The sequence below is a fragment of the Pinus tabuliformis genome, chromosome 1_2 (genome assembly GCF_031772625.1).
Source record: "Pinus tabuliformis cultivar Carrire ecotype Pingquan chromosome 1_2, CPIR1, whole genome shotgun sequence".
Lineage (NCBI taxonomy): Eukaryota > Viridiplantae > Streptophyta > Pinopsida > Pinales > Pinaceae > Pinus > Pinus tabuliformis.
Window position 1 is genome coordinate 618,076,070 of NC_142298.1, and position 144,179 is coordinate 618,220,248.

Below are 144,179 nucleotides of genomic sequence, written 5' to 3' on the forward strand. Positions count from 1 at the left end.
AGCTCTTGCCCAAGACAACAAAACTCTTCAATGTACCCAATTCTCTATCCAAATTTATTTCTAAGAATCACTAAGACTCAACTATTTATAGCTTTCCTAATACAATACCATGGCCCTCAAATCATGGGTGAGTCTTCAAAATTGACCAAAAACAAGGGGCTAAGATGACTTTGACTCCTATCTATTTGCGTGCTCCACATCGAAATTGCGCAGAGACTTCACATATTTTGTAAAATGTTTTAAAAAATTGATTAAGCTAACTCAATTCTACCCCTAGGGACCCCATCCCAATAGGCCCCCAAAACAAAGATCGTGACTCACCCTCGAGTCACTTGACTGGTTGTTCCACTTTCTAGTGGAGATCGTTGATTGCCTTGGTCAATGTCTGAAGCTTCACGGTACTCTGTTCTGTTGCTTATTGTACTTCCTGGACCAATTTCTCTATGGTTGGCCCCTCTACTACAAGTTGCATAGCCCTCTGGCTCTGTTACATGGCCTTTAACTTCTCATGAATGTTCTATGAAAGCTGGTAGGCTTCCTTTGTCCAGGGCTGAAGTTTGTCTTGTTGCAACGATTGCTTCTTCTACAACTCCTAGATGTGTATCAACTTGGCCTTGCCTTCTTGCAAGCACGCGAAGCGCTGGACTGGTGCCAATGTCCACGTTGTCGTACTGATCTTATCATACTATTGTTGTGCTTCCTTGATCTCTATGTTCAACTGTTGCAGCGTAGGATCCTCCTGCAGTGTATCCCATAGGCCTATATCCTTAGTGAATAGCTGGCTGAAACCCTAAACTACAACATCTAGTTGACCCATGGACTCTTTGATAGTTGCACCTCTTTGTTATCAAACCTCTGCCAGTGTGGTTAGCAGCAACTTCAACTGTAGCTTAGCCATTTGCATTCGAAGATTGAAAGTCACCTTATCGATTTTCTCCTTTGAAGTATGTATTGCAGTAGCCAATTTCCTCACTTTGGCTAGGACCTCTTCATCTTCTAGTATATTGAGCTCAGACATGGACTTGCAAGCTTGCTCAATTGCTGTTATCAAGTTTTGGCGCTATGTCCGCAATTCCTCCTATTCCTTCAGTGTTTGAGTTTTTTCAGTGAAAATCTGCTCATTGTTGACTTTAAACTCACTGATGATAGTGAGTGCGCACTGCTCTCTAATTTTCAATTCATCGGAGACTACCTGATGCAATACATGAAGGGTCTAGAGTGGAAGCACAGTAAGGCTCAACCCCATATCCTTCACTATGTTGAGCACACGGCAGTCCTTGTCCAATTCCACATGGACTGACCCCTCTGGCAGAGAAATGACTCAGAGATCCCGAGTCTATTCAATCTTGGCTACTGCATCACTTCCCTGTGTTAGGATCGCTTGCACTCCACTTGCCTGTCTGACACCCACCTGAATCCTGTTTTCCTGGATTTGCAGCTCGCATAGATCTTTTTGGGTGCTGCCTAGAATTTGAATGTATTGCTGCTCAAACTGTTGCAACACTTATGTGGTTGTGTCCCATATCTTATCGTTGATCTCATCGATATCACCTTTTATCAATACCATGGGATCAATATGTGTCTTCTTATCAGATTTGTGCTTCTTTCGTTGCCCGCTTGTTTGTTCCTGTCCGCGCTTCTTCAAGATGAAAGCAGTGCTCTACTCCTTACCACCGCCTCCTCCTTGTTCTAATAGCTCTTTCTCATCAATATGATGTGAATCAGACTTCTCAATCTTCTCAACATCCTTTTGTTCTTTCTCTACCTTCTCTATAGTAGCACACTCTTCCTCTATATGTTCCTTCTCTGCATCTACCTTAGTATCCTCCTTTTTCTTTTGCTTAGCCAAGTTGCACACAGCTTTTTGAGCGACATCCTTCCACTTCTACGCAGTAGAGCTTTCTACGCCTTTGCTGGTTCCTACCTCTAGTGTTGTAGGTTCACACCACTTTTGTGGCCAATATCCTACAACTTCCTACACGTCTGTGTCAAACACTAAATAAGGCAACACATGCCAAGTTCCTTCTAGGTCCTTGCACATGCGGATTGAGACGATGCGAAAGTTAGCCTTGAAGCCCGCATAAGCTATTAATTTCTTGAATAGGGTTGGGGACAACCTTGGCTATTGATTGATCACCATCTGAAGGTCCATCTCCATTAGGACCCAGAAAACCTTTGTTTCCCTGATGCGCGCCGCATCATTCGTAGACTAGAGCAAGGTGAACCGCGCTGCATTGGGCAAATCATTCATGTGCGAAGGAAATTGGTTATCCTTTTCCAACCTTCATGCAACTAATACAATGAAAAAACGAAGCCACGCATAATGAAATGGCTTTCCTTCTTCTTGGGCTTCTCGAAAGTCCACGAGGAACTCCTAGCAGAGATACTTGGACCAATTATACTGCACGCCCTTCGCACACTGTGCAACAAGTGATACGACCAGTGCCAAAACTTCATCCACATGACACTTCCTTATAATCTTGCCTGGGAATATTTGGGCAGTGAAATGGACTACCTCATATTGAATTGACATGATAGAGTATTCGAACAAAATTTTCACAAGACCAAACTCTTTCATTTTATCAGCTAGTTTCTTTTCCCTTGTCTTCCCTACAAACTCCTTGTTAGAGTCCACTCCTTTGTAAGGAAAATTTGTTATCTTGTGGATCAAAATGTATTTTATTGGAAAAGGTTGCCCTATCCATAGGATCCACCCATGCACCAGTGTGAGGGGCTGACGCACACAAATCATATTGATGGGTCAACGGTGATAATGTAGTAATAAAAGAATATTTAGCAGCCCCAGCTACTCAACTCTGCAAACCCAATTCATGGGTTCTAATTGTTTAACTCCTCTGCAATCATAGTATATTTTTGTCATGTACTTATGCATTGCTAGATGCGGAAATTTTTCATGATCCACAATGTCCTAGTCCTCCATTTTCAACAGCAGAATGCGCGCAAGCTTGGGTCCTTCAAATGTGACCTATTCGGGTAGCAGGGGAGTATCTACCAAAAATTTCCTAGAATTAGGATCCTTGGTCACTTTACTTTTTCCTTTCCATAGAGGGATGTACTCAAGCAACCTAGAGATAGGTTTGATTCCCTCAACATCAACTTCTTCAACCACTTGGTACCCTTCTTTGTCTAAGTCCACCACTTTCTCTGGGTGCTTATCCTTTTTCTACTTGAGTTGTGCCTCTGCATGCTTCCTTGGTGACATTCACACTTGCACTGTCTTCTTCTTTTTTTCTTTTGCAGCTGATTACTTGGCTTTCATGACTGGCTACTTCTCTTTTAGGACATTTTGTTTCATCCTAGGTGAGCTCGGCACTATGGGCACAATAGGCGTAGCCTCCATACTAGACACTTTCGGACCTTGTGCAACAGACATAGCGGCTTTGGAGTTGACGAACTCGGTGGGGTTGGAAGCAATCATCTTCTCAATGAAATTGTCTCAGGTTGCTACAGAGTAGTTCAAAAAGGAAGGGCGTGTCACAAATTCTTCCCATAATGCTCGATTCATATGCATCCGAGAGCAAAAAGCTCTAGAAATTCCTAGAATGCAAAGTGTTCTCTGTTGGACCAACATGTGTAATTTATAGGGGGGTTTGAATTCACATCAGATCATTCCCCGCACATTCGAATGATAAATGTTGCTTTGGCAGAATATCTTCAAGGATTTTCACCTTAATTCCCACCTCTCCACTCCTTTTAACCATTTTTCAGCCATCAAATCATGCATAGTAACTCCAATGGTCATTTTCCTGCTGGGCTGCATGACACCCTCCTCCCTGGTGCAGCATCCTGAGCACAGGTGCATGCTTAGCAATTTTTGCGTAGCCTAGTCATTGCCTTGTCCTCCAAATCTAGTAGTGTAGTTTATAGTCCCATGCTCCCTTGCAACTTCCTGGAGTACTAAGACTGTCCTGCTTCCATATAGTCGTTGCATAGGGTCCCCTGTGTACAACTCTAGCCTACTCCCATTCAGTCTTCCCAGAAAAGGTTCACCATATAGCTTCATAAGTTGAACTGCGCCACCCTTTGTAATTTCCTTGACAATATAGGGTCCTAACCAATGCATATTAAATTTACCTAGAAATTTAGTGAACTTGCTATCATATAACAACGCAAGATCATTTACCTTGAATGTGTGAAGCTTGACATGGTGATCATGCCGTGATTTTTCGCATTCCTTTTGTACTTGTTGGTGGAATCCTACAAAAAGTCAATCTTCCTTTAATTCCATCATATGCGTGATCTGTTCCTCCAATGCCTCACGATTCACCATATCTGTCAGATGCAATGTGCAAGCTAAGCACAATGTACTCCATAGGCATCACTACTTTGACCCAAAAAACTAATATGAACGATGTTTGTCCTGACATATTCTTACAAGTTGTCCTATAGGCCCATAACACTATAGGGACGTTCACGTCCCAATCATTTTTCTCCGTGTTACATAACTTTGTGAACTCATTTTCCGAGATTTTGTTAAAAGCTTTGACCGATCCATTTGCCTACGAGTGATATGGTGTAATCTTCTCATGATAGACCTAGAATTCATCTATCAACACGCTAATTGTTTCATTCAGAAAGTACGTACCCCTATCACTCATTAAAACATTCGGGCATCCAAACCTTGTTAAGACATGCTCAAACAAGAAATTTTCCACCGTAGCCCCCATACAATCCTTTATTGGCTGTGCTTCTGCCCATCTCGTTAAATACCCTATCTTAGTGATAATGTAGCACGCACCCGTTTTCTTTCCAGGTGTCTAAATTTGTCTAATAAAGTTTATTGCCAATTTCTCAAATGCCTATAACAATACCTGAGGATGTAGTAGTAGTTTGTACCTTTGCCACGGTCTTCCAATTCATTGACATGCGCCTTACGCCTTACAGTAGGCTTTGGAATCTTTGTGCAATGTTGGCCGGCATAATTCTGTGCGCAAGATCTTCGACACGGTCTCTTTCCCTGCATAATGACCTCCCACAGCTCCGCCATGAGCTTCGACGAGAATACTATCACATTCAAAATTAGCACATATCTTCGCAATATTTCATCTACCCCCATTTTCTACAAATTTTCCACAATGACTGAAAAGTCAATTGTGCGAACTACTAATTCCTTCTTTTGCTGATTTATATATCCTTCAGGCACCATACCTGTAGTTAAGAAGTTAATAATGTTGGAAAAATGGTCATTAGCTACAGGTATCGTAAAGAGCTACGCATTTTCCAACCATTCCTCCAAATTACTAGGTTCATTTCCTGTTTCAATTCTTGACAAGTGGTCAAGTCTAGCGTTCAACCTCCCCAGCTTCACAATGACTTCAAAATCATACTCCTAAAATAATAACAACCACCTGCAAATATTTACCCCCAACACAAGCTTGTTGACCAAGTACTTTAAGGGAGAATGATCTCTATACATCTTGAAATATCCTCCCAACTGAGAGTGCCTGAATTTTTGCAATGCACAGAGCACAGCCAACCCCTCGCACTCTGTCGTTGAGTAATTTTCCTCAACTTTTGATAACTTCCTACTTGTGAAGGCTATAGGATGGTCCAGTTCGCCTTTGCTTACCTGCATTAGTACTACACCTAGTGCAATGCAAGAAGCATCCACATGTACATGAAATTACTTTTTCCAATCGAGAAATAGTACGATGGGCACAATCACCATCTTTTCCTTTAACACATCCAACCTGCACTGACATTGTTCATCCCAACAAAATGTTGCATCCTTCGTGAACATTTTATCCATGGGTGCAATAATTTGAGCATAATATTTAATGAATTTTCTATAGTATCCTGTATGTCCTAGCGTCGCGTGTAGTTGCTTGGCATTCCTAGGGGCCTCCAAGTTCACAATCACTGCAATATTTGCAGGGTCCACCATCAATCCTTGCTTACACACAACATGACCCAACAAGATCCCAAAAAGAACACAGAATATACATTTTTTTAAATTCAACGCTATCTGGTTTCTCTGACCGGTATCCAACATAAGGCGCAAACTTGCTACATTTCACTTCACGAGGACAAACACAGTCCAGTCATTGAAGTATACCTCTAGAAACTTATGAATGAATTCTTTGAACATTGCTATGACTACGTGGGAGAATATGGCAGGTGAATTCTTTAATCCAAACGGCATAACAATGTACTAAAAGAAACCCAATTCTATCACGAAGGTGTTTTTACTTCTATCCTCTGGTGCAATCTTAATTGGATGATAGCCGGAAAATATGTCAATAAAGGAATAGGTCTCCTACCCTCCAACATTATCTAACACTTCATTTGTAAATGGTGTCGGAAATGGATCATGATTACATGCATCATTAGGATTCTACAAATCTACGCAAATCCTTATTTCGTCCTTTTGTTTCTTCTCTTGGACTACCATTAGGCTCACCCAATCGGACTCTTCAATAGGTTCTTTTTTTTTCCTCTGGAAAAATCTGTAATATTTCATTAGATTGGAAAAATTACATATTGTAGATGCTTTCACATATGCTATTTGCCACTGAGAAACTGTGATCATAAGAGAAGCATAAGAGAAACTAAGAGTATCTATAGCCAGATATACCTCGCAAGGCAATCCACTATATTTAGCTGTATATACTGTCAACTATGTTATGACTATACATTTAGCCGCACAGGGCCCTCATACTTGGTTCTGTACATTTCAAAAAATATCATTTGTATTGTTCAGATAAGTTAACAAAAAAAAAAAAGGAGTCCTGTTCAGTGAGCAGGATCTCTCTGATATATTTGATCTATATATGGCCGGTGGTAAAATTGGTATTCATTTGTCCCTTGCTGCTCGGTAATCTCCCAAACGCCTCTGGGCATTAGTGTGGCCTCCTTGGATAATTTGTCAGCATGGCTGTTATGCTCCCTGTAGATATGAGAGCAAGAGATATTGTTAAATGCTGCTTTGAATATATTTACTTCATTTAGTATGTTGCTGAGTGTGTGAATGTGACAATCAGATATGCCATTGAACCAATTGATAATAATTTTAGAGTCCCCGAAAATGTTAATGTTGGTGCAATGGTGACTCAGTGTGAAGTGCAGTAAGTGGCGCAATGTTATGAGTTCAGCATAGTTATTTGTTCCGGCACCCAAGCCCATTTTGACTTTATAGTAATGTTGTGCATTGATATATAAAATGAACCCTCCACCGCATCCATGTTGGTTTGCAGCCCCGTCGAAAAATGCCCAAGGTGTGTTTGTGTCAATACACGGGGGTGGATGTGGTCGACGCTCTTTAGGAGGTGGGGGATCTGGCAGCTCCCTGAATGCAGATATTATCCCTGCCTCAATCTGTGGCCAATGTGAAGGTCTGTTGTCGAAGATATGGCGGTTGTGAGCTTTCCAAATGTGCCAATTGACGAGTACCGGAAGGTTTAAGAGCTTTGTTCCTTTGTGTCTATGAGTCCATTCATCCCATGCGATGTTCAGGTCATCTCCCTCCCAATGCCCGTTGTATGGAATCGAATTGGATAGAGAGTTCCACAGGTCTAGAATAACACTGCAGCGCAAAAAGAGATGCTCTGTGGATTCTGATGCACATTTACACAGTATGCACCAGGTGGGCCCTTGAAAAGCTCTGTGAGTGAGCTGCTCCCCTGTAGGTACCTTGTTCCTCAGAATACACCAAAAGAATAGCTTGGTTCTTGGTGGGGCCGTGAGCTTCCATATACTACTCCACCAAAAGGGGATGATGTCAGGTTTTTTATGTGAATTTAGAGTGATGTACCCGACCTTTGGGGAGTATTTGCCATTTTCGGCCTGGCTCCATATTAGTTCATCCGGACCCTCTTTGATTCTGAGATGGGATTCAATTAAAGCTGATCTGAACTCCTGCCACTCCTGATGCCATCTATGAGGAAGATCTATTTGATGAGCCAACTTCCATGCCTGATAAAATATCCCTGAGTTCTGTTGGTCAGCAATTTGTGAGAAAACCTTGATCTCCCGGGAGTGAAGATATCTGATGAGATCTTGAGAGAGGATATGTCTACCTCCACTTCCAATCCAAGGATCCATTCCTATCCTAGCCAGGGATCCATCGTTGATCCTCCATACCAAGTTGTCTCTAATTAGGGGCAGTGAGTGAAGCAACGCCTTCCAAACAGATGAGATGCCTGTTTTCTGCCAGCTAGGAAGCCTGACCCAATCCATCATGTCTTGGGGCCAGATATATTTATGATATGATAATCGGGACCATAGGTTTTGACTAGTCAGCAAGGACCAGCCCATTTTGGCAGCAAGGGCTTGAGCAAATAGAGGGAGATCTTTCAGACCCCATCCCCCCCATCTCTTTGGCAATGCAATCTTTTGCCAGCTGATCCAGGCAAAAATGCGCTTGTCTTGATTCCCGGCCCAAAGGTATCTGTTGCACAGTTTCTGTAGGCGAGATAGAATATGTCTTGGTATCCACGCGAGCGCCATCCAGAAGACTGGGGTGGCTTCCAGGACCAATTTGATAAGCACTAATCTACCTGCCCTGGATAGATATCTGTGGCTCCAACAGATGAGCCTTTTCTCCAACTTTGCAACGAGCCATACCCAATCTGCTATCCTCTGACAAGTGGGTTTTAACCAGTAACCCAGATATTTTAGTCCTCTGTCCAATGGGTGGATACTGAAAGGGAATACCTGTAGAGCATACTGAGATTCATGAACTGATGTGCGAGCAAAAGTGATTATGGATTTTTGTTGGTTTACAAGCATGCCAGTGGCAGTCGAGAAAAGGTGAAGGATCCGAGAGAAAGCCTGGGAGTCTCTGATGCTACCATCCAGCAGGATAAGTACATCGTCCACAAATAATAGATGAGTGAGGTAACAATCATCAAAGATCTTTAGGCCACTGAGGGATCCATCTCGCTTAGCTGACACAATTAATCTACTTAGCCCTTCCATGACAATAAGGAATAAGAGAGGGGATAGGGGGCAGCCCTGTCTGAGTCCCCTTTCTGAGTGAAAGAAATGGGATGCCGATCCATTGATGAGAACACTGAAAGTAGGGGTGGTGATGCATGCCATGATCCAATTGATGAAATTATGAGGGAGACCCAGATGAATGAGAAGCATTTTGATATAAAGCCAGCTGACCCGATCAAAAGCTTTTGACAGGTCGATCTTGAGGATGATGCTTTTGAGATGTTTGGACCAAATAGAGTGTAGGGCTTCTTGGGCAGATCCTATGGCTTCATGAATCTGTCTATCTTCAAGAAAAGCAAATTTCTGGGGAGTAATGTTTCTAGATAGGATGGGTCTGAGGCAATTAGCAATAATCTTGGATATGATCTTGTATAGGCAGTTGCACAGAGATATGGGGCGATAGTCATCAAAAGAGGATGGGGTGTCAGACTTTGGGATGAGGGCAATAAATGTAGAGTTGATAGCATGATATAGGCATCCAGAAGATCTTCTCTCCTCCACCACCCTCAGCAGGTCTTGTCCCAATAGTTCATAGAAAGCTAGATAGAACTCGATGGTCCAACCATCCGGTCCAGGGCTCTTATCTTTCTTGAACCATTTTAATGTGCTTTCCAATTCCTCTGAGGTGACCGGTGCATGTAGATCATTAGCGTCCTCCTCATTGACAAATCTGGGAGAATGGTTTGCCATATTTATGATCTCAGCCAGATTTATGCCAGGGGGGCTTCTGTAGATGTTCCCGAAGTGAGTAGTACCCAGCTGCGAGAGCTTGATGAAGGAGTCAGCTAAACCTCCCTCTGGAAGAGGAAGATTCCAGATAGTATTAGTAACTTTTCTTCCTTTTGCAAAGTTTTGAAAAAATCTAGAGTTTTCATCACCTGCTTTAAGCCAAATGGCTCTGCTTCTCAATCTTTGTGATTCTTCCCTCAATTTGAGAATATGAGCCTTTTGGTTCTCCAACTCGATCAAGCGTGCCTTTTCTTCTCATGTGATGAACGCAAAATTCCGATCATCCAATAAGGAGCTCAATTCAGCTTCAATGAGGGTACGCTGGGCATTTTCCCTGCTTAGCTTATACTTTGCCCATGTAATAGCATGATGTTTCAGCATGGATAGGTTTTTACAAAAACCTTTTGCCAGAGATGCCTCTCTGTTGATGGGGTTTGCAACCCAGAAGTCAGTAACCAATTTTATGAAGTCTGGGTCCTGCAGCCATGTGTGGTTGAATTTGAAGGGAGCTTTCGGCTTCTGGTGAGGGCCTAGAATTTCCAGATAAATAGGGGAGTGATCTGAAATACCTCCCGAACCAACCCATTGCTTGTAAAAATGAAGTTGTTGGAAGAGTGGACCCTTCATCAAGAATCTGTCAAGCCTTCGGGCCAATGCCACTTCTCCCACTCTCCTGTTTCACCATGTGGGGAGTGGCTTGTGCATGGGGACGTCCATAAGATTGGTCTGTTCCAGAAGGTTTGTCATATACCCAGATATGGCATCTACCTGAGCCGAAGATCCCCAGGATTCACTGAAACCTAAGGAAAAATTTAAATCCCCGCCCATAATAAGGTGATCAGGGGCCAGTAAAGAGAGATTTAGGAGGTGTTGCCAGAAATTTTCTCTCTGGTGGCATGGACCATAAAAGTTCACAATACGGAGGGTTTGGCTGAGATCTGCAGAGAAAACATCGATGCCCATGAAACCTGATCCCCCCCAGGATGCATCAACCCTGATTGTTCTAGGGTTGTACCCAACAGCCAGACCCCCAGATCTCCCAACAGCATCAAGAGCTATAAATTTCCAATGCAAGGCTAGAACTTGCAGAGAGTGGGTGATATTCTCGGCCTGTCCTAGGGTCTCTTGAAGCAATATAATGTCAGTCGGCTCAACCTCAAAAAGTCTCTGCAAGGCTAGTTTCTTGGAGGCACTAGCCATGCCTCTGCAATTGAAAGATAAGCATTTCATGGGGGAACGCTTCTCGGGGTAGAATATGCTCTAAGGACCCCATCGAGAGTGGATTGACGGCCGGAGGCAACCTCCGCCCCAGCACGCAGAATAGCTTTAGATAGATCAGATTTCCTTCCTCTGGTAGACAGAGGACCAGGGCCCGGAATAGCTAGCCCTAACCCGTCCAGATGGTTTGGTGAATCCATGGAATGGGATCGAGAGCAGAGGAAATATGGATGGGAGATAGAGGTCCCAGAGGATGTCGGCGAGATGGAGGATGAAGAGGGGGGATTGAGTGATGGTGCAGAGGCGACGATGGGGGGGAGGGGGGACGACATATTACAATGAGCCATAGAGATCTGAGCCGATGATACAACCATAGATGAAGTATTATCAAGAACTATGGAGGAAGGGTTAAGAGAGATACCCGAGGCATGTGCGGCTTCAGCTGCAGCACGAGCTCTGGTCATCGGCGGTGAGAATGTGCCATGCCCCATCGTCCCAACCTTTTGAGGAGTAGATTGAGCGGCAGGTGAAGGCCCCAGAGGTGGACGAGAAATTACTAGAGAATTTCCTCTGGATGGAATAGGAGTAGCTCTGGGGGAGTCCTCTGGCTTTTTGTTTAGCGGGCACTCTTTGTAGAGGTGTCCCACCTTATGACATCGTCTGCAACGAAACGGGACCCCTTCATAATCCAAAATCTGAATCCTGCTGTATTTCCCCCACTGGAGAGTAATCTTCTCCTCCAGTCCTTCACGTGTGTCCAGGTGTACCAGCACACGAGCAAGTGTTCGATTCTTCGATTCCACGAATGTTCGATCATGGTCTAGGTAGGTGCCAAGAGCATTTCCAATTCTGATGAGAACATCCTCACTCCAATACTGCAATGGTAACCCTGGCAGTCTTACCCACAGAGGACCTGCCCCAATTTGTTCACACTCCGGGTCGAAAAGGGGGCTCCACCGCTTGAGAAGAACTGGAGCCATCTCAATATGCCAGTACTTTGCCAGTACTAGATCCGTGTAGACTTCCTTTGCGAAATGTAGAGAGAACCATCCTCGAGGCAAAACGTGAACTTCCGGCAATTCTTTCAATAGGGCACCCCAAATCTCCTTGACCCATTTCGACAGCCTGTTGGCCGAGTAAGCATGTCCACGCACATGTCCAACTAAAACCGTGCGCGCCATGACCGCAGCTTCCCCTATGGCCGAGGTCTCACCAAATCTGATAGTAATATCTTTAGCAGTCGCCTTAATACACTTTGTCTTCCTTTTTTTGGTGCGGGGGGCCGAAGGATGGTCAACAAAGGGATTTGGGACACCCTTAGGGGAGATATTCTTGACAGGCTTAATATTCACCGTCGGGGTTTCGAAACAACCAGATGGCCGTAGTCCAGGCACAGGGGGGATATTAGGACCAACAATAGGAGCATTTGCCGGGGGCGCAGAGAGGACAGTGGAGAGGGGCGAGTGAGGGTCAAACGAGAGTGAGTGTGGCTTGTAGGTGGAGAGAATATGCAGACTGCCTGGAGATAGTGGGGGAGCTTCTAGACCCAGTGAATCAACAGGGGACAGCTCAGAGGTAGAGGGAGCAGCGCTATAGCCGGGCAATGTGACAACAGGCAAGACTGCTATCGCGGTAAGGTCTGATATCGGAAAAGGAACAGAAACCGACATAGAGAAATTAGAGTTACTGAAAATTACCCGATCCAGGAAAGGGTCCTCGGAGTAATCCACTTGATCTGTCTCCATATTCTCCTCCATTTCAGCCAGCGGTTGGTAGCGGATGGGAACGGGTGTGGAAACGGTTAAATGGCATCGGCGAGAGACAGCGAAACGGCTACAATATACGCTACAGTCTGCAGGGTTATGTAGTAAACCATAAAGATTACCCTAATCTGGCGCGCTCCATCCTCTCAATCGTTGGCTCTCACTCTTCAATAGGTTCTATAATGCCAGCCTCTAATATTTTATCTAACTCTTGGTGAACCTTTTCCTTATACTTATGATTAAGTTGATAAGGCCTCTGTTTAACAAGCTTCACATATGACTTTAATGTGATCCTCATAACACCCAAATCACCAAGAATTTCCTTTAAATCTGAAAAAATTAGTGGGGAAGAGATCTTGGTATTTGCAAATTAGTTCAGCAACCTTGTCTACTATAGTGTCATCCCAATAGTCTCCAATCTTCGTGAACTTTGGTTCATCTTTAGTGCCAATGTCTACCTGCCCAGTTTTCAAAGGTGTTGAGATGTCTCAATTCTCTACTTACGTTCCCTGTACTTCACAATGCCCTTTTGTCTGTAGAATATTGATATTTCTTAGTCTTCTTCCTCCTCTTCATTGGTCACATTATAGCATTCCAATGCGTGGCATAGCTAGGTGCTCCAATCTAGTTGGGTCCATTCCACAAGTTCCTTCGGTGTCCTAAAGATAACCACTTTAATTTCTTGAAGTGCCTCATCGATGCTTGCAAATCCGTCCTCAAAGCTTAAATTCAATAATAATCCCTCCTTCAATACATCCCACTCTTTAGTGTCATGGTAGAGCTCTATTTCGAGGTACCAGATCAAGGGGATTGTATCCAAGGTATGACAAAATATATGTACCCACTCTGGCTGTGGTTTCATCCCCCATGCCTTAGTCCACTTTCCCAGGTGATCGTGTGGGTCATCCTTCCCATTATACTTCTCAATGATTCTTGTATTAGTATCCCAAAATCATAACTTTATCATCCTCCTGCAATCTCACCAACTAGCAAAATTATCTTTATGCATACTGCAACATCGTGCAAGCGTAGCACACAGCGCCAACTCCAATGCTTGAAAATGGTGGTTCTTAGGTACTCCACGCTCAAACTCATCTAGAAACATATCTACATCAGTCAAAACATCATAATAAGGTAACTTTCTTACCTCTGACGAAATGCAGCGTAGTGATTTCATCATCATATTGCATCACACTGTAGATACTTCATGTAAACGGTTTTTCCAATGCTCTAATTCTTCATCTGAATCGGAAGTGCAGGAGCTCTCCCAGTCACATGTGATCTATCCATCTTCAATAGGATTGATCCAATCCTAATATCGCATTGTTATCTTATATATTTGATCTAGGTCATCGTCACTTTCGACGTAATCGCCAACTAGTTCAATATAGCGTGCCCCTTGTTGAGGGACAAAGTCCCCTAGGGTTTTGGGTCAACACCCTAGCAGAGCAGGGGTTATCTACAATAAAAAGAAAGCATTCCACATAGCCATGATACTTACATAAGCAAACTATGCGAAGAGAGGTGCACCTGGGGGTCCTTCGTTCGGGTAGATCCATCCAGGGTCAAAACCCTCTCGAAGTTCCTCTTGATCCTTGAACCTGCAAAACAACCAATTCAAAGAAGCATAGCAATATATGGACCAAGTATCATATAGAAATCATCTTCATAACATATTGAAAGATGGTTAGTTATATAATTGAAACAATTATTCATGTGTAAACCATAACAATAACATCATATGCATAAAGAAGATTGATTTCGGGAACAAGAAAAATGTTTCTTTATTGCAGATAACTAAAACAAAGCAACGAATGATATCACCTGAATCTTCCTCTTTGTAGCTCCAAGTGGAACTATCCTTCGGAAATGTCCAATCCCAAGTCTTCAAAAGGCTCCTTCCATGACTCACACAAAGATATCTCAACTAGTGAAATGACATCATAACTCAAGGAAACAAGGGTTTCTTATAGTGGGGTAAGTGCTAGAAGCACAAGGATCTTCAGACTTGATCAGGGATAATCTTAGTAGAGTATTTTTCTCTCTATTCTCTCCTCCCTTAGGCCTTCCCATTGAAGCCTTTTTATACTTCTCCCAAAGTAGTTTTTTATTTGGGAATTCGTTGGGAACAGTTGGGCCATGGGCACTAATATGTGATCAATAGGTAAAGCCAGTGATCTCCACTCAAAATTAAGGAGATTTAATTTTTTTAAGTGTTTTAAGATATATATGCAAGTTGGGTATACACTGACCCACATACACATGCATTTAGCTCAGGGCAATGTCGCCGTAGAAGGAGTAAAACACTGTTTTTTAAGTATTTGGAACAGGATTGGAAGAAGAGGTTGCCCTAGGCCATAAATGCAGCATCACAAATATCAAGAGTGAGAAATGCAACTATAACACCCCTTCAGTAGGATCCAATGGCACTATGGCCCTTAGTGACTTTCTTTCAAATGACATCGTTCTCTTCTTCAAATTAGTGACCCCTTTCATGTCAATAGCGTAATCAATTCCTAGGAGCGCAGGGTAGGGATTACCCTCATAAAAAATCTTGATAACTTCAAAGTTTGCTAATGCACTCGCACCCTCAATATCAACCATTACTCCATATAACCATCCCATGGGGATGATTTTTTGCTGATTTTCCATCCTGAGCTGAATCAGAGACAACTACAGTGAATGCCTCCCCATCCTTTCCCATGACTATTTCGATAGAACATTCGCATCAAACCCCAGATCAAAAATGAATTAATCCATTTGGTAATCACCTATCTGTATTGTTAGTCGCATCTCATGTCTTGTTTGCACCTTATGCTTACCAATCTTTCTAACTATGCACTGGTCTGAAGGAGTCTTTTCCTTATTGGTGCACTTGTCTATTAAGTCCTGCAATCCCTCCACAGCTTTTTTGTCATGCAATAACTTCATGCAGGTCTCCAAAAATGTAGTGAGTACAGAAGGGTCAACCTCTTGTGTCGTACTAGTTTCTGACCTATTTTCCTAGCTTCCTGAGGTGGTGGCCTCAGCAAAGCTCTTGTTTGCCTCCATAAACATTTCCTTAGCGTGATTGAGGTCAAAGGAAACTTATTTCCCAGGAGCTTTGCGGACCCATCTGTCTTCTTCAGGCTACATACCCTTATCTATGGTCATTGTCATCTCGCTTCAGAGTATAATACTAATGTTCTGATCTTCCTCGTGGGGCTCGACCCTCATCATTTGTAAGTTCAGTATCGGCTGTTGAGGCTACGTTTTCTTCTCTTGCATCTTCACTATTAGCAATTGACATTCTCTTATGGCATGGTCAAATTATCTACAGTATTGACACGAAGGGTGTGTAGGATTTGCATAGTCTCGCATGAAGTTCCCCAGCTATCCGCAGTTGTAGCAAATAATATGACCATGACCTCTACCAGGTCCTCCTCCTCATCCCTATCGTCAGCCTTGAAAACCATCGCATGCTCCTCCTACGCCTTGATCTCGGGACTGAGTTTCTGCTTGCATACGATAAGTAGGGGTTCTTTTCATCATCAGCTCATAGCTTTGACAATGGTGCTCATCATGGCCCATGGATTTACAAAAATTATAGAACAAATGCTCGAGTGTTTGTACGAACTTCTGAAGTAAGTGGCAGTTATCCATCACATGTTGTCCACTAACTTAAAAAATGGCACACCATAGCGCAGCCCCCGTCCTCAGCCTCACTTGAGCTTTTGGCTTCAGGGGGATTTCCCCCCTGGTAATGTAATTCACATAGATTGGACATTGATCTTTATCGTACTAATGGCCCTTGCACTTGAAACACCAAACCTCTGTGCATACTTTTGGCTTAGTTTCCCTTTCTTTCTTTAATCTCTGCAATTCTAGGTGCAATTTCGTTAACTGTGAGTGAATATATTATACCCCTAGGTTTGTATCATTAATAGGTGATGCATGCAGCCTCATCAGGATCTCCAAGGCCTTGGCCTATTTTGCTATCTTCTGCTGTGATAAAGCAATTCTTATATCAAGAAAAAGCGATGTGATGAACCAGTCATGATGTTGGGTATCTAAGATTTGCACGTTAGCCTATCTGATCTAGCGCTTCAACCTATGATCAAAGTCCCAAGGTGTATCCTCAACCCTCATCAAGATCTCCTTAAATTTAATTACTGACTGCGCCTTGGCTTTAGGCTTACTAAACTCTTTGTTCAAAGTTTACTGAGTTTCTGCTAATGATGCATGAGGATTATTAGCACAATACTTAATGTACCAGGTTAGCACGCGATCCTACAAAGTGTCAACCAACTGTGCCTTATTTATATTATCTTCATTGATTTGTTGCACTGTCCATATAGAATTCACAACAAACTAGAACTACTCTGGATCTTCACTTTCAGTGCCCTTGAAGATTGCCATCTTCATGGCATTCACCATGTAGAATGGCGGGGGTGGTCGTGGAGGTGTGGTTGAAGGGGTATGCAATGGTGGTGGAGGTGTGGGTGAAGGCGTATGCGGTGGAGGTGGAGGTGTGGGTGAAGGGGTATGTGATGGAGGTGGAGGTGTGGGTTAACAGGTATGCGGTGGAGGTGGAGGTGGAGGTGGAGTGGAAGGATGATGTGTTCTAGGGACACCCTGAGTTATTAGCTAAACAATGCTTCATGGCATAGTCTACACTGCCCGTTCGTCATCACTCGAAGGGGGTCCAATCAATGGGCTATACCCTGGACCTGATTCTTCACAATTTCTAAAGAACCTTGTTGGCTTGTTGGGGTCTGGCCTAGGTTTGAGGTTAATTAGCCAAACAAATCCCTGTACTACTAGCCCTTTTGGCAATAGTCCGTGGAGCATGGACTCAGGTCTCACCCGAAGTAGTATGGGAGGGTGCTAGAACTAGGTTTCCGCACCCTTGAGATGTCTGAGGGGTTTGACTGGTCCATTGTTTGTTCCTTCGTACAGGTGGCTTCATGCACCTTCCGTTCCTGATACCTGCCTTTGCGCAGCCCTAAATGGGGGTTGTGCCATGCTCTGCGCTATTACTGAGACTTACTTATCTTCTAGTGTTAATTAACTACCTTTGCCTACTTGAATGTCTTATAGTTAACAATACAAAACATTCATACACAATCACACAGTAAATAAACAATATATTTGCAAATTATATCCAATCATGTATTAAACCAGGAAAAGATACATAGAATTATAGCAAAAATTCTCTTTATTGATTCTTCCAATGGTTATAGACTCGACTGGCCCTGTGCACTCAGCTGCAGAGCCTTCTCCTAGTCTACGACCCACAGACACACTTTTCACTTCGACTCAATCACTTAGAATTCTCATTCTTTTATTCTCTTCATTATTAGTTATCTTTTACACTTAGAGCCTCACTCTATTTATACAATCCCATGGTCCACGGACCATGGGAAGGTCTATCCAGCCGACATTACATTACAAAACTAGGGCAGACAACCCTGTGACTCTATCATACTTTCACGCCCCGCGCCTGCAATTCGTGGAGCTTTTACAAGAGACTTGCTCAAAACTTGGGCTTTAAGCCCAAAACATGCCTTGGGGGGATTCCATGCCCAAAAAGCCCCCAACACAAGCATCGTGACTCACCCTTGAGTCACTCTGTAGGTGCCAAGATCTTTCCACAGAGTCCCTCCAACTATTCTCGAACTACGACAAGGTCAGAAGCACACTGAGCCGCTACCTGCTGGATCTACTACATACATTTTTCCGAGACCTCTATTTCGAGAGTGGTTCTCTGCATCTGTGCCGGTATACCCTGTATTTTTTTATAGTCCCGCACCTTTGTTCAGATCCTTAGAGCATGAAGACTATGCTTCTACTGGTTAGTCAGATAGTCGGGCTACCCATGTAGGGCTTCAAGCAGCTGCCATTCACATTTCCTGGGAAAGGCTCTCCATTTAGTTTGACTATTTGTACCACACCTCCATCTGTGACCTCCTTAACAACGTATGGTCCCAACCAATGCATTCGGAACTTTCTCGAGAATTTATCAAACTTACTATCATACAGTAGCACTAAATCATTCACCTTGAAGGTGCGCAACATAATATGGTGATCGTGCTAGGCCTTCTCACACTGCATTTTCACCTATTGATGAAAGCCAGCCAAGAACAGTTCTTCCTTGAATCCTTCCAACTGTGCAAATCTTTCTTCTAGGGCTTCATGGTCCATCACACATGTGAGCACTGCTATGTATAGACTAGGGACAATATACTCCATTGGGATGACATCTTCCATGCCATAAACTAACCAGAAAGGTGTCTGTCATGTTAGTTTCTTGCATGTTTTCCTATAAGCCCATACTTCTACAGGTACGTGTAGGTCCCAATCACTCCGCTGCACATTGCATACTTTGGTTAGCACGGTCTCCAGTATTTTGTTGAATGCTTCTACTGTCCCATTGGCTTATGGGTGATACGGTGTTCTTTTCTGATGATACACCTGGAACTCTTCTATTAGTGCGCTGATAGTTTCGTTCAGGAAATGTGTACCATGATCACTCATTAAGATTTTCAGACAGCCAAATCGGGTCAACACGTGTTCAAACGAAAACTTCATAGCCATGGTGGCCATGCAGTCTTTGATTGGTTGTGCTTCCGCCCAACAAGTTAGGTACTTTTTCGCGGTGATGATGTATTGTGTGCCCTTTTTTCCCTGAGGTTTGATAGGTCTTACAAATTCAATCACCCACTTCTCGAAGGGCTGCAATGTCATTTATGGATTCAAAAGCATCTCATCCCTCTGCGATGGTTTACCTGTCCTTTGACATATATCACAGGCCTTGCAGTGTGCTTTTGAATCCTGGTGAAGGGTTGGCCACCACAACCTTGCACGAAGAACATTTTGCATGGTCTCTCATCCTGCATAGTGTCCTCATGCAACGCCCCCATGTGCTTCAACGAGGATCTGACTTCGTTCAAATTTAGGTACGTACCTTCAGAGTATCTCATAATTTCCCATTTTGTATAGGTGCCCTGTGATGATAGAAAAAATAGCCACACGCACCACTAGTTCCTTCTTCTGTTGGACGGAGTATTCCTTTGGCGCAGACCTTCTTGTCAAAGAGTGGATTATATCTTCAATGTGTCCATTTGCGATGCACATAGCAAATAGCTATGCATCAATTAATCCTTCCTACAAACTAGTAAGTTCCTCGCCCATCTCAATACATGACAAGTGATCTAGTCCTGTGTTCAGGCATCCAGGCTTTACCACAACCTCAAAGTCACACTCTTGGAACAATAAGAGCCACCTGCAGATGCGCCCCCCCCAACACAGGCTTATTGACCAAGTATTTTAGCATAGAATGGTCTGTATACATCTTGAAATTTCCTCCTAGCAAATAGTGCCGGTATTTTTGGAGCACGCGCATCATAGCCAATCCCTCGCGCTCAGTTATGGAATAGTTTTTTCTGCTTTGGACAACCTGCGACTTGCAAACGCGATAGGGTGATCGAAGCCCTCTCCACCTTCTTGTGTGAGCACTGATCCTAGCACTATACATGACACATCCACATGGACATGAAACTCCACATCCCATTTCAGGAAGACCAGGATTGGGGCAGAGGCTAGTTTCTCTTTTAGTACATCTAGGCTCTTCATGCAATCATCATTCCAACAAAACATGACATCCTTTTTCAACAGTTTCTCCATTGGCGCATTGATCTAGGCATAGCTTTTGATGAACTTCCTGTCATACCCCGTATGTCCCAAGGTAGTGCGCAATTGTTTAACACTTCATGGTGCTTCCAAATTCAGAATTACTACAATCTTCACGGGGTCTACCATTAGTCCCTGTTTGCAGACCACATGTCCCAACAGGTTCCCAAAGGGAATGAGGAATGTACACTTTTTGAGGTTCAGCACGATTTGGTGTCATCGGCAAGTATCCAACATTAAGCGTAAGCTCGCTACATGGTGCTTAACCAATCCAAATATAGTCCAATCATCCAGATAGACCTCCAGGAATTTGTGGATATACACTTTGAATGTTGCAACAACTATGCCCAAAAAGATGGCCAACGTGTTCTTTAACCCAAACAGCATAACAGTGTATTGATAGCTACCCCACTTAGTCATGAAGGTGGTCTTTCTCCTATCTTTCAATGTGATTTTGATTTGGTGGTACCCTAAGAACCCATCAGTAAACGAATATGCTTCTTGCCCGCCGACATTTTCCAATACTTTGTCTGTGAATGGAGTCGGGAATGGGTCATGCACACAGGAATCATTCAATTTCCTAGTGTCCATGCATATTCTTATCTCGCCCTTCTACTTCTTAGTTTTCATGTCCACCAGAGCACTTTTCTTCCTTAATCATACCCTTTCTTCTTCCACTTCTCGAAACCTAAAATTTCCCTATTGGATTTCTACTTGCAAGGTTTTGCAAACCATCATATCTATCGGTGCTATCATGCACGATCTAAGTTCTCCAAGTACTATAGGGCTTACTATGGTTGCTTCATACTCTAGCCTTGGTGGTGCCCACACGGTCATCTTTTTGCACGCGGTTTGATAAGCCCAGAGAACCGTTGGTATGCGCAGGTCCCACTCAGTTCACTTCACATTGTAGACCTTGTTCAACACTTCACATAGTTTGTTAATAGCTTCTACGTGGATATTCTTCTATGCACTTGGCCTTTCCATACTTCATGGTCCCAACCAGAGGGGTTGTTCACGGCATTGCTGCTTACTGATCGTGTCTCCTACCATGAGGATGGTGTGCATTCGTGCAGGTTTCACACCATATGCCTGTATCCACCTGGATAGGTGGGTGCACAGGCCATTTCCTCCATCATACTTGTCTTTCAATTACATTTGAGGCTTCCCAAACTACACGCACATCATCCTTCTACATTCACACCAGTCCTCAAAACTTCTTTGGTGCGTATCCCACCATCATGCAGACATAGCTCTCAGTACCCATTTTAGAGTGTTGAAACGCCACTATTCTGGTACTTCTCTTTCAAATTTGTTCAGGAAGTCATCCACCTTGCTCAACCTATTATGCGCTTAACCTGCAAAAAGATACCGAAATATAGAATATGCGAAGAAAGATACCCAGAACATAGAATAGTGAGAGACAACATCAAATATTTTATTATTCAGAAAGCAATGTTCACTGGCCTCTTCGAGGGGGCAACCTCCAATAGCGCAGAGCTCGATACAAAAATAAGACACGATGCTCCGCGCAGGGAGTCTTTATCCTTTATATATGACTCATATATGCAATACCAAGGATCAATACCATGGGTTTTATTAATACCATCTATCTAATACTACGGCCCATTTGCAACTAACTGTGGTCCCATCATTAATTGCGGGTTAACCACTTACAATTATTAATATGGGCTTTATTGACTCTTGACTATGACTCGATCCCATTACGCCAAGGACAATGTCGCATCCTCCCATGTGTATGGCAAACATGTGGGTTTTCAACTGATAATCCGCCATTTGAAGTTTGAAATTTTCACAGCGGCCTTCACATTTCATTGTGCCCCCATCCGCAATTTGGACTTGGAAGTTAGAAACTGCTCGTACAAAACAATGCACTGCTTCCACGACTTTTTGATGGATGAAATTATGTGTACTTCCACTATCAATGAAGACTACTACTGGGCGATGTTTAATAAAACCTCTTATTTTGAGAGTTTGAGGTGAAGAAATCCCTGTCAAAGTATGCACGAAATAACTGGTTCGTCAGAGACATTGTCCTTTTGGTTGTGCTCTTCTAGCGCGTCATGTTCCTCAAGTGGTGGATCTTCCTCTATTGAGCTATAGTCAGTGGCATCAATTTGAAAAAAATTGAGCTCCTTGCATTTATGACATAGGGAGTATTTTTCATCACAGTAGTAACATAATCCTTGCTTTCTTCTTTCGGCCATTTCCGTAGGTGACACCTTTTGGACCTTAAGTGTTTGAGTCATGTTGTGAGCCTGTGGGGGGCGACCTTTAGCAGAGAAATTTGGGCGACTGTACTGGGCTGCTAATGCACGTTCCACGTTATGAGCTACCTTGCAAGCCTCCGTCCATGTGGGAGGGTGGTGCAGTAGGACTTGGGCTTTGATGGCTTCTTTAAGACCGCTGATAAAACATTCCGTGTAGAACACATCTGAGAGACCCCAAGTGCGGAAGGCTAAGGCTTCAAAGGCTGTAATATATTCATCCACTGTGCCAGTCTGTCGGAGCTTAGTAAGACGACCCAAAAAAGAAGATTCCTGGTCAAAGCGGTCTCTAAGATATTTTTTGAATTTGGTCCAAGCCCGAAAAGGTCCATTGCAACGTTGATGCCATTCCCACCATTGCCACCTTTCATTGTCCAAGTACATGCTCCCCACCATAAGCTGAGTCTCATCATCTAAGATGTTATTCAGATTGAAATACTGCTCCATTTGTGCTATCCATGCTGTCGGGTGAGAACCATCAGATTTATGCATATCCAACTTGGGAGGTCGCTGACGGGATTGTTGGTGGGTGCACCAGACGTGAGGAGAGTAGCTAGACTCACCCTCACTATGTCCATTGCCATTATACACCTCCTCGTGGGCTTCCTCCTTGCCCTTCGGGATTAGGAGAGATAGTCTGTCAAGTTGAATCTGGATGGATTGCAAGGTTTGTTCAAGTTTGTCAATCTTCTCATTAGCCATAGCTTGAGCTCTAGTTTCTACCATGCACCGATCAGATGTTCTTGAGATTTGGGACTGCCCAAAAAAACTTTTTTCAGTAAGAATTGAATGGTGCCACCGTGCTCAGCTCGTCGTCTTGATTCTGATGGGCTAGATCACCAATAAGTGCCCCGGGGGATCTCAGACTTTTTTTTCTTTGAAAACTCCTAACGGAGTTTTACTCCTTTATGAATACTGCAGTCGCCAAATCGTCAAAATGTAAATGCTGCAAAAAACCCTGCGAAAATTATGCCCAGGTATAGGAACCCCACACAACTACTCAGATCTGGTGGATCTGAGAGATCTGAATGGCGGATCGGATAGCTCTAGGTGGCGGAACAAATTTTTGCTACGGATTTGATGGATCGAATAGATCAGAATGGCTGGTCTGCTAACCCAGAACTATGGGACTGATGTCTGCTGTTGCTGTACCCCTTTGCACGATCGGATCTGGCAGAGATGATGCGTGATCCCAAGATAGAAAAGGGAACTATGGTCTCGAGGAGTGTCAGGTGCTACAGATTGCAATATACATAAGGGTCTGGCAGTAGTACTCGGTCCAATGTTTCAGGGCTCTAACTAAGGAAGATCAACCGTACCCTTAGCCGTACAACCCGACTACCCTATCGTACAGGCGAGTAATCTCTCCGAGTGTTGTCCTCGGTGTACTGTAACAGCAAGATGGCCGACGGTTTATCTATGGCAAGGTTGCAGAGGAGCTAAGGGGCTTCTGATATACCCAGAAGGTACTTGGAAGACAATCCGTACGTTGTTCTGTCTAATGCGCTACTACTCGAAGGGGTACCCACAGGGATTACAAGGGAGTCCAACAAGCGTGACCACCTCTTGTATTTCCTGCATGCATGCCTCCCCAAATCTGTAGGTTTATGCGCTCAATGACAGGTCCCATGGTTTAAAGATGCCGGAACACGTCTCTAGCCAAAAAAAATTGTTTTGCTAAGAAATGGGGATCCCACCGGCCCTGGAAAGTGCTCTGATACCACTTGTTATGCGCTTAACCTGCAAAAAGATACCCAAATACAGAATATGTGAAGAAAGATACCCAGAACATACAATAGTGAGAGACAACAACAAATATTTTATTATTCAGAAAGCAATGTTCACTGGCCTCTTCGAGGGGGCAACCTCCAATATAGCAGAGCTCGATACAAAAATAAGACACGATGCTCCTCGCAGGGAGTCTCTATCCTTTATATATGACTCATACATGCAATACCAAGGATCAATACCATGGGTTTTATTAATACCATCTATCTAATACTACGGCCCATTTGTAACTAACTGTGGTCCCGTCATTAATTGCGGGTTAACCACTTACAATTATTAATATGGGCTTTATTGACTCTTGACTATGACTCGATCCCATTACATAAATAAGGGGGTTAGGGTGGGACCCTAACACAACCCATCATATGTAGGTAGATCTCTTACCACTGTTGCTACACAGTGCAATGACCTTCTCATCATGTTACAGTTGAGTGTGGTTACCTCGTGTAACTGGTTCTGCCATCGTTCTATCTCTTCATCAAAATCTGATGTACATGAGCTTTTGCGCTTCCATGAGATTTGGCCATCCATAGTTGGATTTGCCCAATATTGCTCCCACGCGGTTATCTTGTAGATATAGTCTAGATCGCCGTCACTGTCGTAGTCGCGCACTGGCTCTATGTAGCGTGATCCTTCTGCAAGGTCTAAAGGTATCACTACAAGTAGTGACTTTTTCTCAAGAATCATCTTGCACTTCTCCAGATGTATCACTCCATTCATGTTAGTGGCCCAATCTATTCCCAATAGTGTGGGGTAGGGATTGCTATCATCAACAATGTCTATCACTTTGAAATCTACTAGCGAGCTTGCTCCTTTGATATCTACTGTGATTCCCTGTAGTCTCCCCATAGGTAGGATCTTTTGTTGGTTTTCCATTCATAGTTGGGTAGGAGAATATTGCAGCTCAGGCCTGCCCATGCGCTCCCATGTCTGTTTTAGCAAGATGTTCATGTCCAATCCTAGATCTAGAATCACTTCGTCCCTCTTGTACTCCCCGATCTAGGCGGTCAGTCTCATCTCCCTTCCTATTTGCGTTGTGTGCTTCCTGAGCTTCCAGACTACGCGTGGTTCTCATGGCGCGATCCCAACACATCTAGTTATGAGTTCTTGTAGCCCCTTTATAGCCTTTTTGTCACGCAGCAGCTTCATGCATGTTTCTAAGAATGTAGTGAGCATCGATGGGTCCATTTCTGGCTCTAGTCTGCCTTTACTTCCTGAAGTGGAGGCATCTATGAAGCTCCTCTTAGCTTCCATGAAGATCTCCTTAGCATGCTCTAAATCAAATTTTGGTTCCTTCGTTTGAGCCTTATGGACCCAGGTACTTTCTTCAGGCTACTTTCCCTTGCCATCCCCTATCATAATACCACTCTAGAGCACGATATTTACATTAGGGTCTTCCTCGCATGGCTCAGACCTCATCATTTGCAGGTTCTAAGCCGGGGGAGGCTAGAGTGCTCCTTTATCATGAAACGTTGTTATCAGTGTGGGATAGTCCTTCATCTCATGATTAAACTACATACAATATAAGCATGATGGTCTTGTTGGATTTGTATAATCATGGGCATAATGCCCGGCCCTCCACAATTGTAACATATCAGTTTTTCGTGACCTCTTCCTAGTCCCATTCCACCTTGGCCTCATCCATGCCCCTGAAATCCGGCTCGTGCCATCCCTATGTTCTAGTCAAGGGCTCATGTTTCAGCTTGAACTCTATAGGTAGAAGTTTGATCCATCATCAACTCATAACTTCTATAGGTGCTCTCATCATGGCATACTAATCTACAGAAATTACAAAACAACTGTTGTGAATTCTATGTACACTTCTGTAATAGATGGCAGTTATCTATAGCGTGCTTTCCTCCTATATGACAAATCGTGAACCATAATGTAGGTGTCGTGCTTGGTCCTACTTGTACCTCTTATCTCAATTGCATTGGTCCTCCTCCTACGAGGTAATTTGCAAACACCGAGTAGTGGTCCTTGTCGTGCCCCTGGCCCTTGCATTTTACACACGATACCTCGTCGCGCACTTCTGGATGGGCCATCCTATCTTGTTTCAAACTTTGCATCTGAAGGCACAAGTTTTTCAATTACGTGTGAATCTGCTGGACTCCCAGGTTAGGATCTTGTATCAGAGTCTCATGCAATCTCATCGCGACCTCCAAAGCCTCAGCCTGAGTGGTTAGCCTTTGTTGTGACAATGAATTCTATAGATGCGGTGTTAATGATGCTACAAACCATTCGTGGTGTTTCCTATCTGTTAACATCATGTTCACTTCGTGAATTGTGGATTTTAGTCTTTGATCCAACTCCCATGGGATTTTGCCTGGTAGCATTGTGATTTCCTTGAATCTAATGATTGACTGTGCCTCTGATTTTGGCTTGCTAAATTCCTTATTTACAATAGCTTGGATATCCGCTATCCCCGCATTCAGATTGTCATTGGAATGCTTAATGTACTAGGTCAGCGTGTGATCCTGCAGAGCATTGACCAACATTTCCTTCTTTATATTGTCATCTGTGACACCCTGTGCTTCCCATATAGCTTTTATCATGAACCAAAACTGGTTCGGATCTTCATTCCCTACTCCCTTGATCACTGGTAGCTTTATTGCACTGGCCATGTTGCTTCGTGGTGGTGGTGGAGGTGGGATGGGAAAAGTCGGGAGTTAGGACAATGAAACTGGTGGTGGTGTGGGTGGGGGTGGTATGCGTGTAATTCTTTGCTTTATCAAATTGATCGCACTTCTTGGTGAGACCTTCGTAAGCTCTTCTTTGTCTCCTCACAAAGGTGAAATCAATGGGCTAGTCTCTAGTTCTGTGCTACCTTCATTTCTGTAGATTCTCCCACTTTGCGTAGCCCTAAACATCAATTTATTCACATAACCCACTTTTCATATAGTAGCATTTTAATCCAAGTGTTCAAATATTTTATGTACTTACCTTGTGGTCCCTTGAGGAAGCATCATTCTGCCTCGCTATAGCTGATTGAAGTATCTACCACGAATTCGGTGATGAATCCTCCTATGATTCGATTGAGCCAGTGATCGACAATGTGTGTGATCTGATCTTCCGATGCTTCCAGTCTGCGCACCAATTCTGGAGTCCACACAATAGGTTTTTCGAGTTTACACCTTCCTTGGCTATCTGCTAGCTTCGCAATCCACTCATACAACTCAGTAGGGAAGGATGCAAAGAAAATTTCTTAGATCTCCGTATACAAGTAGCAATCTAACCACTCTTCCTTTGACAATTGTGGATTCCTGTTTTCCTGCATCGCAAACTCTTGAATCTTTCTATCTGACCACTCTTCAATTCCTTTCTTTTTCAGATACCAATGATATGACATCAGACATCTCTATGCAGATCCCGGTCTCGAAAAAAGAACCATTTGTTGGCTTGTTGGTGTTGTTGGGAAAAGCATCCAATTCGGAATGCCCCTATCCCACTCTAAGAGGTGATAGTGCCTTAGCAACAAACAAGGTAAACTAATTGAGTATTCTTCTTTATGAAATGTAAATGAGGAGAAAGGATCTAACTAACCTGTGTCTCTCGCTAGTTTGTTGATCCAATTGCTCCTCTCTTCAGTAGCTCCCAGCTCCCAGCTCTCTCACCGGCCCAGCTTCACCAAATTCCTGCAAGATCACAAGAGAGAGAAACTACAAGAAGATACAGATATACATTCATAAAAAGCTCAAGATCAGATTAAGCTAAACATGTAAGCATAACAAAACATCATTGGTACACAGCATGTAGGAGAAACTCAAATAGTTTATTGATAGAGTAATAAAGTCCAAGAGAAGATACAACCAAGTGAGGCCCGATCCAGTATCTACCTCCCAGCAAAGGAGTCCCTTCCTCTCCTCCAACAAAGCATAAATCACCCAATGTACTAATCTCAATCTCAAACCAACAACAATTCTCTGCAAAGTACAAAATTCCAGCCTCCTGAACCTCTGGGTGAGAGATCCATATATAGATGTAAGCAGAGAGGATGAGTCAGCTTATGTTTTGACTTGTGGCTTCTCTCTGTCGGTTCTTGCTTCCACTTGGAGGTTGAGGACCTCTTACTCATCACTAGTCGAATTCATTGAGGCAAGTGTCATTGGAGAAGATTCTGGAAGCTTCCAGGGTCTTTCCACCTCGTTGAATGAGCTTGCCATTTGTCATTTCCCGCTCAGCGCACCCTGGTAGTGCTTCTACCTGCGTTGCAGTGCACCTAGCCAGTGCAACTTCTACATTTCAACGCAGGCAGCTAGTGGAGCCTCTAAATTGATCCTGAATTGACTATTTCTGAGTGGTTTTTGGTGGAGAACTTCTGGGAGAAGCTGTCATTGGTTGACCTTGTTTCTTTAGGAGCTGTAACAACATCTTTAGGGACTTTGGATCCCTTGAATTATGGACATTTCATGCTTATAGCTGTAAGGCACAAAAATGTCTATAACAATTGCCCCCTAAAGTATGAGGCTGTTTATCGGGTGAAATGCTTTATTAGGAGGATCCGAAGTTCTTCCAATGCTGGGAGGAGACCTGTAATAAGATACAATACAATACATTATTTTTCATACTGCTTTCATGATCTAGCTGAGGCGGGCATTCCCATGCTCAGCTTTATAAATTCATTTTTCTGTACATAGAACAGACAATCGTCTGATGGTAGACTGATGATTTTGATGAAATCATCATCCTTTTGGTAGGATGATTATCTGCTGCAACGCTGTACATGTCAATGTCTTTATTTTTCCTGAATATATATCGCAGCCCGGATGGATGAAACTATATCCGGGGTCTTCAATCTCGTCTGATCTTCACTCTAAGTACAAGTCGATCCATGTGAGAAATGTTCTGAAGTCGAACATGGAAAGACATCTCTTGATTACCGGTCAATGATGTAAACTGTTAACAAGCACGAGAGGAATCACCGATAATGATAATGACCCTCAAGGTACTGCAGTATAATTCACGTGGTGTGAATAAAGGACTTGGCGTCGAACACCATGCAAAATCTTTCGGTCGAAGGTCATTGATGTATACCTGTCGCCGGAAGTGAGAAACTTGCCATTGAGGCATGCATGCTTCAAAGTACTGAAGGGGTTGTTCCTAGATCAACTTCTTGGATAATGAGCTGATGTCGACAAGAAGCGATCCGTCAAAGGAGGGCCTTGATGTATCCCACATCAGTGACACGGAACGGAGCAAATGATTTTGATGGAGGTGAAAACGATCTGATGATACATGGTTCAGGGTGGCGGTCATGAAAGGATGAAGGATAATGTATGGTAGTGGATGGGACACGGTTGACTTCTCTGGATGACTTCTCTTGAACATATCGGCGACACTTGTGTGATGGATTGGTAGCATTTACCCCAAAGATGGATGGTATGGCGAGACCATGGCGATGTGACCGGTGAATGAAACAACCCAACCCGACTCAGGCACAGAGTGGAAGTGTCATGTTCAAGAGCGACTTGCTACCAATAAAGTTCTTTGAGTTTCTTCCCAATTTTTCCCCAGTCATTGCTGACCAGTACCTCTTTATTTTTGTCAAGCTTGAGGAGGATAACATATGCTTGTTCTATAATTTTCCCTTCAGGAAAACCCATCGCTATGTTTTAACGAGCCTAGCGATAGTGAAACTCGTTCTCGTCTAAAGACAAGTTTGTCGCTATTTAATGTTTTTAACGAGTCTAATGACAAAGATAACTCGGTCCTTTTCATTTTTAGAGAGTCTGAAAAGGTACGTAAAGTCAACTCCGAAAGTCCTTTTTCGTCATCTAATCCCTTAAGTCTGAAAAAGTATAAAACAATACAGAAGGGATGAGTTTTCGATAGTTTTAACGAGCCGAACAAAACAAGCGCTCGATCTTTTTGTGCAATAATCCCTCAGGTCCAAAAAGATTAAAATCTAGAGGAGGGATAGCACTTCCGGTCGCTTTAATGAGCTGGAAGGCCAAAACTCGGCAATCTTTTCATATTTTACGAGTCAGATGAAAAGAGCTTAAAGAAGACTCGTCTTTTGAGGAACGAGTGATAAAACGGGTTAGCAACTGATTCCAGGTAAGGGTTGGAATTTTCCAATCACGGCAGTGTCACAAGGATGGCTAGTGAAATCACTCTTCGCGGCTGTTCCTCAAAATGGGTAAACAATCAATATGGAGGTGAATGATCGGCCAATGGAAAAGTGGAGGTGACGGTGCAAACACGACCAAGGCTTTAATGGCTGATAATGTTACATTCACAGTGGTTATTTACTGGAGGGTAGTTCATTTTTTAACGAGCTTAAACGCGGAAAAACACTGCTCGGTCTTATGTTTATTTTTTAACGAGCATGAACTATGCGCTAAAACTGCTCGATAATCCAGTCATATGATAAGAATGTCTCATGTAAGATGCCATTTTTTATGGAGCTTGCGCCTTACCAATGCTATGCCCCGCATCCTTTCGTTATGCAAGTTCGGAAGCGACTAATCCTACGAGTTTAAAGGGTTAGACCTACAGGGTTAAAGGGAGGACCTAAAAATTTAAAAAATAAATAGCTGCCCCTTGCTTGCACTCCAAAAGGTTTGCATGCCTCCAGGTATAAAGTAAAGTTTCAAGGTTACCCTTCAATTTGCAGGAAAAACATTTGTTTAACCGGGAGAGGCCTACCTCTTTTAGGTTACCAAAGATTGTTTTATTAATCTTTCAAACAAAACATTTCTTCAGCGATGTCTACCGAGATAGACAAAGGTGAGTGACAACAAGCGCCAAACACATAACTTTGACAAAAGAATCTTATTCTAGAACAACCCCTCTTCCAGACACGGACGGGGTACGGACTAGTCATATTCTCCCGTGGAAACCTACCTTATACCCAAAGCTTTCCTGCCGAAGCAGACTAGGACGCATGCCCCCTGGGTTCCAGTCATATCCCTCCGAATCACTCGCGCTCATCGAGAGGACGGACCGTGGGTTGAGACATTTCTTGCATGAAGAGACCATTTAGGGATGGTATATGACTATTTTCAATGCGTGATCCGGGAAATGAAAGCTGGTCTACGAGCTTGACCACTCTTCCTTCATGCGGAAAACACATTACTCTAAAGAGTGAGGAGATGATGGCTCCCATGCAATATATATAGTCTCATCCAAGGAGTAGGTTATAATCCAAGGGTCCTTGAACGACCATCACGTTCATTTGAACGATCTTCCCTTTCAATGTGATAGGCACATTGGGGAGGATCCCTAAAGGTCGACTGGTTCCTTTATCAAAGCCTGTCAGATTTCTCATTTCAGGCAAAAGCGCTGGCGAACCAAGCGCTTTCCAAGCAATAGAGGAAAGGATACTCACAGATGCCCCCTCATCAATGATAGTGCCAGCCATGACCATTCTGTATATTTGGACGATAATTCTGAATGGTATGCTTGCCGGCAAACGGGGTCTGCCTAGTTGGTTCCAGTCGAAGGATACCACTAGGTTGCTTGGTGGTGGGATCGAGTAAACGGCTGGGTATCGCTTTGACGAACTTCCTTCCTGTGATAAAGGAATGGGGGGAGTGGCCCCGTGCTCGTCGGAGTCTGTGCTGATGAAGAGAATTTGGATGGTGTCATCTTTGTCCTCTTCAGTGACTGTATCATTCGAAGACAAAACCTCTGAAGGCAAGACCGGGTCAACTGCCGCCTCAACCTTTTGACTTTCGTCGGGTATGGATTCAGCTGGTTCATCTTCAATGACCGGTGCTCCAGCTGACCACTTGAGCGGGCTAGCTGGATTTTCAACTAACAAAGGACTCGGCAAGAGTTTTTTATATCCAGGAGGAAGTCGTAACAGTGAAACCAGACGATCATCCAAAACTCTTTTCACTTCGTCTAAGAAGGGACAATGGTGGATGGCATGGTCGCCTTTGCACAGTCTACAGGGAGATCTAGCTCTTCCTTTTTGTCCAAGGACTTCACTTTCGCTAGTTGACGGTATGCATTCAACATGGCTATCAGAGGTTGATGCTACCGGATTGTGCAAACGGGGAGACCAATCCCTTAGTATCCGAGGGATGCAGGGAAAATCTCTGTGGAAGTGGTCTCCCTTGCATATGACACATGGCGATTTAGGCCTAGTTAGTGCTGTGTGTGGATTTTTGTCAGACGACACTTGTTTGCCCCCAGTCGCTTTTGACTCTTTCTTCTTCTTCTCTTTCTTCTTCTTTTCCTTCTTCTCCTTAGGAACTTGGTTTTTTGTTTTACCAGTTCCGTCAAGCGAAGAGGAAGGAGGAGAGGAAGAATTAGAAGAAGTAGAAGGTTGGTGGGCAACCCTGGACTGGTCTAACTGTTGATTCGACTGTTCAGGAATAGTGGTGTTCTGAACGACATTGGTTGAGAAGAGCCAGACCGGCAAGCCAATTGTCAGTCCTGGAAGCGACAATGTGGCCATATGGGGCGCACCAACATCTCCCCAAGAGGAGAAGGGACTAGGATTTCCACCAAGGGGAATTCCTTGGTTCGTGGGTTCCATTTTCTCAACCTAAAGATCAACGCAGGAAAAAAGGGGTGATTGTTCCGTTTAAAATAAATTTTAACGACGCTTTAGACACAACTTGCTTTTTCAATTTTAAAGAGTCGAGAAAAAGCTAAAGATGACTCTAGTCTCCTTCGATGTTTTAACGAGCCCGAAGTGACACATGCTCGGATGGAATTTTTCCATTATAGAGTCTGAAAAAGGCCAAAAGGAACTGCTCTGGAGTTCTAGCTAGAGGGTGTGCCAAACTTTTCGCAAAACTGCAGAATACTTTTTAAGGTACGGGCGGTCAATCTTCCCGAATGCTGTGTTCAGTGCATTGCGATCAGTAGGGCGACCGACACGGCTTCCTAAGGATAAAGGTTTTATGCCTATAGGGGTCTCCCAATATATACTCGACGGTACGTGGGAGCACAATCCATACTGGTGCTATCGTCCCTCAGGAGGAATCACCCAACCATCAGCGAGATCAACAGTCACCAGGTTTTACGATGCCGGAACACGTCTCTAGCCTAGACCTTTATGTTGTGCGTTAAGTTACAAAGCGTTGTTAAGTTCATTCAATTTATTTTAGGTTGATCTTTCTTAGAAGTTTTCCTTTTTGGATCACCACGAGATGTATGATACAATTCCTAAATGCAGTCTAAAGATGATAAGCAAGCTTTTATATCTTTTCAACAATGAAAATCCTAGCTACAAGGGGAAAAGGAAGACACAAACTTTTCTCAAAGAGCATAGAGCACACTGTAATGCACTTTTCCCTAAATCAAACCATGCAAACCATCAAAATGCAAATGCACAAATGCATGTATTTCTTTTCACTTTCTTAATATTGATGCCTAAAAAGAAAGCTGTTATACAAATTTGAATTTGATTTCAAGTGAAAACATAAACAAGTTCCTTTTTCAAAATCAAAAAGACGATTACGACACTTTATGATTTACTTGTTTCGACACTAGAAATGCATAAATTCAAACCAAATGACAAAAGTAAAAGCTCAATCAACTGTGAACAGCAAACAAACTCACTCCTAAGATCAAAACGACACTTATGACAGGTCTAGATCTAAGGGCAACAGTATGACTAGTTTACTTTTGTAATGGGAAACTGCAAATGATGTAACAAATACACAAAGAACGAATACAGTTTCTTTATACAACTGAGGCGGAATTGAGGCAAAGAAAAGGGGTTTCAGATAGGTACACTGACTGATAATAGGCTGCAAAAACAGAGATAAAACTGAGCAAAAGGAAGCAGGGAACCACAACTGCACAAGGCAAAGACTGATCAGCGCACTCCTAACACAGAGGATTTGACATTCAGCGCAGGTATCCTTCACGGGACCTGCGTTGAAATGCAGAACCTCTTCACAGAGTCTGCGCTGAAGCAGAAACGAGAGTTGTTTCTGGGTTCTGGGTTACGGTTTGTAGTTTAATCTACAGTTTTTGGCCGGATCAAAGCTATCAATTAGGTACAATTAGGAGGATGATTTAAAGGAGGACTAAGATCTATCACAAAGGGCTATTAGAGCACTTGTGGATCAATTTGTTCAGATCACAAAAACAGGCCCAGTGAGTGGACTAGAGTGGCAGATCTCTAGTTTGCATTTGAAAATGGCAAATGCATTTCGATTCGGCACTCCTGAGTTTATGAGAAGAACAAAATAGAAACACAAATAAACCAACAAGATACGATCCCCAGTGGAGTCGCCAATTTGTTGTTGGGAAAAGTATCCAATTCGGAATGCCCCTATCCCACTCTAAGAGGTGATAGTGCCTTAGCAACAAACAAGGTAAACTAATTGAGTATTCTTCTTTATGAAATGTAAATGAGGAGAAAGGAGCTAACTAACCTGTGTCTCTCGCTAGTTTGTTGATCCAATTGCTCCTCTCTTCAGTAGCTCCCAGCTCCCAGCTCTCTCACCAGCCCAGCTTCACCGAATTCCTGCAAGATCACAAGAGAGAGAAACTACAAGAAGATACAGATATACATTCATAAAAAGCTCAATATCAGATTAAGCTAAACATGTAAGCATAACAAAACATCATTGGTACACAGCATGTAGGAGAAACTCAAATAGTTTATTGATAGAGTAATAAAGTCCAAGATGAGATACAACCAAGTGAGGCCCGATCCAGCATCTACCTCCCAGCAAAGGAATCCCTTCCTCTCCTCCAACAAAGCATAAATCACCCATTGTACTAATCTCAATCTCAAACCAATAGCAATTCTCCGCAAAGTACAAAATTCCAACCTCCTGAACCTCTGGGTGAGAGATCCATATATAGATGTAAGCAGAGAGGATGAGTCAGCTTATGTTTTGACTTGTGGCTTCTCTCTGTCAGTTCTTGCTTCCACTTGGAGGTTGAGGACCTCTTACTCATCACTAGTCGAATTCATTGAGGCAAGTGTCATTGGAGAAGATTCTGGAAGCTTCCAGGGTCTTTCCACCTCGTTGAATGAGCTTGCCATTTGTCATTTCCCGCTCAGCGCACCCTGGTAGTGCTTCTACCTGCGTTGCAGTGCACCTAGCTAGTGCAACTTCTGCATTTCAATGCAGGCAGCTAGTGGAGCCTCTGAATTGATCCTGAATTGACTATTTCTGAGTGGTTTTTGGTGGAGAACTTCTGGGAGAAGCTGTCATTGGTTGACCTTGTTTCTTTAGGAGCTGTAACAACATCTTTAGGGACTTTGGATCCCTTAAATTATGGACATTTCATGCTTATAGTTGTAAGGCACAAAAATGTCTATAACAGTTGGGGCCTGACCCAGGTTTAAAGTTAATTAGCCAAACAAATCCCTGTACTACTGGCCATTTCGGAAACAATCCGTGGAGCGCGGACTAAGGTCTCACCCAGAGTAGTATGGGAGGGTGCTAGAACTAGGTTTCTACACCCTTGAGATGTCTGAGAGGTTCGACTGGCCCTTTGTTTTTTTCCTGCACACAAGTGGCTTTGCACAGCTTCCATTCCTGATACCCTCTCTTTGCGTAGCCCTAACCAAGGGTTGTGTCATGCTCTGTGCTAATACTTAAGATCTTACTTATCTTCTACTGTTAATTAACTACCTTTGCCTACTTGAATGTCTTATAGTTAGCAATACAAAGCATTCATACACGATCGTGCAATAAATAAACAATGTATTTGCAAATTATATCCAATCATGTATTAAACTAGGAATAGATACACATAATAGTTACAGACTCGACCTGCCCTGCGCACTCAGCTAGAGGGGTCCGCATACTCAGTTGCGGACTACTAGGCCTCTGCGCACTTAGCTGCAGAGCCTTCTCCTTGTCGTGGCGGAAAAAGTCGTTTGTGCGGACACAACTGACCTCCCTAGGAGTCTAAACTCTCTAGCGACAAACAAGACAAAATGGAATGATCTTTCTCTAAATATACCTTTTAAAACATGAAAACTACAAGTGTTTAGGCTTACCTTATTCCAAAACGCTGTTGTTGTAGTCCATCCTTGCCGATCCGGATGAGCTCCTCCTTCAAGTCAATTCCTGCAACCACAAACAATCAAACAATTACCAAGCACTTGCATTTCATATAATAAAACATATATTCAACATGCAGACCAAGGAACACATGAAATAACTCATTAACACAAGCTATTGAGAAAAATAAACCAGTTTGTATTAATAACGAAACAAAGAAACTCTTACAACCTGGCCTTGGTGTTGTGCAAGTTCCTCCCAGGGTCCATCAAGGGTTTTCCTCTACTTTGACAAAGCTCACCCACTTCCAAGTAGAATCAAGCAAAGACAATCTCTCCTCACAAGGTTCTAAATGGGAGTCCTAATTCCTGCAGCATTTACCCAAAGAAAATGTATAGCTCCAACCTCTCCTCCCTCTGGCTCAATGTCTTTATTTATAGTGCTGTAAAGAGGTTATTCAGGTCCACTATCAATGGGATAATCCCCCTCTTTGGGTGGGATAGCTCCCTTATTGATGGGATAAGTTCCTCCTTAATAGGGATACATGAACCAACTGGAGGCGCATCCATTTCATCAAACCGACCTCTAGAAAGTTCTAGAAGTAACCACAAGTAACTTTTTTAAGATGAAACTCGCGCATTTTGCCTTTTACAGAAGGACGCACCTGTCCCTTAACATACAGAGCGTCCAAGGACGCAACTTTTGTGAACATTGTGAGCGTCCCCGCAGGTAAGGCTAGAGAGAACCTGCGACCCCAGAGATAAACACATTTTTTACAAGACTTTCTCTCTTCTTTGAGTTTGAGATGGATAGCAGAGGCATAAGACTTGCCTAAGAGGGTAGCATGACTGTTGATTTGAGCCATACTAACTGTAAGTAGTCATGGTGACATTTTTTAGTGTAACAGATTGCCCCCTAAAGTGCGAAGCCTGGAATAGATTAGGGTTTTGTAATTCTAGGAAGGGTGAAGCGCTTTATCATTTCAAGGATTGTCTTGTGGATGACCTGGTTGGAACCTGCAATTTTCAACACAAAATACATGTATAAGATTATATCATCACTGAGGTAGGCATTCCCATACTCAGATTCAAAACTTTAACTAATGGACTAACTATTCTGATACAGGAATGATCTTGCAGTACATCATTTTTATAGACTTTTGTAGACACAGTATGGACGCAGCCATCTGTTTATGATTAGTCTACATAGATAATGAATACAAAACTCCTCGCAGCCTGGATGGTAGAAACTAGATCCAGGGTCTTCACTTCTACTTCCCGAATTGGTACGATTCTAGCCATGTGATTAAATGATTTGATGTCGAACATGTTAGAAACCACTTGATTACCAGTCAATGATGTAAACTGTTAACAAGCGTGAGAGAGACCACCAGTAATGTCAATGGTTCTCAAAGTACCAAGCACAACCCGTGAAATGTGAATAGATGTTTTGATGTCGAACACTTCACGGAATCCTTTGATCGAAAGTCAATGATGTAAACTGACGTCAAAGGCGAGAAACCTGCCATTGATGCATGCAGACTTCAAGGTACTGTCGATTCCTAAGTCATCTTTCTAGATAATGTGTCGATGTCGATAGAAAGCGACCCGTTGCAGGCAAGCCCGCAACACGAAATCATTGTTCAAGTTGAAGAAATGTTGCTGTAAGGACTGACTCAGGGATGGTCAAATGGATGACAAGTATTTTGCAGATGAAAGTTTTGCTTGCAGACCTCTTGAACACATAACGACACGACAGATGGCTTGGTGACGAATAACTCAAAGTTAATCCCCGGAACCCGGTTAAAGACTTTCAAAGTGGTTTGGTCAACTGTGAGGTAAAAGATTTCCCAACCCAGGTGAATGAAAGTGTCGTGTTCAAGAGTGGTAATAAAGTTTCTTTTGAGACAAAAGGTAACAAACAGGTTCATTCTTCTCTCTTTTCCCCCACCATTTCTGGCAAGTACCTCTTTATTTTTAACAAGCTTGAGGAGGATAACATATGCTTGATTATAAGCTCATCCTTCGGACGAGTCCAACCTAGTTTAAATTCGAACCCTAGGAAGGAGTGGTTCGTTCCTGTTTGTAATTGAACAGGTCCTTTACTGTAAAAGTTTAACGAGCCCAGTATAGGAGAAACTCGGCGTTTTTCATTTTTAGAGAGTCTGAAAAAACAAAAGGAGACTCCACGTTGAACTTTTTCGTATATTTGTGTCCCTCAAGCCCGAAAAAGTATAAAATAATACCTGGGGGAACCGCTTGATCTTGCGACCAAGGAGTACTTTCATAATAGTGTCGTTGACCTGAAAAGTAAAAAGCGATCAAGGACACGTCGTTTTATTTCCTTATCGAGTTTGAAACGACAAAAACCCGGCAATCTTTTCCTGATTTTGCGGTCAGAAAAGAGCTAAAAGGGGACCGTCTTTTAATTCCGTTTTAACGAGTGTAAAAGAAACGCTCGGCGATCTTTTCATGTTTTAGGAGTCAGAAAAGGGCTTAAAAGATGACTCTGATATTTTTATTTGTGAAAAATGACAATTTCCCTCGAAATCCCTTTGTCCTGCACAAAAGCAACACATTACTCATACCTGTTTAAAATAGGCAAAAATACATCGAAAAATATCTTTTCATGGTAAAAAATGAACTAATTCATCCAAAAAACCTATAAAAAGACCTTTTACCATGTCATTTTTACCGTTTGACTGTTGAGGTTGAAAAAGGAGCTTTTGACAAGAAACTTCCCGTGGTCGCTGCGGAAAATCTGACCGTCGGAATCGAACGCCGTCTTATCCAGGTATTTTACACATCCTACTCTGCATTTCTATCCGTTTAGAATCAATTTTTAGGTCTTAGTTTCATTTTTTGGGGGGGTTTTGGTTTTGGAATGCGCCTCTCGGCGGACGCGGGTGCCCTTCGGGTGACCCGCGTCCCCCGACTTTTTCTCATACGGGAAAATGGTCGGAAGACGCGGCCCGCCTTCAGGCCAGCCGCGTCCGGGCGCCCTGTGCTACAAAGCCGGGGTGCGTCTTCCGAGAAGTGCGCATTTCAAAACCCCAACTCCCTCAAAAAACTACCAAAAATTCCCAAATCAATTTCTAATTGCTATTTCTGATGTGCAGGGCATTAACCATGTTAGATTGGAGAGAAAGAGAGCATGTAGAGGATGATGAAGCTGCAATAAATCATCAACCTTCCCTGGATGCCCTAAGAGCATGCGGATTATACAAATATTGGACCATACCGGGCATGAGGGGCCAGGTAAGATTCTTGGAATGGCTGGTTGAGCGATGGAACGTTCAAGAACAATGCTTTTACATAGGAGGGCACCAGCTCGAGATAGAGCCCTCGGATGTATACTTTCTCACTGGCTTGCCAAACAGAGGTGAGCAACTCAGTCTTGCGGGGACTAGGCCGGGTGGCCAATCCCTTGATAGTCTCCGCGACGAGTGGTGCACACCTGGGGCTCACCATTCAAAAGGCATAGAGATAAAACACATCACTCTGCCTGAACTCAAAGTCATAGCGTTCACGGTTACCAGAATTTGCGGCGCGGCCGCTTTACACATTGCTTCCGGATCCCAAATGCGGATGGCAATTGACTGTTACCAAGGCACCATTTTCAACTGGTGTGAAGCTGTGTCGGCTCATATGAAGAGCCAACTGACCAAGGCAAAGAACGGACGACTAAAGACTTTTGGATATGGGCCTCTAGTCGTGAGCTTTGCCTTGGAGAGAGTTCCAATGCTGATCCCTCAGCAACTCACTGTTGATATCTTGGGTCCTCGGGAGCCAAAGCTGATACGATGGGTTGCGGTGATGGCCCGGCATCCTGACGAGGGTGCGACAGTGGTTCGATTCTCAGATAGTTACTTTCACTGGTTAGAGGACCAGGTTTTTTCGATACAGGACTTTCCGTATGCCGGAGTGGATTTTAGAGGTGATCCGGACATGGTTCTTCCACCGGGAGAACAATGGGATGACAGAGGTACTTTTATTTTCACAAGTTTTCTAATTATGTATTTTTTATTTTTCATATATATCGTCTCAAAACTAACAGTAAAATTTTCAAAATGCAGATGTTGGTCCACAGCGTCCAGCCAACCTCCGGCCTTTTGATAGACTACATCCAGCTGCACCGGTACCGGCCCCACAGGACGCGGCTGCAGAAGTACTAGCTGAGTTGGAGCATGATCTAGAGCGTCTCACGGCAGATATACCTGAGACTACTATGGATGACATTCCTACCCGGCTTCAGCGCTTCGTAGTCGCGGTCCCTGGACCGTTTAGGAGATTTTTGCGTAAGGTAGCCCGCGCAGTGGTGTCATACAGAGAGCACCACCAGTGATTGACTAGTCACTTTTGTAGTCACATGTGACATTTTGACTTTTTGTACTATCATTTTGCCGATCATAAGGTGTTTTCAACCTATGATCGAAGACGATGTATATATTTTTTGACACACTTCTATCTATATATATCACTATTACCGGCTTATCTTGTTTAACATATGTGATGAAATGTTTTTTAAATTTACTTGCATGATTATCGTAAATGTCTGTCCAACATTCGAGAAGCAATTGCATCTGCTAATGTATTCAAAGACCTTGGAATATGTTGATATTCAATGTAATCAAATTCACGTTCCAAGAGACGCACTCTCAAAAACAACCTTAATAACACAGGATTCCTAATGGCATAAACTCTATTAAGCTGTAATACAACAAGTTCAGAATCTAACCTCACTATCAAACGTCGAATTCCAAATGAAATAGATTCGGATAATAATTCAATCACTGCACTGTATTCTGCAATGTTGTTCGTTGTTTGACCGAGGCTTACCCCATGCATAGAAACTAACTCGTCAGAGGGCGAATAGATAACCCAAGCTGCGGAAGAGATGTTCCGTGTACTACGACAAGCACCATCAGCAAATCCAATGTATGTTTGGAGAGGCGTCGACATCTGCAATATCAAGAGTAAAACCAAGATAAGCCAGAATAACGACGAAAAACCACACTCTCTAAGCTAAGCACACTGACTAAACTAACACACTTGCTAGCTAGAAAGAAAATCTAACCTATCTAAAAATTTCTCCATACCCATCATTTAAGCATAATACCTCTTTAGGTAAAGTCCATTTCTGGGTTTACCCAAAGAGTCCCCATCAAAGTCAACTAGCTCATAAGCCCCTTTTGCTAGCTTTCGCTTTACAATGTAGGGCCCATGCCACATGGGAACGAATTTTCCGGCACCTAGCTTATCGTTAGCTTGATCATATAATAGTACTAGGTCTCCTTCCGAAAAACTTCGAGGGGTTACATTTCTATCATACTGAGCTTTCATTCGTTTCGCGTGAGTCTCGATTGCCAATGTAGCGTCACGTCGAGTCTCATCTAATTTAGCCAAGTACAATAAACGTTTCTCCTCTTCGGAAGTAGCTGGAAGTAATTCGACAGCCATTTGAAGTGATGGGATTTCGCATTCAATGGGTAACACAGCTTCTAAGCCATAAACTAGCTGGAAAGGAGTGAACCCTGTTGAATTTTTCACTGAGGTTCGGTATGCCCATAGCGCTGAAAATAACATGTTGTGCCAATTCGACCGATGAACACCAATGGTTCGTCGGATCATGATAACTAGAACTTTGTTGATAGACTCAACCAAACCGTTGGCTTGCGGATAATAAGGAGTAGAGCTATCGTGGCGCAAACCAAGCTGGCTTGTAAGCTCAGTCATCATGACGTTTCGAAAATGGCTCCCATGGTCAGTAATGATTGCTTGTGGGACACCAAACCTAGTTATGATATGATTGAATACGAAAACTGCAGCTGTTTTGCCGCTTGCGTCGAATGTAGGCATCGCCTCGGCCCACTTAGTAAAATAATCAACCGCAAGGATGATATACGCATGCCCCCGGCCGAGTGAGGGTTACAAGTAATAAAGTCGATACCCCATTTGGCGAATGGACCAACGGCAATTATAGGGTGGAGAGGAGCAGGTGGAGCGCGCATCTTGCGATCAAACACTTGACAGTTGTGGCACTTCCTGACTGCAATGATACAATCTTTAAACATAGACGGCCAGAAATAGCCAGCGCGCAACACCTTCTGAGCTGTGGCATACCCAGACATATGACCGCCACATGCTCCAGAGTGACAATCATTCAAAACCCTCTCAGCCTCTTCGTGAGTTAAACAACGTCGAAAAACTAAGTCTGCCCCCGGCGATAAAGTGTATCTCCAATAATTTTGTATGGCTGGGATTGAAACCGAATTTTTCGACGTTCCGCTTTGGAAGCTTCAGGCCGAAAGGTTTGGGTTTGGAGATAAATGATTATATCCCCGTACCACGGATCTACAGTACTGATAAGAAACAAAGATTCGTCCGCAATGGACTCCTCTGCCACAGTCTCTGTGTCAGCACTCGGGAAATCACACATCAATTCCGCAAAAACTAAGGATTTCTTAGACTTGGACTTCTCGAACTCCAAGTCGAACTCTTGCAGGATAACAATCCATTTAGAGTACTTGCCCCCTAGCAGTTGTTTTGTCAAAATATAAATCATAGGGTTGCAATCCGAAATAACTGTAGTTTTGCGGAGAAGAATGTAGTGACGGAAACGCTGGACAGCTTGAACGGCTGCCAGGGCCAATTTCTCCACATGCGAATATTTTAGCTCAGTGGGATTCAAGGTCCTACTAAGATAATATATCACATGCTCCGCTCCGAATTCATCTTCTTGAACTAACACCATTCCAATGGTGGAATGCGAAGCTGCGAGGTATAAGAAGTAGTCTTGGTTGTAGTTGGGAGGATGCAATAACGGTGCATGGGTCAACGCGTGTTTAAGTGCATCAAAAGATTGTTGGGCAATCTCGTCCCAAAAGAATTGTGCATTCTGTTTCAACAACCGTGTAAAACCTTTAGTGACCTCGGCGTAGTTTGGGATGAATCGGCGTAAAAAGTTCGCTTTCCCTTGCAAACTTTGGAGTTGGCGCAAACTCGAAGGAGGAGGCAATTTGATGATAGCCTCGACTTTCGAGGGATCGACGCGAATGCCGGCTTTTGAAACAACAAATCCCAGCAATCGACCTGTTTCTATACAGAAAACACACTTGTGGGGATTCAACCGAATTCGATAATGCCTACACCTCATAAAGATTGCTCGTAGGTGGACAAGGTGATCAGCTCGATGTAAAGAATGAGCAGGCAAATCATCGAGATAGGGTTGCACAATGTGCTTGATGTCATGAAATGCATAAGACATCGCCCGTTGAAAAGTGGCCCGGCATTCTTAAGCCCAAAAGGTAACTTGCAATAAGCAAATGTCCCCCATGGACAAATGAATGCCGTTTTTGGTTGGTCGGCAGGTAGAATATTGATTTGATTATAGCCCGAGAAACCATCCATGAAGGAAAACATTTCACTTCCGGCACAATCATCAATAATTTGATCGATATAAGGCGTAGGATAGTTGTCTTTTGGACAAGCTCGATTTATATCCCTATAGTCGATACAGATTCTTATTGTTCCTTGTTTCTTATTGACGGAACAATATTCGATACCCAATCCGTTAACGGGATCGGATAAATGAAACCTGCTTTCAACAGCTTTTCGACTTCTGCTTTAATCGCAGCCGCTTTTCGAGGGTGAATTTGACGCAACCGTTGCCGGACGGGTTTAGCATCCGGGTAGGTCTTTATTTCATGAACAACAATGGCAGGATCAATTCCCGGCATTTCCTCGTAAGACCAGGCAAACACGTCGCGGAATTCTTGGAATAGGGCCTTGTAAGTTTGGATTTCTTCTTCAGTACATGCGGCACCTATATGAATGTTTTCCTCGATTCCGGGCTTCACTGAAATATCAATGGGAATAGTACGAGAAATATTCCCTAAATTCAACTCTGAATCAGAATGTTTCGTTGGATCCTGAGCGTCTTTGACATATTCAGCGGTAAAGATAGATGAAAAATCATTTTCAAATGCATCATCCTTAGGTAAAAACGAAGATCTGTGATGGAGATCCTCCCATGGTAGATCATCTACACTTAGGATTTCGCGAAGTTGTTCGTCAGATGACACGACTTCGGGAAACGTTATCCGTTCTAAGGGTGAGGTGAAAAGTGACTCTTCACTGACCACATTCATTTGGTCGACTTCGGTTGAATGAAAGTCAGTAAAAGACATGAGAGCTTCATAAGCAATTTCATATGGACTCAAAGGCATAACATCACCGAGTGAGTCTATCTCAGAGTCAGATGGGACGAACCAAGGATCATCATAAATAATGTTTTCTGATGTAATCATATGAATGGTTGCAAACGAAGGATCTGCGCTGAGTGGAGGGAGAGGAAAAGTTCCCAGTAAACCGGAATCCTTAACTAAACCTACACCAACGTCCCTATAAGGGATTGTCGTTTTACCAACATGCTGGATACTCTCTGAAGAGGCTGGGTCGGATGAAAAGTATGTCAGCTGATCAATAGTCACGATCTTACCGTTATGTGGAAACTTAATTACTCTGAAGACCGATGAAACGACCGCTGTCATAGCATATGACCAACTTCGACCCAAAAGAAGGTTGTAGTCTAGAGGGGCATCAACCACTTCCACATCCAGACTAACGGTTTTACCTTCAACCCCTATAGGCAATTCTTGTAGAATACCAAACGGACGGAACCCACGGCCATCAAAGGCCTTAAGGATGGTGGGGGATTGGTTCAACGAAGGAGAACCAAGCGATCTCCAACATTGAATCGACATAATACACGTAGAAGCTCCCTCATCAATCACAGTCCGATGAATAGGCCTGTTTTTGACTATCACTGGAATTTGGAAAGCCATTTGATGGGGGAGACGTGGTGTACTATTTTCTAGATCAAAGATCATTAGGTTCGGGTCCTGAACATCGACAGCTCCGATAGCCGACAAAAGCAATTTCCGTTGTGCTGGACATGATTGCAGCACTTCGAGTGCCGACATTGCTGAAGGTGAAACAGCTAAGTCCTCAACAATGTTGTAATTCTGGGCTGCTCTCGCATGTGGATTGAAAGCAGACCTTCGAAGTACACCCTTGGCGGGCGGCTTAATCACTAAGTCTGGGTTAGGTTTTTCGATCTGTAGTGGATCGGAACCAGGAGCTGAGGTTGATGGGTTAGAGTGAGAAGATTCTGCTTCCTTGCCATCAACAGGAGCCTTACTACCATAATCTTGCGATCGAGTCGCAATCCTCACATGAGACATCATCAAAATGGGTTCTTCACTGGCATTCGAAGAAGAACCTATCATCTTATTCTCCTGCTCTGGAAATGGATTCTTTAACACAGCAGGAGTGGGAGAACCTTTGACTATTTTTACAACCTCGGCCCGATGAGGGCAATCTCTCGTAAAATGATCCTCTTCACAAATAAGACAAGGATATCGAGGTTTGCGTTTTTCGTCATTGGTTTCCGACTTTTCAGTTTTCTCCTTTGGAGCCTTGTCTGCTTTAGCCTTCTTCTTTCCTTTCTTCTTTCCACCGTTTTTTGATTTGGCCGTAGATGACTCTACAGCGTGAATGTCGGCGGTGAGTTCAGGAGAAGACTCTCCTGTCGGAGAATCAGGCAAAGTGATAATTGGAGTAGTTGAAGCCTTGGAAGACTTCTTCTTGCTCTTCGTAGTCACGATACCAATCATACCATCAGCGGCATGAGATCCCGAAGGAGCAGCAGCGATTTGATTCGACTTTGGAAGATCCGGAATCTTCTCGTGTAACGTACCCGACTGAGTGTAAACTAAGTCAAGGTATTGTGCCTGAGCAATGACTTGCTCCTCAGTAACTACTCCGGCCTTAGCTACATCTTCAGTAATCTTCGGTAATAATGATTTGACAAACCATTCAGCTAAGATTTGGTCCGGGATAAAAACTTTCACTAATCTCCTTCGACGTCTCCACTCATGAATGTGATCAGAAATATACGTGGACGTCGATTGTTTTAGTGAAGTTAATAACTCCGTGCCGTTATCGTATCTGACCGGCAACTGAAAGTGAGTTAAGAACGAGGTAGCTAACTGGCTAAAGTTGTAAAAAGAGGCCCGTGGTAACTCAATGTACCACTTGGCCGCGAGACCAATGAGTGTACGCTGGAAAAGACGTAAGCGGATGGAATCATCTGAGATAGAATTCGAAGCACACCAGAGGTGGTAAGTCATCACATGATTGGACGGATCCTCTCCAGACTTACCTTCGAACTTGGGTATATCGCTGGGCAACTTATTTGGCATTGGCGGCCAGAACTGAAGATATTGAATTGGATCGTTCGTTAGGCGCGTCAAGTCGGGTAAATCCAAAGTTGCAATAAACGGTAACTGCCGGTTAGGATCTCTAAAACTCTGGGTCACAATACCAGCCCCAGGAGGAGGATATCCAGGATAACTAGGAACAGGAGTCGCATTTGGGATATTATATCCTCCTGGAAAACCAGGATTAACCGGACCGTACTGGGGTTGTTGAGGTTGTTGATAAGTGTACCCAGGATACGGTTGATACTGGTAAACCGGTTGTTGGACAGCTTGCCCAGGTTGGTACTGTCCCTGGTACGGAGGTTGAACAAATTGAGGTTGAGTAGTGACAACCGTACTTATACCAGGCTGACCTACAGGCATCTGGACCGTGGTTTGAATCGTAGATCCAGACAACGGTAAAGATGTCTGAGGTGTGGTAACAGGGACAGTAGAAACTGGAGCCGTCGATACTCCAGAAGTAAGTATGGTAGATGTAGCGATAGTTGCAGCAGCCGTTTGAGATGGAGTACTAGGTGCAATTGACGGCTGAGTAACTACCGAAGCTACAGAAGTTTGAACATTTGGCTGGACAGGTTGCGGTTGCTGGGTTGGACCAGAAACTACGGGTTGTCCAGCTTGAGGAACCATCTGTACACTTGGCTGCAACACCTGTTGACCCTGTGATGGATCCCACACTAACATTCCAGGGTACTGACCCGTAACAGGTTGAGGATACTGAGATCCATAACCAGATTGAGGGTAGGATTGATAATTGTAAGGTGCAGTTCCCATACTTGGAACATATGACTGACCTTGAGGTGGTTGATAACCTTGACTTGAGTATTGACCTTGAGGTTGATAACCTTGAGGTAAATACTGATACTGGGGTTGACCTTGACCTTGAGGTTGGTACCCTTGAGGTTGATAACCTTGGGGTTGATACCCTTGAGGTTGCCATCCTTGGGGTTGCCATCCTTGAGGTTGATATTGATACTGAGGTTGACCTTGGGGTACATATTGAGGCTGAGGTTGACCTTGAGGCAAGTATTGCACCATAGGTACATACTGACTTTGAGGTTGCCCCCCAGACACGATTTGTGTACCTTGAGGTTGCCCCCCAGGCGTTAACTGCGGTTGCCCCCCAGGCGGTAATTGGCCACCTTGAGGTTGGGAAACGGGAACTGAACCTGACATCATGTAAATGTCTCCTACACCCAATGGTATATTACCACTGTTTCCAGCAAATAACCCATGATCAACGGGTTGAGGAGATGCCCCCGCAAAGGTACCAGAAAGTGACTGATACCCAGTGGGAACAGAAGGACCGCCGTGTAAAAAAGATTCAGGACTTTGTGTAAACACGGACGACTGACCAGACATATTTACAGGAGTATGAATACCTCCAGGTGGAAAAGGAGTACGAGGTGTAGAAAAACCGACTGAGTTGTCTAAAAAAATTGGTTAACGCAAGGTACCAAGAAGTACTTCTAGGAGGACTGTAAAAGATGGATTCACGCTCCCTTAGATCAATAGTAAGTTGACCTTCAAGGTGAGAGACACCTATATCTTCTTCTGGAGCAAGTTCTTCTATAGCAATCAAACCAGAAGGTAGATTTTCGGTGATAATTCTTTCTATTCTCGGTGAATCAGGGACACTAGAAGTTGGAGTAACAGGTTCGGAAATTTCAGGTTCTTCGCCTGTTTCACTGGCAGATGAAAAACTACCAGCAAGCTCGGAAACTGTAACAGTTTCGGGATTGTAACCTGTTTCTAAACTTTGGTAATCTGGATGGACTACCAAGGAAGATTCTCCTTCTTCAGGTGAACCTACTCTACTGTCACTAGGAGGAGTTACAAGGACCTTTAACCCTTCGTACTGACCCGGAATGTCTTCAGGAGATTCACCCCGCGATTTACGGAGTTTTCTTAACAAATCTATTCCGGTAACAATCTCAGGAGACTTGCCCCGAAGTCGACGGGACTGTCTCGGTAATTCCGCCACAATTAAAGATTTTTAACTACAACACACGAAAACAAAGTAAAAATTTCAAATCAAACCACCTAAAGTCTTCTAAAGAAGCAAACAAATTTGAAGCACACGCCTAAAGAATCTAGAGCGTCAAACCAAACACAAACAGTAGTCTTCCGGACCAAAAGCGCTAGTTGGTGATTAGGCCCAACCTCGCAGGATTCAGTACAGAAATGGCGGGTGGAACAGTTACCCCGGCAACCTGCTTAATGAATAGACCGGCACAAGTTCCTCCACTTTAACCGTCTCGAAGTGAAGTGAACCCCCCGGAAAATCCAAGTGAGTATAACCGACGTCTGCTCCAGGTACAGTGGGACCTTCCCTCCACCGTCACCTCGGTAGAACCCTAAAGATTATGGTCACTAAAGTTACCAATCACAACAATTACACCTGGGGGAACAGTCTAAACTCCGACAGCACGCAAGGGCAGAGTAACAAGCTCAATCCCCTTACCGGCTCCTTGACAATAATCCAAGGTTTACCGATAAGTGACCCCTGGCTCCTCGACAATGGTTAATCCGAGGTTTACCGTTTGTAATACGTACTGTCTGGCGTCGTTCCCAACGAGGGGGGAATGATCCCCTCACTGGTTCGGACACGAGCTCGTGCTTCTCCTTTAAGAGGAGCTTTCCCAGAGTATAACTGAAACAATTGGATTTAATCTACTCAAGATAAACTATCTGTTTGGTTTTGTAGTCTTGGAGAGTTAAGTACTCACCTACTCCAAGACCCTAGCCTAAGCTATGTTGGTGTTTCAGAGCCCTAGAAAAATAAAAATTACTAGATTGATTTTAATTTAAGCGTTACTTTTAAGGTTGTTTCTTAAGTCAAAAGGTGATGGAAGTGAAACCAGTGGTGTGTTGACTCGACTCGAAACCACTACAAAATGCACCTAGGATGATTTACCCACTACTTTACTTTTTCGATGAATTGCTTAACTAAAAAGTTGAGAGAATGCAATCTTTATAAAAGCAACTTCTTAATTGAAGACAATCAAAGAAACAATTCGTTTGTCTTTTCCAAGCATAAAAACATGACCGCTCTTTACATGCACGAAAAAACTCTTTTTCTCTTTCAAAAACAAAAGCTACTTGAAACAAGACTTTTAAAGAAGATGTTTTTGTATTTTTCTTTTAATAAAGCAAATAAATCTAATATAACCAAAAATCAATCTTAACAACTATTAAAATCTACGAAAATTCACTCATAAGCAAACTAAAAGGTAAATTTACTCTAAGCAATCTTAACGAGGCCAAAACCAACAATGATTATTCTAAGGTGTTTTACTTGATCACAATCAAATCAAGGACTAGCTTATTGCAGAACCAAAAACTAGTCAAAACAAAACTCTAATCTTTTTGTTCTTTTGTAAAATGGAAATCAACACTTTATAAACAAGTAATTCGAAATTTGACCCAAAACAACTTAAATGGCAAGCTGCTCACACAAGGAGACTTTACGACAGGCCCGACTTCTAAGAAGGCTGACTAACCAGAGAGATCTAAGGCTGGACAACTTTCTACCGTCAAAGTCACTACAGGACCTATTGAAAAATCAAACCCTAGGCCTAAACTTCGTTGAAATCCACTAAAACACTCAAAGCTCACAAAACAAGTTCAGGTGAAAATTTTTGACAGGGTACTAAAGGATCTGGGCAGAAAACACTAAGAAAAATCAAAATCTAAAAGCAATTAAAGCAAAAAATGGAATTTTCCTAAATTTTACAGGAAGACGCAGGCAACCCGTTATAACAGGTGCGGGCCCGCTCTGTGCAAACGGCAACAGCGCGTCCAAAGACGCACTGTGCAGTACTCAGAGGGTGCGTCCTTCTGGAAAAGTTAAGAAAAACCAAATCTAACTAAATCTAAAGCTAAGCCACCCAAATACTAATTCTCACAGTCAAAAACCAGAAAATAAAAATGATTTTCTCAGAGCAAAGTTCACACAAAGGAAAAGACTTTCTCATTAATGGATTCCCCAGCGGAGTCGCCAATTTGTCGTGGCGGAAAAAGTCGTTTGTGCGGACACAACTGACCTCCCTAGGAGTCTAAACTCTCTAGCGACAAACAAGACAAAATGGAGTGATCTTTCTCTAAATATACCTTTTAAAACATGAAAACTACAAGTGTTTAGGCTTACCTTATTCCAAAACGTTGTTGTTGTAGTCCGTCCTTGCCGATCCGGATGAGCTCCTCCTTCAAGTCAATTCCTGCAACCACAAACAATCAAACAATTACCAAGCACTTGCATTTCATATAATAAAACATATATTCAACATGCAGACCAAGGAACACATGAAATAACTCATTAACACAAGCTATTGAGAAAAATAAACCAGTTTGTATTAATAACGAAACAAAGAAACTCTTACAACCTGGCCTTGGTGTTGTGCAAGTTCCTCCCAGGGTCCATCAAGGGTTTTCCTCTACTTTGACAAAGCTCACCCACTTCCAAGTAGAATCAAGCAAAGACAATCTCTCCTCACAAGGTTCTAAATGGGAGTCCTAATTCCTGCAGCATTTACCCAAAGAAAATGTATAGCTCCAACCTCTCCTCCCTCTGGCTCAATGTCTTTATTTATAGTGCTGTAAAGAGGTTATTCAGGTCCACTATCAATGGGATAATCCCCCTCTTTGGGTGGGATAGCTCCCTTATTGATGGGATAAGTTCCTCCTTAATAGGGATACATGAACCAACTGGAGGCGCATCCATTTCATCAAACCGACCTCTAGAAAGTTCTAGAAGTAACCACAAGTAACTTTTTTAAGATGAAACTCGCGCATTTTGCCTTTTACAGAAGGACGCACCTGTCCCTTAACATACAGAGCGTCCAAGGACGCAACTTTTGTGAACATTGTGAGCGTCCCCGCAGGTAAGGCTAGAGAGAACCTGCGACCCCAGAGATAAACACATTTTTTACAAGACTTTCTCTCTTCTTTGAGTTTGAGATGGATAGCAGAGGCATAAGACTTGCCTAAGAGGGTAGCATGACTGTTGATTTGAGCCATACTAACTGTAAGTAGTCATGGTGACATTTTTTAGTGTAACACTCCTACTCTACAATCTACAGACACACTTTTCACTTCGACCCAATCACTTAGACTTCTCATTCTTTTATTCTCTTTGTTATTAGTTATCTTTTACACTTAGAGCCTCTCTCTATTTATACAATCCCATGGTTTTCAGACCATGGGTAGGTCTATCCAGCCGACATTACATTACAAAACTAGTGTGGACAACCTTATGACTCTATCATACTTTCGCACCCTGCACCCGCAATTCGCGGAGATTTTACAAAAGACTTGCTCAAAAATTGGGCATTAAGGCCCAAAACATGCCTTGGGGGGATTCCATGCCCAACAAACCTTCCACTTCGTGTAGCTCCAAACATCAAGGTAATGGAATTTTCTACTTTTTACACAACAACATCTTGTTCCAAGTATTCAATAACCTGATGTACTTACCTCGCAGTCCTTTGAAGAATTTCCACTCCACTTTGTTATAACTAACTGATGTGTCTACTGAAAATTCAGTAAAAAAATCCTCCCAGAATTCAATCAAGCCAGTGATTGATAGCTCTCATGATCTTGTTATCAAATTTCTCTAATCTTCACACCAATTTTGGCACCCACACTATAGGACTATCAAGCTTCCACCTTCCTTGACTATCTACCAATTTGGCTAACCACTCATATAATTCAATTGGAAAATTGCAAAAGAAAATTTCATGTACCTTTGTATCCAGATACCTTTTCAACCGATCATCCTTCAATAGGTGAAAATTTCTATTTTATTGCACTACAAACTCATGAATCTTCCGATCTAACCACTTTTCAATCTCTTTCTTAGTTGGATTCCAATGATGTGACATCAAACATATCTTTAAGCAGATCCCAATCCCGACAACAGAACCATTTCTTTTCTTAGAGGGTCCTAACCCAGGTTCAAAGTTAGTTGGGCAACCAACAAAACCCTACACCACTAGCCCTTTCAGAAACAACCCATGTTGCGCAGGCTGCAGTCTCACCCATAATAGTATTGGGGGATGCAAGAACCAAGTTTATGCATCTAGAGACTAGTGGGATGTACTTGAGTGCCTTAGATCTGCTTCCACACGGATCGATAGACTTCTAGGGCTATTTTACTGTAACTAGGTTAATTAGTCTCCAGACCTTTGCAAAGGCCTGCGATCAATCCTTGCAGACCTTACACAGTTGATTTACCTACTTTCGTGCATCAACAAGAAACCCTAGAGAGAGTTTCATGGTTTCATGTAGATCTCCTTAATTTATCAGAAATCATAAAAGAATTAGCTTCTAACTTCTTGGAAGAGGAAAACCATTTACTTCATTTGTTACTAAGACATATTTAGTTAATTTGCACAACATTCATTCAATTTTTCAGAAACATATCATTATATAACATAAATAGATACAATGGAAATATTCAGTAATTCTTCAAAAAGTTATCTTTATTGATCTTCAATTCACTGATTACAAGCTCTTCTTACCCTGTGTGCACAGTTGTAGGGGTCCACGTAGTTACCTAGGCCTCTTACGCACTTAGTTGTAGGAGCCTTCCCTTCTCTACCTAAGTGCAGGAAGTAGAGCTTTCCTGCCTTAGCTCTTTCCCAAGACAACAAAACTATTCAATGTACCTAATTCTCTATCCAAAGTTATTTCTAAGACGCGTTAAGTCTCAACTATTTATAGCTTTCCTAATACAATACCATGGCCCCTGGCTCATGGGTGAGTCTTCAAAACTGACCAAAAACAAGGGGCTAAGACCGCTTTGACTCCTACCTATCTGCATCCTCTGTGTCCATGTTGCACGAAGGCTTCACATGTTTTACAAAATTCTTTACAAAATTGACTACGATAAGTCAATTCTACCCCTGGGGACCCCATCCCAATAATGGGGAAATTATATGGACCTTAATGCAACTCTCCAGCTTACTAAAATCAAATTTTCTCATAATTTTTTACATGTTTTGTTATAATTTTCTTAATGAGAAGGGTAAAGATGAGATGTCATGTCTTCTGGTCTAATGTGCATTGATTGTAGGTTTTGGAGAAAATTTTGGCTAATTAAAGTGCAGGAACTTGAAGGAGACAAGCAAGAGGGATCTTAGGAGATGGGATCTCCCTCCTTAACTCCTCACTCACTTGAAGATTCCTCCACCAGATATCATCAACTCGGAGTTGCAAGCAACCGAGCCATTAAGATCATTTCCAGGCAAGCCAGTGATAGTTGAATACCAGTTGATTTCATGTTTTGGAGCCAAGACTCCCTAAATTTAAGGAATTTGTTGGTAACTTTAGTTGTATAAATAAGAAGGCCTAGAGCCTCATTAGGATTCAATTTTTTTTATTGTAGCCAAGAGGCATTTTTGAGTTAAGACATTGTGACTAATCACTCTTGTGTATTTTTGATATTTTATTGAAAATGAGAAGAATTCCCTTGATCCAGCACTAAGTTGACTCAGAGGGATGAATCTCTTGTGTTAGTGCCCAACCCTAGCAGTAGAGGTTCCTCTTTTGTATATGTATGCTTAGATTACATTCATAGTTAGTTGCTGAACTAATTTTGGTGTTGTTAATTTGCAATTATTGAGATGATTGATTAGTTTGTGTTCATTTGTGGATAGTTAGAACAGTGCTATCATGGCGATAGAATACATTTCAAAAAGGTTGGTGATAGTGGTTTTCACCTCATCTCTCTTTTGGGATCGTGACTTGAGGGACACTTTCATACAACCCAAAAATAGATTTCTTGCTTTGCTTCATAATCTAGGGTTTCTTGATGAGTAGGTCATTGTCTTTAAGTTTCTTATGATGAGTTACAATTTCTATTTTTGATCTCTTAAGTTTTGCATTGGTTTCAAAGCACTTACATTCACGAACTTAGCAATTAGATGGTAATAACTCTCTTTTCTTCAATCTAATAAACCTTTCCCATGTATAGATGAATTTGTGCATAGATGCAAACAATAATGTATGTTGTTGTAGGAGCTTCTACATTACAGGGAGACCTCATCTCATTTTCCTTATGCAATCCTTATCCACCCATGTTGCCAAAATCCAATAATACCTCAATCTGAATTCTTGTTTTATAAGAACAAATTGCCATTTCCATTGAGAAAATACAACCATCTTGAAGCACTTGATTGAGCCTTGGATAATGTTCACCCCTCCATGCCTTATTATCCCATTATCTACCTTTCCCACGCTTCATTCCACCTTGTATACCACTTCCCAAGATTTTGACCTGTATCCTGTAGTAGAACTAGGACATCCTGTAGTTTTCCTATAGGAAATCCTATAACAGCCTGTTTTGAGCTCAAATTTAGCAAAATCATCACTTTAGTTGGTATTAGGCCTCCACCTAACCTCCATACCCTTAAGATCATTCTAACCCTCTTCCTCCATAACTATCTCCCCTTCCAAAGAACAAGTGAAGATTAGCATCTGCACTCATAAAATGAAAACATAAAGAAAAAGAGTTTTTTTAATTTCTTAATTAGCACATGCATGTAGAAGTTATAATACTCCCTAGGTCAGATTCCATGCTCAATTAGTTTAGGTCATTAGATATGATAAATAGGGTTAAGCTAGGTTTCTTTTGCAAGAAAAATGTGTCAATGAGTAGCTAAAGGACTTCATGTCACTTTACAAGCATCTTCCAATTTAGTCTTTCATTCCTTAAAATAGGCAGGATTCCTTTTCTTTCATTAAGGATAATTCTCCCTCCTCTAGTTAGTAGTCAGACTTCTTCTATTCAATAAAAGACTGGTTTGAAAAACCCTAGTGGTCTATCATCCCAATTGAGCAGTGACAAGAGTAGAACATTACATCTATTTGTGTATACAACATTGTCACCTCCATGTTTGTATGAACACTGGGTTGATGAGGTAAAGTTGGTAGCCCCAGGAGTTTCAGCTTTCTTGTTGCAATATTTATGCTCATCATTTTTTCGCGTTGTTGTTGGGGAGGTGTTTGAGTAGATGTGATTTATTCTTTCTTTCTTTCTTTCCTACTTTATTTCCCTTCTACAAGTAGTTCCATTTAGGAATTAGTTGCAATTTGTTTTTTCTTTCTTTCCATTATGAAAATAGTTCCATTCATCAAGTAGTTGCCATTTTGTTTTTCTTTATTTCCATTCTCTAAATAGTTCCATTAAGCAAGTAGTTTCAATTTGGTTTTGCTTTATTTACATTCTACAAGGTGTTGGGTTGTGTTATATTCTTTCCACGACTAGCCCACATAGTTAACTGGGAGCTTAGAGAAAGGGGGGGGAGAGCCCCCTTTTGCTGCGCTGATTGTGTAGCGGGGGGGGGGGGGGGGGGGGGGGGGTCACAAGGGGGTTTGAGGTGTGCCCGTGACCCCACTTTATGGGGTCTGGGGCAACGCCCCAGAAAATTTTGGTTTTGGACCCTATGTTAGGTTGGACGGACCCACCTATGGTTTTGTGCATGATTTTCGCACATGTTTTTGGACGCAATGGATTTTGGTCCATGGTATTGGATGCAATGGTTTTCAATCCATGGTATTGGATGCTTTGGCATGTATAAATATGTATTATAACATTGAAGGGAACATAATGAAAAATCAATCTGGTAGTCTAGGTTTTGGGATCCAGGGGAAAATCTTTGTGTATATGTGTTTTATGTGTTATGCTCTCACATTGTTTATTTTCTGTGTTTTAGAATTCCTATGTAGGTAATTTCTCTACGGGGATAAAACCTACACAAGGAGTTCAAAAAAAGCCTAAAATAAAAAGAAAAACTCCTTTCATGCCTCATAGGAGTAGAGACAACTTAGGGAAATTTTTGCCAAATACCCCCACCACATCAAACAACCAACCTTCCCTCTTCTTTGGTGGCTATGAGCTAGAGGACCCATTAGGTGAAAAACCATAGATTTTTGAAGAGCCTATCGGGGAAGAAGAAGAGACCATTCCACCAACTTACACCATGACTGGAAATAAAAATGGGATTGGAGACAGAGCAGGAGATGAGAATAGAGATGAGGGTGCCTTTTCCATCGTGAAAAACATAAGCCCCTCTACTCTTCCTCACTTCCATGGCATGACCTCAAAAGACCTAGACACCTTTCTATTTGATTTTTTTGTCAGATGAAGAACTTGTGACTACATTTATGATGACCAGAAGTTGAAATTGTTCCTATCCACTCTCAAAGATGCAGCCTTGCGCTAGTTCATGTGTTTACTTGGGGACATTATCACCACATGGGCTCAGATGCAACAAGCCTTAAACAATAAGTATAGGGACTACTACAGGTCCAAAGATACCAAAGAGGAAATTTTTACAATGACTTTGGGACATGATGAATATTTAGAAGATTATGAGGAAAATTTCCATCTCAGCTACAAAAGGGTCAGGTGTAACCTTGATCCTGAATCACTTAAGTTAGTCCTTGTTAGAGGGATCAGGGCGGATCTCCTAGAAACCATAAACTTGTTGTGAGGAGGGGACATCTACCAGTTACCCTATGATGATATCAAGATAGTTTTCAAAAATCATTCTAGGGCAGCTAGAAATAAGGGTAGGGTTATTCAAGTTGTGGCCAGTTTGTCCTCTTCAAACAAATCCATAAAAAGTGAAATTGGGAACATGTTCGAAGACTATTGAATTTAGGCTTCTGTGATCCATATCAACTTGTCCTGATGATGAACCACACTGGTTGGTTTGAAATGCGTTGACAAAGGCATCCCGATGTGATTTTCACCGAAGAATCTTCTCTCAAATGTTGGAAGACTTTCAGAATGAAATTATGCATACCCTAGCTCTACAAATGGACACCATGAAAATCAAGAGGAAGCAAGAGGAAGCAGAGAGATCCTTATCTATCTTTTGCCCTAGATGCACCATGAGACACCCTAGGAATGAATGCCCATTTAATCTTATATAAATTTTCTTGGTTTGTGAGGGAATCCACTCCACAAAGAGGAGCCCTTCCCTACCTGGATTAAAATCTGTGTATCAGGGAATTGAAGGGGTGATTGAACAACTCTACTACATCAACCATAGGAGGCCTCAAGGACCTCAAACATACCAGTAAGGGATACAAGGGGCATGTTATTCATATTACAACCCTAATCAAAATACATCCATTCCCCCTTGGTGCCCTCCTGCTCATCCTTCATGGTCCACACATTCTACTTGGTCTTTTGTACCTCAATACCATTCCCAATCTGCCAACCAACCATTTTAGCCATATGGTCCTCCACAACCTCAGTGGAATACACTATCCTAAGGGTGGATGCCCCCATACAACCAAGTCCCAAATCTATTGTCTCCACCTCCATCTCAACCACAGTTCCTACACCCTGCTCCACCTAAACAAACTTAGATTCCCACCCAACCAAATCCGAACCGAAGAACAGACATGCACATCAGGTCTATAGTGGATAAACATGCTACCCTACCTATGCTATGGAAATTCATGAAATTAACCATAGGTATGGAAGAGTGATTCCGGAATATCAACCTCCATCTCCACTGGAGGAGCGTGAAGAGGAAAAATAGGAAAGTGTCCCTCAAGAAAATCCACCTCCTTTTCCTAAGAGATTAACCCATCTTGTCTAGCACACCTAAGAAGAGACTTAACTTCTGGGTGAGTTGAAAAATCTGTGTGTCAAAATCTCACTTCTCCAAGCTATCAAAGATGTTCCCATCTACAAAAAGTTAATAAAGGAAAAGTGTTTCAAACATCTAGGAAGGCGAAATAAAGACACCCTACCATTAATGTCATTGGAAAACTATCCGACTTAATGCTGGTGTGGGTGATTTTCCCAAAGTATCTAGATCTTGGAAGTAATGTAGTAGATGTACACATCGATGGCACCATTGTCCCCCATACCTTGATCGATCTTGGGGCTGCCAGCAATGTGATGACTAAGGAGACTATGCATAAAACAAAATCTACAGGGATCATTAAGAAAGACCACAACAGTCTTGCAGATTGTGGACAGATACACAGTAGCTCCTGAGGGAATTCTTGAGGATGTGATGGTCTCCATTGATTCCTGGGAATACCCTGTTGACTTCTTAGTTCTCCAACCTAAGACCAAGTTCAATGGTTATCCTCTCATCATTGGGAGGCCATGGTTAGCCACTTCTTGTGCTTACATAAGTTGTAGGGCTCAGAACATGACCACTAAAATTGGGCATCTATCCAAGCAATTGATCTTGTACCCTCTTGCTCAACCATCTCTAAAGCATGACTTACCTTTATGGTTAGAAGATGAGGAAGAAGATTAAGTCTACTCTTCCCCCATCTATACCCTAGATACTACTATAGGAGGGGGGAACCCTGATGAAGATGACCTGATTGAGAAAATCCTCCAGAATCAACCCCCCAACACCATGTCCCTTGAGGAGTTAGTAATGGAATCCAACAACAATCCTTGGATTGATCTATGCTTAGCTAAATCAAGCCCTACTCAGTCAAGATGATATAATTCAGCCAAGAAAGAGCATTCAAAATCAACCCCTCTCTCTGTACTCCAAGAAGATGAGTTATGTGACATGCTAAGAGATAATATAGATGCAGTTGCCTGGAGTTACAAGGAAAATAAGGGAGTTCACCCTTCATTGTGTACTCACCACATTTACATCAAGGAAGGTTGCAAGCCAATCGACCAACCTCAAAGGAGAATGAACTCAGCCCTCAAGGATATAGTCAAAGAAGAACTGTAAAAGTTCTTGGATGCAGGGTTCATTTACCCCATCTCAGATAGTGAGTGGGTGTCTCCTCTGGTTTTGGTTCTAAATAAAAATGGAAAGTGGAGGATCTGTGTGGATTACCAAGAGCTAAACAATGCCACAAAAAGGGACCATTTCCCTCTACCTTTCATTGACCAAGTATTAGATGGTATGGCAAGAAAGAAGTTCTTCTCTTTCTTGGATGGATTTAGTGGTTACAATCAAATCTAGATCAGACCAAAAGACCATGATAAAACCACCTTCACCTGTCCTTGGGGTACCTTCGCTTATAGGGTCCTTCCTTTTAGTTTGTGCAATGCCCCTACTAATTTCTGCATAGAAGTCCTGAGCATATTTACAGAACTAGTCCATGATTTTATGGAAATTTATATGGATGATTTCACCCCATATGGGTGTGATTTCCTGGAGGCTCTCTTTAACTTAGGAAAGGTGTTAAACAATTGCATTGAAATGAACTTATCCCTTAGTCCTAATAATATTGACCTCTTTATGACTACAGGGACTATTCTGGGTCACTCAATATCCCATGAAGGACTCCAAGTAGACCCAAATAAGATAGCTATCATAAAGAGGATCCTTGCTCCTCAAAAGTAGAGGGATGTCAGAAGTTTCTTAGGATTAGTAGGATACTATAAGAGATTCATAAAAGACTTTAGCAAGGTATCCTCACCCTTGGTTGGACTATTGGGACTCTAAATTTTTATGGTCATAAAGCTTCCAAGAGGCCTAGAAACCCTAAAGGACAAGTTGACTACTGCACCTATTCTCTGAGGCCAAAATTGGGCTCTTCATTTTCACATACATGATGATACCTCTCATAAAGAAATAGGAGAATCTCTAGGCAAAATACATGACAAGCTACCTTATTCCATTTACTTCATAAGTAAAAATCTGCCCAAATGAAAGTTAAAGTACACTGTGATTGAAAAGGAGCTCCTAGATGTTGTCCATTCATTGAATAAATTTAGACATTACATTACTGGTTACCAGACCTTTGTACATACCGACCACACTGCCATTAAATATTTGATGAACAAACCTGATGTGAATGCTCAAATTATTAGATGGTTACTTTTGTTACAACAATTTAATCTAACAATTATTGATAAGCCTAACAGAGAAAATGTAGTTGAATATTTCTGTCTAGATTGATTTTGCCTACAGGTGAGGCAAGAATGGTTGATGACCAACTGTTAGATGAGAATTTATTCACCATTTCAGTTCTCTCTCTGTGGCTTTCTAACAAGGCAAGTACTTAGTTTCTACACAATTTCCTCCAAACCTATCCTCCAAGGAGAAGAGAGGAATTATAAGCAAAAGTTCCCCATTCACTTGGATTGGGGGAAATCTCTTCAAGTTGGGCCCAATCAAATTTTGAGAAGATGTGTTAGGGAGGAGGAAGCTTTTGAGATCCTTCTTGCCTGTCATGATGGGCCTTGTGGAGGTCACTTTGTAGCCATAAGGACAACATTCAGGGTACAACAAGCTAGTTATTATTGGCCCACTCTCCACCAGGATGCAAGAAGGTATACTAGCCAGTGTGATTGGTGCCAAAGGGTCGGGAAACCTCTTCCCAGGGATGAAATGTGTTGTTGGGAAAAGTATCCAATACGGAATGACCCTATCCCACTCTAAGGGTGATAGTTCCTTAGCAACAATCAAAGCAAATCTATCTGAGATTACTTCTTTATGAGATGTAAAAGAGGGGAGAAAGAGATCCACTAACCGATGTCTTTCGCTAATGGTTGATCCAATCTTCTCTCCTTGCTGCTTGCTCCCAGCTCCTTGCTCTTTCACTGGCCCAGCTACACCAAGATCCTGCAAAATGGCAAGAGAGGGAAACTACAAGAAGCATACATTCATAATTGATTCAAGGATTAGAATAAATCAAATACACAAGTATAACAACACACCATTGAAACACATGCATATAGAAGAACCTCAAATGCTTTATTAATGGAAGAAGTAACGTTCAGGAAGTGATACAACCATAAAAGGCCCAATCCAGCATCACCTTCCCAGCAGAAAGAAATCTCCTCTTCACCTCCTTCAAAGCAAATCACCCAATAGTTCTAAACTCAAACCAACAGCAATTCTTTACATTCACAAGATTCCCACCCCCTTAGACCTCATGAGAGAGATCTATATATAGGAGTTTTGGAGAAAGGATGAGTCATCTTGAGGCTGGCATGAAGCTGACTAGTGTCCTCTCTCACTTCAGTTATTCTTGAGTTCTTGAGTCCACTTGGAGGTTCTTGCTTCCACTTGGAGATCTAGAACCTCTTACTCATCACCAGTGGAATTCCCTGATCCAAGTGTCATTTTGGAAGCTTCCTGGGCATTGACACCTTGAGGAATGACTGTGCCACATGTCCAAACTCGCCCAACGGAGGTAGCCTTCTTTGCAGTTGACATTCAACGCAGGTAGACAGCGGAGCAGTTGACATTCAGCGCAGATGCTCAGTGGAGCAGTTGACCTGATCCAGAATTGCCTTGTTTTTGAGTGTTTTCAGGTGGAGAACTTTTATTCAGTGTTGTGGTTTGCTGACCTTGTTCCTCTAGGGGTAGGAACAACATGTTTAGGGACTTTGGATCCCTTAGATTATGGACATTTCATGCTTCATGCTGTAAGGCACAAAAATGTCTATAATAGTTGCCCCCTAAAGTATGAGGTCGTTTATCGGGTGAAATGCTTTATCAGGAGGATCCGAAGTTCATTCAATCGCTGAGAGGTGACCTGTAATAAAATAAAATACAATACATTATTTTTCATACTGCTTTCATGATCTAGATGAGGCGGGCATTCCCATGCTCAGCTTTATAAATACATTTTTCTGTACATAGAACAAACAATCGTCTGATGGTAGACTGATAATTCTCTGCTGAAATTATCATCCTTTGAGTAGGATGATCATCTGCTGCACATGTCAATGTTTTTATTTCCTGAATATATATTGCAGCCCGGATGGATGAAACTAGATCTGGGGTCTTCAAACTCGTTCGATCTTCACTCTAAGTACAAGTCGATCCATGTGAGAATTGCGCTGAAGTCGATCATGGAAAGACATCGCTTGATTACCGGTCAATGATGTAAACCATTAACAAGCGCGAGAGGAATCACCGATAATGATAATGACCCTCAAGGTACTGCAGTACAATTCACGTGGTGTGAATAAAGGACTTGGCGTCGAACACCACGCAAAATCTTCTGGTCGAAGGTCATTGATGTATACCTGTCGCCGGAAGTGAGAAACTTGCCATTGAGGTATGCAAGCTTCAAAGTACTGAGGGGGTTGTTCCTAGATCAAATTCTTGGATAATGAGCTGAAGTCGACAAGAAGCGATCCGTCAAAGGAGGGCCTTAATGAATCCCACATCAGTGACACGGAACGGAGCTAATGATTGTGATGAGGTAAAAACGATCTATGAAATATGATTCAGGGTGGCGGTCATGAACGGATGAAAGATGATGTATGGTAGTGGATGGGACACGGTTGACTCTTTCTGAACAACATCTCTTGAACATATAACGACACTGATGCGATGGATCGGTAGCATTACCCCAAATGTGGATGGTTTGGCGAGACCATGGTGATGATACCGGTGAATGAAACAACCCAACCCGATATGGTACGGAGGAAAAGTGTCATGTTCAAGAGCGACTTGCTACCATTAAAGCTTTGAGGTTCTCCCAATTTTTCCCCAGTCATTTCTGACCAGTACCTCTTTATTTTTGTCAAGCTTGAGGAGGATAACATATGCTTGTTCTATAACCTGCCCTTCGGGCAAGCCCATCGCTATGTTTTAACGAGCCTAGCGATAGGGAAACTCGTTCTCGTCTAAAGACAAGTTTGTCGCTATTTAATCATTTTAACGAGTCTAACGACAAGGAAAACTCGGTCCTTTTAATTTTTAGAGAGTCTGAAAAGGTACATAAAGTCAACTCCATAATTCCTTTTTCGTCATCTAATACCTTAAGTCTGAAAAAGTATAAAACAATACGAAAGGGATGAGTTTTCGATAACTTTAACGAGCCGAATAAAACAAGCGCTCGACCTTTTTGTGCAATAATCCCTCAGGTCCAAAAAGATTAAAATCTAGAGGAGGGATAGCTCTTCCTATCCTTTAACGAGCTGGTAGGCCAAAACTCGGCAATCTTTTCATATTTTACGAGTCAATTGAAAAGAGCTTAAAGAAGACTCGTCTTTTGAGGAACGAGTGATAAACAGGGATAGCAACTGATTCCAGGCACAAGTTGGAATTTTCCAATCACGGCAGTGTCACAAGGATGGCTAGGTGAAATCACTCTTCACAGCTGTTCCTCAAAATGGGTAAACAATCATATGGAGGTGAACGATCGGCCAAATGAAAGTGGAGGTGGCAGGTGCAAACACGACCAAGGCTTTTATAGCTGATAGATTTACGATCACAATGGTTATTTACCGGGATAGGTTCATTTTTTATTTAAAAATGAGCTTAAACTCTGGAGGAAACATTGCTCACTGCTTATATTTATTTTTTAACGAGCATGAAGACCGCGTTAAAACTGCTCGGATCTTGCATTTATTTTTTAACGAGCATGAAATTTATGCTAAAACTGCTCGAATTACCCAGTCATAATATAAGAATGTCTCCTGAAAGATCCCATTTTTTATCGAGCTTGCGCCTTACCAAAGCTATGCTCACTCTCCTTTCTTTATGCAAGTTTGGAAACGACTAATCCTACGAGTTTAAAGGGTTAGACCTACAGGTTTAAAGGGAGGACCTAAAAATTTAAAAAATAAATAGTCGCCCCTTGCTTGCACTCCAAAAGGTTGCATGCCCCCAAGTATAAGACAGAGTTTCAAGGTTACCTCTACTTCAATTCCATCGAAACTTTCGTTTCACCGGGAGAGGCTTACCTCTTTCAGGTTACCCAAAGATTGTCTCGTTAATCTTTCAAACAAAACACTTCCTCGGCAATGCCTACCGAAATAGACAAGGGTGAATGACCTTTGTCAAACACGTAACTTTGACAAAAGAATCTTATTCCAGAGCAACCCCTCTTCCAACCACGGACGGGGTACGGACTAGTCATATTCTCTCGCGGAAATTCTACCTTATACCCAAGGTTTTTTCTGCCCAAAGCAGACCAGGATGCATGCCCCCTGGGTTCCAGTCCCATCTTTCCGAATCACTCGCACTCATCGGGAAGAAGGACTGGGGGTGGAGACATTTCTTGATTGAATAGACCATTCAGGGTTGGTATGTGACTATTTGTGATGTGTGATCCCGGAAATGAAAGTTGGTCTACGAGCTTGACCATTCTTCCTTCGTGTGGAAAACACATTACTCTAAAGAGTGAGGAGACTATTGCTCCCATGCAATATATATAGTCTCGTCCAAGGAGTAGGTTATAATCCAAGGGTCCTTGAACGACCATCACGTTCATTTGAACGGCCTTCCCTTTCAATGTAATGGGCACATTGGGGAGGATCCCTAATGGTCGACTGGTTCCTTTATCGAAACCCGAGAGATTTCTTATCTCAGGCAAAAGCGTCGAGGAACCCAGTGCTTTCCAAGCAACAGAGGAAAGGATACTCATAGATGCCCCTTCATCAATGATAGTGCCAGCCATTACCATTCTGTATATTTGGACTATGATTCTGAATGGTATGCTGGCTGGCAACCGGGGTCTGCCTAGTTGGTTCCAATCAAAGGACACAACTAGGTTGCTTGGTGGTGGGACCGAATACACGGCCGGATATGACCCTGACGATGTTCCTTCCTGCGATAAAGGAATGGGCGCATTGCCCTGATGCTCGTCAGAGTCGGTGTTGATGAAAAGAATCTGGATGGTGTCATCCTTATTCTCTTCAGTGAGGGTGTCATTTGAAGATGAATCTTCAGTGACGGTGTCATTTGAAGATGAAACTTCTGAAGGGAGAACCGGGTCAACTGCCGCTTCGACCTTTGGACTTTCATCCGAACTGGATTCAGTAGGTTCATTTTCAATGCTTGACTCTTCAGCTGACCACTTGAGCGGGCCAGCTGTATTCTCAACCAACGAAGGACTTGGCACGAGTTTTTTGTATCCAGGAGGAAGTCCCAACGATGAAACCAGACGATCTTCCAAAACTCTCTTCGCTTCGTCTAAGAAGGGACAACGGTGGATGGCGTGATCGCCTTCACACAGTCTGCAGGGGGATCTTGCTCCCCCTCTTTGTCTCGAACCTTCACTTTCGCTGGTTGACGGTAAGCATTCAACATCGCTATGAGAGGTTGATGCTCCCGAACTGTGCAAACGAGGGGACCAGTCCCTTAGTATCCGGGGAATACAGGGACAATCTCTATGGAAGTGGTCTCCTCTACATATGACACATGGCGATTTAGGCCCGGTCTGTGCTGTGTGTGGATTTTTGTCAGATGTCTTTTGCTTGCCCCCAGTCGCCTTAGGCTCCTTCTTCTTCTTCTCTCTCTTCTTCTTCTCCTTCTTCTCCATGGGAGCTTGGCTCTTGCCGGCTCTACCTTGCGAAGATGAAGGATTGGAGGAAGGGTTATAGGAAGTAGAAGGCTGGTGGGCAGCTCTAGACTGATCTAACTGTTGACTCGACTGTTTAGGAACCATGGTGTTCTGAACTACATTGGTTGAGAATAGCCATATTGGCAGGCCAATTGTCAGTCCTGGAAGCGACAATGTGGCCATGTGGGGCGCACCAACTTCTCCCCAAGAGGAGAAAGGACTAGGATTTCCATCATGGGGAATTCCTTGGTTGGTGTGTTCCATGTTCTCAACCTACAGATCAACGCAGGAATAGGAGGTGATTATGTTCCGTTTTAAAATAAATTTTATAACGACGCTTTAGACACAACTTGCTTTTTCACTTTTTAAGAGTCGAGAAAAAGCTAAAGATGACTCTAGTCTCCTTCGATGTTTTAACGAGCCCGAAGTGACAAATGCTCGGATGGACTTTTTCAGTTATAGAGTTTGAAAAAGGCCAAAAGAAACTACTCTGGAGTTCTAGGCAGATGGTGTGCCAAACTTTTCGCAAAACCACAGAATACGTTTTACGGTACGAGTGGTCGATCTTCGTGAATGTTGTGTTCACTGCATTGCGATCAGTAGGGCGGCCGACACGGCTTCCTATGGATAAAGGCTTTGTTCCTATAAGGGTCTCCCAATATATACGCGACGGTACGTGGGAGCACAAGTCCGTATTGATACTTATCGCTTCACCGTGGAGGAATCACCCAACCACTCAACGCTAAGATATCACGTTTAACGACGCCAGAACACGTCTCTAGCTTAGACCTCTATGTGTTTGTGTTATGTTTCAAAGCGTTGTTATGTAAATTCAATTTATTTTAGGTTGATCTTGTTTAGTAGTTTGCCTTTATGGATCACCACGAGATGTATGGTACAACTCCTAAATGCAGTCTAAAGATGAGAAGCAAGCTTTTTCAATCTTTTCAACTTATGAAAATCTTAACTACTGAGGGAAAAGAAAGACATCATCTTTTCACACAGATCATAGAGCACACACTAATGCACTTTTTCCTAAATCAACATGCAAGCTGTCAAAATGCACATGCACAATGCAAGTATTTCTTTTCTCTTTCTTAATGTTGGTGTACTACAAAAAGAAAGCTGTTGTATAACTTTGAATTCAATTTCAAGTGAAAGCAAACAAGCTTTTGTCCAAAATCAAAAGACACCTTAAGATTTACTTGTTTCAACACTAGAAATATATAAATTCAAACCATATGACGAAAGCAAAAGCTCAATCAGCTATGAACAGCAAACAAACTAACTCTTAAGATCAGAACGACACTTATCACAGGTCTAGATCTAAGAGGCCACAGCAAGACTAGTTCACTTTCGTTATGGGAAACTGCAAATGATGTAAGAAATACACAAAGAACAAATACAGTTTCTTTATACAACCGAGGCGGAATAGTGGCAAAGAAATTTGGTTTCAGATAGGTACATTGACTGATAACAGACTGCAAAAACAGGGATGAAAACAGGGCAATAGAAAGCAGAGAACCCCAGTTGCACAAGGCCACAATGGTTCAGCGTAGGTAGAACACTGTCAGGTTTACATTCAGCGCAGGTAGCCCCTTCGGGACCTGCGATGAAATGCAGAATGCCTTCACAGTTCCTGCAATGAAGAGAGAAACTCTCGTTTCTCCCGGGTTCTGGGTCACAGATTGCTCAAAAATCAACAGTTTTTGGCCAAATCAAAGCTATCAATCAAGTACACACTAAAGGATGAAAAGGAGGATGAAAAGCTATCACTAAGAGCTATTCAGAGTCCTTGTGGATCAGCTCTTCAAATCATAAACATGCCCAGAAACTGAGCTAGAGTAGCTGCCCTCTACTTTGCATTTGAAAGATTCAAATGCAGTTCGATTCGGTACTCCCTGTGTTTAGGAAATGAATAGCAAAAACACAAACAACCAACAAGATACGATCCCCAGCGGAGTCGCCAATTTGTTGTTGGGAAAAGTATCCAATATGGAATGACCCTATCCCACTCTAAGGGTGATAGTTCCTTAGCAACAATCAAAGCAAAGCTATCTGAGATTACTTCTTTATGAGATGTAAAAGAGGGGAGAAAGAGATCCACTAACCGATGTCTTTCGCTAATGGTTGATCCAATCTTCTCTCCTTGCTGCTTGCTCCCACCTCCTTGCTCTTTCACTGGCCCAGCTACACCAAGATCCTGCAAAATGGCAAGAGAGGGAAACTACAAGAAGCATACATTCATAATTGATTCAAGGATTATAATAAATCAAATACACAAGTATAACAACACACCATTGAAACACATGCATATAGAAGAACCTCAAATGCTTTATTAATGGAAGAAGTAAGGTTCAGGAAGTGATACAACCATAAAAGGCCAAATCCAGCATCACCTTCCCAGCAGAAAGAAATCTCCTCTTCACCTCCTTCAAAGCAAATCACCCAATAGTTCTAAACTCAAACCAACAGCAATTATTTACATTCACAAGATTCCCACCCCCTTAGACCTCATGAGAGAGATCTATATATAGGAGTTTTGGAGAAAGGATGAGTCAGCTTGAGGCTGGCATGAAGCTGACTAGTGTCCTCTCTCACTTCAGTTATTCTTCAGTTCTTGAGTCCACTTGGAGGTTCTTGCTTCCACTTGGAGATCTAGAACCTCTTACTCATCACCAGTCGAATTCCCTGATCCAAGTGTCATTTTGGAAGCTTCCTGGGCATTGACACCTTGAGGAATGACTGTGCCACATGTCCAAACTCGCCCAGCGCAGGTAGCATTCTTTGAAGTTGACATTCAACGCAGGTAGACAGTGGAGCAGTTGACATTCAGCGTAGATGCTCAGTGGAGCAGTTGACATGATCCAGAATTGCCTTGTTTCTGAGTGTTTTCAGGTGGAAAACTTTTATTCAGTGCTATGGTTTGCTGACCTTGTTCCTCTAGGGGTAGGAACAACATGTTTAGGGACTTTAGATCCCTTAGATTATGGACATTTCATGCTTCATGCTGTAAGGCACAAAAATGTCTATAAAAAAATGCCTTTGCAACCACAAGTGAATTTCAAGCCATTTGATAAGTGAGGCATGGATTTCATTGGGCCCATTGATCCTCCATCAAGATAGAAAAAGTACATCATTGTGTGCGTACTTAACAAAGTGAGTTGAAACCAAAGTTGTCAAAGTAGCCACAAAAGAAAACGTGGTTGAGTTCTTGAGGGAGAATGTGTTTTACAAGTTTGGATACCCTAGAGAGATGGTCATTGATCAGGGCAGTCAACTCACCTCACACATGATTGAGAATCTGTTAAGCCAGCAAAATATCAAGCATAGGAAGTCCACTCCTTATCACGCTCAGGCTAATGGACAAGTAGAAGTCTCCAACAGAGAATTCAAAAGAATTATGACCAAAGTGGTTAGCAGCAATAGGAAGGATTGGGAAAATAGAGTAGAGGAGGACACTTGGGCATACAATACAACTTGGAAGAGCACCACTATCTTCACCCCTTATGGTTTGTATATGGGAAGAAGGCTCTGCTCTCCATTGAAATCGAGTACACCACTTTAAGGATGGAAGCACAATTGGATCTAGATGTTACAAGGGAAAAATAAGAGAGGTTGCTCGAGCTAATTGGGTTAGATGAATTTAGGATGCAGACCCTCCTGCACACAAGGGTGACTCAAGTACAAAGAAAAATATGGCATGAAAAAAATATCAAAGACGAACAATTTCAAGAAGGCAATTAGGCCCTATTGTATGACTCCAAGTACAAAGATTTCAAAGGAAGGTTGATGACCATATGGTTGGGAACATATGTGATAGAAAAGTGCCATGATAATGGGGCTATTCAGATAAGAACCATCGATAAAGAAGGTATCCCTTTTCTTTTCAATGGGTGTAGGTTGAAGGTCTACAAATATCCTTTGTCAGAGAAGGAGTTCATCAGTAGCATCAACAAGGTAGTAATGGTGATTGAAGGAGTCTTAGCTTCCACCGCACCAAGCTCTTGAGGTCTATTGAAGTTTTGAAAAAAAAGAAAAAGAAAAAATAAAAAATAAGAGACCCAGGTGAAAACCACCATGAGGCACCTGAGGCCCACTCTTAGGTTGAAAACCTCTTTAAGGCAACCCAAGAGTGTTAAAAACAAAAGGGAGAAAAAAAATACCCCTGGGTGAAAACCTCTTTTGAGGTGCCTAGGGCAAGAAACTAGGATGAAAACCTCCTTTGAGGCAACCTAATTGTCTTTCAAAACAAAAAAAGAAAAATAAAAAAAGCACCAAAATAATGGCAGGGACCTCAAACTTGCCCTCTCATAACAATTATGGTTTTTACAGGTTTTCAAGAAGATAATGGACACAAAGATCAGAGGATAGAAAGCCCTAGAAAACCCCATTTTTCTCTTCATACATTTCATCTCTTCCATAGTCCTCATGTTCATTCATTCATAATCATCTCCAACAACAAAAAATTCAAATTTTAGGCAATTTTGTGATTTCTACAGGATTTCGTGTAATTACTATGAGTTTTCTGTAGTACTATAGGAAGTCCTAAAAATCTATAGGAAAGGCAGCCTGATTAAATTTATGATGCAGGCCTATTTTGGATAAAAAAGGAGGCCATTGACTTCACCACATCTCAACCAACACCCTTCATGACCATGTCACCTTCTGTGTCCATAAAAAATATCTAGTTAGACAAAAAATAAAAAAAATAAAAAAATGTAAAAAGAGAAAATAAAATCAAAGGTGCATGCCACTAGTAGCCTACCTCCCCTACCACTCGATGGACACAACTTCCACTCATTCCAATACATATTCACCATCCCAATAGAGAAAGGACATAAAAATTCAAGAAAAAGTGCAGCTACAAAATTTCCTATAGTAGTACTATAAGAAACCTTGTAGTAGCCTATTTTGAAGTAGCAACAGACTCTAGGCCTAACCTTCAGCACCATGATTGAAAGAGGGGAAGCACAATTGCAGGCACAATGGAAATTCTCCAAATCTTAGCAGAAACAGAGGAAGCGAGCACCTACACTTCAACAAGAAGACAACCCATCAGCAGAATGAAATCAATAAACGAAAGCAGTCGAGAAGATCTACCTGAGTCATGAGAAGCACAACACAACCACCCTCTAGCATGCATCAGCAAGGAAAAGGAAGCCATAGGTATGTCACCTCATCAATACTCCCTCATAAGTATGAATATGAATAAAACTGCAGGAATATGTAGAAAGTTGATTTTATTAGAGAAGGTGGCCAGTTAATTTGGACACCTTCAGACTAATAACAAAAAGTTAAGTGCTAGTCAAATGGACACGTGACAAGGGCACATAAAGGGGAATAAATCATAAATTTGTTCAAGTTATGTTGAAAAACAGTGAGTGATGATTATGAGGAAGGGTGGCATGTTAACTAGTAATGCGACCAACGGTCCAAAAGGATAAATACATACTCGGCGAGCCAGCACATCACTCAACGAAATCAAACATAAATAGAAATATTCCTTGACATTCATGCAAGGTATTGTTCATTTCGATATGTTGAGGGATGATATCACCTAGAGGAGCCATTGAAAGAAAAATTTAGTCTAGGGAATCCCACAGTGAGCACCTATAGGAAACACAAAGAAACTACAGGAAATAGTCAGGAAAGCCAATCTTGACATCCTATAGTGGGCACCTATAGGAAAACTACAGGAAATAGGGAGGATTGTCAAAATGTTTTAAGTGGGTTCCTAGGACCATCGATTCAAGAATTCTCATCAACCAAAGAATTTCAGAGAGAGGTAGGTGCCATATCCTTTATGCTTTCATTTGTAAAAAGGAAAAGGAAAGAAATTGTCATTTCTTTTAAGTATTTACAGTGTGCATAGAGATAGACAGAATTATGTGGAGGATTATGTAGAGTAAACTCTAAACCCTCATCACCTAGATAAACTCCTAAGCTATAGCCACCAAAAATTCATACAAACAAATTTACACAGAGAAAACATGATAGGGAGTTTGAACAAAAGGGAGCCCACTAGAACAACTAGAATACACCAATGTCCTCTTGTGGTAGAAATATTTACAAGGCATCAATGGTTGGGATTCTTTGAGCTACTTAGGGTATATGATGATGATATAGCTAGGGAATTTGCAGTGTCAATCATACTTCTAGCTAGAGCTAGTGCCACTATTGTAGCAAGGGGTTTTTCAGTAACAATTACCTTTGAAATCATTAGCAATATCATAACACTTATTCTAGGGTTGCAATGGAGAAAAGAGGACAAATCTAGTAGCACTCTTGGAAAGAAGAAATTTTTCTTGGAAGGAGAAGAACCAATTGAAGACAAAAATGGGATTAGAAGGGAAAGCATTCCATATCCTTGGAATGAATTAAGCTATCACATTTTCAAGTATATTTCTTATGAGCGTAGACTCAGTATAGTCTATGGATACTAGTTTAGACTCCTCCATGAGTTGATATTTGGAGAAGATTTACCTCCTCATAGAAGACGTAGTGTGCCTTACTTTTTGTTACAATCAATAATAGGCATGAGCATCAAAGTACAGGAAGGAAAGCATCAGCCACTGGCACATCATGGATTGATCAAGCTCATACTAGAAGATGCCATAAACAACTTGAGAATGCCTATTATGTGGTCAACATTTCTAGACATGAACAAAGAAGATGAAATTCAATCCATTGAGTATGAAAGGGACCCTACTTCTAGTGATGAAGAAGAGGGAGAAGAGCTTGAAGAAGAGGAACATGAAGAAGAAGAAAAAGAGCTTGAAGAAGGGGAAGATGAAGAAGAGCACGAAGAAGAGGAAGAAGAGCCTGAAGAAGAAGAACATGGACATGAGGAACATTACAAACAGGAAGAAGATCCTAAAGAAGAGGAGGCAGAAATAGATGAGACAAAGAATGACAAATACAGTGGGAAAGAAGCACAAAAGGATGAACCAAGTCCTGAAATATAGAGCAAGGAAAAAGAGGAATCTCTAAGGGTGTCTTTAGAGCCCACAGAGAAGGAGGTAAAAACTACCTTAACTACTCTAAGTACACCTATCAAACCAAGAGGAAAGAGGTGGACGCAGACTCCCTTATACATCACAACAAGAATAAGCATGTAGGATTTCATCCACAAGAGGTCGAGACTACAACAGAATCCTGGAATGTCAGGGAGGACACCGAAGTACTGAAAGACATGGACATAGATTGAGTTCCTCAAAGGATGAGGAACACTTTGTGTAGGGGGGTGATGACGATGCTCATCAATGGGTAAATTATATGGATCTTAATGGAACTCTCCAGCTTACTAAAATCAACCTTTCTCATAATTATTTACATGTTTTGTTATATTTTTCTTAACGAGAAGCGTAAAGATGAGATGTCATGTCTTGTGGTCTAATGTGCATTGATTGCAGGTTCTGGAGAAAATTTTGGCTAATTAAAGTGCTAGAACTCCAAGGAGACAAGCAAGAGGGATTTTAGGAGATGGGATCTCCCTCCTTAAATCCTCACTCACTCGAAGATTCCTCCATCAAATATCATCATCTCAGAGGTGCAAGTAGTCGAACCATTAAGATCATTGGTAGCCAAGCCAGTGATAGTTGAAGACCAGTTGATCTCGAGTTTGGGAGCCAAGCCTCCCTAAATTTGAGGACATTGTTGGTAACTTCAATCGTATAAATAATAAGGCCTAGAGCCTCATTAGAATTCAAATTTTTTTATTGTAGCCAAGAGGCATTTTTTATTTAAGACATTGTGACTGATCAATCTTGTCTATTTTTGATATTTTAGTGAAAATGAGAAGCATTCCCTTGATCTAGCACTGAGTTGAGTTAGAGGGCTGAAGTTCTTGGGTTAGGGCCCAACCCTAGCAGTAGATGTTCCTATTTTTGTATATGTATGCTTAGATTACATTCATAGTTAGTTACCGAACTGATTTTGATGTTGTTAATTTGCAAGTATTGGGATGATTAATTAGTTTTCTTCCATTTGTGGATAGTTAGAATAATGGTATCATAGTGACAGAAGACATTTCAGAAAATATGGTGATAGTGGTTTTCACCTCATCTCTCTTTTGGGATCATGACTTGAGGGACACTTTCACACAACCCAAAAATAAATTTCTTTCTTTGATGCATAATCTAGGGTTTCTTGATGAGTAGGTCATTGTCTTTAAGTTTCTTAGGATGAGTTACAATTGTCATTTTTGATCTCTTAAGTTTTGCATTGGTTTCAAAGAACTTCCATTCATGAACTTAGCCATTAGATGGTAATAACTCTGTTTTCTTCCATTTAATAAATATTTCCCATGTATAGATGAATTTGTGCATAGATGCAGACAAGAATGTATGTTGTTACAAGAGCTTCTACATTGCAGGGATACCTCATCTCATTTGCCTCATCCAAGCCTTATCCACCCATGTTGCCAAAATCCACTAAAACCTCAATCCAAATTCTTGTTTTATAAGCAAAAATTTCCATTTCCATTGAGCAAATCCAACCATCTTGAAGCACTTGATTGAGCCCTGGATAATGTTCACCCCCTCCATGCCTTATTCTCCCATTATCTACCTTTCCCACGCTTCATTCCACCTTCTATACCACTTCCTAAGCTTTCGGTCTGTTTCCTGTAGTAAAACAAGGGATCCTGTAGTAGAACTAGGACATCCTGTAGTTTTCCTGTAGGAAATCTTGTAGCAGCCTGTTTTGAGCCCGAATTCAGCAAAATCATCACTTAAGCTGGGATTAGGCCTCCACTTGACCTCCATACCCTTAAGACCATTCTAACCCTCTTCCTCCATACCTGTCTCCCCTGCCAAAGAACAAGTGATGATTAGCATTTGCATTCATAAAATAAAAACATAAGGAAAAAGAGTTTTTTTTTTTTAATTTCTTAATTAGCACATGCATGCAACAGTTATAATACTCCCTATATCAAATTCCATGCTCAATGAGTTTATATCATCACATGTGATAAATAGCGTTAAGCTAGGTTTCTTTTGCAAGAAAAATGTGTCAATGAGTAGCTAAAGGATTTCATGTCACTTTACAAGCATCTTCCAATTCAGTCTTTCATTCCTTAAAATAGGCAACATTCCTTTTCCTTCATTAAGGATAATTTTCCCTCCTCCAGTTCGTAGTCAAACTTCTTCTAGTCAATAGAAGAATGGTTTGAGAAACGCTAATGGTATATCACCCTAGTTGAGCAGTGAGAAGCGTAGAACTTTACATCTATTTGTGTATGCAACACTATCACCTCCAAGTTTGTATGAAGCCCGGGTTGATGAAGTAAAGTTGGTAACCCCACTAGTTGCAACATTCCTGTTGCAATAATGACGCTCATTAATTCGTCTAATCTATGAAATTTTCGTAACCTTTAATAGAGTTAGATGTCATGCATATTCTATTGAGATATATCATTCACTGAGTTAGGATGCACCCAAAAGGTGTGCATTCTTTAACACATTAATATTTTTGGGTTTTATCTATAGTTTGGGTCTCCAACTAATGGTGATTTTTAAATGGCCATAACTTCTCATCTAAGAGGAGTTATTTAGAGAGATATTAGCATTGGAAAGCTCTCAAACATAGTAACCAATCAAATGGGAACTGAATTGAGTTGCCACCTTTTTAGAGATAGAAAAAAATCATCCAATTTTGAAAAGTGTTGATTCATAACACACATTTTTTTGTGAGTATATTTTTGATACTTTAAATTTTTTTTGCACGTTCTTTTATTAAATGTTAGTGACTTTCATGAAAATTTTGAAAATTGTTGATGTAGCAACAACCACTTTTTTTTGGGCGTATTTTTTATGGTGTACATTTTTTGATATATTATGGATTTTTTTTTAAATGTTGTTGATTTTGAGAAGGATTTTGAAAAGCATCAACCTTTTCCTTTTCGGGGCATATTTTTGACACTTTAAATTTTTTTCCTTAATTATGCAATTTTTTTTAATGTTTGTTACTCAACCATTTAAATTTTAAAAAAGGAATCAAATGTAAAAAAAAAATTGTATAAAAAGCAAAGAAAAAACCAAAAAAACATTAAGAAATTTGAAAAATAACAAAAACTAACACATAAAACAATGAAAATTCAAGCTTATATATATATATCTATATATATATATATATAGTGAACACATCAAAAAATAATAAATAAGATTGGTTTGCCACCCTGGTTCCCGACCTCATAGCCCTTTCATAGCTAGGTATGGATGGAAGACTTATTCTTGAAATCGGCCTGTCAGCCCTGCCTAACGAGCATGGGTTCATAAGCTAGGGTGGGCATGATTCCTAGAATCACCCTCTAGCTCCTAGCATGGTGGAGGCTAAATATTGGAATCACCCACGATGCTCTCTCTCCCCTAGCACAACGGAGGGTGATTCTAGGAATGACCCTCTAGCATTGACGTGACAGAGGGTGATTCACAGAATCACCCTGTAGTCCACAACACAATGGAGGGTAATTTTGGGAATCACCCACAGTTCCCTCTCGCCACCAACATGAGAGAGGGTGAGTCCACAAATCATTCCCTAGCCTTGGCACGACGGAGGGTGATTCTAGGAATCATCATCTGGCCCCAACATGACAGAGGGTCATTCCCAAAATTACCCTCTATACCCTAGCATGATGGAAGGTGATTCTTAGAACCAACGTCCCACCCCCAGCACGACAGAGATTGATTTCAGGAATCACCCTCTGGCCCCAGCATGGCAGCGAGTGATTCCCATAATCACCCTCTATCCCCCATCACAATGGAGGGTGATTATGGGAATCATCCATAGTCCCTCTCACCACTAACATGGTAGAGGGTGATTCTTGGAATCACCCTATGGTCCTAGCATGGCAAAGAGTGATTCAGGTAATCACCCTCTAGCCCCAACATGACGTAGGGTGATTCATGGAATCAACCTCTGGCCCCAACATGGTGGATGGTCATTCCTAGAATTACCCTTTGGTCCCTAGCATGGTGGAGGGTGATTCTCATAATCGCCCTCTCACCCCTAGCCTAGCGAAGAGTGATTCCAAGAATCACCCTCTAGCCTCAACCCACCATAGGATGATTCCTCTAGCCCCCAACAAGGTGGAGGATGATTTAAAGAATCACCCATGGTTCCTTCTCACCACCAACACAAGAGAGAGTGATTAATGGAATCATGTTCTGTCCCTAGAATCATAGAGGGTGATTCTGGGAATCACCCTCTCGTTGCGACATGATCATGGGTGATTCTCAAAATCATACATTTCCCCCAACACGAGGAGGGTGATTATTGCAAACACCCTCTCGCACCGGGCGTGATATGTTGTGATTATGGGAATCAGCCTGCCACCCTTGTTGAGCTCCCAAGGGGCCACAAGCTAGGGCAGGCACCCTAGTTTGCAACACCTTGATAGTCAGGCATGGTAGCAAGCCAATTTCTGGAATCAACATGCCACCCCCGGTTTAGTGGCTAAGGGGTCACGGGCTAGTGCACTCGCCCTGGCCTATAAGCCTTAGCCTCGCACCTCTGCCTAGCCACCAAGGGGTTCAGATCCAATGGGGGCACCCCTACCCAACCACCAAGGGGCCCGCCCTGGCTCGTGATCACTTGGTGGCTATGCGAGGGTGGCCACGCCCTCCAAGTAGCTAAGGGGCCATAGGCGGAGGCAGTTGCTTTGGCCCATGATCCCTTCGGAGCTGTGTGGGGGTGGCGGGACGATAGTGGCAGAGCACTTTTATATATATAATGTTTTGATTTTTTTTTTCTTATTTTTCTTTGTGTTTTATTTTTCATTGTTTTTATGAATTATTTTTGGTTATTTTTTAAATTTTTTATGTTTAGTTTCTTCTTTGCTTGTTTATAAATTTTTTTTAAATCTGATATATATATATATATAGATATATATATATATATAGATAGATATATATATCTATATATATATATATATATATATATATATATATATATATATATATATATATATATATATATATATATATATATATATATTTTTTTTTTTTTTTTTTTTACTTTTTATTTTTTTCATTTTTTTTTGTCATTTTTAATTTTTCTCTTTTCAATGTTTTAATTTAATTTAATTTTTTACTTATTATTTTTTTGGGTTATGATTTAATTTAATTTAATTTTTTATCTTTGTTTAATTTAATTTTTAATTTTTATTGATTTATTTAATTATTTTTTGTTGAAGGGGTTGTGCCAATGTTTGACAGGCAACCCAACACCTATATGTGTCAATTTGATAGTTGATTTTTCAGTTTTGATTACAATGAGTCAAGTTCGCCTCCACTATGTGTTAATTTTAAGGTTGATTTTTAAGTTTCAATTGCAATGGGTCAAGTGCACCCCGACTGTGTGTCAATTTAATGGTTGAGTTTTAAGTTTTCCTTGCAATGTGCCAACTTGTTTTTAGCTAATATTTTAAAAGAACTATAGTTTTATCATTTGGTATAATGACATTTTTATTTAGGTATTTATTTGTAAGGTTTAATTTAGTCATGATATTTGATCTCGAAATATGTTGAAAATCTAAGGTTTGTTATAGCCATGATATATATTTTTAATTCCATGGTTGAAAAATGTTGAAACTTTCAGGGAATTGTGATATTTTATCTTTAATGCCATGGTTGAAAAATTGTTAGAAATTTTAGGTTTTTTCAGGTTGTGATATTTTATCTTCAATATATTGTTGAAAATTACTAGAATTTTAATGTTTCTAGAGTCATGGTATTTTATTTTGAATGTCACTGCTAAAAAATGTTAGAATTTTAGAGAAAATAAAAATAAAAATAAAAATAAAAATAAAAATAAAAATAAAAATAAAAATAAAATAAAAAAAAATGTTGATGCCAACAACAACACTTTTTCATTCCAGGGTGTTTTCTGTGCAAAACAAAATTGGTTTTTACTATCAGTTGAAAAAAAAAAAGTTGAAAATTTAACCCCACCCCCACAAAAAAAAATGTCATTTTAGGATACACACTTTACGTTTTTGGGTTGTTTTTTCATATTTTTTGGGGAAATTTTGGCTAAAGTTCTAAGGTTACAGTTCTCATTTGACGAGTTACTTTTTTCTCTATTAGTTTTATACAATAATGTCATTTATACAATCTATAAGGCACCTTAAATATATTAAAATCTCAAATAACTTTAGGATTCCTTGGACTTCACTTGATGAGGGTATGTAATATCTCTAGCTATCATATTTCCTCCTTTGACCTATGAATGATACTGCTATTTTCTCACACATTCCCTTTGACATTAATAACAACACTCTATGCAACAAAAGACTTCATATTTTTCATAGATATCCAACCTAAAATAAGGCGATGTACTCCATCATGAAGGCATGCCAACATTTAAATCATTATATTGTATGGAATGATAAAATCATCCTCACGATTTACAATCATCTATAGTTCATACAGACACAAGGAAAGCTATTGAATAACTACCATCATAAGTGGACCACATACTTGCAACAATTTCCCTTGAACATCATGCGCAAGACAAGTATCACTAATTCAGTTGCACATTTCCTCAATTGGCCCCTAATTGTAGCACTAACCATAGTTCTTGACTCATGTGGGCATGATACCTCTAAGAATCCATAATTATATAACAATGATTGCAACTTTGATGCTATGTACTAGATGATAACCACATGAAAACAATTTTTATACCTTTGTCTCTTGTTGAAATAATGTGATACCTAGGCTACCTTTGTGTTTATTTAAACAAACATTCCAAGCTAATTTTGGAGAAATGTTACATATAGGTGGAAAGGAAATTTGGTGTGGAGAAGACAATTACAATACTTCAAAAGTATTTCTATTGACCAAATATTTGATACAGAATTAGTCGATATATCGAATTATGCACTACAATTGTCATTGATATACTAGGCATCATGAAGTATGGGTCGTACACTCCTCTAACTACCGAAGAAAATCCATGGGATTCATTCTCCATGGATTTCATATTAGGTTTTCAATCCACCAAGCATGGTATAATTGTGTGTTTGTGGTTTTCGATCAATTCTCTAATATGCCCATTTTCGGACCATGTAAGAAGAGTATCATAGTTGAAGCCACTACTAAACTCTTATTTATCTATGTTTGGGGTTAATTTTGGACTACTTTAGAACATTACTTCAAATAGGGATAGAAAATTCCTTAATACCTTCTAGCCCAACCTATTATCTCTGATGGATACCAAGTTGGCCAAATCAACTGTGTTTCAACCCTAAATAGATGGACAAACAAAAGTGGTTAATAGGATGATTGTGCATATACTTCACATGTAAAACTCCAAGAATCCATATACATGGAATGAAATCCCACCATATGTTTCTTAGTAATAGGTCCCTTCATAGCTCTATTGGATACATTAATTTTCAGATGTGCTTGTGGTTACAACCATTGGCCAACATTCCTGTAGCTCTTTCCATTGCATATTTACCGTCAATGTCATACCATGCTCAATCTAAGGTAGATAGAACAGCCATAATTGTTTAATGGATCTAACAACTCCACCAATAGGTTCATGATATCATATAAAAATCTAATACCAAGTATAAGAAACAACATGAGCAGTACCAAATTCCACACTAGTTTCAAGTTGATAATAAGGAGTGGTTGCATTTGTAAAAAGACAACCACATAGGCCCCCAAAATAATATTAAATTACTCGAATATGGGCCTTACATAATAAAAAATTCTTTAGGTAAAAATTATTTTGAATTGACTATTCTCCACTTCATTTGCTTGCACCTAGTATTTAATGTGACATTGCTTCAACCATATTTTCCACCTCTATTGGACATCTCAATGGTCAATGAGAAGTTAACCAATATTATATCATATAACTCTACTAGGTTGTAAGAGTATCATAACTTATTAAAAAATGAAGGTGGCTCACCGGGAATCAAATTCAACAAAATTGATGAGCCTCAATATTGCAACAAGAATGCTGCAACTCCCAAGGCTACCGACTTTAATTATCAACCCGAGGATCGTACAAACTTAAGAGGTGTTGGCACTATATGTGCAGCATACAATGTGTCCTTCCTTTCCTATCATGATGTAATAGAGTGCATGTACTAAAGTCAAATCTTAAACTAATTGTAGAAAATGAAATGTTCGAAATGGAACCTTAACCTATTGTAAGAAAGAAAGTACAAGGAAAGAGAATAAAATCAAATGCTAAAAAACACCATTTTCTAACTAACTGCTAAGAGGCTTTGCTTCAAAATAATTCTAAATTAACATGTATGCAATCCTACTATCTAATCATGTAGATTCAAACCACCAAACCTTCTACTGTTGTGCATGTACTTGAATAAGATAATTTTGTTTTTCTTTTTGTCTTTTTTTTTTTTTTTTTTATGTGAGAGTGTGAAAGCTAATCTCTTTTGGTGATGTGGCAAGTGGCTTGGAGATGATGGTAAATAGTCAAAAGGCTTGGGAGACAAGTAGGGACCCTTTTCTAGCTTCCTAGAGGATTTTTCCTCAATTCAGCCTCAAAACAGTCTTTCCTACAAGATGCTATAGTGATTTCCTACAAGATGTACACATTTACTATAATTTATCGAATGGCCAAGAAAATAAAATCCAAATTGGATGGGACAAATTTTTGTATTAACTAGGATGTCTTAAGTCCCTATTCCAAGTGGAATCACTCAAAAATACCTATGTTAACCCATGCAAAAAAATAAGAAACATTACTAGTCGAAAATCTAGAAATTTGAGAACTGGTGAGCTAGTGAATCTAATAAATTCCTAACCAAATCAAGTGAAAATGCAATGGGGTAATTTTTTTTATGAACTAGAATGTTTTTGTGATCTAATTCAAGTGGAATCAATTCGATTGAAGCTCGTTAGCATGCTCTAAAAAATAGCAGAAATTTATTGTTCTTTGCTAAAAAGGAGGTCCAACAATATAGATTTGGGAATGATAAGACTAATCCAAGCAACTCAATGATTATCATGAACCTCCAAAGATTTTCCAAGGATGTAATAATTCTTTTGATCTTACAAAATGCAACCATTTAACTCAATCCTACAACAAGAAATTATTAATCCTAAATGCAGAAATAGAAATGGATAAAAACTAGAGATGCATGTGAATAAGCAATGAAAAGAAGGAAATAAAATGATAAAAAGGGCTCTGAGGTTCTTGGGATGGCCAAGCCCAAGGGAACTCAAAGACTTATGGAGGAGAACGAGATTTAGAAGCTGAACATGACAACAATATTCATTATTTTCATCAATAGAATTACATCCCTGCATGAAAATACAATGGAGTTGCAAGAATACAAGCTCTCTCAATAATAAAACTAATCCAAATCTCTCCCTAGAGGAAAATTTGACTTGGTACTTATACAAAATGATTAAGAATCATTCCCCATGAATGGAGGAAACTTTCCCCACCAAAATCCCTTGATTAGTGGATCTAGTCCTCAATACTAGGAATTTGCATTAAATGGCAGGGAACACATTCCTAGATTTTGTCAATCATTCCCTAGAGGAAAACTCGACTTGGTAATTATACAAAATTATTAATAATAATTCCCCATGGATGGAGGAATTTTCCCCCACCGAAATCCCTTGATTAGTGGATCTGCTCCCTTGATTGGTGGATCTGCTCCCTTGGTTAGTGGAACACATTCCTAGATTTTCCCAATCACTGGAGTTCCACAATTTGTGCCATAATTCCATAATATATTATTCACTTATTATTTATTATTGATCCTCCAGTAGTAGGGAACAAGTCCCTAAATTATCTCCTCCTCCAACTCTTCATAATCTGTCCAATATTCTCATAATATTCCACAAAAAATAAATAATATTAGGCACAAATATTGAATTATTCATAAACCTTCCTAATGAATATATTAAAGTTAAAAATAAATTATCTAATGCAAAAAGAGAGGATTATTGTGATGAAGAATGGTCATAGAGTTTAATTTATGTTTTAAATTAGAGGCATGGTCATTAATTTATGTCTAATTTAGAGACCCATCATACCCCCCTGCTGAAAGTGTTGCTCATCCTCTGAGAAACTTAGTGACCTCATTGAGCATCATCCATGGCCCTAGTGGCCTCTCTCTTGTGCATTAAGAATATTGGATGTAATCTCTGCAAGGACAAGCCCAAAAACATATTTTTTCAAAGAAAAATCATTCTTTCTTGAGACCGTTAGCTTGCTTTCTTGCCCTTATTCAAGATGAGTTCTTGAATATTTTTTTAGTTTGGCATGGTCTTCCACACCCTTATCAACCTTCCACTACCTTGTTCCACCATTTCGACACCTCTCAAACCTTCAAACTTCCTTTAGATGAGAACTAGGACATCTTGTAGAAATTCCTATCAAAACTACGGGAAACCTATAGGAAACCCTGTTAAAACTACAAGATAAAAAGTTTTGAGCATACATGATAGTTTGAGGTTAGGGAAGGCCCTTACTTGACTTCCATGCCTTTCTTCCATTTTTATAACATATTTTAGGCCTTGGACAAAAGCTAGAAAGAGATTAGAGACCTCTTGGAAACCCTCTTTTTATCACTACAATTTGAGTTGTGTTTTCATGACAAATGTCCCATTTCTTTTTGTTGCCTTCCTCTTCTCTCTTGTGACTCGAATGATTTCCTAAAGGCATTGGAGTTCTATGTTTAATTACGTCTCTCTTAGGTATTGTCATTTTGGGTTTTAGCACACTTTTTTCTTTCTTCCTTCTTGTAGTAGCATTTTGCCTTCTTGTATTAGTCATTCCTTCTTCCTTCAGAGTCTTCTAAATGTATCAGAGTGATGAGAAATGATGAAGAGGAATTGGATGATGATGCTAGGGCTCAAAGGGAGCAGTGTAGGTTTGTGAAAATGGAGAGGATGCTCTTGTTTGTTTTTTGCAAGAATGAAATGGGATGGATGAATGATGAATAGATAGTGAGTATGAAGTGGATGAAGGGCTTTGAGTGCTATGGTGACCTTGGCTTTTGCAAAAATTTCTTCTTTTAACTACAATCCTCATTCCTTGAAATCATCACCCTTCATAATTTGACTTTCAACATTGCATGAGTGAGGAGTGAGCTACAATCAACTAGTTGAAGTCGATTGAGATTATTGACCCATCCTTAGCTTATAAAACCTCATCTCTCATGCATTGACAACAAATTTCTAACTATAATATGCTCAAGAGAAGAGGTCAAGAATATTGCATACATGTACCTACGTGATGGTTGTTGGAGAGACATGCATGCTGCTACTGAGTTGATGTTAATGTGCATGTGTTGTATCATGATACTAATGATCCTGATGTTGCTGCTAAGCTCTGGAGGAGCTTCTTTAACCTTTGGATCTCCTTTAAAACTGCTCACTGCCAATCCTGTAGGTGTTGTTTTGTATCTTGTAGGTTTATAGGACATTGACTTGTTTTGTCCATATCTCCCAAATAGTAGATTGGATTGAGATGAAACGTTTCAAGCATGTTTCCATCATCATTATGCACCTCCCTGTATCAAATTTTTTGTCAATGGATGCACAGATCTCGAGAGAAACTAAAAATGGCTGAAGGTGATGGAGGCTGATTTCATGGAAACTGTGCACTATAATTTTTTGAAATTACTTGGGCATGTTACCACCATCCATATGCATCTCCCCATGAATCATCTTTTTAAATGGATGCATGGATATTGAGAAAATGAAAAAATGGCTGAAGGTGATGGAGGATAATTTCTTGGAAACCGTGCACTGGAATTTGCTGAAAATGCTTGAGCGTGTTACCATCACCCATATGCATATCCTCCTAAAACAACTTGGAAAACACATGCATGTTTTTCAAGTTATGGAAAAAACAAATTTCTGCTCTATGTATTTTTGTATCCTGTAGTAAAACAGAAAATCTTGTAGTTTTTTAGGACAACAAGGAAAATGAGTGGTAGAAGCTTGAGAATGATGGGTGGATGGTGAAAATAGATGAGTGTGATGGATTGACATGGGATTGGCCTTGTTGGAGCATTTGAGCGAAGTAGGAGAAAGTCAAAATTTGACTTCTTTTGACTAGGCTTGACCAATTTTCCTTTTGGTACCAACTCATTCTTGTTGCTTGTAGATGTTGGGGAGTACATGCATGCATGGAGCAAGGATTCTTTTATTTTTTCTCTTTTTTCTTCTAGGCCTACTGGCTGCCTCAATGAGGTTTTCAACTAGTAGGTCCGCCTAGGCACCTCAAAGGAGGTTTTTACCTAGGATCTTTTTATTTTATTTTTCAACCCATTGACCGTCTCATGGAGGTTTTCAATCATTGAGCCAATCTGAGGTGCCTCCAAGGAGGTTTTCACCTTATATTTTTTTTCTCTTATTTTTCAATTTTTCTTTTTCTTCTACCTGGCCCTACTTGAAAAACAAAATCACTTTCAAGTATAAGAATACTTCCAATGGAGCCATGCACACATCAAGATGTCAGACAAAATTATGTGGAGGCTTGAAATTTATGCTTTGAGATGTAGCTGGATTTCAGAGACCAAATGATGTGACTTTGAAAGGATCAAGCATATTTGAGGAAGAGAGTGATGCTACAACTTAGTGACTATCTAGAACCATATTTCAATATAGTTCTGATGCCTCAGTAGTGTTGATTTAGATCATCTTGTATGTCTTCTTCTATCATGACCTTCAAGTCTTCCTATTTTTTCTAATTGATCTCTTGAATACATGGAGGCTTTGATCGTAAGCATGAGGCAGTTCTCTCGATTTCTGATTTCAATGTCTTCTCTTCATCAATCGTAGCCCATTGTTCTGTGGTCTTCTTATTTGAATCTTCTTCTTCTAGATGTGGTCCTTCAATGATATCAAGATAATCTCTTTTTGCAATACTCTTCCCGAGCTATGGTGAATACCATTAATCTAAAGAGGAGATGTTTGGAAGTGTTGTACCTCAACATTGTAAGTAGGCTGAGGTACATCAATGTGTGGGTTTGGAAATGGTGGTACAGGTAGATGAGTGGGAGTGTATATTTGAGATGGATGTGGATGGGGTTGTGGTTGTGGTGGAGGTGAATGGAAAGGATAACATGGAGTTGGGTATGGAGGATATTGAGGAAAATACTGAGGATATTGTGGATGGCTTCCATAAGTTCCTTGCTAACCTTGTTGCCAAGATTGGTTTTGCAGTTGAGCTGGCCAATATTTCCAAGGAAAGGGTGTGTTCCAATTACTTGGAGGTGGATATGCATAACCTAGAAATTGTGAATTAGTCTCTTGCATCATATTAGGCTAAACACGCTGCCATGGTCCTCTTGGAGCTACATAACATTGCTGCATTGGCAATTGACTTACTCCATTGTCCTCTTGGTGAACTTCCTTCAAGCTTGGTAATGAGGAACAACATTTAACATCATGTAATTATTCATGGACAACACAAACATCTTCTTTTTGCTCATTTTGTATTCTTAACATTTCTACTTGTTTGGTTAGATTTCTACGAATTTATTCTTTAAATCATGAAAAAAATTCCAAGTTTAGCTTGAGTTACCGACCTTGATGCTGATTTACTTACTCTTGCCTTTCCTCTTGATATGTGTTTGCATGTTTCACAAATTTCCTCAAATGATAATTGATATACATCACCTCTACTCATAAGATTAGGGAGATCAATTCACTCATCCCTAATTGTTCTAAGTAATAGGGTTTTTAATGTGTCAGATCCTAAATGATGTAGCTTTCCCCTCTTAACATTGTACATGAACCTCTCTATTAGATCTTCAAGGCTCTCATCTTCTCTTTGATTCATTCTAAATATTTCTTCTTTAAGATCATGATCTTTAAGTTTCTCTAGAAATATCTTTTTCATATCATTCCATGATCTTATTGAATTAGTCCCTAGACTCATGAACCATTTAAGAGCTCTATCCTTCAATGTTGCCAGAAAAAATCTCAATGTTTGAGTTTTTAATAAGTAACCATAAGATATACAAACAATCTCAAATTCAAATAGAAAGGTTTCCGGATCCTCGGACCATAGACCATGAAATTTTGGAAGAAAAGATGGAGCGATGTTCTTCATGTGCACACTACCATCAGTATATTGAATGGGAAATCCGAGAAGATCTTCCTCATTGTCATCATCTCCATCAATTTCTTGTACATTCTTTGCCATATTCTTCTTTTACCTGCAAAAGTGAATGGTGATATGTCTCTTACTACACCATGTTATCAAATGGGGGGGTGGGTTGGTGTTGGAGAAATTTTGTTTTTGTTTTTATGATTGAATGAAAACCATAATGCAATGCAAGTTTCTACTTTTGAAATTAAATATGCCTAATGCAAATATTTTGTTTTTGTAAAAAGAGAAAAGACATGAATCAACTAGGGAAGAAAACAATGCATACTTTGACACCTCTCTGGCAATGATGCCAAAAAGTGATGAGCCTCGGTATTGCAGCAAGAATGTTGCAATTCCCAAGGCTACCGACTTTAATTATCAACTTGGGGTTCGTACAAACTTAAGAGGTGTCGACCCTATATCTACGACATACAGTGTGTCCTTCCTTTGCTGTCATGATGTAATGGAGTGCATGTACTGAAGTCAAATCCTGAACTAATTGTAGAAAATGAAATGTTCGAAATGGAACCTTAAACTATTGTCGGCAAGAAAGTACAAGGAAAGAGAATGAAATCAAATGCTAAAACACACCATTTTCTAACTAACTTCTAAGAGGATTTGCTTCAAATTAATTCTAAGTTAACATGTATGTAGTCCTACTATCTAAGCATGCATATTCAAACCATCAAACCTTCTACTGTTTTGCATGTAAATGAATAAAATAAATTTGTTTTTCTTTTTGTCTTTTTTTCATGTGAGAGTGTGAAAGCTAATCTCTTTTGGTGATGTGGAAGGTGGCTTGGAGATGATGGTGAATGGTCAGAAGGTTTGGGAGACAAGTAGGGGGACCCTTTTCTAGCTTCCTAGAGGCTTCTTCCTTAATTCGGCCTCAAAACAAGCTTTCCTACAAGATGCTACAGTGATTTCCTACATGATCCCCTGATTTCCTACAGGATGTATGATTTAATATAATTCATCGAATGGCCAAGAAAATCAAATCCAATTAGATGGGAAAAATTTTGGTATTAACTAGGATGTCTTAGGTCTCTATTCCAAGTGGAATCACTCAAAAATACCTATGTTAACCCATGCAAAAAAAATAAAAAACATTACTAGTTGGAAATATGGAAATTTGAGAACTAGTGAGCTAGTGAATCTAATAAATTCCTAACCAAATCAAGTTAAAATGCAATGGGGTAATTTTTTTTATGAACTAGAATGCCTTTTTGATCTAATGCAAGTGGAATCAATTCTATTGAAGCTCACTAACGTGCTCTAAAAAATAACATAAATTTATTGTTCTTTGATAAAAAGGAGGTCCAACAATCTAGATTTGGGAATGAGAAGACTAATCCAAGCAACTCAATTATTATTATGAAATTACAAATATTTTCCATGGATGAAATAATGCTTTTGATCCTATAATAGAACTTACATCAACCATTTAACTAAATTCTACAACAAGAAATTATTAATCATAAATGCAGAAATCGAAATGAATAAAAACTAGAGATGCATGTGAATAAGCAATGAAAGGAAGGAAAAAAAAGTATACAAAAGGGCTCTGAGGTTCCTGGGATTGCCAAGCCCAATGAAACTTAGAGACCTATGGAGGAGAATGAGATTTAGAAGTTGAACATGATACCAATCATCATTATTTTCATCAACAGAATTACACCCATGCAAGAAAATATAATGGAGCTACAACACTACAAGCTCTCTCAACAATCAAACTAATAAAAATCTTCCCTATAGGAAAATTTGACTTGGTACTTATACAAAATGATTAAGAATCATTCCCCATGAATTGAGGAAGCTCTCCCCACCAAAATCCCTTGATTAGTGGATCTAGTCCCCAATACTAGGAAATTGCATTAAATGACAGGGAACACATTCCTAGATTTTCTGAATCATTCCCTAGAGGGAAATTCGACTTCGTACTTATACAAAATGATTAATAATCATTCCCCATGGATGGAGGAAGCTTTCCCCATAGAAATCCCTTGATTAGTAGATCTGCTCCCTTGATTGGTGGATCTGCTCCCTTGATTAGTGAAACACATTCCTAGATTTTCCCAATCATTGGATTTCCACAATTTGTGCCATAATTCAATAATATATTGTTGACTTATTATTTATTATTGATCCTGCAATAGTAGGGGACAAGTCCCTAAATTATCTCCTCCTCCAACTCTTCATAATCTGCCCAATGTTCTCATAATATTCCACAAAAAATAAATAGTATTAGGCACAAATATTCAATTATTCATAAACCTTCCTAATGAATATATTAAAGTTAAAAATAAATCATCTAATTCAAAAAGAGAGGTTTAATGTGCTAAAGGATGGTCATAGGCCTTCATTTATGTTTTAAATTAGAGGCATGGGTCTTAACTTATGTCTAATTTAGAGGCCCATCATAAATATTCCCCATCTAGTGAGAGGCTTGATGTAATGGATGTTATTTCTTCACTAGTGCGGGTGATTGATCTAGGAGAATATGAGTGGCCACCCACCTCCAGCACAAACATTCTCTATTTTCTTGGTAGTTTTTTAAATTTTTTGTAGGTCCTAAACTTTAAAAAGATGATCTTGAGGCCCTAAATGATATTTTCTTTCCATTCAGGGGGTTAGTAGTTACAATAACATCATCCTTACCCCAACCAAAAGTTCCAATTCTTGTATAATTCTTTTCGATGAGATACTATGTTCCAAAAGGATATTGCATGCAAAATTCATCTACTTTGTAGACGCATGTACCCGCTAACCACTTGGAGGGCTACAAACCTTTTGGTGTTTCATATTCTAGTGTTAGGATTTTGGATTTTAATGAGAGTATCCACTACATCTTTCTCTTTAGTTATAAGCTACCAATATTCTAATGATTTTTTGTTGTATGGTGTTCTTCAATTTTATCTATTAAGATATGTTGGATTTTCACTATATTAATGTGTTGTCTACTATAATTATTTGCAGTTGTCCCCTTCCTTTATTTCCTTTTAGTATATTCCTTATACAACCATGACCAATTAATTATTATCTTGTTCTTATTGTCTTTTAGCTATTATGTCCTTCTCTATCTCCATTAATTAATATCTATCATCTTCTACACTTTTAGCTATTTTTTCATTCTATTCTAGCTCGTTCTCTATCTCTCTTAACTATTACCCCCTTCTTGTTTTCTACTATATATTATTTTTTATGTATTAGCTTGTACGAATATCTTTCTCCCAATTAACTACTATCTTATTCTCTATCATTACTTGTCCTAAAGTATTAATTCTATTAACTCATTCTATTTTCTTTAGCTCCTTATTGTTCGATATTAACTATTATTTTATTAACTCATTTTATTGTTATATTAACCCATCATATTGTTATTTACTATTTATATTATCCTATGAATTCTCTGCACGAATGTATTAACCCATTCTCTATGATTTTTCTGTATAGCTATTATGTATTAACTTGTTCTTTGTATCTATTATTAATGTGTCTTTTGCATATATTAAGTTAACTCGTTCTCTATAAAATTCTATATATAAATAGTATCGTATATCAATAATTTATATCATATTATATTTATGGTATTTATTAGGTGAGTGTAGATCCATCTTAACCCCTAATCTACCAAGCATTGAGTTGGATTAAATCTATCAAAATTAAAAACTCTTTTTATATTGCAAAATTTGAAGAATGTTTTGCACCGTGAGAGTTATGGTCTTATGAGAACTTGATAGATGCAATATTAACATGGATCTACAATGGCTATTTTTGTATGTGTGCATATACCATGTATAAACTTCATAATATGTTTTCTGCAATATTTCCCCCACCATGTTTTCTATAATATCCCCCCTCATCCCAACCCCCAACAAGTGAGCATGGAAGGAATTACTCACCTACTTCATTTTGAGAAACATACTAATAAAATTTGTATCCATGAATTTTTTCAATTACTTTATATAATATATAGACATTGAAATATTTTTCTTAACATATGCATTGAAATAGTTTATTTATGGTCCCTATTGTGTACATTGAATAATTTTTTTTAACTAATATATTTTTAAATGCTTGCCTCCCTTTGATGAGAATATGTGTGTGTGTGTGTGTGTGTGTGTGTGTGTGTGTGTGTGTGTGTGTGTGTGTGTATAGATATATATGTGAATGATATTGTTGTATCTATCTATTAATGCCCAATGAGAACAATGAGGTCTATCGTACCTTAATAAATTAAGATATTAATTGGGAAATTTTAATATTTTATTTCTTTCATCAAAGAGAAGGGAAAGAAGTGCTCGTGGATCACTATAGTTTTGTTGATTGAACAAGTCAAGAACATTGGTAGTGTGGAAAATGTTTTGGAAATGAGAACAAATGTGGGTAAGAGTTGGGAACTCCAAGAGAAAGCACTTTTCATCTTCAACCCTCTTAGTATCACAAAACTAAAAGATTCTTTCATCCCAAGAGGTTTTGGGAATAGACCAATGCCTCATTTCACTTCGAAGCTCATGGGAATTTATTGTTATGTTCGTAATCTTCATTTCCTTCTTAGCATTGGTCATGATAGAGATAATTTTCATTAGCAAGAGTGGGGTTGATCACCTCCGTATAATATCTTAGATTCCTTTTCCCCTCAATATCCTTATCATCCCACAATTTACCCTTAAATTTGAAAGAATATTATTATTATTATTATTATTATTATTATTATTATTATTATTATGTTTATTCTTGAATATGATCTCCTCCTTTATCCCACAATAGTTGAGCCAAGACTACACATCCTTGTGCCAACCTTGCTTGAGCCAGAGGTGGGGGTTTTGCCTAGAGTTAGAAGAAATTTTTGGGAACCTCTTGGTTTCCATATTGTAAAATATATTCATATACATGAGAGAGTGAAACATAGATATGATTTCAATTTGGGAAAGACTAGCTTCAATCAAGAGGATAGGATAGGGAGTATTACCTTTAATCTTGACGTTGTAGGTTATAAATTTCTTTCAAATCAACTCAATCATCCTCCACAATTCTCTAGATATATTGCAACCCCAAATCTCACATCCATATAAAATAACATGAGTGACAAGAGTCTCAAAGGAACCTTTTTTTACTCCAGGCCCAAATATAGGTCATCTTTTAATTGTTTTCAAGCTCATAATAGGCTTTCTAGCCTCCAATAATTCTTTTTTCAATGCTATAATTCCGATTGAGCTTATGATGAATGTCAATACTTAGATATCGGTATGAAGAAATATTCTCCACAAAATTGTTAGAATTTATGAAATTTTCATGGTTTATCTTTCTAGATTTAATTATCATGACTTTAGTCTTGTTGGTAAGAAGTAATTGCATTTTTTTATATATTCTCTCTTTTGAATATATATATATATATATATATATATATATATATATATATATATATACATACACACACACATATGTACATATGTATATATCTACATATATACATATGTATATATATAAATATATTATTAAAGTGAGTATTGAAATATTATATTTACGATAAAGAACTAAATATACAAGTATATAAGAAAGAAATTGATATTGAAATATATTTGTTGACATCCATATTCAAATATTTCATTTAAGTATCACATTAAAATATTTAAAAAATGCTAAATAATTAGGCATCTTCATCGTAATGGAAAGTAAAAGTATCCAACATATCTTAATAAATAAAATTATTATTATTAGTGGTTATTGTATTCTAATATGACTCTATATATTATAATTTGACACATGTATATATAATAATATAATATAGTTGATTAATAACTATATTATAAAAATAAATAATATTATATAATAACACTATTATTATAGTGTTAATTATAGTTACATCTATTGTCTTAGCTAATATTAATATATTAACTATAATATAAATATAATTATATAACATATATATTATAATAATTATAATAAAATAATATATATTATAGATAAGGTGTTTTTCACTTAACATAGGATAGATGTTCTTCACAATTTTACATTAAAAATATAAAATTATATTAATAAATATTAATAACAAAAAAATATTTTAATATCACGAAATATTCAAATATATAAGGAATTGATATTTATATTCAAATATTTTATTTAGGGCCCACATTAAATTTATATTTCAATATCGATTTCTTATATATTTATATATTTAGAGTTAGATTTAAATAAAATATAAAATTTCAACATAAAAAAATATAATTTCATAGCAAATTTATAGAAAGAGATAAAGTGGTTGAATATATTTAAAAAGGAAAAAAACTAGTATCATAACTTTCAATTACTTTTTCTCTTCATATAAAGTGGCTACAAAATTATGTGTTTTAATTAAAACTAATTAATATATATGTTTATTTATGTTTTTTTTAAGCATACGAAGCATTGTTCTCTTATTTTAAAAGCCGCATGTATCAACCCCAAGTTCAGTACCAAAGGAACAAACATAACTCTCAATACAATCTATGATATGTATTACTATTATATTTTGATGTAAATATATTAAACATAAAATATCAATGATAAGTATTAATTTGTATCAACCATATTAAACTATTACATGGTATTTATTGTCAATGGTAGATACAAGCTATATTGAAGTATTTTTTAAACATTTGATTACTTGTACATCCCCCTATTAAAAATAAATTGAATATATATATATATATATATATATATATATATAATGGAAATTAAAATATTTATTCATAAAGGAGCATATTAAAATATATTTATTAACATCAGTATTCAAATATTTTATTTAAGGCTCACACTAATTTATTTTTAAAAATTAAAGAAATTACTCGTCTACATCAAAATTGAAAGAGAAAATATAAGGTGTTTTCCAAGTATATAAGGAAGAAATTTTCAATATCAATTTTTTGATGATGATATTTCTTATATATCCATTTTAAATAAAATATTTTTTTATCATATATATATAGAGAGAGAGAGAGAGAGAGAGATTCCTTCTTAATAGGAGAGATGTATAATTCATCAAATATTTAAAAATATGTCAACATCAACTATATAGATAGATAGATAGAATTACACACACAAACATATATATATATATATATATATAGAGAGAGAGAGAGAGAGAGAGAGAGAGAGAGAGAGAGAGAGAGAGAGGACCATAAACTTAAATATTTCATTTCATATTTTAGAGTAAATTATTTCAATGTAAGCATGCATATATTATACAAAAAAATTGACAAAAAAATATGTTTAAAACGTTTTACTAGCGTGTTGCTCAAAATGGAGATGTGTGATTATTTTCATTCTCACTTGTTCAAGTTTGGGGCGAGGTGGAAAATATTATTGAAAACATTGTGGGGGGGATATTGGAGTAAATGTATTATGGAGTTGATGCAATGCATACACATAAAAATATAGAAAGAACTAATTTAGATACATCTTAATCTTGGATCTATCAATTTACTTAAATAAAACAAATAATTTGTATTCAAGCACACTTCCCAAGCGAAACTTGAAGTGCTAATAGATGTTTACTATGTGGATATTCTAATTATATTTACACCTTGTATCACCAACATCAAGAAACAAATATATAACCTCAACTATCACCTTGGTGTATATCCAATTATGCCACTCATTTAAGAATTCTCTTTATACCGAAGTGATTTATTCTTGAATTAGATTAGAGTTCAAATCTTAAGAGTGAGTGGTGGAGCTCTCAATTTGAGATTAAGCTCTAGAGAAGCCTCACTCTTCATAGTAAGTTCATCCCCACCTAACTCTCTCCTTCTTTCATGGAATGACAACCAACCAAAGGGATGAGAGATCAAATATAGGTGCACATAATCCAACAAGAGTGGAGGGTCTAAATATAGTCCCCTTTATTAACAAATATTCCTATAGGCTAAGCGAGCTTGCATACTAAAATATTTGTAAGAAAATATTGAGGACCATTCTGAGGATTAGAAGTAAATTTGAAACACTAAATGATCGCATCATACCTAGGTCTAAGAGGATCACCTAGCTCTTTGGAAAAGGGGGTTGTAGGCTCACTTAGAGGGTGATGCTATGCTACTAGCTCAAGCTACTACAAAGTGCAATGTGATAAGTATTTGAACAAACATATGAACTCCCAAGGAATTAGAATTCCAAGAGAGGGAGTTCGAACCTCGATCTAGGAAGAGGAAACAACTTAGATGGGTAAGCTTTGGTGGTGAAACTCATATATTGAAAAATCCATAGAACCCAACATTGTATAAGGCATCTGCAACAAAATGTAGCAATTCAAGGGGGAAGGGGCGATAGACAAGAGGAGACTAAACATGAACTACCAAGGTAACCCATTGTATATTCTCTTCAAACCATCTAATGAAAAACCCTATGCAACATACAAAATCTGAATGAGATAGCCTTTGAGGGCTAATCATTTATTGTTAGATAACTAAAAATATTTTACTTGTCATGAAATTATGTGAGAGAAATAATTTTAGAAATGTAAAACCTATACAAATTTTAGGAAATTCCCTTTTGTACAGATAACTAGACAGGGTTATGAATGTGGAGACCTACCAAGTGATGAGTTCTAGTAGCCATCAATATTTCAAATGTCTTAAATGTTCTTTGGGGTGTGTGTTTCCATGAACTATTGACTTGTGGGCTCATGGGGTGGTGGAAACTTGTTTCTCTCTTTTTTCCACCTTTGTCACCCATTCATAGATAATTATACCTAATTAACTTAAATTAATAATATACAATTATAATAAGTGAGAATATATTAATAACTACATATTAACTATTAACATATATCTTTACTATATATTCTTAATTAATCAATATTAAAATATTAAAATATAACACACACACACACACAAGTTTTATGATTAATAATGAACTAATTTATAGTTAAACAAACATATAATAAAATATAATAATGATAATATAATTAGTATAATATTTATATTATAGTATTCTAATATGGTCATACATATATATATATATACATATATATATATATATATATATATATATATATATATATATATATATATATATTATAGAAAATAGACAATATTAGATAATAACACTAATACCGAAATATTTATTATTATTATTATTATTATTATTTACATCAAAACTTTCTGTTAACTACAAATATAAATATTTACATTGATATTCTAGATAATTCTATTGGTCTCAATTCAAATGAGCTTGTTGAGCAACACTACCTGACCGTGACAAACATTACAAAAAATGGACAATCTAGCTCACCATAGTCGCAGAGGTCAAAGATGGAAAAAAATTGACAGAACAAATAAAACACCAGTGTACATACACAATCATCAGAAGTGAGAGAAAATGGATTATTTGGCCCCATCCCTGGTGGAAGGGGAGGGCAGAAAGGGCAGCTAACGTGTTGCCCCAGGTGGGCCAACTAGGATTCTAACTATTCTAGTTTATCCAAGATGCGAATGTTTCCATCCCACACCACCAATACTCATTCATGTAGATGACACCAGAAGTATTGGATTTAGGTCAGAAATGAAATCACTACTTCATGCTCCTCACTCTGATTTTTCTCATAATTCTATAGATGTAATTTAGTGGACTATCACGGTTGAACTACGGTGACACGGGAAGGATTTACATCCCTCCTTTGCAATGGTTGGAGTCCTCTATGAGGTCCTAATGAATGCACCATTTCTTTCCTACTCGGACAAGTGGGTGTAGGATCCTTGACCTAATGATGACTCCTAAGTGTAGTCTTCGAGGCTTTTCTTCTATCATTATTTCCCAGACAAGAACTTATTCTCAATTCCATAGAGGGGATATGCAGGGGAGGGCCTCCTAATAATGCCACCCATACTCATCACCAAGCCACCACCAAACATGAAGAGATGTTTATTTTTCACACAATCATGTACCTCCCCTCCCCTATCAAAGGCACGAGACTAGGGTTATATGAAGTGCGTGCACTCCTGCCCCATAACCAAATGAAGTTTTCCAAAAATTCTGACACTTGAATAGGATTTTGTCATGAATGGGTCAATTTCAAAGTACTATTAATGCCCCTCACTAAGGCAAACTGCACAACCTCCACAATTCGAACCACCAACTCTGGGTTCAGTGTCTAGGAGTCACAACACCCTAGGAGAAACTATTATAACCCACGAGCAGGTACTAGCCAAGTACTAACCTCCAATTGAACAATGAAACTCAGAGACAAAGAAAATAAGGGAATCAAGGAGACTAGAGTCAATTAAGATGACAACCATGTTATCACCAAAAAATGATCACCTAGCCATTTCTAACTTGGTGGATTGAAATACACGATGTAGGATTAACTTTACCATAGTAAAATCACTTACACTATGAAAAATAATTTAGCAAACTACTTTTATTAAATTATTTTATGATATAAATAAAAAACCCATGAGAATAATTAGATAAATCATTATTTATTTAATTTTCTCTAGGAATAATTATTCAACCAATGTTTAAATAATTATTCCTTGTCACATTTGACTAAATCCCCTAGGAATAATCAAATAAATAACTATTTATTTATTATTCCTTATTTCCATTATTGGAATAATTGTTAAATCATTATTTAATAATTATTTCAATTCCACGCCATTCTTAATCCTCGCAAAATTATAAATAAATCATTTTATTTGTTGATTATTTCTAAATAAAGATATTTAACCATTTTAAATATATTTTCCCTCTCTAATAAATATAATAAAGTATTCCAAGTGGTTATATCTTTATTTGGTCAATATTATTTTATTATTCTCCATTTTCAAGATTAACTCAATACTATTTTATAAATAGCAGGTATTTCCTTTCATTCTTCACCATGATCATTATCATCGTCACCATTATCTTCTCTTTTCGTTTGAGCTCCCATTTGAGTTCTCCACATTATGTCTGTGTTTTTCACATATTGAGATAGAAGATTGTTTGCTGAAGCATCAAGGACATCAAAGGACCCATCCCACAGAGGAGGATTTGTAGACCCTTTTGTAGATCTCCTTCACCAGGTGTTTTTAATAAGAATTTATTCAATTAAAGTCTTTCCGCTTGGCTTATTGAATTGGATATCTTTACTATTATTTGTTGTTCTGGACCATCTATATTTTTTTTGCAGGTTTTTCCATTTTTATTGCAAATCGAAATCATAAGCAACCATCAAATTATTGTTAGTGTAACTTTTCACCTAGTGACTTAAGTGAAGTGTTTTTGGTACACCTTCTAAGAAATTTCACACTAATAAATGACGACTCCACTGGTGTAATAAAAATATTCTTGGGTGAATAAAGTCTCAGTAAATTTCAGGGTTTTCTACAGTTATGTTTAGCCTCTTAATTTCTATTTATAGCATTATTTCCTTTTTTTTCAAATTTTTAGATTCTAGTGGTTTTCTGGTTCTTTCCGCAAGTCATGGGTACCAGCTGAGTAGGAGATGGAAAAATTTGTGCGAGATATGTTGACCAAGAGTTATAGGAGAAAAACACACTTTACATACCCTGATCTATGTTCAAAAGCACAGAATTTGGCTTAAAAATATGCTTTCCACTATTCCAGGTCAGTACCGACGTTTTGGTATTTTTGCGGAATGTTTTCAAAAAAAATTCAGAATTGTTGAGAGTGTTGTCTGTAGATTAGGTAGGGTACTTCACCTTTATTTTTAGATTCCCCTAGGCCTAGATACACTTAATTTGTCTCTTTGAGGAAGGAAAAAACCCCCTAGTATTTAGAGTACACCTCCACATTGGTAGGAAGAAATTGGCTGAGTGAGAAGTCTGGGTTTCAACATTTTCAACCACTAATTTTCAGAGTTTGACTTTTTAGCAGTTTTGGATAGATTGATTTTACCTTTTCTCCGTGTTGTAACTCATTTTGGCATAGCTAGAAAATGAAAAATATTCAAGAAAGTTCCAACACAAGATTAAATTTAACAAAATTTGAAGGGACCCGATAATATTTTTTGGTAGCTTTAAAAGTAGAGGAGATTCTTGGTGCTCTTAGAAATGATAAAATTATGTTAGGGCGGATATTTTTGGGCTTCATTTTGTGCAAGCAGAGAGGTTTCCAGGTGCATGAATTTATACCAACAAGAAGAATGGATGACTTATTATGTTCAACACATTACTGACCACATATGCAAAGGGGGCGATGTCAACAAGGACATGCAAAATGGAAATCTGCTTGATGATTTTGGCATAGATCTTGTTGTTTTTGTTCCTATTTGGGACAAAGGTGAAATGCAATATCATTGGTGAGTTAGGATTAGCATACCAGGGATTGGGCACAATATCAATTGTAAAATATGGGAAAATATAGAGAATATTTAAGTATGTAGGGAGCCTTGGTGATAGTGCATGTCATGCTTTAAATGCTACTTGTGTTGCTTCATAGGAGGAAACTAAATAGGGTCTTTCTGATTCTTGCATGCACATTGAACCAAATACAAATGTTGATGACCATGTGGACTCACTTACTTGTTTTCAAATAAATGAATCTTCTGCTAATATATGTGGAAATGTAGGAGTGGTTACCAAATCTCATCAATTGTATCATAATTTTTTGCCAAAGGACCCACCTATTCATTCAGTTGGCTTGCAAAGAAGCTACTTGGAGCCATCAAGACAAGTTGAGGAATCATTTAGTTCTTTATAGGAGGAGAAAGCTATTGTTAACTTAAGAAAAGATGGAGGAGATGACTCTACTGTTATTCAAAAGGGGGAAAAATGGTTGAGTAAGAATGTTTCAGGGTTTGACAGTCCTCAAATTTGTTTAGAGGAATGTGAAGATGAGGACACTTTGGACCTTAAGAGCATCATTTATGGAATAGAGATAGGCAAATAAGATGTCTATGTGTTCTCTATGATAGTATATTTCTTTCTATTCGAAGTGAATAAAAGGGTGGGAGAGCCCTGAAAGCTCTTGGGTAGCAGACCAAAGACTCGACAAATGTGAGAAAATTTCGAAATCTCTCATAGATGTTGAGAGCTATCTGTAGGCCATTAAAGAAAATATATCATTTCTTCAAGTTTTCAATAAAGTTGAGGATAAAAGAAATGACTCACTTCACGACAATGAAATTTAAGTCCTTGATGACATAAGGATGATCCAGAATCTGTTGAAATTTGCTATTTCAATATCGAATTCCTAGCTCCTTTTTCATATTTGTCTTCACTAATCATGAATTTCTAAATTTGGTACCTTCAAATCCCTGAATCAATAATAATGTCAAAGCAATGGACTAACTACCATTTCTTCCATACGTACTTTTACAATAAACTATATGAAGCGTTACAAAACCATAGAAGACAATAGGATGGTGTTTCTTTTGAAAAACTTAGGAGGTGGTTGAAAGGAGTGAATATCTTTGAGAAGTCTTGTACCTTTGTACCTATATATTATTTTTTGCACTGGAGTTTGGAATTGGTTTGTATCCCTGCAACAGAGGATAAAATTGGCCCAATTATTCTTCACTTGGATTCACTGGGTCTTCATACCGGTAACACTATATTTTAGAATATTCATAGCTTTTTCAAGGCTGAATGGGAGAATTCAAATCAGGAAGGGTTACCTCCTTATATTCCCATTGAAGAAAGTGTACAAAAGAGATGGATTACAAATATCGAAACTAAAATAAATCAAGGTACCCCAATAGGAAAATGATTATGATTGTGGTTTATTTGTTCTCTCCTTCATGGATCACTTCATCAAGGATGCTCCACCAAGCCACATATCTGATTTGCAATTATTTGGAAAAAAGTGGTTCAAACTTGTTGAAGCTTCCTATTTGAGGGATTCCATCAAAAAAATGTTTGGGAAACATTTTGGAGATGCAAAGAACAAGTTATATGTCATTGATAGTTAAAGAGTTTTCTTGTATTAGAAATGGTGTGAAGCCTGATGAGTTTTTCTCATAAGTTAAGCAGTGCAAAAGATTTTGGTGGTGAAACAACGTGCAACACAGAAAGTATTAAGGGAATCTAGTCTTTGTCTAATATCTCCATTATTCTAAAAAAATAATTTGTATGTCATCCCCTACAAATAATTTGAAAAATACACAAAAAGTTGTCTGAATTTTATTTTCTCTGTTTGAGTAAAATTCATTGAAAGAGTTTCCTTTTCTCTTAAGAGGAATACAGGAATTGGTACTAGAAGGAAAGGGGTAAGGGAAGTGACATAATAAGTGGAAGGAAAGAAGTCTGAGTGAAAATCAGACCCTTTGTCAAGTGCCAATTTAGTGTTCGGTTCCTGTAGACCTAGTAAATATACGGGTGGAGCAGTACTGCAGCATTGTTGTGATGAATATAAATTATTTTTTATCAGTGGCAAAGAAATTACTAGATAAAATTTCATCCCAACAATCGATGGTCCATATCTTATTATGCCTAGATTCAACGGTACTCTAGTGGCACAAATCACATGTACTTTATGAAAAAGAAATCTCTCATAAGTGGATTTATCAAAGCTACCCAAGAAGTCATCAACGATTGAGGATTGTTACGGCACCACTCTGTCTATATTCCAAAAACCACTCAAGTTCTCTCATGGAGTGGTTTATGTTTTTTAAGGGGAAACATGTGTTGTGTTAATGTGCATGCGGAAATTATGACCTGGGACCCACACTCCAACTACAATGAGAGTAAAATTTCCTCCAAATCAAATTTTTCTATCTTTAAGCAAAGTTTGGGGCCTGTGTCTATCATTCCTAGCCCAATAATAATTAGTTGAGATCCAAAATGTATTGAAAGGGGGTGGGATTTTATTTTGCTAATATATATATATATATATATATATATATATATATATATATATATATATATATATATATATAGCTGTTGTAATATTTAAAAGTTTTTTCTTATTTCTAAAATATTTTACAATAAAAGAAAAACAAAATGAATAATTTGTAACAGTGGCAAAAATTAGCTTTAAAAATTGATTGAAATAGTTAGGTTGGGGGGAAGAAGTAAAAACCCAGGAATAAGATTTTGAAACATTCGAAGTTCAGTCTGCATGACTGAGTACTTTAAACCCAAATCTTTTTGAAACCTGAATAATATATGGCAGTTTTATTCAAGCATTGGGAGGTTGCAGTGATTTATTTTCTCGTGAGTTCTAGCATTCAAATTTTTGTATTTTCGTCTATCGGATAGTGTAATATGCAGCTGGTGTTTTGGTTTAGTTTGATGAATTTACTTAGTTGTACTGAATAAAATTAGTCTTGAAGCCCTTAATGAAGTGTTGCACATCTAGGAATTTCATTATATCTCAGTATTACATTTTCTTTCTACAGAGTTAAAGCATAAATTCTTAATTTCCTCTGCCAACACTCTGTCTCTTCCATTTTCTTCTTTACACCTCCACCCTGCAACTCTCATAGTCTCTCTAACCGTTCTTCTTTGGAAGGCTATGGTTTCAAAACTAAAAGTTTGGTTACAAGCCTTCATAACATGCACTTCCAGCGATTAATTTTAATCTTTTGATCCAATCTCAAAATGTTTAGGGCACTTGTTCCCCCACAACCAGGAATTGTCTCATAAGGTACAACATCATTTGGTGCCATTACCGGGGAACAGAGAACTAAAGTCATTTTTCCTTGGGTTTATAAATTTTTAAGCTGATTCTTTAGGGTGACAAGATTTAGAAATTGGTTGTATATTCTCACCTTTGGTCTTCACTTTGGTGTTTTCCTTTATGAGTTACAAAAATGTTGATACTGGTGTTATTGGTAAATAAGTTTAGAAATCACTTTAGGTTGTGGATGACAAACAACCCAAACAATAAAAATGGCTACTAAACAGTGTGGATCTGCAACAGATGATAGAAACAAAACCTTCCAAAGCCATGATCTATGCAACAGAACTAGTAAAACAAGAAATTGGAATAAGAAAATAAGCGCAAGTAACTCTAATAATCCAATGGAAACCAGATATATAAAGAATATATTTTATTAGATGGCACCTATGAAGGAAAAAAATAATGATACCACTCCCCCTCTATGGGATGGGTTCTTGGCTATCCTAAATGTCTTCGGCTTTTTGTAGACTCCTCTATAATGTGTAAAACCCAGCAAACAAAATGTTCAAGTTCAATGAGAACTCAAATGGAAAAGAAAATGTTGTGTGACAATGATAATAATAAGAGCTACAACAGTGAGTGCAACAATGAAAATGATCAAAAGTGAAGAATGAATGTAAACCCCTTCTATTTATAACAATATATTAGGTTATTCTTGAATAATGGGAAATAATAAAATGTTATTAACCAAATTCTAGAATTAACCAGTTGGAATATTTTATTATATTTGGTAGGAGGGAAAAAGTATTTAAACTTTTATTTAGAAATAATAAATAAATAAATGATTTATTTATCATCTCAAGAAATATGGTTAAGGAATAATAAATAGATAATGATTTATTTAAGTATTCCTAAGGGATTTAGTCAAATTTGACAAGGAATAATTACTAATTAGTGATTAATTAATTATTCCCAGAGAAAAATAAGATAATTAATGATTTATCTATTTATTTCTCATAGTTGGGCCAAATATGACAAGGAATATTAGTTAAACAATGGTTTCATTAATTATTCCTAGAATATAATTAAATAAATAATGATTTATTTAATTATTCTTCATGGGTTTAATTATAAATGGCTTAACAAATGTGGTTTATTAAGTAATTTCTCGCAATCATAGCAATTTTACTATGGTAAAATTGGACCTAGATGGTGCACTTCGATCCATCTAGTAAATTATGGCTAGATGTGAATTTTTGGTGATAGCAGATTGCCCCCCAATGTACGAGAATTAGGAGCAAGATGTATGAGTGAAGTACATTGTCAGGACACAATCACTAGACAACGAAGTGGAGTCAGAGAGAGAGAGAGAGAGAGAGAGAGAGAGAGAGAGAGAGAGAGAGAGACCTATGGAGCTAAAGTGACAGAGTGGGTGAGACCAATGTAAGTCTCCTTTCATGTTGTGGTACCAATCTCAGTGAGGTAGGGGAGGCATACCTATACCCATCGAGATAACTTAGTACAAAAATAATAAGGTGCCTAAGAAAATGAAGCTAAGAAATGAAGTACATGCTGAATGATACATGACATGCTGGCATAAATGAGCCATAAAATAATACAATGTGTCGCATATAAATAATGCGCATGGAAAAACATGAGCCAAGACTAAATACAATAAAATTTGAGTACATGAGATATAATGGCCCTTCCCTAAAAAAATTAGTGGGAGGGAGGGTATAACAACCACAAAAGCCCTACTGAATTGGAAAGGGCTCTGTAAGAGTGAATGGATCATCTGAAGGAGACATGCATCTCATCAGCGCTACAAGTGGCACGAACCAAACCCATCAAATATGTGAAACTCCATTTGAGGTTGTAGCCTAATATGAAGGTATCCAGGCATGTGGAGAGCTACTTGAAGGCCCACCCCCTCATGAGGTTTGAAACATCTCACACACGCCCGGGAATCACTAGTACAATCTACTACATCACTAGACCATCATGTGTATGAATAAGGAGCATGAAACAACCAAGTCAAAGGGCAATAATGATTCTCTTTGCTTGATCTGAGGCACTGAACAAGAGTGGATGCTGGAACCAAGATACATTGCCCTCTAGGCCGTTCTTGTGGAATACATGTGTTGATGTCAATAGAATAGGGCCCGCCATAGGTGAGGCAAGGAGGATCCTCAACTAAGGCACGAGGGAAAATAGTAATTTGATTGATGGAATGACAACAGGGAAAATGGAGAAAATGGGAATAAGGGACAAACATATGACTTCCCTTGTCAGAGCATAAAGTGCATGATTGACCTGGCAGCGACTGACTAGACTCCAGAGGGGATGGTGGACAATATGACTAGAGGCCAAAATGGGCAACATGGGATGAATGTTATGCAACGATGGATGGAATAATATGACATGATACAAAGGGATGCAAAACAGACTCCATGGATGCAAAGGTGACTCATCATGGATGCTCTGAATAAGGGTCACTCGATGATGCTGCCGCACAGAATAGGCTTGGTGGGGACCATGAAAACATCAACAAATGATGGTTGATCATGAAGAAAATTGACACGTGAGATGACAAGAACCAAGGGAAGGTGGTCCTCAAAGTACAAGCATTGTATATGAATAAATTTGATTTTGAGAGGCGACAAAGTGACCCTTCTTGGAAAAATGGTTGTTGGGTGAGTGTCAAATCATCAAAAACAAAGAGAGACCCATTATAGTGCTCGATGAGAGATTTCCAATGATGCTGATGGTTTGTCAAACTGAGCTATGGTGTGGACAAAAAAATGGGGGTTTTCCTATAAAAGGGTGTTCTCCCTCCAATTTAGTTCATTTGCACACTAAGCTTTGGTGAATTGGGAGAGGAGGAAAAGGACCTAAATCTTGTGGAGATCATAGTGCAAAAACCAACCATAAAAATCAAGATCTGTGACTTTCAGGTAGGTGACCTTACTCATCTACAGACGGCCTTAATCCTTCTTGGAATGATTGTTCCTAGTGAATAATTAAGGGAATAGGAAAACGAGAATGAATTACTAGAGGAGGTCTACAATCATCCTCACCCACTAAGTCAAACATGGGGACTATGTGGCACCTAGTATGTTATAGGCATACCAGATCTATTTAGAGTGGTGGACTCCAAAAACATTTATTTATTTTATGTGATACATAATATGGTTATGCATCTTGTATATGAAGATGATGGTTCACTATGTGTTTTGTTTATGGTTGTCTTTTGTGGTATACATGTGATAAATGCCAATCTAGAATGTTATTTGTAATGGCATATACATTGTTATTTTGGGCTATAGGAACAAGATTGAAAGTGATGGTTTCAAATTCACATACCAATAACTTAACTTGTAGATATTTTCTAAATAGGACTTTGTTATGCACATGATACACACCATTCAATTGCATGACAAGCAACAATGAATCTAAATGAACATGAAGATGAAGGATGCAATGAGCAAGGGCATAGACTAACAAACCTACCATTGCATCATATTTTTCCTGATTATTGGTGGTAGATCGAATGCACACACCCTTAGAATGAACAAACATATGCAAGGGGGTGAAAATGCCCCATGCTACCGAGGCTAGATTCCTAGAGAAGTGACTCGTGCTTTCGGCATAACAGATATACGGTGTGGATAATGGATCCATCTAAAAGGTGCAAAAGAAAACAAATGAGATGATGTAACCTACCTAAATGAATGCCAAAAATAAATACATGCAAATCAATGGGATATGCTATGGGTAAAATTTCTTGAGGTAGAGTGCATTGTGAGGATTAGGAAGAAGTTGGCCTTTGAAATCCTCTAAGAGATATGCCCCCTTACCCAAGTCCTTACGAATGATGTAAGGTACTATCCATGATGATGAGTGAGACAATGATGAAGGATACAATCAACATCATGACGATAAAGGTTATCACTGTTGAGAAGATACTGAGGGGCTTGGTATCAGATACGTCGTCAATCATCATGAGTAAGATGGGGGGAAAACCTTTGGGTTAAAAAATATGGAAGGAAGTATGCACGATAGTGCATATCATCCCAAGGGAAATCAGGGGTAGACATAGCTTCCATGATGTCTTCATCAGAATGGAAGATGGGCAAATGAGAGGAAGATTGACTAGATGATGAAACGGCGGTACTTGGTGCATCATCCTAAGAAAGAAGGCTCACATATGCTTCATTTGAACTAGTGGATAATGAGCTAGTAGATGGAAACTCTATCGATGTTGAGACCTGGGTTTTTGACGGAGGAGGTTCGATAGGAGCATGTGCAGAAACCTCAGAAAGGTTTTCCTACGAGGAACTCAAGGATGATGATAGGTAAAGGATATGGACTGTGGATTAGGTCATCTCAACATCAAGGGGAGTGATTAGGATGGTGGGGCTAGAGTCCCTCTGTTCTAGTGTACTAGTGGTACCAAAATCCACAGGTAAAGTAGTAGATGATCCACTATGAGTGAACTCGAAGTCATGAACCACTTGGAGGAAATCATGAAATTCGTCGAGATGAGGGAAACAATGGGAATAATGATCATAATGATTGCACAAGGCACAAGGGTGATTTTTGTGCAACGTTTTAAGTATTTTGGCTGAATTTGGTAAGGTAACTTAGACCTCAGGGATATTACACTCATGAAATGTTTCATGAACTAAAGGTTCAAGACGAGGAAGTTTAGGAAAGTTATTGGTGGCATGCCCAACAACCTCACACAAAGTGCACGGAGGTGTCAGCTTTGGAGCTTTTAAGGCTGGAGGAGCTTGGGGATCCTTGTCCTTAGGTTATTTCCTCTTGGCTTTTCCCCACTGTTAGCATGATTTCACAATAGGAGTGGGTTCCTGTTGAGGCTGTGGTGGAACTAAAGAAGTGATAGTGGTCATAGGGACCAGTTGAACCAGGGTAAAAGCATGATATGGTCTGAGATGACTAGGAGAAGCATTTGATAGGGCATCAATGTACGAGAATGGGATCCCCAAAGTCATATTAGGGAGAGTCAATGGAGGCATGATAGGGACAAAAAATATTCTAGGAGGAGGAAAGAAAAAAGGTATATGTCCTGTAGGGCAATGTCTTGGTGGAACAACTCCTAGATGGTTAAGACCTATAGGAATAGTTCCTAGTGGAAACAAAGGGGAAGCACCCACAAAGGGAGGAGGTCCTCAGGGGCTGGATCCAGATGGCTCGACTGAGATGGTAACAACTTGGTGCTGAGGAGTTGGTTGCTGAGCATAGGTACTGGATTACTTTTGAGTAGCCTGTGATGCTTGTAACATGCAAAAACTCAAAGAGATAGTCTCAGAGATGGGAGCAAGAGGACCAGGGAAATAACCCAACAAGGTGGAATCTTTGTAAGCTCTAGGTGAAACACTGATGAGAGGGGTGGAGGACTGGTTTTCTAACATTGATTAGATAATGGACTTAGTGGAGGTTAAAGATGATGACCCAAAATATGTCAATTGATCGATAGTGACGATATTCCCTTCACGAGGAAATCACATCTTGTAGAAAACCATAGATGTGACAGTTGACATGGCGTAAGTGTAACTAAAACCCAACAGAATTTAGTAATCTAGAGGGGCATTGATAACTTCAATGTCTACATGAATATTCTTTGTTGTAAGAGTCACTAGACAATTGCGATACATCTCAAGAGGTTGGGAGGAGTTACCGTCCCAAGCATGCAAAGTGATGGTGGATGGGGATAGTTCAGGTGATTTGAGTTGCTTCCAAATGGAAGAAGACATCACATAGGTGGATGCACCTTCGTTAATAATCATTGGGAGATGATGGCATTATAGACTTAGACTAGTATCTGGAAAGAAATGGATGGAGGTAATGGAGGATGTTTTGATATAAATAGGAAATACAATCAAACAATCATCTAAAGGATCTAATGCAACCAAAGTAGTTATTAGAGCTTTCTTTTGAGATCAACATGACTAGACAACCTCCAGCATCAACATGGTAGTAGGTGATTGTGCCAAGTTGTCTACTATACTGTATGTATGTGCAACTTGCTTAGAAGCCACGTTATGGAGTAATGGTCCCTTGGGGATCTTAGGAATTGACTCAACTTTAGGTTGAGGGATCTGTAACAAACCATTTGGTGTCGTAAGAGGCTCAATAGATGCTTTGTATTAGTCTCAGTTGCAGACGAAGATGATGGCTTGTGTATTGACACGACCGAGTTTGCAAGTTGACATTGGAGGTATTGACCTCGTTAGAGTTCATCATGAAGATCTAGTAGTCACCAAGACCAGAAGGTTGTGGAGGGTGGGCTACTTGGCCTTGTTGAGGTTTAGAAACAACAAATCCTTGTTGAGGTAAAGGATTTGTGAGCATGGTTGGTTCAGATGGTGCAGGATTCTGAGGTGGCTGCTGCATGGGTGGTTGACCTCTAAAGCTGCTTGGGCTTCCCACTTTTGGCACATCTAGGGTAAGAGGGGACACTCACGAGTTAATGGCCATGCACACCACAATGTGCATAAGGCTTTTTCATACGAATAGCCTTGTTTTTCTTGGGTTGGTTGCCCTGTTGCTAGTTGTTCACGTTAGGTTGGTTCCCTTGAGGTTCATTACCATGGTTACCCTTGTTACCTTCCCCTTATTCTTTTTCTTCAAATTTTGGGGATTGGTCACACTCTACTGTGCATAAAATTGACCTTAAGGGGGCGGTGGCTGCTGGGGCTGACGATGCATGGGAGGCTATGTAGCTAATTCCTAATGGGTTACAATGCTTGATAGTGCCTAGGTGTAAGATGGTGAGGGGGAATGGTTTGGTAGACAGGTTGAGTACTAGCTGGCCTTGACATTTGCTGATGTGGTTGGGTGAATCCATAATATTTTCTTTATCCTGAATACACATTGCTGGGAGGAGGGAGATAAGCATTGGAGTAACTAGTGCCCCCCTACCGATGGCCATAACCTTGCTTAGTATATGGAGAAGGATGTGCAATATCTCCAACGATACCATCGATGGCGTGAGATGCCCCTAGTGCATTGGTACATCCAGGACGAGGGAGGTCTAGCATAATGGTATAGACATAACTGAATTGAGGATAAATAAAGTCGTATCTCAGAGTAGTCTAGAGAGACTCTTCCACTATCTGAGGAAAGTGAGACGCGACATCTTTGGAAATAGGAGATAAAAGAGTCCTAAGAAACCAAGCAAGGTAGACACAGTCTTTGAAAGCCATAGCATGACACATGCTCCTCCTTCTACGCTATTCCTGAACATGATTAGAAAGATGAGTAGCAGAGGACTATAGAAATGTAGTAAAGCACTCTATTCTGGTGTCTCATCAGAGAGGTAATTGAAAATATGAAAGGAACACTTTATCAAGCATTGCGAAAGTGGAATGAGAAGCGGCGGGTTAGTCAACATACCACTTTGCAGCATATTCAGTGAGCGTGAATTGGAATAGATGAAGATGAATGGGATCATCGGTGATGGAATTGGAGGAATACCACATATGGAAGTGTTGTGGCCAGCAACAACCCCCCCCCTTATTCAGCCTAATATCAGCCATGATGATAGATTGAATGGGGGACCCTTAGTTAATCTAAGAAAAAAAACAAAAGATTTCTTTTTGAAATTACAAGCATAAAACGTAGAAAAAGGTCCTTAGATGATTTAAGCCTAAAACCTATGTCCATAAAAGCAAATCTCTAAAAGTGCATCTCTAAAAAGATAAAAACACCTTCGTTCCTCTCTAGAAAACAACATCACATCGCAATGCACTAGCCTCCATAAAGAAAAACTTATAAACCCGCCGATCTGCGATGTTGCGATCGCACGATCGCATATCGCAGAAACCAGGCAAGGTACGTTGGCGAACATTGAATTGTTACGATCTACGATGTGCCGATCTGCGATGTTGCGATCACTGCCGTTTACGATCGCGCGATATGAAAAGATGCGTTGGCAAATCATAAAAGCACATTGATACGACTCTTTCGGGCATGCCACCCAAAGAAAATCCACTTACCATAAACTGACTTGGGAATTATGCGCATTCAATGTTAGTAATGAATTGGTTGTCAGTTATTAAGTGGCATAAAGACGCGTGCCTTAATGCGGATTTTGCTTCACATAAGGTGGCATATCTAATCTATCTCTTGCATTTAACGCCTTCCCATCACCCTTCTGATCGATATTTCCATTTCGCTCTTAACTTGCAGGAACAAAGCTCGAAGGCAAAACCAAATAGAAACGCTAAGCGACATGGGAAAAAAGAACAAAGCTCAGAGCTCAGAGACAAGGGAAAAGACCAAAGAGATGGCGCCCCTCTACACAGACACTGCATGCAATAAGGATGCGGGTATCTCAACTTGGGAAGGCATGTATAGGATATTGGAGGAAGAGAATCCGAGAATAATCAAAGCAACTCCGGCTGTCGCAGATGCATCGCGTTCATCAGAAGCATCTCTGGAAGACCTGGCATGTTCTTTCCTCCATAGAATTGCAGCGAGGCCAAAGATCCTGCCATACACAGATATGATCAAATGGATACTAGATGATGCGGAGTTGCACCAGAGACAGTTCAGAGCCCAAGGACATGGGATCGTGGCAGCGTTTGCAGCTCAAGACCTAAGGCTCATGTATCATTTACCTGAGCCGCAGACGACCTACAGTGCAGAGTTCGTTACAAAGTTCGTAGCAGAGAATCCCGACCTATCAGATACTACTAAGGAGTGGTCGAAAAGAGATGAACCGTTGAAGAAGGATAAGAACGGTATGTATAGCACTGGTTCTCTTACTTCTCCATATTGTTTCGCTGTGGCTATGCTATGTAGAATATTCGGTAAGCCAGATATCAATAAATTTCCAACCGACTGGTTACCCCTAATTGATGCTGCAACTAACTCTGAGTTAGTAGATTGGGCCAAAATCCTTTCTGACACTCTGTATAAGGCGATCCTCCACTACCGTTCTAAAAGATCCCACTCCCAAAGAGTCTATCCGCCTTTTTATCTGTCTGCCTATATAATGGATTCTATCTGTCTTGTATCCAAGTTCCCTACCATGGGTTGGCAATGGACTACCCAGGACCCATTGCCCATTCATGTCTATCATAAAATTCTGTGGGATTCCCAGTTTGCCCCCCATTTTTATCAGATTTGCCATGGTCTTATATTACCCATGCATAGGATAATATACGGTAAAGATCCCCCAAGATGCTCCCCTGAGGCACAAATTGATATCACCTCCATCACAAGATGGTTTGGGGAAGAGTGGTTTACCTATATCCGAGTTTTCGGAAGCACAGTACCCCCAGATAAATTATTGGCCCGAGAAATCGCTTATCAGACTTGCTCTGAAGGTGGTTTAACCAAAGACCTAAAAAACAAAAAGAAGGCCATTTGGCCTCCATTCCCAGTCACATGTGGGGTCTTCTCTTTATTCGATGTAGGGCACGCTTTGGGCAAGGTGGAGAATGTGACGTGTCTCAAACTATTTAAACTCCCACCAAGGCCATTCGACCCAAATAAAGTGGCCCAGGAATTTACAACTAGCGTCAGGATAAGTGTGTTCTCTGGGAAAAAAGATCTGTTTGACGATCTTTTTCAGGGAAAGAACTCGCTCGAAGAAGTTTTGAAGGAAGCACGATCGAGGCTATCCCCGGACGACTTCCGGAAATTCACCTCTTATAGAGAAAGAAGGTTGTCTAGCATTCCACTGGAAGGACTACGAATAGCTACCAGAGAACCGACTCCGAGCGTCAGGCTCAGTGAACACTCTGGTGCCTCCAAATCTGATTCCAGTGTCGTGCAAGAAATATCTCCAGATCTTGAAGGGTCTGTCCACAAAGAAGAAAGAAATGAAGAAACAATCAAGGACACAGCTCAGTCAAGTTCTATGGCTCAGCAGCAAGTTGCCGCCTCGTCATCAAAAGAAGTTCCTCCCCCCGTCACCGAAGCACCTCTTGTTATAGTAGAATTAGATAAAGAATGGGAGACCTTCAATGAACTGATTAGTCTTGAAGGTCAGGTCCCGAAAACACCTGTGGACAACACGCAGGTGGCGCAAGAGGTCCTCTCAACCATCGTCAGTAGCACCACAGAGATGGAGCATCTTCCTATCGCTCCATCCTCAGAGTTTCTACTTAGCATAGAAGAGATCCCTCCACTAGACGTATTCTACAGCACACAGCACAGGGCAGTTGTAAGAACACAAAGAAAGAAAAGAAAGCTTGCAGATGCACTAGCTCAAGATGCTGAACACCTAGATGTCTTGTGGAAAGACCCGAATAGCAATCCAACTGAAAACCTCACTAAGTTGTCTCAGATTGCAGGAGCATATGCTTCTGCGACCATCGACAAGGCCTCTGAAGTTCAGCAACTTCTAAAAGAACGCGAGAGTCAAATACAACTGCTGCAACAACAGTTGCAACAAGCCAATATAAACGCTAAAGCTTCCAAGCAGCTTGAAAAACTACAAGAAAATTTTCGCTAGATGCAGCTGAGCCACCAAAGAAATATTGAAGAAAAGGAAAAGCAACTGCAGACGGTGCAAGAAATGCACAAGGATGAACCCAAGCTGACAGAATTTATTTCAGAGTCCATCAGCTTGAACAACCAACTGTCACAGCAACAGGAGGACATGGTACGTAGAATATCACAGTGGAGGGATTTTTGTGAGCTGAGCGACAAGATCACCAGCCAAGTAGTGGAACTACGGAATGACTATGACCAGGCCAACAAAAGAGTAACAGAATATCTGGCTTGGCAAAATGACGAGGAAGGGAAAAGAGCAGGGGCACCCAAGATTAATGAAAATCACAAAGACTTGCTCTTCAACAAATGGGACGAGCAAATAACACAGGCGGAGCAGGCAGCAGAGTCAGCAGCAACACAGGCGACCATACTTATCGATTGTGTAAATGAAAATTTGCACAGAGCTAATTTGATTTCAGAATCCACCCCGGGATACTTACCAAGTGCGTTACAGCTGGAAGCAGAATGGAAGCAGAAAGCAGAGGCAAGCGGGAAGACAATTCAGGCATTGGCTAGGTTAAACTGGGAAAGTTACTGGACTTACTTAGTTAAGCCTCACAGCCAATGCATGACGGTAAGGTGCATCATGAACGCGGCCGAGAAAATAGCGCCAGCTCTTATGGACGTTGTTTTCGCAGCCCAACTAAGCACGGAAGTCGGCCAACCAACTCTTCTCAAGCCCATGCTTGATAACTGCAATTTCAGGGACCAGATTAAGAAGTAATTTCAATTTAGAAAGTTGTTTTTCTTTTTGTTTTACTGAATTAGAAAAAGGACGGTCATTTGAGAGCCGTATCCTAAAATTTTGTAATAATACTATTATTAGGATTAGATAGTAATATTTCAACCCTTCTCATTGCATTGGAGAGGGGTCCAGATATTTGTCAAAAACTTGTCCTCAGAACATGCACTTCTGCACCCTCAGAGGAGGTTTTGATGAATGGAAGGATCGTGATTTATTTATGTTTGCATTCTTATGTCTGCTACTGATGTTGCACTTCTGTACTCTTGGTAGACGTTAGAAGCAAGTAGAGGTAGATCGTTATTGTTTGAAGTCTATGGGTAAGAATTAGTCATTAATGGTACTTTTATCTCTTGATTAATTTCTGCTTGTATTCTTAAAGCGATATACAGCTGATATTGTTTGCATGTTAATGTATGAATATATAAGTTATCATTTGGCACTTCTGTACGGTGGATTTGTCTATTTTATGCTTAATATGCGAATGATATGATTATGCGATGTGTTGTTCACAACCGCTCTGTCTAACTTCTTATGTAGAATGGTTTATCTTTATTGATTTATATTCTGATATCAGTTGAATGATCTTTATTACCAGCTGCTGTTAGAAATCTTTCTAGATCGCATGATAAAAGAAACATCCCGGGTTAATGTAAATTCTGTGTGTTGTTTTCATTTGATTATAGTAATTTAGGCTCAAGTTTGTAAGATAGATTTACAGTAGTCTTTAGAACATTTCTTAGAAGTAACTTAACCAAAATTCCACACACACACACATACACATCCCATGCATCGGGAAGCTGGTCCCGTTATCCCCAGTCGGACCCGCTACTCCAAACGGGCAAGGAGCCGCCAACCAGGTTCCGGACCGGGTGGGTATCCCCCTTGTTGTTGACCCGACTTCGGGGCCCTCAACATTTCTGGCGCTAGAAGGAGGGCCTGAGCATATTGTCTGTTGGGATATGTTTAAAACTAGAAGTCCTGGAAAAGGATGTCTACTCACAGAATTCCCATTTGGAGTTGCATCCAGGTCCCCACATCTTCCAACAATCCACCGGACGTGGTAAGACTATTATCTCAGGTAAAATTTAATGGTGAGAATAATTCTTCTGCATTTCATCACGCCTTACAGTTCATTCATAAAGTCTCTAGTGCTGATATTCAGAAAATTGACGAAGGCGTTCTGTGCAGGATTTTTACTCTCACGTTCACAGCAGAAGCTAGGAGATGGTGCAGGAACCTCCCAGCTGCATCAGTCCACAGCTGGGACCAACTCGTTAAAGCTTTCGTCTTCGAATTTGATTGCTATGAATACGACCAGGTGTATGATGAAATCGACTATCTGCGAAAACAAGATGAACCCGTGAGGGATTTCAATATACGATTTCATCTTAAATGCCTACAATATGATCTTGAGGATGAGCTCACAGATGAAGAATCCTCGGATTATGATGAGGTTTCCCTACCCCCCGTACCTGACCAAACAGAATTTAGCCTAGGAGTTCTGCATGCTCTGACACCAAAAGGCGAAGGCGAAAGTACTGGAGAGGAAAGCGCCCTGACACCAGAAGACGACTTTGAAACAAAGTCAAACAGTATTTTTTCAAATCAACATATGCTGATGCCAAGGTTAGATCCATCCACTCTTTCTCTTTCGAAAGATATCGACAAAAGAAGGTATGATCTAAGGCCTGATACTTATTGTGAATCTGATGAACGAGATTTATTTAATGTTTTTAAATACATTGCTCCGGAACCACACTTTTCTCTTTACCCTGATGTTTTCAGTGACAACGTTCTTCTCCCTCATAATGTCAAGTCTATTCCATCAGAGGGTTATTCAAACAAGACGTCGCTGGATTTTCAAAGTAAAGAGACCATCATATCAAAGCCTACGACTTATATCGAACAAGAGCTACCTCATCTGCCTTGTCTAAAAACACACAATGAAAAAGAGGATCATAGGGAAAATAGTAAAGTCTTTCGAGATAATTGCTTTGATAACTGTGATAGTGTCAAATTATCACGAGTAATCCAATTAGGGTCAGATCATAAGAAACATCTCAAATCAGAAGCAATCCCATCTAACCCTCATCTCAAAACAAAATCCCATTTGGATGATTTTACTATCCACGACGATGCTCCTATCTACGATTCATATCCAGAGGAGATCTCCATCCCTGATCACAATCATCATTCAAATCCTGATTCACAGAAACCGGCCAGTTCTTGTGAAAAGCAGAAAGTTACAGATAACTCCCAGACGTGCGACCCCACTGTATATACAGCTACCCAATCTTTTCTTTCTCACTTATGTTCTTCGTGTACAAAATCGAATTTCTTTTTAAAACTCCAAAATTTTGATAGATTAGATTTTGGCGGTTTATGTATAAAAAATTTCATTTCAAACGAGATCGCTAAAAACTCAGAATTAACAATCGACGGGTCACAAGCCACCAAAATCGAAGAACATATCTCACGGATTGGCCTGCTGTCCTTTCCATCGAAAGATCGCCCATTCACAAAAGAAATTCATCCCAATTTCTGTGATCCGATAGGTATTCAGTTGGAAGAAACCTATCACAGGAAAATAAAATCAAACAAGATTCCAACTGGATTCATGATTCCTTATCCCCTAAACAACAAGTCATACCCATGGGGAATTCGATTCATTTTTTTTATACTTAGGCAATCTATGCGGCTAGGAATAATAATGAATCGTTGGTTCCACTGGAAATACCATTTTTCTTAGCTATTTCCTGTACATAATTAGAGTAGGAGTAGTGGTAATTTAGATAGGATATTAGCTTGCTTCAAATAAAGATAGGCAAGGTCAGTCGTATTCTCTACATGACCCTAGATAACAATTGCCTATCCAAAATAAAAGTTTGTTCTGGCTAAAACAGTATTTGACGGTTGCCAAAGAAACCTTGTCTCTGTTAAAGATTTTGGAATTTCGGCTCTTATGAACGGCTAATCCTGGGAGAGTCTGGCCTTTATTATCAATAGATCTTTAACCCAGAGATGATGTTAAATTTTAAACCCAGAAAATTCTCAAAGAAAGTTATCTCAGTAAGGAATTCGTTTTTAGATCAGCACAATGAAAGGTATCAATATTAGAATAAAGATTCTCTGTAAAGAACAGCCATTATCAAAAGCAACCCTATCATTGTCGTCCAGAACTTTCTTAAGGAAAGAGAATTTGACTTCCTCCCTGCTAAAGGAAAACGCAACGTTCAAAGAAATGACCTAGAAAGATGCTATATCTCAAAGAATAAGAGGTCTCATCACGAGCCGACTTATCATGATCACAGATATTATAACTCGCTGACTTTGCCAAAACTGTCTACCAAAACAGGGCAACAACTCAAGATTGTTGCGATCAAAAGGCAAGGGGTCTCATCACGAGCCAGCTTGTTCAGCGAAAGTATAAATCCAGTGAATGACTGTGTCATAAGTTGGCCACCAAACCAAGACATTGTTCTTTAGAGAATAAAAAAGGAAACATCATCAAGAAAGGTATATTTCTTTTGAAAAAAGTTGTTAAAAAAACCAAAGCAGGACAAAGGATCATTCCTGGATAATAGGTAACCCTGTCGAGGCTATGGACACCTGCTGGCAGCAGTGGCTCTACCTGCGACTAAAGGGCATTCTTTAAAAAGGGGTTGATACATAAGAGAACTCTTTATTTTTATGTCTTATAAGACGAAGTAGTAACTGATCTAAACTCGGAAAACAACCTGGGAATGCAAGTAATTGAAATAAGATGGGGATAAAACAAAACATCATTGATGCTTTGAAGTATTGTTTGTTCTTATCTTTTTATAATAAAGTTCGAATTCCCTGAGAATTTTTTTTTTTTAAGAAAAGTCCGAAGACATCAATAGAAAAAGAGCAGAGATAACTGGTTCTCCCAAGTGAATCGCCAATTGTTGTGGCCAGCAACAACCCCCCCCCCCTTATTCAGCCTAATATCAGCCATGATGATAGATTGAATGGGGGACCCTTAGTTAATCTATAAAAAAAAACAAAAGATTTCTTTTTGAAATTACAAGCATAAAACGTAGAAAAAGGTCCTTAGACGATTTAAGCCTAAAACCTATGTCCATAAAAGCAAATCTCTAAAAGTGCATCTCTAAAAAGATAAAAACACCTTCGTTCCTCTCTAGAAAACAACATCACATCGCAATGCACTAGCCTCCATAAAGAAAAACTTATAAACCCGCCGATCTGCGATGTTGCGATCACACGATCGCATATCGCAGAAACCAGGCAAGGTACGTTGGCGAACATTGAATTGTTGCGATCTGCGATGTGTCGATCTGCGATGTTGCGGTCACTGCCCTTTGCGATCGCGCGATATGAAAAGATGCGTTGGCAAATCATAAAAGCACCTTGATACGACTCTTTTGGGCACGCCACCCAAAGAAAATCCACTTACCATAAACTGACTTGGGAATTATGCGCATTCAATGTTAGTAATGAATTGGTTGTCAGTTATTAAGTGGCATAAAGACGCGTGCCTTAATGCGGATTTTGCTTCACGTAAGGTGGCGTATCTAATCTATCTCTTGCATTTAACGCCTTCCCATCACCTTTCTGATCGATCTTTCCATTTCGCTCTTAACTTGCAGGAGCAAAGCTCGAAGGCAAAACCAAATAGAAACGCTAAGCGAGATGGGAAAAAAGAACAAAGCTCAGAGCTCAGAGACAAGGGAAAAGACCAAAGAGATGGCGCCCCTCTACACAGACACTGCATGCAATAAGGATGCGGGTATCTCAACTTGGGAAGGCATGTATAGGATATTGGAAGAAGAGAATCCGAGAATAATCAAAGCAACTCCGGCTATCGCAGATGCATCGCGTTCATCAGAAGCATCTCTGGAAGACCTGGCATGTTCTTTCCTCCATAGAATTGCAGTGAGGCCAAAGATCCTGCCATACACAGACATGATCAAATGGATACTAGATGATGCGGAGTTGCACCAGAGACAGTTCAGAGCCCAAGGACATGGGATCGTGGCAGCGTTTGCAGCTCAAGACCTAAGGCTCATGTATCATTTACCTGAGCCGCAGACGACCTACAGTGTAGAGTTCGTTACAAAGTTCGTAGCAGAGAATCCCGACCTATCAGATACTACTAAGGAGTGGTCGAAAAGAGATGAACCGTTGAAGGAGGATAAGAACGGTATGTATAGCACTGGTTCTCTTACTTCTCCATATTGTTTCACTGCGGCTATGCTATGTAGAATATTCGGTAAGCCAGATATCAATAAATTTCCAACCGACTGGTTACCCCTAATTGATGCTGCAACTAACTCTGAGTTAGTAGATTGGGCCAAAATCCTTTCTGACACTCTGTATAAGGCGATCCTCCACTACCGTTCTAAAAGATCCCACTCCCAAAGAGTCTATCCGCCTTTTTATCTGTCTGCCTATATAATGGATTCTATCTGTCTTGTATCCAAGTTCCCTACCATGGGTTGGCAATGGACTACCCAGGACCCATTGCCCATTCATGTCTATCATAAAATTTTGTGGGATTCCCAGTTTGCCCCCCATTTTTATCAGATTTGCCATGGTCTTATATTACCCATGCATAGGATAATATACGGTAAAGATCCCCCAAGATGCTCCCCTGAGGCACAAATTGATATCACCTCCATCGCAAGATGGTTTGGGGAAGAGTGGTTTACCTATATCCGAGTTTTCGGAAGCACAGTACCCCCGCACGTCCTACCCTTATATATCCCAGATAAATTATTGGCCCGAGAAATCGCTTATCAGACTTGTTCTGAAGGTGGTTTAACCAAAGACCTAAAAAACAAAAAGAAGGCCATTTGGCCTCCATTCCCAGTCACGTGTGGGGTCTTCTCTTTATTCGATGTAGGGCACGCTTTGGGCGAGGTGGAGAATGTGACGTGTCTCAAACTATTTAAACTCCCACCAAGGCCATTCGACCCAAATAAAGTGGCCCAGGAATTTACAACTAGCGTCAGGATAAGTGTGTTCTCTGGGCAAAAAGATCTGTTTGACGATCTTTTTTAGGGAAAGAACTCGCTCGAAGAAGTTTTGCAAGAAGGACGATCGAGGCTATCCCCGGACGACTTCCGGAAATTCACCTCTTATAGAGAAAGAAGGCTGTCTAGCATTCCATTGGAAGGACTGCGAATAGCTACCAGAGAACCGACTCCGAGCGTCAGGCTCAGTGAACACTCCAGTGCCTCCAAATCTGATTCCAGTGCCGTGCAAGAAATATCTCCAGATCTTGAAGGGTCTGTCCACAAAGAAGAAAGAAACGAAGAAACAATCAAGGACACAGCTCAGTCAAGTTCTATGGCTCAGCAGCAAGTTGCCGCCTCGTCATCAAAAGAAGTTCCTCCCCCTGTCACCGAAGCACCTCTTGTTACAGTAGAATTAGATAAAGAATGGGAGACCTTCAATGAACTGATTAATCTTGAAGGTCAGGTCCCGAAAACACCTGTGGACAACACGCAGGTGGCGCAAGAGGTCCTCTCAACCATCGTCAGTAGCACCACAGAGATGGAGCATCTTCCTATCGCTCCATCCTCAGAACTTCTACTTAGCATAGAAGAGATCCCTCCACTAGACGTATTCTACAGCCCACAGCACAGGGCAGTTGTAAGAAGACAAAGAAAGAAAAGAAAGCTTGCGGATGCACTAGCTCAAGATGTTGAACACCTAGATGTCTTGTGGAAAGACCCGAATAGCAATCCAACTGAAAACCTCACTAAGTTGTCGACAAGGCCTCTGAAGTTCAGCAACTTCTAAAAGAACGCGAGAGTCAAATACAACTGCTGCAACAACAGTTGCAACAAGCCAATATAAACGCTGAAGCTTCCAAGCAGCTTGAAAAACTACAAGAAAATTTTCGCCAGATGCAGCTGAGCCACCAAAGAAATATTGAAGAAAAGGAAAAGCAACTGCAGACGGTGCAAGAAATGCACAAGGATGAACCCAAGCTGACAGAATTTATTTCAGAGTCCATCAGCTTGAACAACCAACTGTCACAGCAACAGGAGGACATGGTACGTAGAATATCACAGTGGAGGGATTTTTGTGAGCTGAGCGACAAGATCACCAGCCAAGTAGTGGAACTACGGAATGACTATGACCAGGCCAACAAAAGAGTAACAGAATATGTGGCTTGGCAAAATGATGAGGAAGGGAAAAGAGAAGGGGCGCCCAAGATTAATGAAAATCACAAAGGCTTGCTCTTCAACAAATGGGACGAGCAAATAACACAGGCGGAGCAGGCAGCAGAGTCAGCAGCAACACAGGCGACCATACTTATCGATTGTGTAAATGAAAATTTGCACAGAGCTAATTTGATTTCAGAATCCACCCCGGGATACTTACCAAGTGCGTTACAGCTGGAAGCAGAATGGAAGCAGAAAGCAGAGGCAAGCGGGAAGACAATTCAGGCATTGGCTAGGTTAAACTGGGAAAGTTACTGGACTTACTTAGTTAAGCCTCACAGCCAATGCATGACGGTAAGGTGCATCATGAACGCGGCCGAGAAAATAGCGCCAGCTCTTATGGACGCTGTTTTCGCAGCCCAACTAAGCACGGAAGTCGGCCAACCGACTCTTCTCAAGCCCATGCTTGATAACTGCAATTTCAGGGACCAGATTAAGAAGTAATTTCAATTTAGAAAGTTGTTTTTCTTTTTGTTTTACTGAATTAGAAAAAGGACGGTCATTTGAGAGCCGTATCCTAAAATTTTGTAATAATACTATTATTAGGATTAGATAGTAGTATTTCAACCCTTCTCATTGCATTGGAGAGGGGTCCAGATATTTGTCAAAAACTTGTCCTCAAAACATGCACTTCTGCACCCTCAGAGGAGGTTTTGATGAATGGAAGGATCGTGATTTATTTATGTTTGCATTCTTATGTCTGCTACTGATGTTGCACTTCTGTACTCTTGGTAGACGTTAGAAGCAAGTAGAGGTAGATCGTTATTGTTTGAAGTCTATGGGTAAGAATTAGTCATTAATGGTACTTTTATCTCTTGATTAATTTCTGCTTGTATTCTTAAAGCGATATACAGCTGATATTGTTTGCATGTTAATGTATGAATATATAAGTTATCATTTGGCACTTCTGTACGGTGGATTTGTCTATTTATGCTTAATATGCGAATGATTTGATTATGCGATGTGTTGTTCACAACCGCTCTGTCTAACTTCTTATGCAGAATGGTTTATCTTTATTGATTTATATTCTGATATTAGTTGAATGATCTTTATTACCAGCTGTTGTTAGAAATCTTTCTAGATCGCATGATAAAAGAAACATCCCAGGTTAATGTAAATTCTGTGTGTTGTTTTCATTTGATTATAGTAATTTAGGCTCAAGTTTGTAAGATAGATTTACAGTAGTCTTTAGAACGTTTCTTAGAAGTAACTTAACCAAAATTCCACACACACACACATACACATCCCATGCATCGGGAAGCTGGTCCCGTTATCCCCAGTCGGACCCGCTACTCCAAACGGGCAAGGAGCCGCCAACCAGGTTCCGGACCGGGTGGGTATCCCCCTTGTTGTTGACCCGACTTCGGGGCCCTCAACAGGAAGGAATGGATGTGATTGGTGGGGTCCTCTCCAAAATTGCCCTCAAAGTTGGGAATGTCAGAAGGAAGCTTAGTCAAAATAGTTGGAAAACCAACATCATGGTGTATAGGGTCATTAATCAACTGGACAAAATCTGGGAGGCTTAACCCAACCATGAAAGGTAGCATTGGAGCTGTCGAAATGGTTCCTGTAATGGTTCCACTAAATGTGACTACTGGGCTAGAACAGGAGCCAACACTAGGTTGGTTTCCTGCACCTTCATTGGGTCTTGACATGATGGAGGTATAAAGTTAAGGAGGCTCAGAATTAGATGAATGAGAAGAAGAGTCAGTATAGGTACTCGAGGGATGATTAGCTAGAACCTTACAAGGAGGAGTAATACAACCAAGTGGAACCTTGGGATCAAGACCTAATAGTCTCCATGACAAATACCTTGGTGGCGCAACGGTTGTACGACACAAGTGACACAGAAATGGTGAAGGGAGATAAACAAAATGTCTTTGTATCTATGTGGGGAGATAAATTAATTAAGTTAAGTCTTGGCTTGGGAGTGTAAAGCAAGTGCCCTTCGCAAATCAACTCTATAAAACCCCACCCAAAATGGGCTTACAAACACTGAGTTGGTTGGTGGAAAAATCGACTGAAAACACACAAAAAGGGCCAAGAGATTTAAGCGTCGGTGTGACTTGGATCAAATGACTCTATGTTTCTAGAAAGTGGTGCAACAACAACAAAAAACTAGTGAGGAAAATCACTGCAAAATATAGGGAGATGGGTGTGAAGCCTAGGGTAAATAGTGGAAGCCTAAGGAAAAGTACCAAACAAGGATCAAGAGGGAACTTTGGATGGAAAAAAACTATCTGTGAAGATCTTAAAAAGGAAGGTATAGATCTAGAAAATATGGCTAAAAGCTCTACAGAAAGTCATACTTCTTACTCAGATAAACTCCTCCTATAAAGTTGGAAGTGTACTAGAAGCCCTAAGGGGCTAAATTCCACTTTGATGAGTAAAACAAAGTAGATGAAGGCCTAAGTGGGCTAAGACAATGGTCAACCAACCCAACAGACTACTCTCGGTAAAACCTAGAAAAAAATCAGAAAAAATCCTAGAAACCCTAAAATCACAAGTACTAACCTATTTTGCGGGATAACGCACCTTTTGGGCCAAAAAGTGTGCTTTAGACCTCCATGTCACAGGTTTGGGGTAGAAAAGTACGATTTATGCTCCTCAGTTCTCAGTTAGCAAGTCTTGGAAACATTTGTCATCTCTGTCGTGGCTGGTTCCTGTGACCTACAAAAATAACCAGAAATCTAGCAGAAGTTTGAAATTTGACTGATCTAGGGTTATAATGCTAGTAAATAGCATTAAGAGATTGAAAAAGAAAAACCATAAGCTGAAAAATGAAGGTCACCCAGGTTTTTGGATTAGAATTAAAAAAACGTAGTGGAGTCGCTAATTTGTTATGTAGTATTCTTCTTGAAGGTGTCTGAAAATAAATCACTTTAGGCTGTGGATGATAAACAACCCAAACAATGAAAATGGCTATTAAATAACGTGGATCTATATCAGATGATAGAAACAAAACCTGCCAAAGCTCTGATCTATGCAACAGAACTAGTTAAACAACAAAATGGAATAAGAAAATAGGTGCAAGTAACTCCAATAATCCAATGGAAATCATATATATAAAGAATATATTTTAGTAAATGACACCTATGAAGGGAACAAATAATGTTACCAGTCCCCCTCTATGGGATGGGTTCTTGGCTACCCTCAATGTCTTCAACTTTTTGTACAGTCTCTCTCCTTTATAATGTGTAAAACCCAACAAACAAAATGTTTGAATTCAATAAGAACTCAAATGGAAAAGAAAATGGTGTGTGGCAATGATAATAATCAGAGCTACAACATGGAGTGCAACAATGAAAATGATCAAAAGAGAAGAATGAATGTAAAACCCTTCTATTTATAACAAGATATTAGGTTATTCTTCAATAATGGGAAATCATAAAATATTATTAACCAAATTACAGAATTGATCATTTGGAATATTTTATTATATTTGGTTGGAGGGAAAAAGTATTTAAACTTTTTTTTAGAGATAATAAATAAATAAATGATTTATTTATCATCTCAAGAAATATGGTTAAGGAATAATAAAAAAATAATGATTTATTTAAGAATTCCTATGGGATTTAGTCAAATTTGATAAGGAATAATAACTAATTAGTGGTTAATTAATTATTCCAAAAGAAAAATAAGATAATTGATGATTTATCAATTTATTTCTCATAAGTGGGTCAAATATGACAAGGAATATTAGTTAAGCAATGGTTCAATTAATTATTCCTAAAAGATAATTAAATAAATAGTGATTTATTTAATTATTATTCATGGGTTTAATTATAAATGACTTGATGTATTTTTATTGGAGATCAATTTGCGCAGCGACGAGGGTTTTGAATAGAGGGCGAAAGAAGTGAGCTGGTAACTATGGAGGGGTAGGGAGGAGGGAGCTCCACTCCCTCCTACAGTAATGTGGTTTCAAATAGAGGCAGAGAGACAAATTTGAATAATCTCCGGAATCCAACGGAGGCTGAAACAAAGACAACTGGTACCCAAAAGCCGGAAAGCAGCAAATCCCATGAAAAGGAAGGAACCCACAAGGAGGCTAGAGGAGAAACGAAATCTGGAGACAGTAGTCTGAGAATAGAGAGTGGATCTACAACGGGACCCTGTAAGCCCAAGTCTAATATCAAACTGCGGGTGGTCTTAAATGATCCTGCACTACAGGTGCACAAAGATCACATGGCAATGTATGTAGTCATATGCAAGTTTATGGGTATTTGTCCCATGGAGAAAACACTGTAGACATGGATAAGAAACACCTGGAAACCAAAGGGAGAAATAAATATACTTCTTGCATCCAAGGGTTTTTTTAGAGTAGTTTTCACTAACCTGGAGGATAAAGACAAAGTTTTCAAAGGAGGACCCTACTTCTATGCTGCTGCAGGCCTCTACATGCGACCATGGATAATGAACTCTGTTCCGGAGCGAGAAACATTCACATCAGTCCCGATATGGATTCGATTATACTCCTTACCTTTAGGTTACTAGTTGCTGGAATCCTTAAAAGCTATAGGTAATAAATGAGAGCATTTTATAAAGATATAAAGGCAACTCTGCGAGGTAAATATACCTCCTTCACCCGTATATGTGTAGAAATGGACTTATCAGGAGCACTCCCAGATGAAGTCATCCGAGAAATATATGATGAGGAATGGGTATAGGCAGTTGACTATGAACACATCCCATTTAGATGTCGTAAATGTCATGAACATGGACACCTCTTCAGAGACTACCCACTCAACAAAAGAGAGGATGACCTGAAATCCAACACAGGAAAAGACCCTGAAGGTTTCACCAAAGTGGGAAGCAGAGGGAAAGGAGGGGGAAAAGAGCACCAAAAGAACCCTATCAAGAACAAGCTACCAAGTCACAATACTTTTGAGATTTTAGAAGAAGAGGGGGGGGGGGGGGGGATGGAATGAATGAGGAATTGGAGGAGATTCATGCGGAGAAATAAAAAGAGGATAGCATGGAAATAATACAGGTATCCAAAGAAATCAAGGAGGACCAACCAAACACTATGGGACTTGGCATGGACCAGGAGATGACCCCAAGCGAAGGAGTTATGGAGGACCAAGACCTATAGGAGATTCTTGAAAGGGAGAACCTTGAGCTAGAAAAGCTTCTAGAGCAGGAAACTAACAAACAGATTGACTCTCCGCCTCAATAGGAGTTTGACAGAGTACAACAGCTATTCCTTGAAAGGTCTTAAACAAAAGTTGCAGGAGTCAAAAGGAACTATGACAACCAGGAGAACAAAGGGGCTAAACCAATGCAGATTACATCAAGACACTCCACTAAAAACCTAGGCAAGAAAAGAGGAAGAAGGAGACAAAATGATCTATTGTTAGAGTGTGGGAAACTCATGATTAATTCAGGTAAGATGAAAGATCTAACCAATTACTCTTTCAAAAACACATCATTATGAAGCTTACAACCTGGAACATTAGGGGACTAGGAAGTAAAAGAAAACAAAGAAATCTCAGTAACAAAATAAAAGAAGAAAAACCGGACATGGTGTTTATACAAGAAACAAAATGCTGAGTAGAGAAGATTAGAGAAATACATAAAAAATGGCTTAACAAATATGAGTACCTAGAAGTCGAAGCAAATAACATAGCAGGGGGGATTCTCACCCTATGGAATCCTTAGAAATTTGAGATCCTAGATGCTAAGGCATCCAGAAACCACCTTTCAATGGTTATTCAATCTTTGGGGGACAAGGATTGTTACTTGATCACAAAATTCTATGGTCCTTAACTTCTAGAAGACAAACTCAGGCTCCTCACCTCTCTGGAGGAGCTGAGAGAGAGACACTTAATCATACCATAGATTATGGGAGGGGATTTTAACATGATCAGATCTCTCACAGAGAAAAAAGGAGGGATGAGAATGCTTGGACGAGACTCAATTGCCTTCCAGAACTTCTTAAACAACATGAGACTGGTGAATATGGACACAATGAATGGCACCTTCACATGGAATAACAAAAGAGGAGGAACTTCCCATGTTGCTTCGATATTAGATAGATTCATAATCTTGGAGGATCTCCTTCTCTCTGGTCACACTATGACAACTTTTATCCTCCCTTTCAGAGGCTCAGACCACTGGCCTGTCTAGTTGGAAGCTTCGTTTATTGGAACCCCAAGAAAAAGACCTTTCAGGTTCGAAAATGCCTGGCTCACTAACCCTGAATTCATCACTAATATTGAAAAATGGTGAGCGGAAGACATACCCACTGAAGGCACAAAAATGTTCCTCCTGCATCAGAGACTCAAACTCATCAAACTAAAGCTCAAAGAATGCAACAAAAATGAGTTTGGCAATATTTTTGAATCCAAAAGAAAAGTGGAAAGAAAATTATAGGAAACCAATCAAATTCTTATCACAGAAGGATTCACAGAGGAAAGGAAAATGCAAGCAGACTCTCTTCAACATGAATGGGACAATAGATGTCAGCAAGAGGAAATATTCTGGAGACAAGAATTAAGAGTACAATGGATCAAATAAGGGGAGAGAAATACTAGGTTCTTTCATAAGTCTACCATGAAACATAGGGCCCATGATGGGATCACAAAACTCATAGATCCTCAAGGGAAAAAGTTAAATACTCACAAGGAAATGGAATATGTTCAGGTACACCATTTCCAAAACATAGCAGAGGAGACCATTACATACAGATATCAATTCATTAAAAGCTTCATTATGCATATTCCAAAACTGGTAACCAGGCAAGATAATTATTATCTCAACAGGCCAGTAACGGAAGAAGAGGTCAATGAAGTAATCAAAGAGATGCACAATGGGAAAGATCCAGGCTCGGATGGTTTCAATGTAGACTTCTTCAAAACATGCCAGGAAGTAGTCAAACATGACATTCTTGATGTGGTGAAGGACTCGAGAAGATCAAGAATAGTTCTTAGAGCGCTTAATGAATCCTTCATAGCATTAATCCCTAAATAGGAAAAATCCATGACACCAGACAGATTCAGACCCATAGCTTTATGCAATGTGGTGTACAAAATCATTTCCAAAGTTATTGCTAATAGACTCAAACCTCTACCTCCAATGCTCGTGTCAGAGGAGCAGACTGGATATGTGGAAGGTAGACAAATTCTTAGCAACATTATCCATGCTCACGAAGTGGTTCATTCCCTCAAGTCTAATAAGCAAGCAGGTATGATAATACAACAGGACATATTAAAAGCATATGATAAGCTAAGATGGTCCTACATTAGGGAAGTTATAAAAGCTTATAGCTTTGACTACAATTGGATAAAGTGGGTCATGGCCCTGGTTGCCTGAACTAGTTACTCAATCCTTCTCAATGGCTTTCCATCCAGAACCTTCAGGCCATCAAGGGGACTCAGGCAAGGAGATCCTCTCTCCCCATTCCTCTTCATTCTCATGATGGGAGGATTGGGCAAAGCGATCAATTCAGCTAAGGAGGATGGAAAAATTAAGGGACTAAAACTTACTCAGAATGGGGACACATTGACTCATCAACAATTTGTGGATGACACAACGCTGTAGGGTGCTCCCATAGTCAAGGAAGCCAAAGCCTCCAAACAAATCCTACAAGATTTCGCAATGGCCACCAGCATGGAGGTAAGCCACACAAAATCAAAAGTCTTCTTTTTCAATACGGATATTTCTATTCAAAGAAATATCTCCAGAATGCTTGGTTTTCAAAGAGACCATATTCCCTCCAAATATCTGGGAATGCCTCTCACTGATAAATCTCTGAGTAAGGAAGTTTGGGAGTCAATTACAAATAAACTGAAGGACAAAGTCAACAACTGGACTAGCATATCTTTGAACTTAGCAGGAAGGCTAATTCTTACAAAGGATGTACTACAAACCATCTCAATCTTCATGTTTTCATCCCTTCCTGTCCCAAAAGGAGTTTTACAACAAATCAAGAATATTCAAAGAAAATTTCTCTAGGGTAAAGGGGAAGAGAAAAAGAAATGGGCCCTGGTAGTGTGGGACAAGATCTGTAAAGCTAAAACCCATGGGGGTTTGGGTCTCCACAACCCATACACCCTAAGAAAAGTTTTGGGGGAAAAACCTTGGTGGAGATGGTTCAAGGAAAAGAGAAACCCATAGGCTAAGCTTTGGAAAAAAAAATATGCAGTGGATTGGCAGGAAAAGGACCACATTCAGAGGACAGGAAAAATCAGGGGTTCCCACATTTGGAACAATGCTTGGGAGAACAGAGCCTTAGTTCAGAAACATAGTTTCTAGGAGATCAGAAATGGGAATCTAGCCTAGTTCTGGGAGGACAACTGGCAGCAGGAACAAAACCTCTGTAGAGAAGGTCTAGACATCATCAAAAATGACACCATTAACAAAGGACTAAAAAGGGTAAGTGACTTTTGGGATCAATCAAGAGACACAGGGAAATGGAGAATCTGGAAGGTACTAGATTACAGTGAAGAGACCCCTTTGAAAGCCCAAGCTAAAGTTCTTGAAGTGATTTTGGAAAAGAGGCAAATTTTGACTTCAACCTCGAATGATCTACTAAGATGGGGGAGAAACAATGAGGGCATCTTTAACCTCAAAGAAGCCAAAAGAATTGTCACTGGACTTAACCATCCAAACCCTGACAAGACTTGGAAAGACCTTTGGAGCAACCCACACTGGATGAAGATCAAACTATTCATGTGGCTAGTTCAACATAAAAGGATTCTGACTTGGGAAAATCTCAGGAAAAGAGGTTTTGTTGGTCCATCAAGATGCCAGTTATGTGGTCTGCAGGAGGAAACCATGGATCACCTTCTCAAACTATGTTCTTTCACCTCCACCATATGGAATTGGGTGACCTCTGTCTTCAACCAAACAGTCAAGAATGAAAATGACATTACTGTAACTTTAAAGAATTGGAGGAAAGACTTCTCAGATAATGAGACAGTCAATTTAGCCTGGACTCTGATTCCAAGATTTTTGATCTGGGATGTTTCGAAAGAACGTAACATCAAGATCTTCAAAGCTAAATTGGGTTCAACACAAAGCATCATGGCACAGATCCTAAAACAGCTCAAAGAAATAGTTAATGCCCTTCTAAAGTAACCTCTTGAGAAACCCCTTGGTCAAGGGGATGCTCACATTCTCAAATAGTTGGGACTTCAATCATATATCCCTCCAAGCACAAAAAAGAAGGCAAGGCACACATCAGAAGGAAAGGCTTTTTGGCAACCCCCTCCCCTTGGCTTCTTGAAACTCAACATAGATGGAGCCTTAAAAGGAAACCTTGGGGATGCTGGTTACAGAGGCATCATAAGAGATGAAGAGGGCAATATAAAAATCATCTTTCACAATCATTTGGGTAGGGAAACCAACAATATGGCAGAACTCACGGCCATTGAGCAAGTCTTAGAAATCCTGATGGACTTTAATTTTCATAACACAATCATAGAGGTAGACTCGGAATTAACGATTAATTCGGTCAAAAGGATAGGTATGGGAATAGCACCAGACAAAGTTTCTAACCACTGGAGACTTTCGCAAGTCTATCACCAAATTCAATCTCACCTCAGAACTCTCAGAACTCTAAGCTTTGTGCACGTGCGCAGAGATGCCAACAGAGTGGCAGACCGGCTAGCTAATGAAGGGGTGATAAGTACAAGAGTAAACAAGTGCTGCTCGTGGGAGTTGGTTCATGCTAGACAACTGCGAGAGGACTACGGCACTTTGGCTCGCGCGGACAGGGAGCATTATCAGTACATGAAGGGGAAACAACCAGTTGAATACCAAGATGATGGATGTTAAGGATTTAACAAACAGGTGGCCCGAGATTTGGTACATTTGGGTCTCGCAGATGAATGGTAGGTAGAGGAGAAAGAGCACGAAAACAGATGGTGGCTCCAAAAGCTTGACTACAATACAAGGTAGTTTTACCACTATTACCATGGTTATTGGGCGTCTACATTACCATAAGTGGTTTTTTAGAAAATCCTCTGATGCCACTAATAGTGCAACACGTGGCTCAATGAAGAGAGAGAATACCACCTTCATCGTGTGGGTATTCCTCACTCTTTTTTCAGCCCGATATCCTTCACAGCCATTGGAACTTGGGGAAATAGTTCTAGGGCTGAGGTTTGTCATGCCTATTGGTGGGACCGTGATGGTTTTGCTATAGTTTCTGTGGTTATCGGGTGTTTGCATTACGACAATTGGTTTTTCAGAAAATCTTCTGATGCCACAAACAGAGTAACACGTGGCTCAAGGAAGAGAGAGAATACCGCCCTCATCGGGTAGGTATTCCCTACTTATATTTCCAGCCTAATATCCTTCATAGTCGTTGGATCTTGTGGCAATAGATCTATGGCTGAGATTTTTCATGCTTGTTGGTGGGCCCAGAATACCTCTCTTGAATGATTATCGGGCAAAACACTTGCTTGTTGGTTATCTACCCTGTGCATCTAAATTTTTTTCACTGAGGTCTTTATTTCACCAACAGGTCTGCTCTATGACTTAGTTGGTTGCATGGTTATGTAGTCCCTTTGCCCGATTATTGAGTTGTTGGCTTTGTTCCCTAAGCATAGGGCACATGTTAGCTCTTTGACATTCTGTGCCTTTGGGGGCACTATATTTTATGTAACCAATTTTTAAACTACATATGATTAGAAGGTCTGATTCTTGCTTGAGCAAAAAAAAATTATAAATGACTTGACAAATGTGATGTTTTAAGTAATTTCTCACAATGAAAACAGTTTTACAATGGTAAAATTGGCCCTACATGTTCTACTTCGATCCATCTAGCAAATTATGGCTAGATGATCGATTTTTGGTGATAACAATTTATTTTCCATATGTAGCTACCCAAACCCCATGCCTTCATTTCATGACTGGAATTCCTTTCTTCTAGGATTCAAAGAAAATGAACATGAAGATCCAACTCAAAACATCAGGGAGTTTCATATATCCATGGACCAGCAGGGGATCAGACATGAAGACACATTAATTAAGCTATTTTTTATTTGTTAGGTGAAGATGCTCATATTTGTTATAGAGTCTTGCCTCAATCCAATGTTTCTTATTTCAAGTATTTTCATGCGACATTTAATTCTTTTTGTAGAAATTTGTACAAATTGGAAATTATTTTTGAAGATTGTTGTGAGTGTTTTTCAAGCAAACAAGATTGTGGTTATGAAGCTGATAATAAAGTTAATGGTGGTAAATCTAATTATGAAAGAAAGTATTTTTCTGAAAATAAGGATAACATTCTTGAAAAGAATGTAAATACTTCTCAAGAAATTAAAGATGAAGTTGCATGTGAAAAGATTGAATCAACTTTGCAAATCCTTCATGATCCTAAAGTAGTATTCAACCATTCTTTTTCAAGAGAAAGATCTGAAGATGACAAGCAATATTTCCCGGGAAACACTGAAAGGTTTTTTGAGAAACAATCTTTCCAAGATTGTCCGAAAAATGTAAATGAAGTATTTTTAACAACACCCATGAAATAAGGAATCATGTTCAACTCTCTTGGGAATGGAGAAAAGGTTGCTTAAAATGATCAAATTCCATATATGAGGAAATGGCCACCGCTTTATGATGAGGAAAGTGAGGAAATTCATATTCAAAAAAATGTTATAGATTATAGGGTAGCGATAAATCAAGAAATGGTTTCCTTGTTTCTGAAATAGAAGAGTTACATCACTACATTGAGGAAGAAAATGGTGCTACTAATTCAAATACAAGTATCATAATTCTTCTAAAAGAAATTATGAAACAACCCTCTAACCCTACTAATGAAAGCTATATACTTTCTAATTCTTTTTCCCTAATGGATAAGGAAATAATTAAACTTCCAATAAATCCTCATAAATCTTATTTTTTAAACTTTAAACATGCTCCTGTTTATGATTCCTATGGTTGTGATAAAGAGTTGGATACTAGTCCCCAAGCAAATTCATTCCTAGGCAAATGCCAAGAAGAAAACCAGCAAGCAGACATTTTTGGACAACCATTTTCTAAAGTGAAGAAGGTTGTCATGAGTATAAATGGAAAGGATGTTAGCCAAGAAGATTATCATCAGTGCATGGGAGAAAACATAGTTGCTACAAAGCCCAAGGTATATAGGGAAGTGTCTAAGTTTTTTGATAAATCGTATATTGTCTCATGGAATAGCTTGGAGCTGCCACTTAAATTTCATGAAAAACCCAAAATTGAAGAGCCAAACAATGGATGTAGCTTCGCTGTACAAAAAAACTTAAGTCAGTAGTTTATTCAAGACAGGAAGGTAGTTGAAATCTTTTCTCACCATATTTATGATCTCGTCGCTGACTATATGACAGTTGTCTTTACTTAGAAACAATTACCGATTATTGGGTATGTGCTAAACTTTTTATTTGAAAATAAAATATGGTGCATGCCAGTTTTAAATATTGAATTTCAGGAGCAAGGAGGCATTAGATCCAACACTCAAATGATGTGCTGGTACCATTGGAAGAGTGACTTCACCTGATTGAGATCAATCATGTACATATGTAGGAGCCTGTACATAAATAGCCTTAGGTGTTGAGCATTTCATTTCTATTTGGAGTTCTTTCGTTCAATTTTAACTGATAAATAAGGGTGACTATCCCAATTGGAAATAAGTTTGCACAGGTTTCAAATTTCAAGAATACCAGGTTTCAATTTTCAAATCTCATGGTTTTTAGAATTTTGGTCTCCATGCTCAACAAAGGTTGATCTACAATTCTAAGAACTGTACAAGCACAATATTGTCCCTAGTTGGAGCCAGATGTTGTAGCTCATTTTGGTGTGGATGGAAAATCGAAGATATTGAAGAAAATTCCAACACAAGATTAAATTTAACAAAATTTGATGGCGCCTCATAATATTTTCTGGTAGCTTTACAAGTAGAGGACATTCTTGGTGCTCCTAAAAATGATAAAATGATGTTAGAAGGGATATTTCTGGGCTTCATTTTATGCAAGTAGAGAGGTTTTCTAGGAGTATGAATTTATACCAACAAGAAGACTAGGTGACTTATTAAGTTCAACACATTATTGACCACATATGTAAAGGGGGTGATGTCAACAGGGACACGGAAAAGGGAAATATGCTTGATGATTTTCATATAGATCTTATTGTTTCTCTTCCTATTGGGGACAAAGGTGAAATACAACAACATGGGTGAGTTAAGATCAATATACCAGGGATTGGGCACAATATATCAATTGTATAAAATGGAAAAAGATAGAGAATGTTTAAGTATGCAGGGAGCCTTGGTGACAGTGCATGCCATGATTTAAATTTTAGTTGTGATGCTCCATATGAGGAAACTAAATTGGGCCTTTCTGGTTCTTGCATGCACATTGAACCAAATACAAATGTTGATGACCATGTGGACTATAGATTTTCCCACTATAGATCACCTAGTAATGCAATGTACTAAAGCAAAACACTTGATCTATGTTATGCTCTTAACCTGCAAAATGATACCCAAATACAGAATATGCGAAGAAGAGATATCCAGAACACAGAATAGCAATGATTTTATTATTGAAAGAGTAATGTTCACTTGCCTCTTCGAGGGGGCAACCTCCAATAGAGCAGAGCTCGACTACAAAATAAGACACGATGCTCCTCGCAGGGAGTCTCTATCCTTTATATATGACTCATACATGCAATACCAAGGGTCAATACCGTGGGTTTTATTAATACCATCTATCTAATACTACAGCCCATTTGCAACTAACTGTGGTTCTGTCATTAATTGCGGATTAACCACTTACAATTATTACTATGGGCTTTATTGACTCTTGACTATGACGTGATCCCATTACATAAATAAGGGGGTTAGGGTGGGACACTAACATGCCCTCCCCCTTAAGACGAGCCTTGTCCTCAAGGCTGAAGCTGCAGAAACTACTGAAGAATAGTGGTTGGTTCCCAAGTTGCATCTTCCGGAGAGGTGTCTTTCCATTTGACGAGGACTTCCTTAATCATGCGGCCGTGCAGTTGCTTGTCTCGTGTGTCTAGGACCTGTTCGGGTTGAAGCCAGATGGACACTTCTTCGTCCAATTCAGGTAGACTGGTATGAATTCTACAATTGTTCCCAATCACTTTCTTGAGGCATGAGACATGGAAAACTGGATGGATTTTTGCATTAGGTGGCAAGGCCAACTTGTAGGCCACTTCTCCAATGCGCTGAAGTACTTGATATGGTCCGTAGAATTTGGGAGAGAGTTTCTGACACCCCTTGTCCTTGAGTGATGTTTGCTTATATGGTTGTAGCCGTAAAAAGACCTGATCCCCTTCTTGAAATTAGCGCTCTGAGTGATGTTGGTCTACCTGTTGCTTCATGCAGTTCTGAGCTTGATGAAGATTCTCTCGATGATGGGCGAGCATGGTTGCGCGGTGTTGTAGGAGTTGATCCACTGCTTGTACTTTTGAGCATCCCTTGAGATACGAAGTAGGTGAAGGTGGGAGTTGACCATATATTGCTTCATAGGGAGTCATTTTGGTGGTGGCATGATAGTTGGTGTTATACCACCATTCAGCCAGAGGTAACCACTGTACCCAAAGGTGTTGCTTTTCTGAAGTGAAACACCTAAGGTAGGTTTCTAGACATTTGTTGATGGCTTCGGTTTGACCATCTGTTTGCGGATGATAGGAAGTACTGAGTTTGAGTTGAGTGCCTTGTATTCTGAAGAGTTCTTGCCAAAAATTACTGGTGAAGATCGGGTCGCGGTCGGACACAATAGAAGTGGGCATGCCATGCAATTTGAAGATCTGATCCATGAAACATTGAGCAACCAAAGTTGGTGTAAACGGGTGGGGTAGGGCGCAGAAATGAGCATACTTCGACAGTCGGTCCACAACCACCATGATGACTGACTTGTTCCCTGAATTTGGAAGACCTGTAATGAAATCCATAGAAACCTTCGTCCAAATTGAGGCTGGAATGGGCAATGGTTGTAATGTGCCTGGTGTGTTGACGGTTTCCCCTTTGTGGCGTTGACAGACATCACATTCTGCTATGAAAGTAAGGATATCCTTTTTCATGCCTGTCCAAAAAAATGATCTTCTGGTGCGAGCATACGTCTTCTGAAAGCCCAAATGTCCTGCAATGGGAGATGAGTGCAATTCTGCCAAAATGCGACTTTTGAGGGTGGATGTTGGTGATATTACGACTCTGTCCTTGTAGCGAAGAATATCATCCTACCACGAGTAGCCCTTGGTGGAATTCGGATCTACCTGCAATTGAGAAATGAGTTGGGAGAGCCCGGGGTGTGAAAACCATTCCCTGCGAGCCTCTTCAATCCATTCTGGAATGGGGAGGGAAATTGCCAGAAGAGTACTTTCGTCCTCAAATTAGCGAGATAATGCATCTGCTACACTATTGTCTTTCCCTTTCTTGTAAATGATCTCATAATCATATCACAACATTTTGGCTAGCCATTTATTTTGTTGTGGGGAGGATAGGCGTTGCTCCAAAAAATATTTAAGATTGTGATAATTTGTGCGGATTTGGAAACGTCGCCCCAAAAAGTAAGGTCGCCAGGTCTCGACTGCATGTAAGATGGCCATCATTTCCTTCTCGTAGGTAGATTGGCCCTGATTCCTCCCACTGAGTTGTTGGCTTGTGAAGGCCAACAGTCGCCCTTCCTGCATTAAGACCGCCCCAATACCTGTACCTGAAGCATCACATTCAATGACAAAAGATTTGGTGAAGTCAAGGAGTGCTAAGACTGGAGTGGAACACATGGCATTTTTTAGAGCTGTAAAGGCCTTTTGTGTTCCCTCATTCCAGAAGAATGAATTTTTCTTTAGGAGTTGGGTGAGGGGCTTCACTATGCGACCGTAGTTGCAGACAAATTTATGATAATAGCCTGTGAGACCCAAAAATCCTCTCAAGCTCTTCAAAGTCTTAGGTTGAGGCCATTCCTACATTGCCTGGATCTTTTCGGGGTCCACCTTGACACCTTCACGCCCCACAATGTGGCCCAAATACTCTACTTCTGCCATGCCAAACGAACACTTGGACATCTTGACAAATAATTTATGCTTGCGGAGCAGTTGCAAGAGTAGATCTACATGCTGAAGATGTGCAGCCCAAGTGCAACTATAGATGAGGATGTCATCGAAGAAGACAAGGACAAATTTCCTGAGATATGGTTTGAGAATGTGGTTCATAAGGGTCTGAAAAGTAGAGGGGGCATTACAAAGACAAAATGGCATGACCAGGAATTCATAATGGCCTTCATGAGTTCTGAAAGCAGTCTTGGGGATGTCGACTTCCTTCATGCGAATTTGGTGGTAGCCTGAGCGAAGTTCTAGCTTAGTGAAGAATTGAGCCCCATTGAGTTCATCCAACAAATCATCAACCACCGGGATGGGAAATTTATCTTTGACTGTCAACTTATTGAGGGCCCTAAAGTCGAGACACATCCACCACTCCCCATCTTTCTTGAGCACCATGACCACTCGGGATGAATAAGGACTAATGCTCGGACGAATGACACCTGCTTCCAAAAGTTCCTTGATGATTTTTTCTATTTCATTCTTTTGGGTGAACAGATATCTGTATGGGCACACATTTGGGGGTTGGGCCCCTAGAACCAAGGTGATGCTATGATCATGTTCCCCTCGCGAGGGTGGAAGCTCATGAGGCTTGTCAAAGACCGACAGATGGTTATTTAAAATCTGTTGCATCTCAGGATGAATTGGCAGAGGCTTTGTTTCGACTTCCTGGATGGCATTAAATTGAGCTACAACTCCATGATTGCCCTCTTTTAACAATTTTTCCTTCCTATGCAAGTTGATGATAGATTGGGCTCCCGCCTGGAGTCCACGGAGGGTATGTGTGTAGTTGTTCTGCTTAAAACTTATATATAATTCCTGGAAATCCATTGTGATTGGCCCAAGAGTGCGGAGCCATTCAGCGCCGAGGACAATGTCGCAACCCCCCATGTGTATGGAAAACATGTGGGTTTTCAACTGATAATCCCCCATTTGAAGTTTCACATTCTCATAGTAGCCTTCACATTTCATTGTGCCTCCATTTGCAATTTGAACTTGGAAGTTAGAAACTGCGTGTACAAAACAATGCACTGCTTCTGCGACTTTTTGATGGATGAAATTATGTGTACTTCCACTATCAATCAAAACTACTACTGGGCGATGTTTAATAAAACCTCTGATTTTGAGAGTTTGAGGGGAAGAAATCCCTGCCAACGCGTGTAGAGAAATAACTGGTTCATCAGGGACATTGTCCTGTTGGTTGTCTTCTTCTAGTGCCTCATGGTCCTCAAGTGGTGGATCTTCCTCTGTTGAGTTGTAGTCAGTGGCATCTGTTTGAAAAAATTTGGGCTCCTTGCATTTATGACCTGGGGAGTATTTTTCATCACAGTAGTAACATAGTCCTTGCTTTCTTCTTTCGGCCATTTCCGCAGGTGACACCTTTTGGACCTTAAGTGTTTGAGTCGTGTTGTGAGCCTGTGGGGGGCGACCTTTAGCGGAGAAATTTGGGCAACTATATTAGGTTGCTAATGCACGTTCCACGTTACGAGCTACCTTGCAAGCCTCCGTCCATGTGGGAGGGTGGTGCAGTAGGACTTGAGCTTTGATGGCTTCTTTAAGACTGCTGATAAAACATTCTGTGTAGAACGCAGCTGAGAGATCCCAAGTGCAGAAGGCTAAGGCTTCAAAAGCTGTAATATATTCATCCACTGTACCAGTCTGTCGGAGCTTAGTAAGATGACCCAAAAAAGATTCCTCCTATTCAAAGCGGCCTTGAAGAGCTTTTGTAAATTGGGTCCAAGTCCTAAAAGGTCCATTGCAACGTTGATGCCATTGCCACCATTGCCACCTTTCATTGTCCAAGCACATGCTCCCCAACATAAGCTGAGTCGCATCATCTAAGATACGATTCAGTTTGAAATACTGGTCCATTTTTTCTATCCATGCCGATGGGTGAGAACCGTCAAATTTATGCATATCCAACTTGGGAGGTCGCTGACTGGGTGGTTGGTGGGTGTGCCAGACGTGAGGAGAGTGGCTAGACTCACCCTCATTATACCCATTGCCATTATACACCTCCTCGTGGGCTTGCTCTTTGTCCTTCGGGATGAGTTGCGTGACCTGGCTACTTAGTCCATTAAGCTGAAGGGTGAGGGAATGCATGGATTCTTCAAGTTTGTCGATCCTTTCATTGGCCATCGCTTGAGCTCTAGTTTCTACCATACACCAACCGGATGAAAATTTGGGACCGCCTAAAAATTTTCACTAATAATTGAATGGTACCCCCTTGCTCAGCTCGTTGTCCTGATTCTGATGGGCTAGATCACCAATAAGCGCCCTGGAAGATCTCAAACTTTTTTTTTTTTTTTTTCTGAAAACTCCTAACAGAGTTTTATTCCTTCCTTACCAATACTGCAGTGGCCAAATCCTCAAAATGTCAATGCGGCCAAAATTCCTGTGAAAATTATACCCTGGTATAGGAACCCTTCACAACGACTCTGATCTGGTGGATCTGAGAGATCTCAATGGCGGATCTGATGGTGGAACAGACTACTTCTGCAGATTTGATGGATCTGATCGGAATGGCTGATCTACGAACTACGGGACTAATGTCTGCTGCTGCTGCACCCTTTTGCACAAGCGGGTCTGGAAGTGATGCTGTGTGATCCCCTGATAGAAAAAGGGAACTATGGTCTTGAGGAGTGTCAGGTGCTACAGATCGCAATATACATAAGGGTCTGGCAGTAGTACTCGGCCCAATGTTTCAGGGCTCTAACTAAGGAGGATTGACCGTACCCTTAGCCGTACAACCCGACTACTCTATCGTACGGGCGAGTAATCTCCCCGAGTGCTGTTCTCGGTGTACTTTAGACGCAAGACGGCCGACGGTTTATCTATGGCAAGGTTTCAAGGGAGCCTTGGGGGCTTCCAATATACCCAAAGGGTACGTGGAAGACAATCCGTGCGCGGTTCTGTCTAATGCGCTACTACTCGAAGGGGTACCCACAGGGGTTACAAGGGAGTCCAACAGACGTGACCACCTCTTGTATTTCCTGCGTGCATGCCTCCCCAAATCCGCAGCTTTATGCACTCAACGACAGATCCCGTGGTTTAAAGACGCCGGAACACGTCTCTAGCCAAAAAAAAAAATTGCTAAGAAATGGAGATCCCACCAGCCCTGGAAAGTCCTCTGATACCACTTGTTATGCTCTTAACCTACAAAATGATACCCAAATACAGAATATGCAAAGAAAAGATACCCAAAACACAGAATAGCAATGATTTTATTATTCAGAGAGTAATGTTCACTTGCCTCTTCGAGGGGGCAACCTCCAATAGAGCAGAGCTCGACTACAAAATAAGACACGATGCTCCTCGCAGGGAGTCTCTATCCTTTATATATGACTCATACATGCAATACCACGGGCCAATACCATGGGTTTTATTAATACCATCTATCTAATACTACGGCCCATTTGCAACTAACTGTGGTTCCGTCATTAATTGCGGATTAACCACTTACAATTATTAATATGGGCTTTATTGACTCTTGACTATGACGTGGTCCCATTACATAAATAAGGGGGTTGGGGTGGGACCCTAACAATCTACTTCCACAAACAATTGAGCGGAAGATTAATCGAACATGAGCAACATCAAGCATGAACAGATATAATTGAGAATGAGAAGTAATTAACCATAACAAATAAGATATATCACTGGGGAAAGCACCAGCCTAAAACCCTAACTCTATATTATCATACAAGTGGAAATCTTGTTCAAGTTACAAAAAGAATCAGCTCTCAAGCTATCCTGCTCTCTCTACAATCAAACAATACCGCTCATAGACTCAATAGACATAGAATATATCTTCCTCAAGCCCTCCAAGCCTCCTATTTACTTGCGCAATTTTGATTAGGGTCCAATGATATCACATGTGTGAATTGGCCTCATCACACTCACTGTAACCTCAGGTCCAACTACATAATCCTCAAGGAATAATATTCCTTCTGCATGCAAGGAATATTCACAATGGAATATTCTAGCAACTGATAGTACATTGTCCCTCCATCTGATCTCAACTGGGTCTCTGATTGAACTAACATGCATGAGTTATCCATGAGTGAATCTTCAGTTATCTGAAATACGGTAGTTACATGCATGCAAGCATTAACTAACTGAACTCTCATTAATTTAAAAAACTATTAAATTAATCTAACTGGACTTGTCTCAGTTAACTAAGCCAACTAATTACAACTCAATATTACAACTCACTCGTATCTCTTTAACTGATGGATAAATCCCTCAATCAAAGGAGAAACTATTGCATGTCCTCACATACACTTCAAGTTCATAATTCCTTAACTAATTAACTCAAGATGAATTAATTAATCAATTTACAAACTGTTGTTAATATCAAATTCGAATTTTACTTCCTATGTTTAGTCCAGGAACTGACTAAAATAACAAGGGATCCTGAAATGCTATTTTTAGAAAAGCTATTTTTTAGCACTTTCACTTTTCACCCATTGTAGCAAAGATCTCCAATGGCTGAACTACTATTTCTAGCTTGGCTATTTATGGCAGTGCTAATTTTAGCATTTCTTGTTGTGCATTTCAACGCTACCTCCCAACAAGAAAGTGATTATCAGTAACCCCGATCCTGTGTCTGTGGAATTTGAACTTTCAATTTGACGATGCCTTAGTCAAAATATCTACATCTTGCTCCTTGGTCGAAACATACTGCAACATCATGATCCTCTTGACCACACAATCCCGTAGAAGATGGTAACGGATATCTATATTCTTGGACCTGTCATGAAACACTGGATTCAAAGAGTGTTTTATGCAACTCTGATTATCACAGTATATCACTGTAGGATCCATCATTTGACCAAACAATCCCACTAGAATCTTTCGCATCCAAATGGCCTCACATGCTGCCTAACTAGCAACCATGTATTTAGCCTCTGTTCAGCAAAGTGCAACTAATCTTTGTTTCCTGCTATACCAAGAAACTGCAGTTGAACCAAGCTTGAAGATTCCTCCAGAAGTGCTCTTCTAGTTTGATGGAATACCAGCCCAATCTTCATCCATGAAGCTTTGCAGCTTCACTCCCTCTATCCATCTGTACCATAATCCATATTGTGTACTACCTCTGAGATATCTTAGCACATGCTTCGCTGCCTTCCAAAACAGCTTGGTAGGCTGAACCATAGCTTAACTTAGCTGGTTCACTGCAAAGCATAATTCGGGTCGTGTGTTCACCAAATACATAAGTGAACCTACCAACTGTTGATAAACAGTAGCAACTACTACCTCACCTGAAGTAGCATCCTCCTTCCTCTAGTTCCTAGCTAGAGGAGTCTGCATGGGTATGCACTTATCCATGTGAAAGCGCTTGAGTATCTCATTGGCATACTTGCCTTGAAACACAAATACTTCTCCATCTTTCTGCCACACTTCCATGCCTAGAAAGTAGTGCATGAGGCCCATGTCCTTCATCTCAAAGTCTCTTGCAAGGTCCTCCTTGCAAGATTTGATCAGCTAATCATCACCTATCAAAATCAGATCATCGACATAAAGTAAAATAATCAATGGCTTACCATCTACCATGATGTGGTAAAGGATCGCATCTACTTCACTCTTGGTGAAGCCCAACCTAGTGAAATAGCTATCGATCCTAGTATACCAAGCACAGGGTGCTTGCTTCAGCCCATATAGTGCTCACTTGAGCCGGCAAACATGCAACTCATAATCGAAGGTCTAAAATCCTTCGGGCTACTCAATGTATACCTCTTCCTCAATCTTCCCATTGAGGAATGCCATCTTCACATCCATCTAATGGATCTTCCAACCCATCTGAGCTAATAGATCTAGCATCGATTTGATAGATGAGTACCTTGATACGGGAGCAAAGGTCTCATCATAGTCAATCACCTCAACCTGTGAGAAACCTCAGGCAACAAACCTTGCCTTCTGTTTCTCAACATTTCCATCAGCTACCTACTTTACCTTGTAAAGCCATCAAGAACTAACCACTGACTTGTCCCCAGGTCTGGGGACAACATCCCACACACTCTATTATATGATAGAATCATACTCTTCTACCATTGAATCAAAACAAACTGGTTGCTGCACTGCCTCCTGAAAAGAAGAAGGTTCGGTTGCTACACACTCCCCAACCAGGGCCATGTAGCCAGCATATCTCTTGGGAGATCTCCTCTTTCTACACTGAGAGGATGGCTGCCCCACATTCTCTCTCACATCTAGCATCAATCTGTCAGCTTCCCTTGAGTTTTTCTGCCCATCTCTGGATGACTCTCTAGGAGTGGTGGTCTCCACTACTGAATTCTATGCATGTGGCTAATCCACATCATTAGGAGGCTCCTCCTCCTTTGGAACTAAAAGTTCTTCATCACCATGCAACTTGATCTCCCTCTCAAGTGACACTTGCATGGCTCTCTGCTCATTGAACTTCAAATCCCTGCGCACTACGGTCATCTGACTAGCAAGTAGAAACACATGATAATTGTGGGGTGTATATATGTACCCCACAAGTATCCCCAACTCAGCTGTTGGGTCTAGCTTGTTCCGAGCATTTTTGGTCTCATGACAGAAAACTGGTGATCCAAAGAAGTGGAAGTGACTCACATCTGATAGCTTCCCCGAAAAAGCCTTCATAGGTGTCTTCATCCCCAAAATATGATGAGGACTTCTATTCTGAAGGTGCACTGTTGTATTGCATGCCTCAGCCCACAGATGAAGTGGTAGGCTTTAGTAATGCAACATCGCTTGAGCTACTCCCACAATAGATCTGTTCTTCCTTTCAGCCACCTCATTCTGTTGTGGGTTATGAGGTTCCATCAGTTCCCGTTTAATTCCTTTTGCCACATAGAAGTCTTTAAACTGTTGGGAAACATACTCTCCACCATTGTCTCTACACAAGGCTTTTACTTTATTTCCTGATTCTTTCTCTGATAAGGCATTAAACTAACAAAACCTTAAGAAGGTCTAATCCTTCTTTTGCATAAAGTAGATCTAGCATCTACGAGAAAAATCATCAATAAAAATAACATAGTACCTTTGCTTAGCGGTGGAGGCTGTAGAAAATAGTCCACATACATCTGAGTGAACTCGCTCCAAGATTGCTCCAGCTTTA

The 144,179-nt window shown here is 40.1% G+C and overlaps 1 pseudogene; it reads left to right on the plus strand.

Annotated features, from left to right (window-relative positions):
* The first annotated feature begins 12,710 nt into the window (after nt 1-12,710).
* Nucleotides 12,711-100,886, plus strand: LOC149207150 (ubiquitin-like-specific protease 1D pseudogene; annotated as a pseudogene).
* Nucleotides 100,887-144,179: the final 43,293 nt, after the last annotated feature.